The sequence below is a fragment of the Lygodium microphyllum genome, chromosome 8 (genome assembly GCF_053477565.2).
Source record: "Lygodium microphyllum isolate KBCC chromosome 8, Lygodium_microphyllum_v1.1.10, whole genome shotgun sequence".
Taxonomy (NCBI): Eukaryota; Viridiplantae; Streptophyta; class Polypodiopsida; order Schizaeales; family Lygodiaceae; genus Lygodium; species Lygodium microphyllum.
Genome location: NC_141142.1, coordinates 89868940 through 90013118, shown reverse-complemented (window position 1 = coordinate 90013118; position 144179 = coordinate 89868940). Strand labels below are relative to the sequence as shown.

At 40.0% G+C, this 144179-nt stretch overlaps 1 long non-coding RNA gene across 1 annotated transcript in view; it reads right to left on the bottom strand.

The window, feature by feature from the left end:
- LOC148032580 (uncharacterized) overlaps window positions 1-2901 on the bottom strand; it is a 5345-nt gene extending 2444 nt beyond the window's left edge. Inside the window, exons 1-3 of the long non-coding RNA XR_015691647.1 lie at window positions 2171-2901; window positions 1562-1648; window positions 1-1471 (exon numbers count right to left, since the gene is read on the bottom strand). The exon at window positions 1-1471 is cut by the window's left edge and continues 2059 nt beyond it. This is a non-coding gene — a long non-coding RNA (uncharacterized LOC148032580). The remainder of the gene's footprint in view (window positions 1472-1561; window positions 1649-2170) is intronic.
- Between the last annotated feature and the right edge of the window lie 141278 nt (window positions 2902-144179).

The following is a 144179-nucleotide window of genomic DNA, read 5'->3' as shown; positions in this document are numbered from 1 at the left end:
CAAGCCCAAGCCAACTAACAATATTTATTTCACATACATTATAACTTCTGACTTTTAAGTTTTTCATATTTGTCCTTTGTAATGACTAGACCTTTTGAATTACTAAGTGTGCTTGATTGGTACACAATAAACTTTTTTGAGCTATTTATTTTAAAGCCCACTACAAGCTCCACTTCCCTTACTAAGGATTCCAATTGTCATCAAAATACAACCTATTATAGCCCCTTAGAACCCACCCAAAATTTCTCAACTACCATATGTTTTGGATCCAATTTCCCAAAACATTTGTTTCATGCTCCAATATTGAAATAGCAACATTATAACATGGGTTTTCTTACAAAGCTAGCATTATTTCTTCATGAATTCACCACAATCCTTAACAACCTCCCAAGTTCCTTAGTCTGTAAAAAATTGCGTATACTGCTTGCAAGAAAACATGTAAAGAACAAGCATATGTTATATCATACCTTGATGCCTTAAAAAGAACAGTCACATCTTGCTTTCCTTTCATAAATGAGTTGCTATAATTCATTGCCTTGATAATCTGTGAGAGGAGGATTACTAGGCATGCTTGGTTGGGAACACTGGTTTGTTGTGGCAGAAGGCAACTTTGTTTCAGAAATCTGCAACTCTGAAGGCTTAACTTCCATGTGCCCACCTTGTGTGGACAACAAAATTCCCTTCAAATTGTTGCCCTACTCCACAATTTCCTGTGACCTCTCCTCATCAGCAATTGTCTTTGCATCCTGTTCTTGAGAATCCAAACTTGGTCGAACATGTCTCACAATACATTATTTCCTCTTTTTTGTCACTGCCAGCACTCTTATTAAGTTCCCCACTGCTAGATTTTCTATCTAGATGAGCATCATCCTTATTCAACGTTCCTTCACCTAGCAGAGAAGATTTTGATGTCAAGCTCAACTGATGCCTGGTAGCACTTATATCACTTTGCATAATCTCCTCCCTAGCTTCATGATATCCATTGGCCCTGCTTTTTCCTGTAGCTTTGCTATGCTTGCCTCCTTCTCCAGTTCCATGAGGTGAGATAGAACCTGATTGTTCTTGCGACAACTTTGGCTAGGGCATGTCTGTTTCCAACATCAACCTACTTGAATTAGATCCTTATTGGTTAATCGTAGGATTTATCACCATCTCTTCTGCTGTCTCAGTTGCAAGGACACTACTATTTCCAGGATTGCCAATTGTTGTTGACCTGACAACATCCTTTCTCCCCATATCAGAAACTCCACCTTTCAGAGATATTGAATTTTGAGGACTCTCCATGATTGGTTCTGCAGTTTCAGTTGCACACTTTCCATTGTCTTGATCAGTGTCCACTGTGTCCTCTCCTGTGTTGGCAGCACTTCCCCCATCCACATTTTCTAGCAGTGTCTGCTTCTTCTTTTGAGAAAGTTAATGAGTTCTAGATTTCTTTTTACCTTGTCCTTTCCTGCCTGATTTAGGCACATAGCTACAAACCAGACAAGCCAGATATCAAAATGACATTTGCATATTGAATAACATATCTGCACAGTAAAGACAACTAAAGATCTCAACATACCTCTTGTCAAATTCCTCTATGATGTCAGCACAAGCCTTGACATTCTCGAATGGTTCCCAAGTATTATCCAACTCAAGCCACCCTCACCTACAATGTAACACATGTCAGATACTCTAAGTTAGGCCATAAGAGAAGTATAAGTATCAAGCAGAACTAAATCTGATGGATTACTGTTACCAACTCTGACCACTTTATCAAGTACTACACTTGACCCTACAATCATCATGAAAAGCAAGATTAGAATTGTTGCTTTTGAAACTGACAATGTGCTACAGAGGGCTAAGCAACACAATTCAGCATAACTATTTATGATATCAGGAAACATGACAATGGCTGGTTTGCAGGATACAACATAGCCTCAAACGTTTCAATAACCTGACTTGCAAATTTAAAACATAAAATGTCAACTGGTAAGCCAAACAGATATGCAAGAAGGATTCATTTGACTTAGGAGCATAACCAGTCAACAAATTTCACCTTTGAAGCTCGTGTGCAGGTTCAGGAAGAGAAAAAGAATTGAGGAATCTCATTGCTTTAATATGATAGTTAGCATACATGGCGTGAAAGTGGTGAGCAAAGATAGAAAGGTGATGCACCTTGCGTACTCACCTCTTTTTCACAGCTTCAACTTCATAGAAGCCTTCTGCGAGTCCCTGGACTCCTGCATCTTGCCTGGAACAATCTTCTCCTTTCTCGCTCCCACTCGCTTCCTCCTCCTCCTCCTCCTCCTTCTCCTCATCATCATCATCTTCTTCCCCTCTTCATCCAGCTGTGAAGGTCCATCACCATGGCCAGCTTGTCTCTCATTTTCCTTCTCGTCAGCGTCCTTGTTACATTTCCTCTTGGTGCTGGAGCTCCTCACGTGCTTTTCAACTACTGTGTCCTTCTTCTTGGCGGATGGAGGAGTCTTACTTGAGCGTGGCTAGAGGGACTTACCGAGGGAGGAAGAGACGGATCTCTGAGGGCGGTTGCAAGACAACTCCTCATGAGGAGTGGCGGGATCATGTCCAGGCTAGAGGGGCGGGGCACGACGACCCATAGGACGGTGTCCGTGCATGTAAAGGAAGCTCTTGGTCCTCGTGAGCCTTCGTTTGCTATGCGGAGATAGGGTTTAGCAATGATTCTCTGAACTAGGGAGAGAGAGAGTGTGCAGAAACTGAGAGTGCCCGCGTATGCACAGAAGAAGAGATGGAGGAGCAAGATAGAAGGAGCTAAAGTAGAAGAAGGGAGAAGAAGAACTATGTGTATTTGAAATTTTTTAATGTGAAATGGAGGATGTGGTTCCCTATGCTATTTCTATTAACTCTTCACTCGTATCCCACCAAATCCTCTCCTTTCATGAAATGTCTTTGTAAGTATTTATATTCTATAAAGGTGTAAGCGTCCTAGTAGTATTCTTGGTCTTCTTGAGAAATGGCTCAGTGTACAAGCTCTGGGGTAGGATTTCAAATATTAACATGGTTCTTAGCCTTTGTATCTCTCAACAATACTATTGAGGAATGCTTTTCAGCTCAAGGCATTTGCAACAGCATTGTCCTTTCCATGGCAAAAATTGAACTCTTATAGTATTTCAATCCACCTTCTTTGTCTCATATTGAAATCAACTTGGGTTAAAATCTACTTAAGACTCTTATGATTTATCAGTAGAATGAACCTTCTTTCCAACGTATAGCGTCTCCACAGTTTTAAGACATGGATCATTGTAACTCAAGATCATTAGCAATACAAAGCATCCTATATGTATGCAACCAAATTGTGACCCACCCAAATTGATGCTTCTCGAACCGGCCTTGTAGGAACTCTCCTCTCAAGTATAGCTTCCTCTTGGTTTGCCCCCTTTCTTGAGAAGGAATCCCCATTGCTATATAATTTTAAGACCTTCATACAAGAGTTATTTGCCACATTTAGAGAAGTAGACAGAGCAAGAGTAGTTGAAACAAAGATTAGAAATCTATGCCAAGGGTTGAGACCTGCCTCAGTCTATGCATTAGAATTTCAACAACTCACATGCGATTTAACATGCCATGAGGATTATTTTATTAGTCAATTATGTTGGGGATTGAAATATGATGTTAGATATCTTTTGCTTACCATGCCAAAAGCACATACACGTATTGAATATCAAGTAATTGAATGTGACAATTGCTTGTTTGAGAGAAGACAAAAAAGATGTCAAGGAGCCACTTTGAATTTAAGCATGATGAAGACTTTTGAAGACCCAAGTGCCCAAGCATACCAAGTATCTAAGGCAAAGCTTATGTAAATTGATATGATGCAATCCAAGCCATTAATAGCTCAAGAAAAACAAAGGCGTCACATTAATGGATTATGCATGTATTGCTACTAGTCATTGGGACACACAACTAAATATTGTCATAATAAAGAAAGGATGAGAATTCATGGTGCCACTACTCCATCATTGTCTTAAGAAACATTGACGTCTTGTCTCAATAGAGACCATGCAGTTGGAAAAAGCTTCAAGAAACCCAAAAGAATGTCTCCTTCTATCTGCGAATCCAACATTTAGCTTTATGTTACCAATAATGATTCACATAAAGGGAAGATAGATAGATTGACAAGCTTTGTTAGACTCTAGAACCAAAACATGCTTCATGGACGAGATATTTGTAAAGCGATATGTTATACAACTTCTAAGAAAAGAAAAGTTGGTATGCACAGAAGTAATTGATGGTCGACCTTTTTTCACAAGATATTAGTTTTGAGCGATGTCAAGAATGAGACTCGACCCATAAAAGTTACCCTAAGGAGTCTTATATCAGATATAGCCTTCAACATCATCCATTGCCCAAATAGTCACATTGTTATTGGGCTACCCTAGCTAAAATTGCATAACCTTGACATCAATTATAGGTCTAGAAAGGTTGAATCAAGGCCAGTGCAAAACAATAAAATGAAAAATTATTGACCAATATACATTGGGGAAAAGGTGTTCATGCATCAAGCAAAGAAGAAATCATCTTTTTTTATTTATTCAATTTCAATGGAGAAACCAAAGGATGAAAACTTGGACATACGCCCAACTCAATATGTAGAGTTCAATGATGTGTTTGGAAGAATGTGGATATGGTACCAGAATATTTACCTTATGATTGTGCAATGGATTTATAAGAAGGAGCTCAACCTCCTTTTGGCCCCATCTCTAAGCTATCCCAAGATGAGTTAGCTAAACTCAATAAACATCTTGATGAGAATCTTGCCAAGGGATTTATACATCATTCAAAATCTGTAGAGGGTGCTCCAATTCTATTCATCGATAAAAAGATGGATCCCTCTACATGTGTGTGGATTATAGAGGGCTCAATAAGATTACTATCAAGAATTGCTACCCTCTTCCCTTGATTCTAATACTCCTTGAATGACTTGGGAAAGACAAAGTATTCACCAAGATAGATCTTCGTGGTGCTTACAATCTTGTCAAGATAAAGAAAGGTAATGAATGGAAGATGGATTTTTGCACAAGGTATGGGCATTTTGAATATCTTATCATGCCATTTGGCCTCATAAATGCTCTAGCAATTTTCCAACATATGATGAAGGATATCTTTCAAGAATACTTGGATGACTTTATTGTGATCTATTTGGATGACATCTTGATCTTTTCCAAGAACCAAGAGGACCATGAGCATCACGTCAAAATAGTCTTAAATAAATTGCAAGAAGTAGGCTTGTATGCAAAACTAAAAATGTGTTCTTTCCATCAAACTAAGTCTAGTTTTTGGGTATGTCTTTTTTTAGAAGGGAATTTCTATGGACCATAAGAGACTCCTTCATTTATGTAAGATGTTCAATGATTTTTGGGATGTGAAATTTTTTATCGAATCTTTATTCAGGGTTACTTTGATATTGTTGTCCCTGTAAGTCAACATAATAAAAATACCCTTTCTTTTGAACTCACGGGTATATTATATGTTCAACAAGGTGAACCCCCCCCCCCCCCCCCCCCCCCCCCCCCGAGGGTTAGGCATTCTTGCCCATTGGAATGGTGTCATCTGAATACTTTGATGATAGGATGCATTGTAGGAAAACTCCACTAAAGATAGGTATTGTATCCATTGCTTAGATTCCTTGCAATACTAAGCTCTCTTTGATGACTTGGCTAACCTATTTGATTTCCCCATCTGTTTGCAGATGATAGGTAGTGTTGAAAGAAAGTTGGATACTAATGGCCTCAAATAAGCTCTTCCATGAATGAGAAGTGAAAAAAGAATCACTATCATTGATGATCCTTTTAAACAATTCATGTAGCCTGAGGATCTCCTTCACAAGATCCTTGCAAGATACAAAGCCTTGTAGTTGGTTTTAATTGGCATAAGGTAAGCAACCTTAGTTAGCATATCCACAATCACTAAGATTGAAGTGTATCCTTCTTGGACACAAGTAATCCAACTACAAAGTCCGTGCTTATAAATTTTCACTTCATTTGCAAGATGTCAAGTGGTTGGAGCTTTCCTACATCTTAGTGCACTCAGTCTTTACCCTTTGGCAACTCAAGAATTTAGTGATATATTTAAGCACATCTCCTTTGATCTTTTCCTAATGAAAGCTTATTCTTATATTGTTGAGAGTCTTTCATAGTCTAGATGTCCTAAGAAATGGAAATCATGGGATTCTCAAAGTATCTTCTTCTTGAGATCTTGACTTCTTAGGATGCATAGCTTATCTTGAAGTAGACAAGTCCTCCCTTTGCACAGAAGTTCAAATAATTGAACTTGGACTTAGGGTTGATCTCCTTAGATAGAACCTCTTTTATCATATGTTGATACCTTGGATCCTTACCTGCTTCTTCTTTGGCCACTTCTATAATTGGACTACTGGGCATTGATACCATTGCTACTAGAGATCTTGCCTTAGAGGGTTCCTCTGAGATAAGGGAATTGAGAAATCATTTGCATCTTAGGGCATCCATAATGGTATTCTTCTTATTGTATTTGATCTCAAAGTCATACTCCTATAGGACTTTAATCCATTGTCACTGCCTCATATTTAGGTATGGCGCTAAGTGAAGATCCATTTGAGACTCTTATGGTTACTATCCAAAGTGAACTTGTTTCCAAGCAAAGAGTGTCTCCATAATTTGAGAGTATGAATTATAGCAAGTTGCTCTAGATCATGGGTAGTGTAATTCTTCTCATGAGTCTTCAGCTTCCTAGAAGAATAGGCTATCAGATGGCCTTCTTGCATGAGTACACAACCTAAAACAAGAGAGCTTGCATTAGTGACAACTTTTAATTCTTGGCTCAAGTTAGGTAGTTTTAAGATAGGAGGTATGACCAAGCTTTGTTTAAGCTTCTCAAAGCTAGACTATTCTTGGCTCAAGTTAGGTAGTTTTAAGATAGGAGCTATGACCAAGCTTTGTTTAAGCTTCTCAAATCTAGACTATTCAGTGGGGGTCCATATAATGGCAGCCTATTTCTTGAGTAAATCAATTAAGAGTGCAGCAATCAAGGCATAGTCTCTGAAAAAAATCATGTACCATCCTGTCAAGCCCAAAACACTTCGGACTTAAACATTGTTGGGAGTGCCCATTCTTTCACATATTTAACCTTGGTAGGATCTACCACAATCTCTTCGTTAGAAACTATAAATACAAGATACTCAATCTACCTCTTGAAGAAGGCAAATTTTTTCTTTTTCGGCATAAAGTATGTATGTCCTCATGGTTTCAAGGAAAACTTGAAGTTGTAGCTCATGTTTCTTAGCTTTCTTTGAGTAGATTAGGATGTTAACGAAGAAGAAAAGGACACGGTTGTCAAGATAGGGTTGAAAGATGTCTTGTATTAGCATGCTAAAGGTTGTAAGTGCATTGGTTAATCCAAAAGATATCACAATGAATTTGTAATGGTCATACCTTGTGTTAAAGGTAGTTTTTGGAATGTCGTCTTCTTTGATCCTTACTTGATAATAACTTGATCTTAAGTCAAATTTTGAAAATATATTTGTAACTTGAAGACAATAATTCATCTTTCCTTGGGATTGGATACTTATTCTTGATTGTCACTTGGTTTAGTCCATGACGGTAGTCGACAAACATATGGAGGGTTCTGCTCTTCTTCTTTTGGAATAGCATTGGGGCTTCCCATGGTGAATTGCTTGGTTTGATGTATCCTTGGCTGTTGTTCTTTCAATTCAATGGCTTTTGGAATAGGCACACAATAGGATTGCTTTGCTATTGGAGCAGCTTCTTGTATTAGCTTAATCTCATAATGATCAACTTCTCTTGGTGGAGGAAGTTCTATCAACTCTTCTAGAAACACATCTATGTATTCTTTTAACAAGGATGGTTCTTTTCCAACTTCCTTTCCTTGATCAATCTTATTAAGTTTGATTAGGTAGATAGGCAGTCCTTTTCTTAGTCCCTCCATGATTCAAGAAGCCTTTGCTAAGTTGGATTCTAGGGTTTTGGCTTTCCTTGAGTGGTTACTAACTCTCCTTTTTTTGATATTGGAATGTGATTTGACCTTTTCCATAATGAATATGAGCATCATTGGGGATTAGCCAATCCATACCTAGCAAACACTCATAAGCTCCTAGATTTAGAATTTTGAACCCCATGTTGAAAAGATTGTCTCTTAAGTTAAATTTCACTCTTTTAGTCTATTGAGAAAAAGTTTCCTTTCTCATTTTCTAATTCTACTAATAACTTAGATGCAAGTATAGTGACTATTTCTAGCATTTTTATACACTTTAGTAAGATAAATGAGTGGGTTCTTCCACATCAATCAAAATCTCAAAGGCTTTACCATGATAGATTTCAACATTCTAGATCATTGAGAACTAGCAATTTGGGCCCTTTTTGTTGAGAGAATCATGTACTCTAGCTCTTTCCATGCTCATCTTCTTGATCTTTTCCCTTGAAGGTTATTCCACCAACTTTTCCTTTTGTTGTTGAGATTGCTCAATTCTAGCCATGAAATTGTCCTTGGTGGATTGTTTGGCCTAACTTTTCCTTTTGTTGTTGAGATTGCTCAATTCTAGCCATGAAATTGTCCTTGGTGGATTATTTGGCCTAACTTTGGGCATTGTCTTTTGAAGTGGACAGGTTCATTACAATGGAAACAACTTGGTGCCTCCTTGTTACCGATTGTAGGTACAAAGTTTTCAAATGTAGTTATCTTGGCCTCCTTTCTTTGGCCGGTTTGGTATTGTCCTTGGATCCTTTTGACATATCCTAATGGTCCTTTGTATGAAGAATCATGTTCCATAAATTTACCACTCTTTGATCTTGTCTAGAGCTCTTGTGGATAATGGGCCTTGCTTGAATAAATGCATCATATAAGTGGAATGGGTGCATTGCTTCAAGATGAGTATCCAATGGAGGCTTTAGTCCATGATGGCAGAACTTTGACACCTATTGGGTGATTTCCATGGACAAAAGAGATACAAATCTAGAATCTAAGCTCAACACCAATTACTTCAAACTAAATAATTCATTTATTTTTAGGGTGTGGTATATTGGTGAAAGATATCACTTACATACAGCTTCCTTCAACTTTTCCCAAGTGATAGTTTCTTCCAAAACCCCTTTTTCTTGCTTCCACAAAAGTAGAGCTACACTTATCACCTTTAGCTTAACTATCATTGCTTGATTAGGATGATTAGTACCTACAATAATAAGTAATCCTCCATAAACAATCCAAATTTTTTCTTCAGACTTGATATCCTTTTCTTTGCCATCAAACTTGGGTGGTTTGATTTTCTAGAGAATAAGTTTCTTCTCTTGTGCTTTGGCCTGGATAAGCATAGGTATGAAAGGCATAATACCCTATGATTATTCACACAAGAATTCGAGACTCTTTTATTATTCATAGTTGCAATAGTACTAGCCAAGTTTTATTATTACATCAAATAGAGATAATTGAGATCAAGCTAGAAAGACTTTTGAGTTACAATGGTTCTAATTGTGAAACTCAAATACATCAATAAATTTGTAGGTTGGAGGCTCATCAAATATATTTAAGACTTTGTAATTTTGAGGGAGATTTAAAAAATCACATTTACAATAAATATTGTGACACGAGCACCCAAAATTGTAATGCACTCAATTGGGAGAATGTAAAGCACTTGGTCATAAATATAATAGTTTTGGTGGTGAATCCATTTTCTCCCCATATTGAGGATGAGATTTAGGTGTGACTCTTTGAAGATGAATAGGTTGATTAGCTTAAGGTCTTCCATCCACTTGATTCTTTTAAGGTTGTCTTAAAGATAGGAAATTTGATCAGCATTAATGAAGTAGTAGACTTCACTTCATGTCCATCGATGCTCCCAATACAACGGTAAAGGGTTATACATATGCTCCAATATTTTCATGAAGCGATCTCACCAATCAAAATCAAGGAAATGCATCATGGAGGTAAACATTTCTCAAAATACCGAGAATTTTTGCTAATCTTCATTATTTTGGAAGAGATTATACCAATGTTAGAGGGTGAATCATATTTGCATCAATATTTTCCTTAAATAAGGTTGCAAATAAACCTTTCTATACATTAACTCAATTTTTTGCTCTGATACCATGTGTGACATGCTTGCTTTGAGACATCCTCAGTGGCATGATTTAGTGGTCCATCGAGATGATTTTCTAGGTGATGCTACGTCGGTACTCTTTTGAATAACATGAGGTTTGTTACTTAGACTCTCTTGAGTCCACTTCATAGCAGAATGTCTTGGTCATTCCCATGAGAATTGACCTAAATTTTGGATTGTAAGTAAACTAAGGTCACCTATTTAGATTAACTAGCATCGATATTTGAGAAATTGCTTATGCTAGATTGCTATGAATCATATCGCACTTGGTTCAAGGAGAGTGAGAAATAAGAGGGAGTATGAGTATGTCGATCCCTCTACCCATAGGGCAAAGTCTCACTTTATTTCTCTAAAATGATATGGAGTCAAGGTTCTAATTGATTCTATGTGGTCAACGTTACCTATACTATAATACATCAAATTATAAAGAAGCTCTTGGCTTACCAAGACCACCAGATTCGTCAAGAATCTCGCCCTCACACTTCTCTCAATTGGATAATTTTAGTTATCTACTTATATAACATATTTATATTGTACAAATAAAATAAACTTCCTTAATTAGTCCTTTTCATCTCATAGTGTTTGTTCGTGTGACTTACATCACAACATAGAAACAATGAAAATAATCCATTGAAATACACCTTATTTATTTATTTGAGAATCTTATACAAGTGCTCACCTTTTGTCCATATGGAATAATAATTTGAAGGCCTTTATTTTACTAAGATTCTTATCCCTAACTAGTATAGGGGCCCTTAGAAAGTCCATCCTTAGTGATGCAAGGGTTTAGACAGTTCCTAGGAGCCTAAGAATTTATTTGCTAGAGTTTCTTGGAACCCTCAACTTCTCATGCCCAAGGATCTTTGTAGTATCGAGCAAACTCTTGCCATCGGGGTTGGTTCGAACTCTTTCAGGAGGCAATAAAGCCAATCACCCTTGGGTAAAAGGATTCACAATTAGTCTTAAGGGAGGTCTAGTAAATTTTTCTTTTATCCTATTATAAATTTGGTACATTAGGGTTTTGATCAATTCAATCAAACTTTCTAAGTACATCAAGTAAACTTATATGCACCTTTTTGAAGCACAAGTATTTATTTTTCAAGCAATAATTCTACACAAAATAGAAAGGCAATTAGAGTAAGGTTTTAACTAATTAGTGTCAATTCTTTCCAACTTGGTCTTATCACCTTCTTGGATTTCTCCTAGTTTCTATTCAAATTTTCTAAGTCCCCTTTTGAAATCCACATTCTAACTATTCTTCCTTTGTTGGATCTTTCCTTGGTTTTTATTAAATTTTCCAACATGTTTCCATTAACTTTTCTTCAAGGCATAGATCTTATATGCATTTTTTCCAATTATAAATGTATCATCCACATAAAGGATCAACAATATCATTGTTATCCTTAGCCTTTCTAGTGAATAAGTAGTTAAAGACTTTAGAGTATCTAGAAGAGATGGTTTGGCCATGTTTGATGAAGAGTCCTAAAGGAGAGAGGAGTAGTGAGGTACCCTTTGAGAAGGATGATAACCTGCTAATCAATGTGGTCAAAGATGAGTTAGTTGACTTGGATTAGAGGGATGTCCAAAGTGGAGATCTTTCTTTGTAGGAGTTGCGGTTCCCTAGAGAAAGTCCTACTTGTATTGAGTGAAGAGGGAAAAGCCCTAGATCAATCAAAGGTAAAAGGAAAATCTACATTGAGCGCAAGTTTGCAAGTTGTGTTGACAATGATATCTTAGAACATGGAAATTTTGTTGTAGATCGTAGAATTAAACTAAATGGCTCTAAGGACAAACTTAATATTCATGAGAGCCTTATTGAGAGTATGAAAGCTTAGATAATGTACTAGAATTAGATGGATTAGTTGTTGATATCCAAATAATCTCTAAATAATAACTGCCTAAATAAGACCATTAAATTTGTAAAATATATTAAATATTTCAAGTATTTCTAGATTTAGACTGGTGCTAATCATTTAATAGACTATGTGAAAGTTATTCTAGCTTGGCTCAATCATGTGAACTAGATGATAATGATAGGTGACTATAGGTCATAGATGAAGATGTTGACTATATCTTTTCTAGGGCTATTAGATACTACAATGTTAGTTATCTCATAAAACGGGATCATGTGAAGGTTATTCATGATGCTTTTATGGATACCCTTGCAATTGAATGCATATGATAGTGATGTTTTCTATCAAACTAAGGCGAGTGGGGCTTCAAAAATGCATCTTGTGGTTGGACTACCAATCTTTGACGATGATGAGATGGGTTATGTGTCTCTAGAATTTGACCTAAAAGAAAAATGGTTCCATAGGGAGATTAGGACATGATAGATATGCTAGTTAGAGTGGACCAAAATGGAAATGCATGTGGTGAGACTAAAAACAAACAAGAGGGGAGGAAGGTGAAGCACTTAAGAGCTTACATGCACACACACAAAAAATCAATGCAGATTGAAAATGACCAATATAGGCATACATCATGTAGATTAACAACTTTATTCCTTTAGAATTTTTACCATTAATAGACCAACTAGGAAAACTTCCCACTTTCTTTGGTACACCTAATTTTTTAGGCTTCTTATCACCATCCTTCGAAGAGGAATGGGCATTAAGGAACTCAACATTAGGGTTTTCATGATGTGGAATTATGCGTTGAAAAGATTCATCTACAATATCATCATCCATAATGCTATTATCATCTTCATCTAAAGAGGAAATGAAATAGATATGATGGTTATAAGCATTAGTATCAATAAAATACCATGCACGACAGTGAATTCTAATGATTCACCCATTGTTTTAGAGTTGAGTTTATTTTGTACATATTGACTTACATCATCTTTATCAAAGTTGTCTAGTGCAACTCGAAGAGGCATTGCTTGGAGCAGAGCATCTTCTTTTTGTTGTTGGGTTTTAGCAGTCAATTGATCAACTTTAGCAAAAGTAGCTTCATAGTTAGTAAATTCCGAGTTAGAGAATACCATTTCCATATATTCCTCTAATGTTAAAGCAACTCGCTACCTCCTGCTACTATTGCCATCATCTTGGAGAGTGTATTGCCTCCTCCCTAAGTCTCCGTCAATCCTTTGCATCCAACCACTTGGGTGTTAGGAAGGACTAAAAATGGGCTTGACACTGGCTTTAAGGCTCTACCAGCCTCCTAAACTCACCTAAACAATCCCATGACCTTGTGGTGGCCAGGAATGTATAGACACTATGAATTGCTTACATGAAACAAAGCATTTGTAGATAGAATCTCTAGATCATAGTCCAACATGATGTCCTTTTCGAATCCAAGTATAAGGAGTACTCGCACATATTAGTGTCTAATACCTCATATCACAAACAAAGGGAGCATCCCCTAGCTTATTGGTGTGGCTCCACTATGGCTCTTCTACAATCTAGGTATAAGGAGTACTCGCACATATTAGTGTTTAATACCTCATATCACAAACAAAGGGAGCATCCCCTAGCTTATTGGTGTGGCTCCACTATGGCTCTTGAATCTAGGGATTAGCCCTAGGATATGCCATGTCAACATAAAGCACATATGCAATATAGTCCTCTCTTTTAGTGAAACATTCCAGGAGATAATTTAATCCTTACTAAGATCGGGTCCCAAAGGAAACGATAACACTAAACCTATGGCTATAGGGAACCTCGCACTCAACATGGGTCAATCACTTAAAAATAAGTGCTATGCATGTAGGAGATCATTCTCTTATATCATGTATGTAAATGTGAATATAAGGTGAATGACATAGAGTGCACAAACAAGTAAATTTATAGATCAAGCAGCGTGGATGTGTACAAATAATTATTTTCATGATTTCACTCTAGTGCACTACGTCTTTGCTAAGGCATCATCAAAATAATTCATGCTATTGCTCCTTTTAAACTTAAAATAAATGGATTCTATATGCCAAAATATGCATAAAATCAACATTCCACATGATACTTAACTTTCCTTAGTCCTTTTCTCCTACTGTTCATGATATTGCTTATGGTGGTATGTGTAAACAATATTTTTAATGTCTTTTTCTTATGTAAAAAGCAATAAATATATACTATAACATAAAGAATGGGATAAACCTCATGCCCTATCCCCACTATACATTCATGGACATATTCATAAATTTTTGTAATTTTTCTATGCATAAAATCTAAATCCTTTCTTTTTCTTGATTTTTATGATCTATATTATTATTTATATGATTTTTTTCTAATTTTCACACATGTAAAGCTTGTATGAACCAAGAACTAGCATTATACTCCATATGATCCCATATGAATACTATAAGGACTATGAAAACTTATAAAGCCCTCAATTCTTTCAAAATCTTGCAATTCTCACATTACAAATTTTCTCAATTTTTATTTTTATTATACGAATAGAAAGAACTAATTGAGAACTTTGACTTTTTAAGAAATGGAAATCATATTCAATCATTTAAAACCGTTTTTCATAATATGCACAAAAAATCATCATGAAATGTAAAAAAGGAGCACTTACATGATTAATATTATACAAATCCATATGCATTTCAAAGTAAAAAGCCATTGATACTCTTCTATGGCTGTTGACGCATCCCAACATTCACTTTATACTCTATAATACTTTAGCGTCATCACACATCTAAAATCTTTCATCTTGGCCCATCCCCTCTCTCACATAAAATAGCCATTGGGAATAAGGTGTAGAGAGGAGAGAGAAAGAGGAGAGAATAATATTGAACTAAGAATTCAATTCCTTATGTCATACCTCTCATACATACAACCAAAATGGAGCCTTCTGCATGTAGATCAAAGCCTTGCCTTCCATCCCTAATGAATTTGCTAGGTGGAGAGAGCCACAAATGAGGAATCAAAGGGGCACAAAAAAAAGTGCCCCCTCCTTTTCATATTGAATTTTTGGTTTTTAGTTAAGCCATTAATGTTTAAACATTAATCATTAAATTAATCAGCTTAAGTTTTGCATATGAATGCATTCACACTTCCTAGCAAGTGGTTTTAGCTTCATTGGAGGGGTAAACAGTCTCCAGATTTTGATTTGACTAGATAGATGGCTTTGTGGCATAAAAAACTATCTACTTGGCCTTTGCCCCGCACTTTTTGACTCTTGAATCTAATAATCACTTCACAAAACCATATCTTGTGACCATTAAATGGGGGATTAAATGACCTTCGATTGATGAGCGGAGACTTGTGTTGGCTTCTCGACACTGAAATGCATCTAGGAAAACTCCAACTCCTTCATTCGCTCTCGATTCATTTTCCATGAAAATTTACTCTTTTATGTCTCTTGAGCCACTTTTACACTCTAAAAATGGCTTCAAATTTCAACTCTCATCAGCAACCATGAGATACTGAGTCAATCCACAAACTAACCTGCACATTAATAGACCATAAAGAGCATTGAGCTACTCCAAAGAACAACACAAAACGAAACATAGACATAGCTCTCATCCTACCTCCCCTAACTAAATCAATGGTTTGAGAGCCGCAAGGGATAGGTCAAGTATAATTTGACAAAGATATAGAGCTAGTCGCTAACCAGTGGCTCCAACACAGACTGGCTAAAAAGAACTATCAAAGGAGTTATCCTAAGTGGTGGTCTAACCTACCTACCTAATCTAGGATAACTAGACCAGGATCTCCTATTGGTAGGTGAGGATTCTTATAGCCTGGTCTTTTAATTTTAAATACTTTTGATTAATCTCTTTGGTTATACTTCATGATTTGATACTTAGGCATGTAAAAAGGAGGGAGCTGAGCGTATTGTGACCCAAGGAGAACAATGTTGTTGTGCCGCTACACGCACACCATGTGAAAAACTCTAGAGTGCAGTTTTCTTATTGATCTAGAGAGCCAATCCCATTTTAGACATTAGTGTTAGTGACCATGGTTCAGAAATATTAAAATTTTGGACAAGTTTAGCTAAATTTTGATATTTTAGATATTATCTCTTGTAAAAATCCAAGAACTGTAGATAACTTCTAGACTAGGATGACATGTAAAAGAAAGTAGGTAGCTTTTAGCCATTTTTGAGAGGAATTTATGTAAAAAGAGGGATTGGCAAAATTGCGCAATGTGCAATCGTTGTTTTCAGGCAGTTAACAACACTCCGAAGTGGGAGATGAAGAAGGAGTGATTTAGTAGAGTTCTGGCCAGGTGTCGTGGTATTTTACCCCCCTTTCGGAGCCTCAGGGAAGTTACTATATGTATATTGTCTACATCGCGTGCATTCAAGGCCTATTTATAAATATCCTTATCTGTGAAATTTTCCTGAATAAAACATAAACCTTTTCTTTTCATAAACCTTTTCTTTTCAATATAAAAATTGTATTTTAAAAATACCTTATTTTGAACCCACATGATGCACACATATATTTATGAGTAACTTACCCGAGTTCGGAGCCAATGGAAGCATCAGATTGGCGGTCCAAGCAGCATAGAGGAAGGTATTGTTTTATATATGTTTTTGTCTACAATAGATTTGTCTTCTCATGATTCAGAAATAAACTGACAGGCTTCAACTCTGTGAGTATTCTTGTATATCTCCTATTTCTTTCTGTTAGTATTATTCTACATCTTCTATTTCTTCGAACCCCTTCTCTTCCGTCTACTCCTCTCCTTGAATCTTCCTTCACCCTGCTGTCTCTTATCCCCTGGTAGACTTTCGACCCCAAACACTCTGACAATGCATCAGTCGTAGGTTTTGTCTCGATACCCAAGAATCTACCAAGCTCTTATAAGGTGACACTAAATCCTTTTTGTCTTTTAGGTACTTTTATTTTTTTCTTCAACAATTCTTATTTATTTTTTTGGCTAAATGTCACCCTTAAGAAGACAAGGCATTGGTCTCGGGTCTATCTTGTCACCAAGAACTTACTAGGCCTTCCCAAGGCAATGATCATCTACTCTTGGAAAATTTATTTCTTTTATTTCTTCTCCAGGGGTTAGAATCCCTTTTTGTACATCTCTATAATTATATAGGGTTTTTAATATATACTCATTATTTCTTCCCTTTCTTTCATTTACCTGGCTTCTCTATCTGCCTCAAGTAGGCTAGCAAGATAGGGTCACTAATGACTACTCTTAAAATAGATCTTTAAATGCTTGATGGCGAACAACTGCTCAGACCCCTCCAAATTCACATAACCTAAAATTTGCAACTTCATGCCTTGATTTTGCTACTTCCCAAAAGAAGAAAACTTCCCATATACACATATACATATATAACACAAAGGGAAAGCACTCGTAAAGAAAGGACATCACTTGGATTGGGTAACAAGAAGCTACTATGTAGTAAGAGGCTTATTTTAGGTACTCCAACAAATCTATTTAGTACATCACTAAGATGAGAAACCATTAACCATACCTGCACCAAATAAATACATGGCCCTCTTGGCCTTATGAAATCAACCAATACACTGCAAAAGAAATGACCCTCTTGGCCTAATTAAAACAAAACTATAAAGCACAACATACAACATCTTATGGCTGAAAATAAGCCATTGGTCTCCTATATAAATCATACAAAAAAATAACACTGGACCAAGGGATGGGCCACTCATCAAGCCCTATACTAAATCCATCAAATTATTAGCTAATGCCCTACATAAATAGAAAGGGGTGTCTGATGAATATACCATTTAACGATCCTATGCATCCATGAAAGGATAGGAAGATGGTCAATTGCAATCTGACTCATCATGTTGTGAACAATGGATGCGTGGTTTGTGCGTAGCGAATGGAAGAAGCTCCCTCTTTCTCTCTTTTACTCATAAAATTGCATATGACTCATGAGAAGTTAAAAATAGACTAAAAGAGAGGGTAAAGTAAGATGAAGCGTTACAAGATTGGGTACAATCCCCCCCCCCCCCCGACATGAAGTGGGAAGCTCTCTTCATGTCGTATTTATAATAATATTATGAAATCTTCTTTGCCCAAGATTTAGGCCCTTTACAATCACTCTTTGCATAAAGAGTTTGAGTGTACTGGAAAAGAGATATAGTAATTTGAATTAATGGATGCTAGTAGTTGTGCATCCCACAATTCTCTAGAACCATTAATATTTTATTGGACATATCTTCTAAAAATCTATTTTGCTAATAAATATTCACATAGAGGCTATGTGCATGCTTTATAAGAAATAGCAGTGCGTCTAATACAATAATCCAATAATTTTCAAATAAATTCTTGAGGAATTAATATTTAAAATGCTTGTGCGTGGCGCTCCTTTACAATTCTCCTTGCTCTACACATTAGAATAATTAATTCACGAAGACATTAATACTTGTGTGGATAAAATGGTATCACCCACGTTCACACTAGCATCGACGCCTGGAAAGGATAGGCGTCCCCATCGACCTTCCGCCTAAGACAATTCTTAGGAACGTGCCTTGCATTGATGGAGAACCATTTAAGGCACTCATCCTGCCAACGTACACACAAAGGAGAACCATTTAAGGCGCTCATTCCTTTGCGTAGGTGCCATCTGGCAATACATCACCCATACTAACTATCAGTAGCCATAACAAGATGTGTTAGCAAGAAATCCCCACATTAGTCTTGAGCTAATAAGATCGGGCAATTCTGACAACCCCTCAAGACCAAAATTGAGAAATACACCCTCAACAAAGGCATATTTGCCAACAAATCCAGAAAGCAATTCCACCAATGATGAACCAACTGACAAGTCACTGTTTAAAACATCTCATGTATATCTAAAGCTACATGATGATACATTCGTAGAAGGGGATCCCTTACATATACATCCCATTCAATTGGTTGATCACTAATTGCAAGCCGCCTTTCACTAATAAATGATGGATGCCACCATATCGGGCTATATTCAACCCCATGATTAAGGCCTTGTATTCTACCATGTTATTAGTAAAAGCACTAGCTAAATAAACTCCCATTTTCAAGATGATTCTATGTCAGGGATCTTAAGCATACTAACACTTGCATGATGACTCTACGTCAAGGATCTTTAATAACGATACCATACCGACACTCACATGCTTAGCGGGTCCTCGTGAAGCTTCATAAAAATACAAAGTATAGATCCATGATTCATTGATAGGCCACGCTATACTAATCAACCTACTTGTACTTATGACAATCAACGTCAAGACGAGAGAGAGAATGTAAGATAGATACAATCCCTCCTTCCTCACTAAACTCAATAAGGATGCTAGTATAAGAACCTATGACAATGGTGGAAATAGACCTTAATATCCCAAGTAAAAGATCCATCTTGCCACTCAGTAATATGATAACCCTTACTCCACCAGTTCACATTAACTTGGTGGTAACGTTGCTCTAAATATGGATGTTTAAGATAAGGAATGAGTTTGCCCATCCGATTACCTTGGCACCTACTACAAGTTTAAGCTAGATCATGGAAGACCTGCAAATGTACCAAGTCCGATGTCAGTCCTTATACATAATAGGGCTTCAATTGATTAAAGTTTACTTTAATTTAAAACTCTACCCCTTACAAATATGCTAAAAGGATTGTAGAGCCATTCTTTCCTAAACAAACGATCTTATAAGGGCCATCGCATTTGGGTCCTAACTTGCTAGGAAATAACTTGTGATGTGCATCATAAAATATGAACAAATGACCCTTCACAAATTGATATATTTTAGCATGAAGATCATGAAGTGATTTCATCCTCTTCTTCCCTACCTCTTGATGTAGCAAAGCTTGCAATTAGATCTCATCAAGATGTGCGAGGAAGGTCAATGTTTTTCTTGCAATGATTCCTATTTACCTAGAGAATGGTTCAACTCAAACCTCATAGTGGATAACTCAATTTCCAAGGGCAAGACACAACATATTCAAACTTAAATGAAACATGGCCTATTTCTCTCTTGAATGTTGTATTATAAGCCAATTCAGCCACATGAAGTTTCTTATCTCAATTGCACTTACTCTCAAATGTAGTATTGGATAAAATCCCTACAAGTTGTTTGTTGGTACTCTCTACTTGCCCATTTGCTTGGGAATTATAGTGGGTGGTTTTATTATGATTAATTTTCAAAGCTTCATTCAAGGCTTCTATAACTTTATTCAAAAAATATATTCCACAGTTGGACACTAGTTCTTTAGATGGACTGAAATTGCATACTATTTGTTCCATGATTAAACTAGTTGTTTTCTTGGCATTGTCCTTTATCATAGCTTAAGCTTCATACCATTTTTTAAAATAGTATGTCGCCACAATGATATACCACTTTTGTGTAATAGACGAAGGATGTATAGGTCCAATGAAATAAATGGCCCACTTCTCAAAGGACAAACTTATAAGAATAGGATTAAGCAGTCGCTTATGATTTTCCCTAGTATCATGTCTCTGAGACAAACATCACAACACTTAACATATGTAAAAGCATCTTGAAAAACCATCGACCACTAATAGCTAGTGACGAAGGAAATTCGGTATGGCAGCCTCTATACTATACCAAACTCCCTTCTGCCACAAAGTGAATGAGGTAAGGGCACCACCTAGTCATGGAAGAGCGGACTAGGACGCTATGCAAGAGGGAGATGAGCTTTTGAGGGAGAAGAGAGGAAAACTGAGAGAGAGAGAGAGAGAGAGAGAGAGAGAGAGAGAGAGAGAGAGAGAGAGAGAGAGAGAGAGAGAGAACTACAAAAAAATAGATGAATCAATAAACTTAAGAGATGGAGAACCCTTGAGACATAACCAATATACACAATATGGATACCAATAGCATGGGCTTATTACACTGTAGAGCATACATAAGCTATAGTAAGGGAATGAACTGCATAAGCTCATGAGAGAGAATGGAGAAGGCTCAATAGGGCTGAAGAAGGCATCTTAGCTCTCTCTGTTCTTGCAAATTACAAAGGAGAAGGCCTCTTTATATAGGCCTTGAGGGTGTTTAGGGAGGAGGTTAAGATAGAATAGGAATTAACACCACCAAAGCTGCATTAAGGCGGTTCCACCAATGTGGAAGCTCCATCTAGATGTTTTGTTGACCAATTTGTACTTAATCAAGCTCCATCATAGGTGAGTTGTCTCCATTCTCCCCCCCATAGCTCGAGTCTAAGAGCTCTCCTATTTAAAAATATAGAGAATCTTTGTAAAATAAGATCATATCTAGCAATAATAGAGAGAGAGTAGTGAGAATTCATACATTACTATTACAATTAAGGATGATTTGAGGGTGATTTAGGAGGGGAATTCTAATGGTTTATTAGCTTGAGAGAGAGGAGAAGAGAGGGGAAAGGGTTGGGAGTCTAATGAATGATGTTCTATGGAAGTTGATTCGAGAAAATCACAAAAAAAATATTTTTCTAATACTTTGTTGATTTTTTGTACATTTAGGACTTTGAAATAAAGATGAGGGTTGGAACAACCTCTTGGGAAATCCAAGAAATCATTGGATGGAAATATTTCATGGACCAGTTTACCAAGGGGGGGTGAAGAGTAAAGATCAATGGAGGAAGGTGAAGGGAAAATGTATAATGTGAAAAGAAAAGATATGAGATGGATTTGGAGCCATCCAAAGGGCATGTGAGACTTATAATGTCATGACTTTGGAGCTTTATGATAATTCAAACAAATGGGACACTTCTTGGAAGCATTAGTGGAAGAAAAATCAGGTACATGATTTTGTAAGATTTTTTAAAAATATTTTCACTCCGATCCAAAAAAACTTTTCAGCATGAAAGTTGTAGCGCATGAGCTGAAGTTTTGGCTGGTGTTTTTTTATAATTTTTTGGAGCTACGAGTCGGGAGATATGGACAAAATGGTGGATGCTAACTTTTTCCAACTGCAGTGGAGACTACCTTCCAATTTTATGCACACCCACACTTTCTTCCCCCCACTTAACACTTCCATAAAATATTATTCATTAGACTCCCAACCCTTTCCCCTCTCTTCTCCTCTCTCTTAAGCTAATAAACCATTAGAATTCCCCTCCTAAATCGCCCTCAAATCATCCTTAATTGTAGTAGTAATATATGAATTCTCACTACTCTCTCTCTATTATTGCTAGATATGATCTTATTTTATGAAGATTCTCTATATTTTTTTATAGGAGAGCTCTTTGATTCAAGCTATGGGGGGAGAATGGAGACCACTCACCTATGATGGATTGATTAAGTACAAATTGGTCAATAAAACATTTAGATGGAGCTTCCACATTGGTGGAACCGCCTTAATGTAGCTTTGGTGGTGTTAATTCCTATTCTATCTTAACCTCCTCCCTAAACACCCTCAAGGCCTATATAAAGGGGCCTTCTCCTTTGTAATTTGCAAGAAGAAGAGAGAGAGCCAAGAGGCCTTCTTCAGCCCTATTGAGCCTTTCCCATTCTCTCTCATGAGCTTATGCAGTTCATTCCCTGACTATAGCTCATGTATGCTCTACATTGTAATAAGCTCATGCTTTTGGTGTCCATATTGTGTATATTAGTTATGTCATGAGGGTTCTCCATGTCTTGTGCCCTCTTAAGTTTTATTGATTCATCTATCTTTTGTAGTTCTCTCTCTCTCTCTCTCTCTCTCTCTCTCTCTCTCTCTTAGTGTTCCTCTCTTCTCCCTCATAAGCTCCTCTCCCTCTTGCATCGCATCCTAGTCCGCTCTTCCATGACTAGGTGGTGCCATTACCTCATTCACTTTGTGGTAGAAGGGAGTTTGGCATAGTATAGAGGCTACCATACTGAATTTCCTTTGTCATAAATTGGTGCCCCCGTTGAGAACATTCTCATCCATAATTCTCTACCTCCTTATGTGGGACGATACAACACATGGTGGTGCATCCTCTACAACAAGTACTCCAAGTGGCTATTCTCTAACGCCTTCACCAAGTATTTTTGAAGCTGGTCGAAGTCCACGACTCCCACAATGGTTTCCCAAGGAAGCCCAAGAAAGGAAGTATGCCTATCGGATGACGGCACGTATATGGATAAAAGGTGTTCACCTTAGAAATTTCATTCTCTCACAACGGAAAAAATCATGTTGCCATTAATTGCTAGGTTTTCATAATTGTGGCGAGTGCTTTGTAAACAAAGTGAAGGCCCTTCCGGAAGGTCCTCATCTCCAAATCATCAAATCCCTCTCTCTCTCTGGCCTAATCCACATCAAAGGAGGACAACTATGCATGAACGGTGTGGATTTTTGTAGAGGTGCAAAGTATGGAGATTACCTTCAATTGTTGTTAGTTCGAAGGTTGGGTGTGGTTGAAAATGTGGCCATCACACCTTATGAAATATATGTTGCCGAGGATGGACACACTAAGGCAAGAACAATCACTGGTGAGCAAATTCTTTGTATAGCAAAGTTGGTGGGCTTTAGAAAGAAACACTCTGGGGAAAATCCTTTATAATTCAAGAAAGTGCATTCCCTCTACTCCCTTAAGTAGTCTCCACTGATGAATAATAATAATGGCCCGAATTTCTACACCTTCCACTCTATACAAAACATCCGAGTTAATGTATGCATCAGTAGGAAGATTTTCTTCTAGTAGCGTCTTATCATGTACTTTGGGGGGCTGAAAGATTAAGGGAGATTCTTGTATCACCAGAACCTATAATCTTCCCAATGCTAGACTACAATGCATCCTTCAATGTACATGTCTTTATTTTATTATAATATTTTCTCATGAATCACCGCGAGTTGTATGGACCAATCCAACCTCTTGCTATGCAAACTGTGCATATTGTAGCCAACACAAAGCTTAGATTCCAAGGCATTATTAGAAGTATACTGGGGCCTAGGCGTCTTACTGAAATCAATGCATCTGTGAACCCATTCATCCTTCCCCTCATAAAATACAACTTAAGTCTAGACGTGTTTATTTTTGTACTCTATTGAGGCAACATGGCATTTCCAAGCTTCTTTGGGCGCAATGGAAAAAATGCAGTGGATTTTTTGGACAACCTTGAGATGGCCTTCCTGGCCTCTGGGAGGGATGATGAAACATTAAAGTTGAGGGATTTTCCTTTGGTGCTCAAGGAAGAAGATAGAATGTGGTTCCAAAGTCTAAATTCGGCCCAAAGAGCTGAATGGGAGGGATTGAAGGCAACTTTCTTGCAGAGATTTCAACAAACTAACTTAGCTGAAGAGTTATGGCAACGGCTTTTGGCCCTCCATCAAAGTGATCCTTATGGTTATGCAACTTATGAGGAAGGGCTTTTGAAGCTTTGGGGGCAATGGTTAGACTCACTGAACCCTAGAGAGAGAGCTCCAAACTGCCTTCAAAAGAATCGATTTATTTCAAGTTTGTACCCCTTGCTCAGGGAGAAGGTAAAGGTGAAATTTCCAAACACTTTTGAAGATGCTTTGAGAATCACTAGGGAAAATAATCGAAAGATTCTCTACCAAGGCCAAGCTAGCCAAGTAGTTTTGGGAAACAACATTACAACTATGGAGGCCTCTCAAGTTCCCCCAAATGTATCTAATGCACCAGGCCTTGTTAGAGGTCAAGAAGACATGATCCAACAAATAAACAATCTTACTAATCAACTAGAGGGTTTGAGAGTAAATCTTCTGTAAGGTGCAAGAAGACCTATCGAGGGGAATGGTGGGAATTGACCACAAATGCGGCGACAAGCAAGGGAGATGTTGTGTTACAACTGTAGAGAAAATGAACATGGCATGTACAATTGTCTTCACCCTAAAAGATATGATCACCTTGCTAGAGGTCCTCGGCAACAAGTAAGCCCTCCTCATGCTAGGACTCAAGTGCAAGAGTAGTCATGACCTGCAATTTTACAACCACCTTATGTTCAAGCTGAAACCCCTGCCGTTCAACCAAATGTTAATGTCATAAAAATATAGGAGGTGGTCAGGAATAGAAGGCTCCAAGACGAAATAGCGAGAGGTAAGATGAAGGTAGATGTAGTAGAGACCATGCCTACCAAGAGGGTACATGTCCAAACTGAGGCAAACAAGGAAGCAATCAATGAGGCAAGTACATCACGGGCACCTAGAGATGAAGGGAAGAAGAGAAAGACTCGAGCTAGGTCTAAAATTGATATCTCCGACTTCCCTTTGGGTTCTCGGATACAATCTTATGATCTGGTAGCAGATGTGAGCTCTCAACGGCCAAAAATTACTTGGCCACAACTAGTTCATGCCTCTCCAAAGCTACGACGACAATGGTAAAAAATGGTAAGCACAAGGGCAAGGCAAGGTAAAATGGTTAGTGCAATCAAGGCATATGGCCTTAAAGATATAGTGCCTTTAGTGGAGGCTCAAATCAAAGGTCAACGGATTCGAAAAACATACATCGATAGTGGAAAAGAGGTTTGTGTCATGACAGAAAAGCTTATGCATCAATTAGGCTTAAAAGTAATGGAATCCTCAACTTTTAGGGTAAAGATGGCCAACAATGATGCGGTCACATGTGTGGATGTAGTGAAAGCTTTGAGAGTTTCTGTTTTTGGAATCACTGCAGCAGTGGATGTTTATGTGATGCTAGTAAAGGGAGAAGGATATCCCCTCATCCTAGGGAGACCTTGGCTTATGGGCATCGGAGCTAGGCAAGATTGGGCAACATGAGATCTGGAGTTGAGGCCACGTAAGGTGGGTGGCCACGATCAAAAGGTGGTTTTCAACTTGAAGAGTGGGTGTCAAGAGAACCTTGAACTAGAAACATCTGCTGATGACTGGAGCTCAAGTGGATGTTCCTCATTGGTAGAAGAGGAAGAGAGTTCAAGTGGAGAGAGTGATAGCACTCTTGAAGTTATGGGCGTCACCTTAGAGGAACCTACCTCATCAGAAGGCAATCCAAGAATCCAAGGAGAAGATGTGTGGGATGCTAGCTTCATTGTTTATTTCTGATTATACTCACATTACAGGTATCACTGTAGTGAAGCATCACATCCAACTCAAAGAAGGAAGCAAATCTGTAGTACAAAGATTGAGAAGACTGGGAGTTGTGCAACAGGATGCACTGTTGATGGAGGTGAAGAGACTCTTGAATGCATGATTTATATACCTAGTGGAAGATTCAGAATGGGTCTCCCCAGTAGTAGTGAGGCCAAAGAAAAATGGTAAGTGGCGAGTATGCATAGATTACAAGTCACTAAATGTTGCAACAAAGAGGGACCACTTCTCTCTCCCATTTCAGAATGAAATCTTGAATAAAGTAGCTGGACATGAGCGGTATACAGTGTGTGATGGCTACTCTGGCTACTTTCAGATTCTCATTGCAGAGGAGGATAGAAAAAAGACCACTTTTATCACACCATGGGGTTGTTTTGCCTTTCGGGTCATGACCTTTGGTCTCACAAATGCCCCAGTAACCTTTCAACGATTCATGAATATGGTCTTCCAACCTTACTTTGTAAGTCCATAAGAGTTTTCATAGATGACTTTTGTATTTACAACTCAAGGAACATACATTTACTCAAGGTTGATGAAGGATTTACTCGCTTAGCTAGGTTGGGTGGACAACTAAATAAGGATAAATGTCACATTGGGGAAAGCAAGATTACACTACTAGGGCATGTAGTGTCAATTGAAGGAATTGAGGTAGATCTAAAAAAGGTAGAAACATTGCTAGCTCTACCTTCCCCAACCTCCATCAAACAATTAGTCTCCTTCTTACAAAAGCTAAGATATTTGGGTAGATTTATACACTTACTCTCTTAGGCCATATATCCCCTGCAGCAAAACTGACACGCCAAGAAACACTTGTATGGAGTGAACAAAGTGAAGGACATTTTAAGGAGATTAAACAAAAGTTGGGGTCACTTCCTATAATCCTCTAGCCTTGTTGGGAAGAAATATTCTTTGTAAACCCTAGCATGGGAGAAGAGGCCATTGGTGCTGCTCCCTACAAAAAGATGCAAAAACATCCTTTATGAGGCCTATGTATTTTGCCAGCCGCCTCATGAAAGCCTCAGAGAAGGCTTACACCTCCATGGAACAACTAGTGTTGGCCCTCATGTTTGCAGTGACCAAATTTCGGCCATATTTGCTTCCAAAGAGGTTTGTGATCATCACTGTGGAGGATATGTTTCCCTATGCACTACAACATATGGAAATCTTTGACAAAATAGCAAAGTGGGTGGTCCGACTTCAAGAGTTTGATTATACAGTGCAGGTTGAAAAAACAACTCGGGCATGCTTGGCTGATATTTTGACAAATAGGAGCTATGAGAAAAATCTCAGGGTGAAAAGAAAGAACCTTCCACCACCACCATCCATAAAAACTCTTGTAGATGCTTATAGCCTCTACTTTGATGGTGCATACAAAAGAACTAAGGATAAGGTAGCCGCAGACATCGTTGTTTCTATGGTGAAGAAATCCTTTAGGAGAGAAAATCTATGGTGAAGAAATCATATTGGAAGGTGTCCACTCTAACAATGAGGCAGAATATCAAGCTTTAATTCATGGTCTTTGTTGGTGTCTTAGTAATTCAATCGAGAGGTTGAATGCTTTTGGAGACTCCATGCTATTGGTAAGGCAGATGCAAGGTACATGGGCATGCAAAAATACAAACCTCTCTAGTAAAATGAGAGAGGCCAAATCTCTTATGAGAAGATTTAGGAGGCACAAGTACATCATGTGTCAAGAGACTAGAACAAAGATGCCGACCATCTAGCATCATTAAAGCTGAATGAGTCAATGGTGGGAGCAGTGGCTATCAAACCCCCACTTCGGCAAGGCGAGGAAGACTTAGAAGATATTCTACATCTCTTAGAGCAATGAGAAGCTCCCAAACACCTGACTAAGGGAGAAAGACAATGGCTAGCTCAGAAGGCTACAAGATATCGCATGGTAAATGATAGTTTGTATTGTCTTGGCAAGGATGGTGTGCTTAGGAAAGTGCCTTCAAAATGGGAAATTGAAGAAATCTTAAAAGCTTGCCATGATGATGTATGTGGAGGCCACTTTGCACATGACATCACAAGTAGAAAGTGCCTTTAAAATGAAAAATTGAAGAAATCTTAAAAGCTTGCCATGATGGTGTGCTTAGAAAAGTGCCTTCAAAATGGGAAATTGAAGAAATCTTAAAAGTTTGCCATGATGATGTGTGTGGAGGCCACTTTGCACATGCCATGATGATGTGTGTGGAGGCCACTTTGCACATGACATCACAAGTAGAAAGGTTCTACAAGGCAGCTTTACTTGGCCCAGTCTACCCTGAGATGTCAAATATTGGTGTCAAACATATGAAGAATGTTAGAAATTAGGACCACGACGGCTCATAGCAGAACCCCAAACCCCAATCAAGGTATATGGACCCTTTGAGAAGTGGGGAATTGATGCCATAGGGCCTCTACCACGCACTCCATCATGAAAAGAGTATATTATCATGGGGGTAGATTACATGACTAGATGGGCCGAGGCTATGCCAACTAGAAGAATCACTGCTAAGGAAGTGAGTAAATTCATCTTTGACCACATTTGTTGTAGGTTTGGTATCCCTATTGAAATACTATTAGATAGAGGACCAGGGTTTAGAGCTAATGTGGTGGGTGAACTCATGCAAAAGCTAAATATTCAACGACGACACTCTACCCCTTACTACCCTCAATGCAATGGATTGGTGGAAAAGGTAAATGGAATGATTTGTAAAATCATCAACAAACATGTACATTCAAGTCCCTGGGATTGGGACAAGCACCTTAGTGGAGCTCTATGGGCTTACAGAACCTCCTTTAAAACCATGTTAGGGTTCACACCTTTTCATCTAGTTTATGGACAAGAGGCTCTTTTGCCTATTGAGGTGAAATTAGCTAGCCTTCGGGTATTAGGTGGTACAGTAGGCTCTCAAAAGGAGAAGTTACATCAAAGATTATTGGACTTAGAGAGGCTACAATTGGATCGTGAATAAGCCATCAACCACTACTCCCAGGAAGCTGAGAAGTGTAGAGAAAAGTTCAACAAGAAGCTAACAGATAAAAACATCAAGGAGGGATCTTTAGTGCTTCGATATGACAATCGCTTTGATAAAAGAAAGGATGGCAAGTTTCTCTACCAGTGGGAGGGGCCATTTTGGGTCACAAAAAAATTCAACAATGGCTCTTACAAACTTCAAGACATTGAGGGAAAAGTGCACAAGACCACGGTAAATGGATGGTGCTTAAAACCCTATCACATCAGGGTGGGGCCAGCTCAAGATACCAAAGAGTGTCTAGAGGCATAGATACCTCTAGCCAGGTTGGGGGGGGTATATGATCCGAGAAAATCACAAAAAAATATTTGTCTAACACTTTGTTGATTTTTTGTACATTTAGAGCTTTGAAATAAAGAAGAGGGTGGGAACAACCTCTTGGGAAATCCAAGAAATCACTGGATGGAAATATTTCATGGACCGGTTTACCAAGGGGGGTGAAGAGAAAAGATCAATGGAGGAAGGTGAAGGAAAAATGTATAATGTGAAAAGAAAAGACATGAGATGGATTTGGAGCCATCCAAAGGGCATGTGAGGCTCATAATGTCATGACTTTGGAGCCTTATGATAATTCAACCCAATGGGACCCTTCTTGGAAGCATTAGTGGAAGAAAAATAAGGTATATGATTTTGTAAGTTTTTTTAAAAATACTTCCACTCCGATCCAAAAAAACTTTTCAACATGAAAGTTGTAGCGCGTGAGCTGAAGTTTTGGCTAGTATTTGTTTATACTTTTTTGGAGCTATGAGTCAAGAGATATGACCAAAATGGTGGATGCCAAAATTTTCCAACTATAGTGGAGACCACCTCCTCTCAATTTTATACACACCCACACTTTCTTCCCCACACTTAACACTTCTATAAAATATCATTTATTAAACTCCCAACCCTTTCCCCTCTCTTCTCCTCTCTCTTAAGCTAATAAACCATTAGAATTCCCCTCCTAAATCACCCTCAAATCATCCTTAAATGTATAGTAATATATGAATTCTCACTACTCTCTCTCTATTATTGCTAGATATGATCTTATTTTATGAAGATTCTCTATATTTTTTTATAGGAGAGCTCTTAGACTCAAGCTATGGGGGAGAGAATAGAGACAACTCACCTATGATGGAGCTTGATTAAGTACAAATTGGTCAATAAAACATCTAGATGGAGCTTCCACATTGGTGGAACCGCCTTAATCCAGCTTTGGTGGTGTTAATTCCTATTCTATCTTAACCTCCTCCCTAAACACCCTCAAGGCCTATATAAAGGGGCCTTCTCCTTTGTAATTTGCAAGAAGAAGAGAGAGATCCAAGAGGCCTTCTTCAGCCCTATTGAGCCTTTCCCATTCTCTCTCATGAGCTTATGCAGTTCATTCCCTTACTATAGCTCATGCATGCTCTACAGTGTAATAAGCTCATGATTTTGGTGTCCATATTGTGTATATTGGTTATGTCTTAAGGGTTCTCCATCTCTTGTGCCCTCTTAAGTTTTATTGATTCATCTATCTTTTGTAGTTCTCTCTCTCTCTCTCTCTCTCTCTCTCTCTCTTAGTGTTCCTCTCTTCTCCCTCACAAGCTCCTCTCCCTCTTGCATAGCGTCCTAATCCGCTCTTCCATGACTAGGTGGTGCCCTTACCTCATTCACTTTGTGTGGCAGAAGGGAGTTTGGCATAGTATAGAGACTTCCATATTGAATTTCCTTTGTCGTAAGTGTTAAGTGTGGGGAAGAAAGTGTGGGTGTGTATAAAGGTGATCTCCACCGTAGTTGGAAAAAGTTGGCATCCACCATTTTGACCATATCTCTCAATTCATAGCTTAAAAAAATTATAAAAAATTACCAGCCAAAACTTCAGCTCACGCACTACAACTTTCATGTTGAAAAGTTTTTTTGGATCGGAGTGGAAGTATTTTAAAAAAATCTTACAAAATCATGTGCATGATTTTTCTTCCACTAATACTTCCAAGAAGGGTTCCATTTGGTTGAATTATAATAAGGCTCCAAAGTCATGACATTATGAGTCTCATATGCCCTTTGGATGGTTCCAAATCCATTTCATGTCTTTTCTTTTCACATTATACATTTTCCCTTCACCTTCCTCCATTGATCTTTACTCTTCACCCCCCCTTGGTAAACGGGTCCATGAAATATTTCCATCCAGTGATTTCTTAGATTTCCCAAGCGGTTGTTCCCACCCTCTTCTTTATTTCAAAGCTCCAAATGTACAAAAAATCAACAAAGCGTTAGACAAATATTTTTTTGTGATTTTCTTGGATCACTAGTACATAAAGCGTTCTTGTTGGTAAGTCATCCAACAAAATAGCATTCACATGCTAAATCATGACATTCCTCTAGGATAAATGATACCTCATTCGACATGTAAAGAATTGAATTAGGGGTATATAAAAGAACAAAGGACTATACATGAAATGATTTTTTTATACAATAATACATATTTTTCCTTATTCTCTCTCTACCTCCTCTTGTCCTTTCATGGCTACCAACCATCTCTCTTCTTTCATGTCTTTTTCTCTCCATTTCTAGTTTTTCTCTCTCCTCATCACTCTTCTTTTTCTCTCCCTTCTATAGTATTCTCTCTCCTCTCTCTCTCTCTCTCTCTCTAGTTTCCTCCTTGATAGTTGGTATCAGAGCAATAGGTTCTTGATCCAATTAGCCAACATTCCATTCAGTTATCCTTTTTCAACCACATAGATTTAAGAGCCATAGATACACAGGTATAAATATGACATGGAGCAGCAATGGAGTTACCAAGGATTTTTGGACCACAAGGACTATAGGTCTAGAGCATTAATGGAGTCTTGGACCAAGTTTGGTGGCAGAAGACTGAAGCTAGCAACTTGTTGGTCATTTTAGGCAATTTTCTCAAGGTATTTTCCTAAAAAACAGTGGTAACAGGAGTAGAAGAAGGTATAGTTACTATTGCTTTTTAGGGAGAGTCTTTCTCTCTCTTTCTTTTCAAGCTCTTCTCAAGCTTCCATGGAGGAAATCAACCCATTCTTCCTTACTATCACTGCTCTTTCCATCATGCTCTTCTTTTTTGAAGCATCCAATCTCTCCTTTCTATGGCTTTTGCTTCTGCTACTTTTAGAACCTTTAAGGAAGTATTTTCCAAACTTTTCCTCTATTGCCTTTTCCATTGTTGAGTCTTTAGAGCTATCTGAGATATCACTCTCATTTTCATCATCAAAACTTTGCCCTTGAAGAGAAGGGTCGGTACTTTGAACCTACAATGCCATTAGATGCTTTGTCTCTACATGTGCCACCATCTATAGTAGACAAGAAGGACCATCCTTCATCATTGTCATCATCAATAGAAGAAGCAGAATCAAAAGAGGGGGCTCAAAAGGGAGAAGAAGGACACAAAGGATCATCCTTCATCATCATCATCATCATCATCAACAGAAGAAGAAAAAGGAGAACACAAGGAGGAAAGTAGGAGAACACAAGGAGGAAAGTAGAAGAACACAAGGAGGAAACCAAGAGAACACAAAGAGGAAGGAAGAAAACAACAAGACAACAAAAATGCACAACGGTTTTTCTCTTGTCTGATCCATCTCTTTCCTACTTAATCTGTAGCTTGAGAAAGGCACAAGGAAGATTGTAAATCATGTCTCAACAACACTAGTAGAAAAAGAAGAATCATACAACTAGTTTTTTTTTTCAGACCTTCTCTTCATTTCTCTACCTTTATATCTCTACTTCCTTCTTGTTTGTCTATTTTCTTAATGATTGCAAGCTCCCATGGGAAAAGAAGGTCCTACCATTAGTATCGACCTTGGCACTACCTACTTGTGTATCAGTGTTTGGTGGTACGATCGAGTGGAGATCATTATCAATGACCAGGGCAGTTTAACAATGTAAGTTTAGATTTCTTGATCAATAGATGTCTTGCTCAAGATAAGTATCGGACACCTATAGAGATTGCACTATACTTGACATTGCTAGCCACAAAGCTAAAAAAACAACTTAGCGTGCGTTTAAAAAAAAACCAGATGAAGTAACCCTAGGATTTCCTAAAGACAAGGAAGAATCAGACGATTTTAAAAAGAATAGTCTTGCTGGAAACGACTTATATTTTGAAAGTGAATCCACATAGTTTTTAAGCATCTTGCTCATTCAATTTCTGATGCTTTTCTTGGGCATTTTTTGAATTTTGAGCTTGATGGGATGCTCTAATTGATTCATCTTTTTGCTTCTTTCTGGCGGCTTTAGTAGAAGGCCCAATCGCCTCTCTAATTGAGATTTGAAGGAAAAGTGACCACATAGATGAAGTGAGATTGGTGTGGAGATACATGCCATTTTTGAAGTTCACTAGTAGAGACGTTGAAAAAATCACGCTAGGATGAACAAGGTTAGGCAGTGATTGATCATATAGCGTCGAATGGATAGATGTATTATGTGGTAGATTGAACATGATTATCCTCCAAAACATTATGGTTTTCCTTGCAATAGAAGAGGCAAAACATCTTGCATGATATAGATCAAGTCATAATGCAATCTGACATGCTTTCACTATCATATCTCCCTTTCAAAAAGAACAACAGCAACCTAGCTTGCTTTTAGTGTCATATCTCCCTTTATAGATACCATCTTTCAGAACAACAATTGAGTAAGGTGTGGGGTCATGCTTTCATCAATAAGACTCTTGCATGTTTGCAAGGAACTTGTGGTGTTAGACTAGCCCTCAGTGGCCTTTGGCTTGTCAAATTCTTTTCTACAATTTCAGCATTGTATTTGATCTAACTCAAGTTTTTCTACTGATGAAGGGGTATCCATAAGATTCCATAGTTCAACAAGGGAAACTCCCAGATCTTGAAGATTCTGAAGCCCTTTTTTCCTTTCAAGCTACAAGGACTGAATGGTTAACTTTAAGCCATTTAAAGTGTCGTCATTGATGCTTTTGGAATGGCCTTATTAATTGGACATCTAGTTGTGAAGCAAAAGAATCGTTCGTTGATAGGGAAAGTAACATCATACAATTCAACATCCTTCACCATCTTTTGAATGTCATCTTTAGAAAGGCCTCCAAATGATTGAATGAGTGATCATCATCAGTGGTGATTAGAGGCAACTTGATGTGGTCATGCTTGAGCTCACTAGGATCTATAGCTTCTCCCTAATCAACAAATGCATATGACCAAGCTACCCCTATGCTTGTTGTTGAAAGCCATATGGCCTTGTTGGCACAAGGTTTGAAGAAGGAAATTGTTATAAAGGTCAACTTGACAATGATAAGAATCACATGTACAATAAGAGTTGAGCCAATCACCATTTGACTAGGGCATTTAGCACATCATCAGTAACCTTGACAACTATGGATGTTATTGATAGACAGTTGGTCTTAGAGTAGGGAGGCAACAAAAATAAGGTCATGCTTTAATTGAATAGCCATGATTCCAATCATAGCCAGAAAAGTCTCTGCTTCTGGGTTCAGAATTTTTTTTTTCAAACCTTTTATGAACTAGCAAAGCATTTGGCTCATGCCATGAGGTTTTTGGTGGTTGCTTTTGTGGCATTGGAGCATAAAGTTATTGGGTTTGTCTCATTATGCATGGTACATTCCCTATCATGACAGTGGGACACAAGATAGAGATATTTTGGCCTGCGGCTTTACTGGCCGTGTTAGCATCCAGTAGAGTGATAGACCCATGATTATCATTATGATCCATTTCATAATTCCTTGAACCACTCACAAGATTCATGTGTAGGTACTCCTTGAAAGTTGGGGAGCAAAGTTGAAGCTGTATTCATTAACATGTAGAACTTGAACCTTAAAATGTTCATGTGTGCTAGTATCTCAATAACCAATACATTCCCAAATTTGAGACTATGATGCAAATAAAATTTAGGCCATCTAAGAGTCACGTTCTCTGAGTTGTGGATGATACAAAAACTAATATCCAAGAATAGGTACTGCACAAATCAAGTACTTTTGCTCAGGAATCCATAGTTGACCAAGCATACTTTCTGGTGAATGGGCATTATTCTGGAATTGGAAACAGATGTAGGAACAAGTTTGATATGCAGCTCCATGACTTTAGATTTCACCACCTATTCATGACAAGAAGGAAAATCTTATATTAGAGTTTACAACTCTTGCTATAGTTCTTGCTAATGGGAAGTAGGAAAGCAATAATTTCTAGACTGGATAATGGCACCATAAGAAATTACATTGTCCAGATTGATGCTCATCTTTGCATCCTGGATAGTAACATGCCTCAAGGGCCATCTATTACACTCTTGAATAGGTTTGACCTTTCTAGAAAGGTTAATGGCTTGAGCAAGGATTGAGTGCAACTATTGTTAGTTGATATGTTGTTCTTATAACAAGTTCACCACTATTGGATTGGTTACATACTTGCTTTTTAGAGTGGACTTTATAGAAATTGTAATTTTAGCCTATTTTTATAACAAAAATGGCAACAGAACTTCATCAACATTAGTGGATTATGATGCAAGAGATGCTTCAATAAGGGTATTGCTCACATGGTTTTGATCTCTATCATGTACCACAAGGAAATATTGGCTATGAAGTGTCTTATACGAGGAAAATGTCATCCACTAGAAATATTAAGAGTATCATTTGAGAAATGGAATTCAACAAGTCACTTGCTAACATGCTTGACATGATTGATGTATTGGCATATGCACTTATGCATTTTGATGCAACCATGATGGCAGGTGAAGTGATAGATGCCATTTCGATAGAACGAGCACTTGTCAAACATTTGACATCTCATGTGGATCAATTGGTATAGCCATGCATCTTGTAAGCTCTCATCGATCTTTATGGTAACGTTGTTTTGCAAGAGGGTTTGGCACATGTATATGACAAGTATATGCAAGTTGTATCGATTGCCATTGATGATGCAGTAGTTCAGCAAGACTTATTGCAATCGTTGCCAAATATGTAGAGTGATGAGTATAGGCAATTACTCCTTCATTGACACCAACACATATATGGACAGCAATATGACCATGAGCAACATTCATGTACTTCTCAGCCATATGCTTCTCATGAGTACCATGGACAACAGTATGATTATTCTATTGCTGATCTATATAGTGATGATATGGGAAATATTGGATCTAAAATCGGCAAAGCTCGACAGTTAACCAATGATCAGATAAGAGAGTTGCATGCTCAAGGGTTATGCTATAGATGTGATGAACCAATGTATTCTAATAATCAAGACATCTGTAGAGCAAAGAATGTAATGATATTTTTGGTACTTGAATATTCAGATGAAAAAGATAAAGATAGTCATGCTGAAGATAATTTTGATGATGATCAAGATGAAGATAAAGGGTTTATCCTTGCAGCCTATGAAGATTCCATTGCTAAAGACCATGACCATGGGCTTCTATTTGATTCAAATTATAAGTACCATGAACATGGGCTTCCATTTGATTTATTATCTTATGCTTTTGTGGATTCATTTGTACATGCATATTATCTCATGATTGATGATATCTCTGATTTGGTGGTCATGATGCATGGACGGGATATTACCTTTTCTTTTGACCTAGTAGGTTAAGGGCTGGACTTAATTTGTGCATGGACCAACATTACTTTGGTAATGATATCCTTACCTTCAAGAATTTTTAGACAATATCATGCTAACTAGTGGGCTTGGTTTCACTGTAGAACAGATCTCTGTTTTAGACAAGATTTAATGCCGAATTAATGTCAGAGATGCATAAGTCATATGGACTGAAAGTACTTAAAGAGAGCTTCGTCTAGAGCTATAGCATATTTGATTTGGATTAGCCAGTCCAAAGTTATTACAGATTTAGTACATCAAGGTCTTCAATGGAAAACACAGAGTCTCCATCTAGGAGGAGCTCTTAATGGAAGCATTTTTGGTCAAAGATTTCATTTTCATATTTCCCAATGGTTTTCAACACTTTGTACTTGATTCTTAGCCCTCCAATTGTGCTTGTTTTGTAAATCCTTGAAGATTAGGCCATTTTATTTTAGTCCATGTAGAGTACTGTATCCCTTTCCACCACTTGGCAATTCGTAATAAGTTCTATTTTGTTTTTGAGGACAAAAACATATGAGTGGGGATGGAATGTAAAGAAATGAATTAGGGGCATATAAAAGAGCAAAAGAATATACATGAAATGAGTTTTTTACACAATAATACATCTTTGTCTTTCTTCTCTCTCTAGCTCCTCCTTTCCTTTCATGGCTGCCAACTGTCTCTCTTCTTCTTTCTTGTATTTCTCTCTCAATTTATAGTCTTTCTCTCTCCTCTTAACTCTCTTCCTCTCACTTTTGCACTTCTTCTTCTCTCTCTTTTATAGTCTTCTCTCTGCTCTCTCTCTCTCTCTCTCTCTCTCCAGTCCCCTCCTTGACAAGACACTACACAACGATGATAAGCCTCATCCATACCTTTGCTATATAAGGCACTCGCTATTATTGAAAAGTGAAGTGCTTGTTACTTAATCTTCCTCATCTGAGATTTAGAAAGAGTTTTCACTAGGTTTCTTGTCGATAGATAATGTGTGATGAACGCATACATGATGGAATAGAGGATATATCAATTTTGCATAAATCCTCTGTCATGAAGGAAAAATACTTTGATATTTTTGTACTTTGAAATCATGCTAATTCCATACCTAGTAATTTCTAGCCTTGTAAATTCAGCCATTGCCTTTGTAAATGTGCCCTTAACTTTGGAAATGAGGGGTAAGGATAAAGAAGGCAAGAGGCTAGGAGAAGAGATCTTTTGGCTCATTTACTAAGTTTTGTTGTTTACTTTCTTGATGTTAGCTTCCTTCTTGCTAGATGAAGCATCAGCCATGGCTGTCATGTATTTTTGGAAATCTCTTCATTAATACATGGCAAGATGTCTTGGTGCAATAGTTCTCTTGTTATTTTATGTTTGTTCCAGTTTTTAGTTAGATTTCTTTTCTTGGTAGAATGCTTCATTACATTGGTACCAGAGCACTAGTTAGATCCTTTTGTCAGCAGTCATTTTCTTGTACTTGATCCAGTTACATAGACTAGGGAGTGGAAACCACAGTTAGATTTGAGTGGCACGACTTAGTTTATTCATAATCGGGGTTACATTTGAAGATCTGCTACTACAAAGAAAGCTCAAAGATGGAAGTTCTTGGCAAATTTTTGTGGAAAATGGCAGGCTCCAACCAATTTGGCAGGTCGTGACGAAGTTTTGGACCAAAAATTGGAGTAAGTGGGACAAACTGAGGGTTAGAGGACTTAGTGGAAGTTAAGTTGGAGTTACTTTTCAAGAAACAAGGGTTTTCTTTCTTTCCTTTCAAGCTGTCCTCATGAATCCATGGCTAAGATTGATTTGATCTTCTCACCCTGACTCCTATCATGCAAATGGACCCATAGCTTGCTTCTTGACCTCATAAGCTTCTTATAGAGTAGTCTTATGACTACCTTTTCTAATTCTTTGCTCTGCTGTATACGATTATGTCTCAGCGCATTTTGTCCTTGCTGACACACTCCCCCATCATGGTGAAAAATCTGAAGTATGCTGCCCTTTGAAGCATGGCAATGGTCACTACTATGATTAGCATGTGGTCTCTTTCAAGCTTCTACAAGATCTCCTCCATTTTGAGCTTCCACCTCTCTCATGAAACCCTAGGTATGACAGTTTTGGACAAAAAGTTTATTTTCATGAATTTCTTATCAAGATCATGGGGCTTTTGATCAATTTCAGTTCGTGAAGCCTCTACACAAAGGATAGTACCAACATTGCATGGATTTCCCATCATTGTGGAATAATGGAGTGGATTCTTGAAGGATTCATGGAAAGGGCAGCCAATATCATTTTAAGGAAGGGAATTATTGGATTCTCTTTCAAAAATTTGAAGTCTCTTTGGAGCCTACTTCATACAATGAAGAGTAATCAACATCCTCAACTCAAGTGGCATCTCTATTGAAGCCTTCTTCATCAAATTTTGGGTCCAATGATTCATGGGAGCACTGCTCATGAAGAATTTTGATCAAGAAGCTTGATACTAGCATTGGAAAAGCTAAAATGGGGGTTTCTTGGATTAATAGAAGCTCAAGTCAAGTTCTAATTGCTGAAGCCAAGTTCTATTTGTGGGAGATTCCTTCATCAACAACAACACTCTTCTCCTACAAGCTTAAGAGATACTCTAATCATATTTTAATCTCTCTTTAAATCCTCTTGCTGAGCTAAGTCCAATTGATGAAAGAGGGATTAAAATAATAAAGAATCCCATCCATTCTATCAAATGCATTTCATGGGAAATCCATAGAGCTATCTTAGTGATTGATCATTGCATAATCACTCTCATTCACTAAAATAATCACTTCCAGGTGCCTCAAATTCTCATTTCATTTACCTAACCCTGATATTGAATTGTTTGCCTTTTTGTTTCATTGTCATGAGTGAAATTTTACCCAATGGTAAGTGGAATAAGAATTGTTAAGCAGTGAGTCACTGCTAAGGTTATCCCTTGCCTATCCCCATTTAAATTTCAGCCTATTTCATTCGAGTTATTGCATATCATAAAAGGCAATCAAATTCTTTTCATTCCATGCATTTTATGTTGATTTTTAGAGCCTAGCATTTAATTGCCACGTATATACCCACTAGGAAAAGTGGATGCCGGGCGAGTTGGTAGGACAAAAGAGAGGCGACCCTCCCCTACTGACAAGGACCCTGAAGGGGAGCACAAACTGGCTTGAGAGGGAAATTTTCACACCCCTTAAGTCTCGAATCCCATGCATTTAAGTTCAGGTGCAGGTACCACTTAAGGGAACAAGAATTTAGCCTTCAGCATGGTATATTTGGCATGGGATTACATGATGCAAAAGAAAATGTATGGCAACATAATGCAATGCAAGTGGTAATTGTGAACAGAGTTATGCTGAGCATTATGAATGCTATTGTTGGCATTTGTTAATTGGGGGTTATTTTCAGTATTAACAGATGTTGCGGGAATTTCTAGATAGCTACAGTAAACAATTTACAGAATTTTTTGTATTCAACTACTTTCAACACTTGATAGCTCATTAGAAAGGGAACTTCTCAAGATTCAAGAAGAGCCAAAGAGTTTGTTATTCGGAGCACTAGAACTCAAGATATTTGAGTTTTTCTTCTATTGTATATATAGGACAAGAAGTTACTCATGGCAAGAAATAAAAAAAGGGATCCTATTTTGGAGACCATCAATGAAGAGCTGAGAGAATACCAACATGAACATGAACATGAAACCCATCAAGAAGCTATACACTGTATGCATTATGAGAATGAAGAGGTTGATATAAGCTCCACTCATTCTCCTGTCAATCAACCAATGAATGGAGTTGAGATGTCCCATGCCTCCATGAACTCTAATAGTCCACAACAACTCTCAAATGATATTAAAGACATGAAATCAGGCCTTGATGGTATGAGGATGGGTATTGACAAGTTAGTGGCTATCTTTAGTGAAAAGATGTTGCCTACAGCTGGTCCTAATGTTCCAAACCCTCCTTTGGCTGAAGAGCAACCCAAACCCTCTACTCCAAAGGTGGTAGGACAATTTGAGATTGGGGAATCTTCAAAGGCTAAAGATTTTATTCAGTCCACTTCATTTCAGCCTCAGCCCCATCAATCCAAGGCCTATTCTCAACCACATGGGCAAGATCCACATGATAGTGTTCAAGCAAGCTCTAGGCATGAAGAGGACATCCACGATTGCAATCCATTTTATAAACAATTCTATCCTCAACCAAATATTGGTAGGCATGAACAAGGACATGTGAATTCAGCCCCAAACTTCTATGGACGGCAACAACACAATTCTCATACTCAAGTTCAGCCTAATAGACCGAGTCCCTTATCCAATCATGGTTGGCCTAAACAAAACAGTGGGCAGCAACCACCATTTAATATTCCTATGCATGGACAACATCAAGGGTACCATGGACAACCTTCCAATATGGGCAACACTCATTTCCAGCCTCAAGGACATTATTTCCAGCCACAAGGTTATGGTATGCAGTATGGACATCAAACCCCATATGAACAAGTGATGGGACCTAAAATGGGCCAGCACTGGCTATGGCACTAGCCGGACCTCATGCATACGACAGACAACCCCACCACATGGTCTCACGGGCCAGGAGTGTTTAAAACTCACTTTGTAGTAAATGCTTATGATGATCTTGCGTTTGTATCCAATATGTAGTCCAAAGTTCACCTTCCCTTCTCCTCAGAGGGAGATCCCATAACATATAGGCATAATGCCTCTCGTAATACACAAATAGGGAAGCACCTCTCGACTGATTGCCGCGGCTCCACTGCGACTCTCCTACACCTTGGGGATTAGCCCCAAGATGCGTCACTAACACATATAACATTCACACAAATTTCACTCTTTCATAATTTAGTGTTCCAGGAGATTTTGATTTTCCTCACAAAACTTTCCCCAACAGAAGCACCCGTCTAAACCTACAGCTTAGGTTTCCTATCCTCTTAGCATTGGTCAAAGTTTATCAATCAATTGCAATGCATTCGAGGAGATACCATGTGGCATGCTTGATGTAAGGTGTATGACGATTGTGCACAACCATTTTATGATAAAAAAACTAGCCATGTGAAGTGCGGAAAACAGCCCTTTCATGAATTTTAATTAGGCATTACGTGCTGCACTGATTTAGGGACTAGCAATGGAACTTCTGTGCTACTAGTCGCCTATATTTAGTTATGGAACGATCCCTAAATGCTATGCACAAAGAGGAAAATCAGAATTTGTATCTTTTCAGCAATTAGATCGTCACACAAACTTCCTCCCTCCCTCACCGTTTAGGTGTTGTTGCGGTGCATAGGTGTAAATGATTGTTTTGTATCATTTTTGTATGAAAAAAACTAATAACACGTACTATAACACAAAGTATGAGGCCAAAATGAGGCTTAACCTCATGCTTTAACCTTGCCAAACATTCACACACATAAATCTTATTTTTCCATATCTTTTGAGCGTGAAAAACCTAATTTTCTCTATTTATTATTATTTTTTTCTATTTATTATTCATAGAAAATAGGTATTTTTTGATTTATATGTATTGTCTTATTCTTTTGATTGAAACTTAACATTTTCTTTGAGTTTATCCCATTTCCACTAATTTTTCCCAACTCAAAATCGAAAAAAACCACTAGTTTCCATTAAAAATGATATTTTACGGGTTTTAAAGAATTCATAATGGCTCTACATCATTACGGGTTCTGTATTTCTATAGTTACAGCCCTCAAACATGATGCAAACAAGGTTCAAACAAAAATTCATCGCATATGAACAACATTTGGACCATGAAACAACAAAAACAAGCAAATTTCTTCATAAAATTGGAGCGGGTTTTTAATAATTATTCTAGGCAGCCCACAGACCCGACCAACAACCATTCTTCAGTGCTGAACCTCTTTCCTCAGCCTCCTCTTTATCTTGAAGCAATCCGATCACACTCGAACAAGCATCCTTCAGCCCCTCTTCTTCTTGATTTCTTGCACAAGAATTGCCTCTATGCAGGAGAGAGAGGGAGGAGAGAGAAAGATTGGTTTTTTATCTCTTTGCTCAGTGCATCATTCCTTGATCCGTTTGTGGCGATGGAGGGCAAAGGATAGAAGCATCTCAGGGCCAAGATGATTCCTCCTGCCTCTACCGATCAAAAAATCATGATAATTAGAGGAAAAATGAGAGAGAGTATAAAGTGAAAATTGTCATTTCAAATTTCAAAGGAGAGAATCCTTCACCCACGGAGTTGGAGGAGTGGTTTGACAAATTGGAGATGTACTTTTCCCTTTATCCAAGGCCCGAAAATGCCAAAGTGAAGTTTGCAGCCCTCATTTAGAAGGCTATGCACATACTTGGTGGAGATATATGACAAGAATCGGGCATGACTTCTTATCTTGGGAAGCACTAAAGAATGCCATGATTGAAGTTTTTGTCTCTCTTATTGAAAAAGAGCGCTTGGAAAAGAAATGGTATTCCCTTGAGCAACGTGGTCTCTCGGTTAGAGAGTATTCAAATAAGTTTTTAAACCTCTCAATGTATGTTCATGGAGTCTCCGATAGTGCCAAATTGAACAAGTATATATTTGGTTTGGAGTCTACCTTATCATCCGAAGTTAGAGCCATGAAGACTACATCTTTGCAAGATGCCATTCAATTGGCTGAGCGTTATGGACAGAAATACAAGCGTTTCCAGCCAAAATTAGGGCATTTATTTGAGCCTACAGAGTCCCCAAAGACATCAGGCCATTATGGGCATGTAAGGAACACTCGACCATAAGTCAAGTGCAAGGCTAAGAATTTGAAGGTTAGTATGATTTATGAAGATGATTCTGATGTTGAACCTATTGAGGGGAGTCTTGCACAGCTTGAAGGTTCTACTACTCAAGAAGAGATGCATGAAAATGAAGAGAGTATCCATGATGACTTTTATGACCCAATGGATGGCTTTCCTTTTGATCCGAGCAATCATTACATGGATGATTCTTGGATTGATTTATATCCTTCGCTATGTTCCATATCAAATGATGCATGGAATGGTTTAAGAGGGGACAATACCCTATGCCCCAAAGGCCAAATCAAGGGAAGGACCGCTCACATACTCATTGATACGGGCAGCACACATAGCTTTATCAATTCCAAATCACTCAATGGGCTGAAATTGAGTACACATGATATGCCTTCTTCCCTCAAAACCTAAGTGGCAAATGGAGAATTTGAAAATAGCAATCAATGCTACCCAAATGCTCATATTACTCTATCTCCATTGTGCACTACATCAGTGAGTTTGATCGCATTAGAAATGGGTCCCATTGACATTATACTTGGCTGCAATTGGCTGAAATCTTTGGGCAGATTTACTATGAATCTTAACAAGCTGGAAATGGAATTTCAATGGTGTGGACAACAAGTAACTCTACATGGTGTTGAGAAGAAGAAAATGGAGTTGATCATCCTCAAGAAGATAAAAAAAGAGATAAATGCAAAGGCATGCATGTTCACTATCCTTCTTTTGAAGATTGATGAGGATCAGCCCTCTCCTCCTACCAATGACATAGATCCATGTCTTTGCAAGTTGCTGAAGGATTATGATGATATTTTTCAGCCACCTACTTCCCTTCCTCCCAAAAGAGAAGTGGATCATCCTATAGACTTGCTGCCTAACACTAAGCCTATTAACAAACCACCATATCACCTCTCCAAAGTGGAAAGGGAAGAGGTAGAGTGCCAAGTGAAAGAGCTATTAGAAATGGGTCTCATCAAGGCAAGCCAATTGCCTTTTGCCTCTCCGGTCCTTCTTGTAAAGAAGAAAGATATCTCTTTTTGCATGTGTATCGACTACCGTGATCTTAACAAGGTCACTATCAAGAATAGGTATCCAATACCTAGAATAGATGACCTCCTAGATGAATTGAAGGATGCTAAGGTGTTTTCCAAGATTGACTTGAGATTGGGGTATCATTAAATATGCATGAAAGAAGGGGATGAGTTTAAAACAACCTTTAGGACGGAAAGAGGCCTCTATCAATTCATGGTTATGTCTTTTGGTTTATCCAATGCTCCAGCCACATTCCAATCTCTTATGAATCAGATACTTTAGCTTTTGCTATTTCAAACAGTTTTGGTGTTCTTTGATGACATTTTGATTTATAGTAAGAACAAAGATGACCATTTACAACATGTAGAAGAGGTCTTTCATATATTGAGGAAGCACAAACTATTTGCCAAGGCAACTAAGTGTTCATCATGACAAAGGAAGTTGAATACTTGGGTCATATAGTGGGAGAAGACGGAATCAAAGTGGATCCTAAGAAGGTGCAATGCGTCAAAGAATGGCCTACTCCAACTAATGCCACTTATTTAAGAGGCTTTCTTGGGTTATCATCTTTTTACCATAGGTTTATGAAGAATTATGCTCATGTTGCAGCTCCTCTTACCGATTGATTGAAAAAAGAGGCCTTCTTTTGGAACGAAATTGTCGACAAGAGCTTTAATGAGCTGAAGCAATTGCTTGTTTTAGCACCAATATTAGTTTGCCCTAATTTTTCCAAGACTTTTACCATCTATGTGGATGCTAGTGGTAGAGATTTAGGGGTTGTTTTGGTTCAGGAGTATGGTGTCATTACATTTGCGAGTAGAAAATTCGATGATAAAGAGAGGGAGATGCATGTGTACGAGCAAGAGATGCTTGCTATTCTACATGTGATCAAGAAATGGCATCATTATCTCTATGGAACACATTTTAAAGTCAAAAGCAATCATAAGGTGTTGAGGTATTTTCTCTCACAGCCAACCTTTCTCCCAAGCAAAAGAGATGGCTGGCTACCTTGCAGTCATATGATTTTGAAATAGCATACATGGCTAGGAAGGATAACATTGTGGATGATGTGTTATCTAGATTGTGGGCATGCACTTTATCTACAGTGTCTACAATTTATAAGGATTGGATAAACGACATCCAAGAAGAATATGTGCTGGATGAGCATGCTGTCCAGATTTTATAGAAATTACAACAAGGACATGATGAAGAATTTCCAAATTTCAAAGTGCATAATGGACTCTTATGGTTTAAGGGTAAAGTATACTTGGTTCCTAACAATAAATTCAAGTTGAAAGTGCTCCATGAGATGCACTCATCATGAATGGCTGGTCATTTGGGTCTTTTCAAGACCTTTGACAAGGTCCATAAAAGTTTTTATTGGAAGAGTTTATGGAAGGACGTCAAGGAGCATGTATCTAAGTGTTTAGAGTGCCAACAAAATAAGGATTCCACCTTATTACCAGCCGGACTCCTTTAGCCTTTACCTATTCCTATAGGAAAATGGACCGACATTTCCATGGACTTTATAATGGGATTACCTACTATTAGTCATGGAGGGAATAGTATCGATGTAGTTGTTGATAGATTGACTAAATCAATCCACTTTATTCCAACCAAAATACAATATTCAGCAAGTCAAGTGGTTGAGCAATTTATGGAAGGTGTGCTCAAGCTGCATGGTATGCCAATGAGAATAGTATTGGATAGAGATACAAAATTCATGAGCAACTTTTGGAAAATTCTATTCTCTTCTATGGGTACTTTTCTCACTCCTAGTACAGGCTATCACCCCCAAACCGATGGGCAAACGAAGAGAGTCAATCACTTCGTGGAAGTGTACCTTAGGCATTATTGTCATGACACACAAGCTTTATGGGATCGTTGGATTCACCTTGCTGAATTTTTCTATAACAACACGTATCATATGAGCATAGGTATGTCCCCATTTGAAGCACTTTATGGGTAAGTTCAAATTCCATCGGTTTTGTTTCAAGATATTAACCTCCAAACAAAGGAAGAGTTGGAAAGGATGGAGATGCTCATGAGACAATGCAAGGACAGCATAAGGAAAGCACAAGAAGTAATGAAAGCTTATGCCAATGAGAAGAGAAGACATTTGGATTTCAAAGTTGGAGATTGGGTGTTTTTTAAAGCACCTAAGACATAGTATGCTTCATTGAAGGGTGGGAACACTAAGCTTGTTTACATATTTTATGGACCATATTTGATAGTGGACAAAGTTGGAGAGCTTGCTTATATTTCATGTTTCACAGCTTAAGAAGTATGTTGGAGCTGAGGTGCAGGTATTGGAAGAATTGCCACCAATGGATGAAGTAGGACTTGTCATATATGAACTTGAAAGCATTATTGGAAAGAGAGAAAAAGTGCTCAGAAATTGTACTCTTACTGAGTACCTCATTAAGTGGAAGATTCTACCTATAGAAGAATCTTCTTGACAACCATCCACTTATGTGAATGATTTTCCTTGGTTATTATAGGATGATACATAACAGACTGTGCATGGACTATGCAGGGACAGCTTGCTGTGATATATTAATGTCTGGAATAAAACTATCCTAACTTTATCAAAAAAGTGTTTTTGATGTTATGGGGTGATACTAGGGATTGTATACTTCATTTCTATACCTCATATGTGTCATTTGGACCAATCTATCAAAACTTATGACAGTTTTTTGTAAATCAGCCCTATTTGGACAACAACGAGTTTACTCACAGTTTGGTATACATAAAGGTCTCTCTTTCATGGAAAGTGCTTTCCTATCATATCAGAGCTACATGGGGATGATTACTATCATCCTTGGTATGGATTTGGTCCATTTATCCTTGGTTTTGAGGACAAAACCATCTTAGGACGGGATGGTTTGTCATGAAGGAAAAATACTTTGATATTTTTGTACTTTGGAATCATGCTAATTCCATACCTAGTAATTTCCAACCTTGTAAATTCAGCCCTTGCCTATGTAAATGTGCCCTTAACTTTGGAAATGAGGGGTAAGGATAAAGAAGGCAAGAGGCTAGGAGAAGAGATCTTTTGGCTCATTCACTAAGTTTTGTTGTTTACTTTCTTGATGTTAGCTTCCTTCTTGCTAGATGAAGCATCAGCCATGGTTGTCATGTATTTTTGGAAATCTCTTCATTAATACATGGCAAGATGTCTTGGTGCAATAGTTCTCTTGTTATTTAATGTCTATTCTAGTTTTTAGTTAGATTTGTTTTCTTGGTAGAATGCTTCATTACATCCTCACAGTCACTAATATCAGAGCTCTCTTCCTTGGGCACACAAAAATCTACTAGGTACTCTATGATACCTTGCAGCTTTGGCGGCTTGCTTCCAATCTCATAATCAAACTCTTGGAAAGAAATCAACCACCTGGCTAGGCGATCAAGGGGTTGAAGCTTATTCAGCAATAAGCGCAATCCCTTAGCCTTGGTGAAAAACACCACCTTCTCATGTTCGAACTTCTTGGCAAATACCATAGCCAAGCAAACCTTATCTAAATAGCTGTAATGAAGCTCTAAAATTTCCAACTTCCAACTCAATAGGATGATAAAGTTGTGCCTCCCAAATTTGGGATAGGCAACACTACACCTTGTTGCAGTTGTGAATTTATAGAAAATATCACCTCTTTTGGGAGCTTTAAGACGAGTGCTTTGGATAATTCCATTTTACCATCTTCAAACAACACTTTGCATGCTTCTGTCCATTCAAAAACATGGCTATGAGATAAAAGATTTGTTAAGGGTAATGAATGTTTAGCTAATATATTAATGAATCATTGATAATATCCCACGGATAAAACAAAACTATGAAATTTCCTAGGGAAAGTGGGTGGGCTTCATTTTTAGAAAATAATGTTAGCATAATCAATATAAGGACTTAGGTAAAGAATGATAGTTATCTGTAAAAAACAATGTTAATTAAGACACATCAAAAACTGAGAATCCTCGCATTTCATTTCAATGTGACTCCTTGTGGACTATTTTCAACTCTTGTACTAGTTTTGAGCATTCATTTGTGCTGGAGGTCATATAAGAAAACCTTCTCTCAATTCATAGCCCTTCAGCAAGAAAGTAGAATGTCCCTGATATACCATCTTCTTCATGGTCTGTGACCCTGAGGAGTCTACTATGGCCCACACAATGGACATGCATGATAACTTGAGGCAACTAGACCCTTCGGCAAGAAAGTAGCATGTCCCTGATATACCATCTTCTTCATGGTTTGTGACCCTGAGGAGTCTACTATGGCCCACACAATGGACATGGATGATAACCTGAGGCAACTAGACCTACCATAATATCCCTATCTAGTCAATACAAACATGAACAAGAAATGTTTAGCAATGAAAATGGAAGCCCACTTACCTGAGCACTTTTCGAATCCTGGAAAGTCATGCGTGGTCCATATAAGAATGGCTCATGTATTAGCAGACTGTCGACCAACATGCTTACTCAAGGCGTCCACAACAATTCCCTCCTCTTCCAAAATCTTGAGCTCATTAGCTAATGGACGGAGATAGACATCCATGTTTGTGACTTTATACCACCTAAGAACAAGTAAGCTAAGGATCAAGTGTCTTTTCTTCGTAGAAAGCCATTGCAAGATGTTGTAGTTTACAAGGACCACATACAACACACTAAAGAAGTTGAGCAGAGACTAAATGGATTCACACCATCCATAGCAAAACTGAGCCAAAAATTCATTGGCTCTCATGCAAAGGCTAGAACAGTGGAGTCAATGTGGCTCCATGCACATGAATCTATTGATATTCGTTAGACTCCATTTGTGGATCTATTTTGCACATGTCACATTGTCAAGATCACCATGCTTAATGTATGAAACATGTGATGTATATGTGGTATAAGTAAAAAGTGTTAGAGAATCTTTTGAGAAATGGTTTTCCCTTGCAAGTCTTGTCCATACTTGTAAGTACCACATTTTTGACATGCCTCCATAGTCTTGTAGTCTCCTTGAAATAGTATGCAATCGTTAACACATGCATGGATCCTGTTGTAGTTCATGGCAAGCTTTCATAACACCAGTTGTGCATCATCATGAGACTCAATCATCATGTTTGTAGGTGGTAATATGTGATGTTTCAGCAACTTGAAAAAAAAATCAAAGAAAATTTGAAGATGATAAAAAATATGTTTATAATGAAGTCAAATACAAAGGAACATAGTATGTATCGGAATAACTTGGTCACACTCGCATTGTTCCATCTGTATTTTGCTTGTACACTTGGGAGCACAAGTAATGTCTTTAAGCAAGATACCCGGAACCCATCATGTAATGGTATGGACACCTCCTCTCTTAGTGGATCAAATGACTTGAAATCCATGGGAATGCATTGATCCTTGCCCCCATCTTGGGCTCCAAGATTGAAGGAAGGTCCGAAAGGCCCACCCTCTCTTCTGGTGTCGAGGGTGTATTTAACAATGTGTCCTCCAATGGGTTTATCAGCTCAGGCACTATCCATTGCATGTACACAAACTCTTCTTACAAGCTGCAATAGGTGCATTCCTTGGGATGGAATGGCACCTCTCTGTAGATATTTGTTGGATACATCTAATGTTATTGCATGTGATATTCAATTGTAGTGCAAATGTAAAGAATGATTGGTACATACTTTTCTTACCATTAGCTCAAAGTCTCAGATTGCTTAGTTAATGATGTTCACTTGAAACTCGTTGAAGTGTTGCATATGGTCTATAGATAAGCAATGATTTTTATCCAATTGCCAGCTTGCATTGAGTGTAAGGACACAAGACATGTTGATTGAGATACACCTCACGATCTTGGATGCCACATTTATCATCATTATCCATTTCATCTATGCTATAGCAAACAATATACTTTTTTTTCTCTCATTGCTTCTCTTTCCCCATTTGAGTCTCTACTTTTCTTTCTTACTTGCTATTCCTATCTTTCCCTCCATCTCTCTATTTGTGTCCCCTTCCCTCTCTATTTCTTTCCCATCCCTCTCTCCATAAACAAAAGTAAACAGAGAAAATAAAAGACTAAAAAAAGAAAAAAATGGAAAGAAAGGTCTCTGTCCCTCTCTTTATCTCTCTCTTTTCTTGCTTGGGTGATGAGAGTTGAGCATCGATTTACTTTCAATTGAAAGCCAGTGGAGATGGTCAAGTAGTATGTTTATTTGGGGGTCACATTGAAGGGAACATAGTTCTCTTAGAGAGAGACATATAGGCTTGTTTGGAAAAGCATATGTAACCTTAGGTGCATTGGAGAGGCAATGTGTTCACATACAATTTCATGAATCATGTACCAAATTGTGGCCTTTTAACACCCTCGTTACACCCACACTCCAATATGGGGCAGCTATTTGGGGCTGAGTCCCTTCCACGTGAGGAGAGAGAACCTTTTAGAGAGACCATTAGTCATGAGGATCTCCCAATGGATGATATGATCAAAGAGCTTGATCCCACATGAGATTATCAGAGCTAAGTTAGGAGCATCACCCTTGGTGGTTGAGGCCTTGGTCCACAGGCAATGAATTAGTAGATGCCCAGTAGATGGTGATAGACATTGGAAGCTCTCTCAAGATAGATACCCATAGCTAGCCCTAGCCTCTTCTAGACAACTATTAGTAGATGCTCAGTAGATGGTGACAGACATTGTTGATATGCCCAATAGACTGTGACAAATGCGGGATCTAGAGCATGGAAAAGGCGGAAGCTATGGAGGATGGAAGGAGAAGTGTGGACTCATGATGGAAAAGACACTATTTGTTACACAAGTGAATTAGGTTCCAAGATTGAGACTTGGACTCATAAACACAATCTTGTGTATGTAGACAATGACATTGACACTTCACTGAAAAGAAAAGAGTACTATCATTGCATTAAGAAAAGGAAGCAAGTACAATGCTTTATAGGAAAGTAGGAAACTGCAGTAGGCACCATTGTGCATATGGGATAAGTTAGCTTGCATGTCCTTGACCTTGAAGCTCCATACAAAGAGGCTGTTTAGTGAGTGTGATTGCTGATTCTCAACATAGACTATTGCCTAGAATGACCTACACTTGTTGATCTATCACCAAAGGTAATAGCAATGCCACATAGCTTGTAAGCTGATTAGAGCTAAACCATGTGATCAAAGCAAACATACTAAGGTTAGATGTGGAGAAGACTTGGATATGTCAAACTCCCTCCTCCCATGGCATGAGATAGCACACTACCAGACCCACTTCCTGTCTGCAAGAATTTGAGGATGGTTTCATCACCCAACCTAGTTACATGCATACACAACTACCTCATGGATTACACACATTTATCGGTCAGATTTGCACCTCATCCCACCACCTAAGGATTGAGATAGGTAGATGGGAGGTCCTACTATGAAACAAAGAGCCAGAGCAAGAGGATCCCTAAAGCTGTTGATGTAGGGTATATTATGACATATGAGGTAGATATCACTATCTATTTTGAGAGGGTTTTAGACCCTTGAGATGAACGACCCTTGAGATGAATCATGCAGCTTGAGGATCAGAGATATTGGGGTCCCTTTGGATAGAGCAATGGCACCACTCATTGGTCTAGGCACCCATGTCCACTTAGATGAAGGCCTAGGCATCCACACCATAGACAAATTAGAGCCATCATTGAGCGCAAGTGGAGATGCCTTAGCCATGTAGAGATACATCTCCTTAGAGGACATACATCTCATAGATGGAGAGTTTCATTTTTCTACATTTACTTCTTAGATCATTGACATGTTTTATTTTTATAGGACACCATTTCACTTTTTAGTCTTATAGGCATGTTGTCATCTTTTCTCATTTTGGATGTGAAACACACCATCATTGTATGTATTGCTCTAGTCTCATAGGCCAAATTTTCCTTTTAGAGACATTACTATACTCTTTCTCTCTCCTCTCTCTCTCTCTCTCTCTCTCTCTTCTCTCTCCCTCTCTCTCTCTCTCTCTCTCTCTCTCGGAGTAGGCTTTCATATCATCCATTGAAATGCAATTATATATTAGCAAGTACATTGATGGTTTACAAGGAATGACTGTAATGTGAATGAAGTCTATGATAATTTGCAATAAATAAGATGGCACTTTGTAACTTTTGATATCACAGATAACATCAAAGTGCATTAAAAACAAATGTGCCTCATATGCATGTCCAAATTTGAAGCCCAATTTTGATGTCACGATGATTTTGGGTAGCATCAAATGACAACAAACATTTTAGGACAAGGTGTCAACATGAAAACCCAATATTCAAACAAAGGTTGCAAATGAAGTCCGAACTTCTTCCATTTGTATTATTCCAAGGTTTTTGAGAGGGCCACATGGCGCTCAGATAGCCTCTCCCAAACCACTCTTCTCCTCTACCACATGTTTCTTTCCACATGACTTTATTTCTCAATTCAACATGAGGGCATCTCTCTCAAGTCTCTTTTGCTCTCCTCTTGAGAGACTAGTCGCCACTCCCTTTTCCCTCTCTCAATCCACCCCCCTCTATCTCTCTCTCTCTCTCTATTGTTTAACATGGCAAACAAGGAGTGAGTGTTGGTAAGGAGCCATCTATCTATCTATCTATATATATCTCTACCCCCCCCCCCCCCCCCCCTCTCTCTCCCTCCCTCCCTCTCTCTCTCTCTTTACATTAATATTTTCTTTTGCATCTCTATCTATGTTGTTTTCTTGGGAGCTCACTCATGAATATGTAACCATATTATGTAGGTTCAAAAGAAGGGACTTTTAAAGCATAATTTTTATACTCTTATACATACACAAGGGCACCATATAAAGGATTATTCATAGATTGAATAGAAAATAGGTGTGTTTTATTTAGGGAAAATCCAAGATAAGGGTATTTTCAAATAGGCCTTGAATGCATGTGATATAGAGGATTTACACGTAATTAACCTTGGGAGGTTGATGTGCAACAAATGAAAGTCACATGAGCCAATGAGCTTGATGTCTCCTAGGTGTGCAAACCTAATTATTTGTGTATGTTGGGCTTGGATCCATGGAAAGAACCAGAGAGAGAGAGAGAGAGAGAGAGAGAGAGAGAGAGAGAGAGAGAGAGAGAGAGAGAGAGAGAGAGAGAGAGAGAGAGAGAGAGAGAGAGAGAGAGAGAGAGAGAGAGAGAGAGAGAGAGAGAGAGAGAGAGAGAGAGAGAGAGAGAGAGAGAGCTTTGCTCTAAAAAATGTTGTTATGGTCCAAAATATTTCTACAAGAGTAAGGCCCTAATCCATGGAGAGAGAGAGAGAGAGAGAGAGAGAGAGAGAGAGAGAGAGAGAGAGAGAGAGAGAGAGAGAGAGAGAGAGAGAGAGAGAGAGAGAGAGAGAGAGAGAGAGAGAGAGAGAGAGAGAGAGAGAGAGAGAGAGAGATTTGCTCCAAACAATGTATTCCTCCATGGCTAGAGAAAAACAATATTTTGTTAGCATATATGGATAGGAATGACAATTTAACTAAACATGCTGTGGTATGTGAAGTGGATAGAATACTATATTAGAGAATTTGGAAATTTCCATGCACTCTGGGAACCCCCAATACCTTTATAATTTAACCACATGGTCAAATCTTGTTCTCTTACTTAAAGATGGAGTCTACTCTAAATACTATATAAGCTACCTTCCCAAATTCCACTTTCAAATATGGAATAAGATTTAGGCACATGGTCAAATATTTATCACTTATTTGAAATTGTCTTGGAATATTTTCAAATTCTCTAATATGGTGTTATAGAGAAAAAAAGAATGCAAATTAGCATGGTTGGAGAAATATCGCAATCAAAATAACTTATGGAAAGTTTGTATGGAGGATAACTGCATGAGGGACTGGAATTATTGTATCACAATAGTATATGGATGGTTGATAAGGAAAAGGAGGAGATAAATATTACCCTTTTAGAGAATTATGTGATTTTCCAATGTCATGGATGTCCTAAATTTATGCAAAAAAGAGATATGTCTTCATAGGCTATATACATGCCTATAAATGTAAGTACTTTTTATAACATCATTTCTATTAAATTAATCCAAGTTTCATGCAACTTTAAGTCTAATATTTACCATTTTGTGAAAGATTACTATCTTAAATGTTATACTTATTTGACTTACATTTATATTTTTTAAAGGTTATATTTTACAATGGCCTCTAATGAGGTCATGGTTGTAGATGCACCAATGTATGAGCATATATTTTTCCTCTGCCATCAAATAGCTGTAATCCTAATAAGAAATATGTGAGAAAATATCTCATAGTATATTATTGTAGTACACAAATCCAAATTAATTGTGCAAATCAAGACACTGTAAGAAGGTCGGTAAAATATGTGGAAGAAAAGTATAAAGATTTGTGACACAAGCTTGAATTCCAAGACGAGATAAAATATTACATTGAGTCTAAGCATCATGAGATTAGGCCACTTAAGTTTTCAGGGGTAACTTATATTTGGAGAAAAGAAGACATCTACCTATATCTCCTTTGAAATATGTAAAAAAATAGAAAGTTCAAGAAACAAAAGATGAGACACTTATCGGAGAGCTCCTTTATGGTGCACTCTTTTATATGTATTACAACTTAGTTTATTTTTTATGCTACTCATAATGCAATGTCTTTTGTAGAAATCAAGTACTTTTATAGTGGGAGAAGATGTTAAAGATGATCAAGAAGAAGTTCAACAAGTTTATTTCAAAACTTTTATTTCCTTTTTCGAGTGATGTTTTCTTGAATTATGATTTAGTTTACATAATTGTATTGATATAAATCATACTTTTGTAGTTATATTTTCTTTAAAAACATTGTAGCAATCCCAAGCTTTTAACAATAAAGAAAATGATGGTTTGGATCAATGTGTGTGGCACAATAAAGGTTTATTAATAAACTATGATGCACATAATTGATCATTACTTTTTGAAATATTTATGCTTTTTATTTGATTACTGAGTTTTCTTTTAAACAAGATGGAGATAGAGGATGTTTATCGTCAAGAACTAACTTCACATGATATTCATAACTATTTTTAACAAGAACTTTGGGTCATTTTACTAATATGTTTTGTTTTCTTTTAAGGATGACATGCTCAAGAAGCATAGATCATTTACCGATCTTCTTGTACATACTACACATGTTAGTTATCTTCAATGATTTGTAAAAATTAAATATTAAGACATATCACAGTGTAATTTAATACTATTATTTTTCAAACAAATTATAGATTGAGGAGAACACTATGTTAGCGAATAATGTTATAGTTTTAAATCAAAAAATCAAAAAAATTCTAAAGATAATAAAATATTTCTCATTCTTTTATCTCTATAATTTTTATTAAATATTATATTTGTTTAGTTTATTTATTTATTTATTTTTAGTGGAGTGAAAAGATGAAAGATAACATGAAGGAAAAGAAGAAAAAAGCTTCAAGGGATATAGAGAATTATAATAGATCCAAAATGTATTTTGAGTGTCTCTTAAGATAAATACGGATGCCTTTTTTTTTATAACTTTGCCCTTTTATGATACTTAATAGAGGATTGAAAACTCCAATGCAGCTAGCTAGGAGCCATGCCAAGACACTTGATGAATGCCAATCATCTCAGGTTATATATGTTGTGCTTATTTAGTGTATGTGTATATTGCTAAATATGTAAATATAAATTATTTTTACTAAATTTATTTTTTTAAAAAGTGTAGAGTATGTTGAGTGAGGTGGATGAAGAAACAATCTTGTTAAAATATTTGGATATTGCTAGGGTGGATGAGCTATATACGTCATTACAATCCTCTTTTAAAATGATCAAGAGAGATTCCACTTTCACTTCGAATTGTATGGAGTATAATGTGGATGCCATGAGAAAGGCTATAGTATAGTGGCTCATGGTGCAAAAACAAGTTATTATCAAAGATACAATCATTGGAAGTTTAAGCCTAGATGATGTTCATGTGGTAGAATAGGGACAATTTGGATTTCACACTATAGTATGCTACTTTTCTATTATGGACATTGGCAAAAATTATATCATTCACTTTTACTCTATTAAAATGCTTTTTAAATCAATTATTCTTCTATTATTATTATTTATTTGAGAGATATAAAAATGTCATTCTATGAGATCTTATTATGTCACTATATGCTAAGTTTTATGATAAAGTTATTACATAGATGTTATATGTCATAATTTCTTATATGGTAAACTTTTTAATGAAGTTATTATATAGATAATGTCTAATTATGAAGTTACTATATAACAACTTTTTTGATAAAATTCATACATAGATAATTATGATAATAAACTTCATATATAGTAATTTAATTAAAAAAAAGCTTTCTATATGATAAGTTAACTAGAAAAATCTTTCTATATTGGAAACTATCTTTCTAGATTGGCAATCTAGTAAAGTTTTACTTTTCGTATATTAAACTCTTTCTAGTTATGTGGTAATGTAATTAGCAAATTCTCTTTTTTTCCCTATATGGAAAGTGGTTTAGAGTTTCTTGTATAAGTCTTTTCTGAATTGTCTGCCCCTATAGTCAACATGATGCATCATATTTCAGTCTCCCAAATGAAGCTCTCTCCCTTATTTTTCTTCTTGCCCCTTCTATAGCAAACATCTCCCTAATCTAGCTCACGCCCCCCTTCCTTGTTGATCCTCGTGCTCCGAGCTCAAGATCTAGTCCCCCCCCCTCTACAACCAAATCTTTCTCTTAAGATTCTTCCACTAACTTCCCTTTCTTTCCACGGATGCTGACAGGATACTAAATTTGGCTTTTTGGATAAGGGTCATAGAAACCTTGTTTACATGCAGACACCACACCAATATAATCAAGCACCAATACACAAATACAAGCACACTTGACCACATTTGCATGCATAGTTAGGCATACAAACACACTCACCCAAACATCCATACGTAATCATAAATATTTACTCACACTCGATCATAAAGATAAACACTTCCATTCATTTGAAGACTCACAAAATATATGTATATGCATACATTTATAGTACTCCTCTTATAAATCAGGAGCACACTCACACAAACATAGAAATACATATAAAACAATCATATCCCATATGCAAACGAGGCCATAAAATATAGAACTAATATAGATAAAACCTAGTCTCACACTAAAACCCATTATTGGGTTTACCGCCATGACCCTCTGGGCTCCTATTGTGAAAGATGCTAATGCCCTTGATGTACATTGTGCCCATACATTCTATGCTTTGAAGAAAGTGCAACTCAAAGAAAATGACATGCACTTAAGACATACAATGTTCACATAATAGGGATGGATGCATTGAGGAATTTAGTACTTAGCCTAAGCTATTGTACTCCGTGCTTCATGCACATATACATATACAAAGGTTAATTTAGTTAAGTTTGTTTTCTTTGCACACTCACCAAGACCTCACCCCTGAAGATGGTGTATGAAATGCACTCTATCCCCCACTGTCACAAGAGCTCAAGATTATGGATTTCAATACATAAACCCCTCTTACAATCATTGTAGACCTACACAGGCCTCAACTCACCCAATCACCTTTCTCACTCTACAAAGGGTTTCTATGGAGTGTATGAATTTCCCAATGTGATATGCCATGAGGTGGTGTGTGCTTGATGAAGGTGCCCACTCTAGTGCTGCAACATCTAAATTTACTAGATATAGCTCCAGTTTGCCTCATGTCATGAAATGCTAGAATGGTGCATTTAAGTGCATATTTTCCCATGGCATGGATGGAGTATGGAATTGAACAAAGGGGGTATATGAAGCCCTAGTATAGTGTAACAAAAAATGGTGTAATGTAGTGTTCATTGTAATCTAAGGATGAAAAAAAAGAACCTTTATTTCTACTTATTGTTGGGATATTTTTTCGATTAATCTTCTCAATCGTGCACATTGTTAGCTAAAAAAACTTATTGCTTATGGCACTTGCTTTCTTCTCTACAAAATGGAGCAAAGCTAGTGTACACCCTTAAATCTCGAGCTACCACATTATTGTCAACTAGTCGAAAAACTATCATATTATACATAGTTTCTACATGGGGAGGGGGGGGGGGGGGAATCCCATCTTTTGCCTCCCAAACCAGTTTTGGGTAACACGTAAGCACCAAAACTTAGGTTGTTTTCCATTCTTTGTTTCTGAATTTTTATAACAACATCTCATACTATTAAATGACTTTGTGTAACTAACATCCAACTACAAAAAAATACGATTCACTTCTCCCCTGCCCTTTTGGTTACATCCAATGCTCGTAAATTTCCATACAAACTCCACCTAGATCAAATGCCTAGGTAATTCACTATATGTATACCCTCTATATGACATGCATTCAAGGCCTATTTATAAATATCCTTATCTGTGAAAATTTCCTTAAGAAAACATAACCCTTTTCTATTTAATTTGTAAGTAACCCCTTTATATGGGACCCTTTTGTATGTAAAAAATGTGCAAAAATGGTATTTTAAAAATCCCTTATATTGAACCCACATGATACACACATATATTTATGACTCACCTCCTTGGGGTCAAATGAAAAATGACACTCAATGAAAGCTATAAACAAACTAACCCAATCTTGTATGCACATACATAGATCTAATCTCTCTCTTGGGACAAACACAAATCTAAGCAACAAGTTAAACATTCTACCAAGACACAATAGATCATCATAATTACATGATTACATGTTAAATTATTTGTCCAATGATTTTCACTATGTTTTGACAGCAAGAGTGAAATTAATTTTATGATTTAATTATTGGCTAGTGAAATTGATTTACTAAGATTTCATAGCAAGATACACTTGGATTAGTGGAGTAGATCAGAGGGTCTCAGTTGTACTTCTTCCATTTGCAGTATAAGATGAAATACCGCAACGGTGCCCCAACCAAGTATCCAATGTCCAAGATTAAAGTGGTAAAGTGCAGATTTTCCATTTATGTGAATATATGCTTGCTATAATTAGTGTTAAATCAAGTTATTTACCATTGTATTCGAGAAGGAAGGCTAGTTTCAAGGATCCCTAAGCCAATTGATTGAGGATCTACATCACAATCATTGCCATGTTTCCAAACCTCAACTTCACAAACACTTGGAGGTTCAATGTAGGATTTACTCTCATCACCCTTGGACTGATCTAGGTCCCCACCCATAACACAATCTTGAGTTTCTCCAAGGAGGTACCTAACCTCCTATAAAGTAGACTCAATGCTAATAGCATTAAATTAATCCAAGTCTAAAGGACTTTGACTAATCACTCTCATTACCTCAAAACATGCCTCAACACTAGGCGGATCTATCGCATTCCCATTCCCATAGGAAAAATATCTACTTGACAAGTCATCCTCATCATATGATGGCTCCAACATGCCCAACTTAAGTACCTATTTTTCACTAGGTCTCACATTAATCTGAATGCCTTGAGAGAACCTATTCAAAGGCACAATGTCCAGTCCACATACATCCTTTGCTCCAAGGAGAAATTTTGGCTCTCTACTAACCTTCTTCTCTAGCAACAACTTATCAACACCATTCACCTCCTCTACTATACACATCGAGGCTTGCATATTTTTGATTTTATCTTCACCATCTATCAATGATACAAGTGCTTCCAAAATACCTATTTCCCCCCTCTCATTGTTTAGTCTTTGTTTGGTTGCTCTTATCTTGTCTATTTTCTCTATACTTGGCTTAGTCTCTTAAATAAATGTTCTCCACTTAAATTATCACGTACTTCAAATTCAAGTACCACATTAGGATCCAATTTTTTTTTGTCCAAGCCTAGGGAGTCTCACACCAAGATGATAAAACTCTAAGCACTCTATGTTGGTCTTTATATTGTAAGTCTCTAATCCCTCAACCCCTTGTCTCAAAAAATTTATCCATATTTACCTACATGTAGGTCAAGTCTAAATTGCTTCTCACTGTACTCTTAGTTTCTCCATTTGGTCTTCCTAGATCATAATCTTCTTGCAATATTTTAGGTCCTAGGGATATAAAAGGATTCCACAATTCTTCTCTATCTCCTAACAGGTCATACTTCTTTGAGTTACCTTAGGATCTTCACACATATTTCTAGTAACATGCCAAATAGGTTATCCTTTCAAAAATACATTAAGGTTTCTCAACATAGTGTTACTTTGTGTATTCCTTTGGCCTAGTCCTTTGAGGAATCTCAACTCTACTTTCTCTCTTAATGTGGGGTATAGGGCATTCACAAATGCTTCCTTCTTTAGAAAGGCACATGATATCTTGTTATCTTGCAAGGATCTAGCCAATTCATTCCATAAGACATGAAACTTCTCAATTAGGGAATCCACAAACACTATAAGGGAATGGGGAGATAGCGATGGCGATTTGCGATGCAAAATAGCGGCATCGCTATTAGGGTTGCTATTTGCATTGCTAGGCATTGCTATTTGTGCCACTATAAGGCGTCGCTATTTGCATCACTATAAGTGTCACTAAATTGCACTAGTGATGCTATTTGTGATCCAAATAGCAACGCCGATTTGAGGAAAAAAGGATCGCAAACCCAATCACAGCATTTGTTGCAAACATTTTTGAGAGAGCGAGAAAGATAGTTGCCTTGAGAGAGAGAGGGAGAGGAAGAGGGAAAGAGAGAGAAGGAGAGCTCCTCATTGGCGTCGCCCTACTATCACTATATGCGAAGAAGGGGAAGAAGTGCACAAGGGAGAAAGTAGGGATGTCGCGAAAAGAAGTGGAAAAGAATTCATCTTCAAGCCTTTATGGCAGGCACATTGCCCCTTTTGCTTTGTTTTTTTGTTTTCTTATTTTCTTTCTTTTTTGTTTTTCTTTGTAATGATATGCATTGAAAGAGAGAAAGGAAGAGAGGGAGAAGAAGAAAGGAAGATGAAGAGAGAATGAGAGAGAGAGAAAAATAGGAAAGGTAACAAAGAAAGAGAGGAAGAGAGAAATAAGATATGAAGGAAGGGAGAGGAAGAGAAAAAGAGATAGAGATAGAGAAAGGGGGGAAGAGTAACAAAGAGAGAGGAAGACAAAAAATGAGATATAAAGGGAGGGGGAGAGGAGAATGAGTGAGAGAAACAATGAGGGGATAGAAAAACAAAGAGAGAGGCAACAAATAAAGAGAAAGAGAGAAAGAAAGATAGGGGGGAGAGGAAAAAACGAAGAGTGAAAGAAGAGGTGGAAGAAAAGGGTGAGGTAAAGAGAGGAAGGAGAGTGAAAAGAAAAGAGTGTTATCTCAGTGGATTACCGTAGCTTTCCATGATTATATTTGATGTACAATGGTTTAAAGTGGTTTAAAGTGAAAAGAAAAGAGTGTTATCTCACTCGATTACCATAGCTTTCCATGATTATATTTGATGTACAATGGTTTAAAGTGGTGTTGGAAGGAGTTGGGGCAATTGTTTGGTGAGGTGTATTTGGATTTTTGAAAATAATTTATGAGAAAAGATGGATGGATTTGTGCAATACATTTGTCCTGTCGGGTCATTGTGAATAGGTGCATGACCTATTTTTTAAATCTTTCCACGACATGAAACAATCACAAATCTTGATTCATTATTATATATGATATTGAACAAGTAATCTTCTATCAAAATCCGTGATAACCTGGATGGTGGTATGTTATGTCATCAAATTCTTAGAGTGCATGAGTGTATGATGATGAAAGCAATGTTTCCAATGTAGATGAGGAGAATACGTAGGTAGAGGGATCGATATTATGGACGGTGGAGGGTGAAGAGGGCTTGGAGCAAGCAGATGAGACATGCATGGGTAACGTAGACAAAGAGACATGAGACCAAGAAATTTTTGAGAATGAAGTGGATTTATCTTGCTACGGTGACCTATCTGTAGACCTTCCAGTTTACGTTGAGTTGTGCTAGGAGATTGACATGGGGCCATAGGCTGGGTCGTATTTACATCCACTTGCTCAATTCATTGATAAATTGCTTTTAAAGATACTTTAGTATATGCATTTTAAATAGCATCCTTTTTTTAAAGAGTTATATTGTTGTGCTTTACCTAGATCCTTATATTGATTATGCTAACACCATTTTCTATTTGTGCAAGTTACCTTTGATGGTACCCAAAGAGCAAGATGAGTTGAGGAATGACCGATGAGAAGTTGTAGGAGATATTCACACATATGTCTCCAAATCATCATATGAATTGATTTGGAGATATGGCAAACTAGGAGTTTCCACATAGACATCATTGTATTGTTCTATGAGGTCTACTTTGGTACGCTCTAATGCTTTGATTTCTAGTAGAGGAGGTCGACACTCTAGACTGGACCTGGATGGAGGGAGTGGTTCCAAGGGTTGCTGCAGAGATATGGATACTGTGAGTCCATGGTCGATTCGAGAGAGGGTGGCTCAAATGGGTGTTGTGGAGGCACCGATGTAGTGTCTTTGTCTCATCGATTTGGTGGATATTTGTCGCCTCCAAGATTTATCATGTTTGTAGGGACATCTACTCATGTTGTTATGTGAGCGGTGATCAAGAACAAGTCTTCCTCACAACCCAATAACAAGATGTTAAGGAGTGCTAGTTGTGGAAATTGACTTTTCGGATGCACAACACAATATAAAAAATTTAAATATTTTGACAAACACCACATGAACCACACATGAAACCAAATGCCAAACTATGCCTCTCGTAGCTCAAAACAACTTAAAACCCAAATGCAGGTAGAGTATCACAAATTTTGAAAACACCAATACTTTTCACAAAAGTCAAAACAAACCTTGAAGACAAATCCAACATCATGAAAAATCTCGTACCTTGATAACCTTTGGCCAACACTCGATGCTTCAACTTCCAAGTTCTCCAACTTCACAAGTTAGCATGTCAAGAGTTGACACTCTTACATGTGACCCTCCTCTCACCTCTCTCACAAGTTACAATTGGAATTGAGGGGGAAGGCCCCTAATCCTCCATTCTCATCTCCTTATATAGTTTTCTTCCACTCACATTGGTCTTGCTTTTTGCTTTTCAAAAGGCATATTAAGCATTTAGCTTTTCCTTCGTTTAAAAGACTTTAACTTAAGAATTTTAAGTTTTATAAGCTTTAAATAGCCTTAATTAGACTAGCCACATTACTTTCGACAATGCACCTACCTTGCATTGTTGTGCCGCTACACGCACACCTGTAAAAAAAATCTAGAGTGTGGCCTTCTTGTTGATTTAGAGAGCCAATGCCATTTTAGACATTAGTGTTAGTGTCCATGGTTAAAAAATATTAGATTTTTGGACAAGTTTTAGCCAATCTTTGATATTCTAGATATTATCTCTCGTAAAAATCCATAAAACTATAGATAACTTCTAGATTAGGATGACATGTAAAAGAAAGCATGTAGCTTTCAGCCAATTTGAGAGGATTTTATGTAAAAAGAGAGATTGATGAAATCGTGCGATGCGTGATTGCTGTTTTTAGGCAATGAACAACACTCCGAAGGGGGAGATGAAGAAGGAGTGATTTGGCAGAATTTTGGCCAGGTGTGCTAGTATTTAACTTCCTTTCGGAGCCAATGAAAGCATTAGATTGGCGATCTGTTGAGTAGTATAGAGGAATGTATTATTTTATACACATTTTTGTCTATTAGAGTTTTGTATTCTCATAATGTAAAAATAAATTGACACGCTTAATGTATGTTAGTATTCTTCTACATTTTCTAATTCTTTTTGGGAGTATTCTTCTACGTCTTCAATTTCTTTGAATCCCTTCTCTTTCGTCTACTCCTCTCCCTGAATCTACCTTCACCCTGCTGTTTCCTACCCCCGTGGTGGACTCTTGACACCAAACGCACCGACACCATGTTAAGGAAAGTTTATGCTATCATCAGAGGTGATTTCGGAAGAATTAGTTGTAGAAGTGTTCTTTTAATTCATTTCTTGCTCTACAAAAGACATATGTCAAAATATGCAAGTATTATGTGCCCCTATGACAAGGCAATGTTTGTAGATCATTCATAGATGCTTTGAGTTGAATTAAGAGGAGCCTTTTCTCTTATTTCTTGGATGTGGTAACTTATCCTTATCAGGAACTCAATTTGAAGCCCTCTTGAAGCAAGTCTCTTTGCCCTACAAGCCTTGTAATTGACTCATAAGCTTTTGTCCCTAACAATCTACATTGAATGTAATAATGCAAACTTGATTCATGCTATGGCATCATGTATGAATTATGGGATGTAGAGTTGTTTATGATACATAATAGCATATTGTACTTGTTTTTTTGATTGCTCTTACAGCCAAGAAAACAAGCTTGATTTGAGTTAGAACTTATGAGATAATACTCTTGTGATCTTTGCTAAGACCATGCAGTTGGAAGCTCTATCAACATCTTCAAGAACTTGGTTTGAAACCTTCAACCCTTCTCTTATCTCTAGCATCTTTGGAGTCTAAGCTCCTGAAACTCCATACATTCTTTTCTCTTAAACCCCTATGATTGACCGTGAAGTGCCTCTTGAATCTTTAAACATTCGTTGTAATGTTCTTATCTCTTGATGACACATCTCCATCTATCTTGTCCAGTTTTCTTGCCAAACCCTTGTGGTGACCTTCAACCCTATGCGCTGTGACAATGTTGACCAATCATGCAACCTCATGCCTTGCCAACGAGAACAATCACCATCCTACATTGTCAAGCATTTTTCTGAAAACTGAAATCCCCTAGTCAAATTGTAGTTAGGTTTGATTTTTTGCTAGTTTAGTTGTTGTGTGATAGTTTGTTTTGTTGTTTTGTAATTCGATTTATTGTGTTTGTCTAGCTTAGGATTTGTTTCTGCCATTTTGTTTGATTTGTAGAGTGTGAAACTTGATAGCCTTGGTCGAGATTGGTATTTTTTTGAACAGGATAAAGTTAGAGTTTGCTATTAGCTACCGAACATTGAAGAGCTAGATATGTATTCTTATTGCGACTCTTGCACAGCACAGGGGATAATGGGTTCACGAGCACTTCACGTTGCACTTATTGATGCACTGCACTCGGGGGTCGTCTCATGTTCCTATCAAATACTTCCATGCCATGGGTTGGGATTATGCATGTTTTGCACCATCATTGAGCACTAGCACGGCATGAGGTCCACTACAACTATATGCAGTAAATCTTAGATGCACGCGCACATGAGAGAGCACCTGTCATTGAGCACACACGTTTCTTGCACGCATCATTTGGGATGTTCATCACAAAGTTAGTAACCTCTGGTTGAGAGGGTTAGGTGGTTGGGTGAGTTCGAGGGTCGTGACGGACACCATCAATTGTGAGGAGGGTTATTCATATTTGGTCAACATCTTGAGGACCACCATTTCCTAGAGAGATGTGAGATTATGGGCGGGTGGAGCGGAGTATATCATATCTTCTTATGAGAGTTGAGAGGTGAGGATAAGGAATTTTGAAATAATAAGGAATTATGTTTGCATTTTGCATGATGCAAGATCACATGTAGATAGGCTAGGCACAATATTTTCAATGCATTCATATTTTTGTGTGTAGCATCGATTGATTGGTAGCATATCATGGATCCAACATTGCATATTTTTTCAAATCATGTATGGTTGAGCACGAAGTTCTTCCCAAATCATATTTCTGCTAGGACACATTGTATGAAATAAAATTCCAAGAATGGCTTCGATCCTAGCATTCAGAAAGATGCAGCTGTTCCAGTAACACATGATAGGTCGAGTTTGTGGTTGAAGGAAGGCACTGCTGATCAGGGCAGTGAACATCCTCAAAATAACCAATCAAAGTATACTGGAGGATTTGATGCCATTTTAGTAATGATAAGGCCAACCCTACATAGTTCTAATTTTTGGAAACTCTAGCCATCTTAAACATACTCAAAGTGATGTGGTAGGAGCATGGCCAGGACAGTAAGGGTACAAATGCACAGCCTGCTTCCCAGAGCTCTCGGTCTAATAATCTAAGGAACCAGACTGATTCAGATGTGAAAAGTAAAGATGGAGATTCCTCACAACCAGGTTCTAATTCATGGTTTTCTTGGATCAAAGGATCAGCTATAGCAAGGTTTAAGGAATTTCTGGAGTTAGTGAGGAACGAGTAGAGGACACAATTGATCCGTTCAGTATTCCAAATGACTATGTGTGGACAAGCATGGATGCAAAGAAACGAAAAAGCAAAGATAAGAAATCAATCTTCAGTCTCAGGAAAAGGATGATGCTCCACGCATGAGTTTTGCATCTGGTCTAGACCTTGAATTTAAAGATGACAAGAAAGGGTGGTTTGGCTGGGGCAGGCATAGCTTGAAGGAGGGCCAGGGTTGTGATACTATTTTTGTGAGTCCTACTGCTAGGACCATCAACCTTGCATCAGCTTGGATTATGAAGTGATCAGTTATACTCTTTATATCGCCAAATATGCGACAAGGTCTTTCCCAAATGCTGAACAAATTTGAAACAATTTATTGTGACCTCTATCCTGGGATTGAATGTTGCAGTATGGAACTATGTGTTGCAGTCTCTCATGAGAGATATGGGAGCAGAGTTTTCTGAGGATGGTGTGGTTCAATCCTTTGGCAATGATGAAGAAGCTCTGAAAGCAACTGATGAAGGTGCTGATGTGGTTGAAATGTCCCACATTGGCAGGCTAAGAGTAAGTGGGGACGATCGGATTCGATTTTTGCACAATCAAAGTACTGTAGATTTTCAAACCTTGAAGGAGGGCCCTAAAAAGGTAGCTCCTCCAAGAAGCTCTTTGTGTGTTAAAGGTTAGTGATCTTCTAGGGGATGGTGAAGATCACAAGAAAAATTGGGTTCAAAGAGGTTGTAGGACCGTTGATGGTTGGCTGCCTATCCAATTCCAGGGCAGAAGAAAGGTACATGTTTCGGAAGGACAAGGATGGTAGAATGTGAAGTATCAAGAATATGCGACAAACAGAGAGGCAGGGAGGGAGAAGATTCAAGAAGAGGAAGAGAGATCATGTACTCTTTTGTGATGGGGAGTGCCAAAGCTACTTGGAATGGGGCCATCTTGGCCTCCACAGACAAGTACAAAATGGTGGAAGGGAATGTGTATTTTCCCCCAGAGTTTGTCCACATGTAGTACGTGAAAGCCAGCTCAACCCACACAAACTGCGACTGAAAGGGCTAGGCTCTATTTACAGATTTATAAGCATGAAGAATACCAGATGGTGGAAAGAGGATAATTGAGCGTGATGTGGTCATTGCGGAGAGCATACTAAGGAGTCACAACAACATAGAAGTCGAGCTTGTTTGGGCTGGGCTTAGAGGAGCTGTAGCTTTGTCTTTAGCTTTGTTAGTGAATGGAACGGACACAAGTGATTCATTTGGCACTGCTTTTCTTTCCAAAAAAACAAGGGCCAGGCGTTGTTGAGATATGAGCTCCACTCGTGATATGCCAGGGTGACCGTTGTGCATTTATGTCACCGACTTGTTAGTTGCAGATGCGGTTGGTACACCGCCCATGAATAATAGCTAGATGACAACTATCCTTATCTACTCTAGTTCGTGGTTCAGTTAGTATGCCACCTTAGTTAGTTGAGTTTGGTTTGAGACCCATATATAGGGTTCTTCTATTTCTTTGTATGAGAGTTCTTTTTGGCTTACACAACTAAGAAGAGGAAAACTGTTTTCAGCCTCCACCTTTGTGTGTATTCCTCCATTGTGCAAGCAAGAAAGCTACAAGTGAGACTCCTTCCTTCTCTCCCACAATCTTGACATGGTATCAGAGCCTTGTTCATGGTAAGTAGCTCAAGAAAGCAAACCAAGTTCGCGGTGTTCTGGTAAGAGGACCAGTGTTGCTTTCATTTTTTTGTCTTGGGAGCAAGTCTCTGCAGGTAGCACAGCCTGAAAGTGCAAAAGTGCATTGTCTCAAATTGAGACGCCCTTCGCGGTGTAGCACTCAGGAAGTTTTTTTGATTTGAGGCCATTTCAGGGCCTGTTTTGAAGGCGGAAGTTTTCTGCACGCACTCAAGAGAAGGCCCGGTTTTATGCTGTGCGACCACTATTCTACAGGTCGGTGAAAAGTTACTGTAGAAATTGCATCGTATGCCTGTGCGTGGAGACATTGGGAGTTACAGAATCATCCTTATTGCCTATTGATGCAAAATCGTCACTAGGAAGTGAGTGTATGGTCAAATACCACTTTCGTCAGTTTTGCAGATTTGCCCTTGAGAGGCTGAAGCTGTGTTTTTTGCAGTGACATAATTTTTTGCAGTGTTTTGTAATGGCATCTGATTCTCTTTCACAGATTGTCACTGAAAAGCTTGACAAGAACAACTTCCAAGCATGGAAGTTTAGAATGACGAATTTCCTTATGGGAAAAGGATATTGGGAATTCGTTGCAGGAAATGAAGAAGAACCAGTTCTTCCTGATGTTCCCAATCAACAGCAAATGCATGCATTTAAAGCATGGCATGAGAGAGCCAGGAAAGTTATGTACTGGCTGTCTATTAGCATTTCAGACTCTATGATTGTGCATATTCAAGATGCAAGTACGCCAAAGGAGGTATGGGATACTTTGTCAAAAATGTATAGCACAAATACGCAAGCCAGGAAAATGCAGCTCAAGCAAAAGTTGCATAATGTGCAAAGAGAAAGTATGAGCATCAATGACTACCACATGAAGGTGAAGAAGATTGCAGATGCACTTGCTTCCATTGGGTCGCCAGTGGAAGATGATGATTTAGTTTCTGTGACCTTGAATGGTCTAGGAAAGGATTATGCACAGTTCCGAACATCCATTTCCGTCTGTGAAAGATTTTCTGATTTTGAGGAGTTGATTACTCTTCTAATTTCTGAGGAGCAGAGGAATGGTGGTGAGTCTTCTTCAGGAGGAACTTCAAAAGAAGCTGTCTTCTACTCAAATGCTGGAAGAGGTAGAGGCAGAGGTAGAGGAGGCCGATCTGGAGGCCGTGGTAGAAATCAGAATATGCAGCAAACTCAAGAAAACCAGTCCTTTGGAGGAGGATGTGGTAACTCTAGAGGCAGGGGGAGCCAAAGAGGTCGTGGTGGATGGCAAGGAGGCCAAAATGTAAACAGCAATGTTGAATGCTACTACTATGGTAAAATGGGTCATATGGCTAAATACTACTATAAAAAGCAGAATGACATCATGAATGGAAAATTGCAACAAGGGAATTATGCATCTTCTAGTAGACAGGGTGATGACAGAAATGAGCATTTGTTTATGGTGCGGCACATGACCAATTCTGTGATAAGTGCAGAAGAAAGCAACGATGTGTGGTATGTTGACTCAGGTGCATCAAACCACATGACAGGTCATGCAGAATGGATGCAGGATGCAAGGAAAATGGAAAAACCAGGATTTGTAGAGACTGGTGATGATACTGCATATCCTATTGTACAGATTGGAAATATTCATTTGGCCATGCAGGATGGGAAAAAGAAATACCTGTCGGATGTATTTCATGTCCCGAATATCACCAAGAACCTGGTTTCTGTTGGTCAAATGGTTGAGCAAGGCTTGCATGTCAGATTTAATTCTCATGGATGCTTTGTTGAGGATATGAAAAATAAAGGTGGCTTGATAGCAAAAGGAAAGAAGAAGGGCAGAATATTTACGTTGGATGCAGACATGCCTGAATTGAGTGCAGCAATGTTTGCACATGGGACTGGTGTAGTTGCAGATATTGATATCTAGCATAAACGCATTGGTCATGTTAATGTACAGTGACTTAAATCAATGCAAGCCCAAAATATTGTTGCAAGATTGCCTAAATTCAAGGTTGCAGAAATGCATAAGGTATGTGAAGCCTGTCAATTTGGAAAACAAGCAAGGAAACCATTTCCTAGGCATGTTCAAGAGAGTAAGAAGCAATTGGAATTAATCCACTCTGATGTGTGGACTACTAAAGCTGCATCTATTGGAGGCTGCCATTATTTTGTCACTTTTATTGATGACTATAGCAAAAAAGTTTGGGTGTATTTTATGAAAAAGAAAAGTGAAGTTTTTGGACATTTCAAAACTCTTAAAGCTATGATTGAAAAAGAAACATGCCTGCAAATAAAATGCCTAAGGTCAGATGGAGGGGGAGAGTACCTCTCAAATGAGTTTGCAAGGTTCTTGCAGGAGCATGGCATAAAGCATCAATATTCATGTAGTCATACCCCACAGCAAAATGGAATTGCAGAAAGAAAAAACAGGCATATTGGAGAGGTATCTCGTGCCATGCTTAATGAAAAAGACCTGCCAGATTTTTACTGGGCTGAGGTAGTTGCTACAGCAGTCTACATAATGAACAAGACTCCCACTGCAGCAATACGTGGCATGAATCCAGAGGAGAGGTATACTGGTAGGAAACCAGATATTTCTCATTTGAAAATTTTTGGTTGCATTGCTTATGTTCATGTGCCAGATGAGTTGAGATCCAAGTTGGATCCAAAAGCTGAGAAGTCCATCTTTATTGGTTACTCTCTGCAGAGCAAAAAGGGTATAGATGCTATAACCCTTCTACTCGTAAGTTTACAGTGAGCAGAGATGTTGTTTTTGATGAGATGAGTAGCTGGTATAAACTAGTAAATGTGATTGATAATGTAGATGCACAAAATGGTAATGCTGCACAGAATTCACAGCAGCAATCTCACAAGATATTAGTGGACTTGGAGCGTTCTCTAGCAGTGGTTCACATTCTTCGCCATGGACATGCAGATTGAGATAAGGAGAATCTTCTCAAAGCAATGCAAATAGTGGTATGTAGGTATCACGAAAAGGAAAAGAGAAGGTAGATCAGCCCATGTTTGATGTGAATGTAGGTCACTCTTATGTGGATGGTGAATCTAGTGGCTCAGAACAGAGCATTGATGATGAGTTGGGTATTCCTTCTATTGTTACACCTGGAGTAAGGAAGACCAAGGATGTTTTGAGAGCACCTGGGAGTGAACCTGCTTTGTGCAGGTCTACCAGAGCTAGGTATCCTATGGATAGGCTGAAATATGATGGATTTACAGCCATTCACTATGCCTATATGGTCAAAGTGATACATGAACCAGAACCCACTTCTTTTGAGCAAGCCATGGGAAAAGAAAAATGGGAGAAAGCCATGGATGAAGAAATGGATGCCTTGGAAGCAAATGCTACATGGGAATTGGTACCTTTGCCTAAAGATAAGAATGCAATTGGTTGTAAGTGGGTTTATAAGGTGAAGCACAATGCAGATGGTTCTGTGAACAGATACAAGGCAAGATTAGTAGTCAAGGGATATGCACAAACATATGGTATTGATTATGAAGAAACATTCAATCCGGTTGCAAGGATGGCAACCGTAAGAGCAGTCATTGCTATGGCTGCATCAAAGGAATGGTCTTTACATTAGATGGATGTAAAGAATGCCTTCTTGCATGGTGATTTGCAAGAAGAGGTATATATGGAGCAGCCACCAGGTTATACGCATGCTATTCATCCTGAGTTTGTTTGCAGGTTGAAGAAAGCCTTGTATGGCTTGAAGCAAGCACCTAGAGCATGGTTTGACAAGATAGGATAGTATCTTGTCACTATTGGCTTTCAGATTTCCAAGGCAGATTTCTCATTTTATGTGAGAAAAACAGAGAAAGGTATTATGCTGCTTGTCATTTATGTTGATGATTTGATTATCACAGGTGATAGTGATGAAGATATCCTTCATGTGAAAATGCTATTGAAGCAGAAGTTTGAGATGAAGGATTTGGGAGAGCTGCGTTATTTCTTGGGCATTGAGGTGATTAGATCACCAAGTGGGATATGGCTCTTGCAAAGGCAGTATGGATTGGAAATGCTGTCCAAATATGGGATGACAGGCTGTAAGCCTATTTCAGTTCCTTTGGAGCAGAATGTGAAGTTGAGCGCAGATGCAGGTGAGCTTCTCGAACACCCTACTATGTACAGACGCATAGTAGGAAGTTTGATTTATATGAATATTACCAGGCCAGATTTGAGCTATGCTGTTGGATTGGTAAGTCAGTTTATGTAGGCTCCAAGGAAACCACATTTGGATGCGGCTAGATGCATACTCAGGTATGCGAAGTCCACATTGTAGTATGGACTATTTTATGAGATTGGGGTTCAGATACAGTTGCATGGATACACTGATGCTGATTGGGCTGGTAGTATTTCTGATAGACGATCTACCAGTGGATATGTGTTCTCTTTTGGGAGTGCTGTAGTCACTTGGAGTAGCAAGAAACAACCTACAATTGCCTTGTTGAGCACAGAGACTGAGTACAGGGGTGCAGCAATGGCTGCATGTGAGGTAGCTTGGTTGCATAAGCTACTTTATGATATGCATCAGCCTACAGATGGGCCATTTGTCATTTATTGTGACAACATGAGTAGTATACACTTGGCAAATAACCCACTATATCATGCTAGAATAAAGCACATTGAGGTGCGTTATCACTATGTGCGTGAGAGGGTTTTACTAGGTCTTATTGATCTAGTTTATGTCAGCACAGAGGATCAGGTAGCTGACATATTTACGAAGGCATTGGGTGCAGAGAAGCTGCACAAGTTCAGAGACCTACTTGGTGTGCAGGAATTGGGATTGAGCTCGAGGGGGAGTGTTGAGATATCGAGCTCCACTCGTGATATGCCAAGGTGACCGTTGTGTATTTATGTCACCGACTTGTTAGTTGCAGATGCGGTTGGTACACCGCCCATGAGTAATAGCTAGATGACAGCTATCCTTATCTACTCTAGTTCGTGGTTCAGTTAGTATGCCACCTTAGTTAGTTGAGTTTGGTTTGAGACCCATATATAGGGTTCTTCTATTTCTTTGTATGAGAGTTCTTTTTGGCTTACACAACTAAGAAGAGGAAAACTATTTTCAGCCTCCACCTTTGTGTGTATTCCCCCATTGTGCAAGCAAGAAAGCTACAAGTGAGACTCCTTCCTTCTCTCCCACAATCTTGACAGGCCTCTTACTACACCATCGAGGTCAACGGAAAGTAGAACAAGGATGCCGCCTGGTTCTACCTTTTCCAAAGCCCGCTGCCGCCAACATCAAGGACCATGTTGCCTTTTGGAAAGGGGTTACTGTTGAGAAGAGTTGAAGGATTAAAGATCAGAGAAGAGGGGATAAGAGAGAGAGAGACAGAGAGAGAGAAAGGCGAAGGAGTAGCAGAAGAGAAGAATAGAGGAAGAAATAGTACAAGGAGAAAATGAGGAAGACGTAGAGTGAAACAACAAAAAAGGAGGGAAGACAATTAAAAAAAGAAAAAAACAAAGCAGGTCATACAGCAAGATGCGTTAACTTAACGCATGGAATAAAAGGCATTAAAGGCTTAAAAGTTTCCTAAGCTTTAATATCTTAAACGTTAAGAATAATAAATTACCTTAAATTTGAAAGGCATAAAAAGCCTAAGGCTTTTTGGGAAAAGCAAACACTTCTTCAACATAAGATAGGATGAAAGAACTATAAAATGAGAGGAGAGTGGAGATTTAGGGGCCCCCTTCCCTTGTATCTACTTGTCATCTTGTGAGAGATGTGAGAGGAGGGTCGCATGCGAGAGATCTTTGGACGTGCTATTGTGGAAAAGAAAGAAGTTAGACTTTGTTGTGCCAAGCTTCAGATCGAGGCTATCAAGGTATGAGAATAAAATTTATTTGTTTGTTGTCAAAATTTTGGATATTTTCTTTGTGAGTTGTCTTGTGTGGTTGTGCGTCTCGTTGAATATTTAATTTTTCATAGTTGAATTGTGCATTCGACAAGGTCAAATACTTTAACCGGCACTCCTTTACATCTTGTTATCGGGTTGTGAGAGAGGCTAGTTCTCGTTCACCGCTCGCGTAACAACGTCCATCTATAGCTAGCATCTGCGTTGCCAATATAATATACCATCGTCGCGTAGCATCAACCATTATCAAGTTGCCATTAAGCCTTTTTAACGGCAGCTGTCCTTGTCGACGAATATGCAGAATATGCCGCCAACTGCCCTGGCCTTTACTCAAGTCGCCATATCTATCCGTAATGCCATCCAATCAACCATCATCTTTCTCGTGTCAGAACCCTGTTTTGCCTCTTGCGAGCTTTGTCTGACTTTCTTAGGCTTTGACCCATATGGACAATAAGGACCACTTTTTCTCGACACTTGTGACTCTTGAAACCAACAACTTCTTGAATATTTTTTTTAGTAATCCCATCTGCATCCCCATGAAACCACAATGGACAAAATTCACACTTTATATAGAGCATATCATTTCCATACAGTTGTCGGCACAAAGAGCACTTAGGAGTATCCATTAACTCTCCCTTAAATTGACCAGGTAATAGAATCTTATTTTTGTCTAGCATCCTTGCATCCATTTCATTTTTCCTTAAGAGAAACCCCTTCTTTAGCTTGTCATTCTTTTAACTCTTGTTTTTTTCTTAGCACCCATCTTCTTTGATAGTAAGCATTAGTTGTATTCCTGCTATGCAATATGATCCTAAAGACAATGCTTGAAATAGAACTTCATGCTCATCCAGTCTTGACTTGAGAAATCATGCATTTGGTTGAATCCATGATATGCTTCCATTCAAACAATGCTCACAAAAAAAAATATGGATGCATTGAAGAACTATGCCTAGCCTATCTACAGGTGCTCGTGCATCATGCATAATGTAAACAAAGTTCCTTGATTATTTAATTCCTTAACCTCTCTCTCAACTCTCAGCAAGAAGAAAAAATATCAAACTCCGCTCCACCTATCCAATTCTCACAATCTCTTTGGGAATGTCCTCAAGATGTTGACCAGATATGAATAACCCATCTCACAATTGGTGGCATCCTTCATGACCCTTTGACTCACCCAACCACTTACACACTCATCCAGAGGTTTGTAACTTTGTGATGAACATCCCAAATATCGTGCGTGCGCAAGAAATGTGCGTGCTCAATGATAGGTGCTCTCTCAATTGTGCGTGTAACTAAGATTTACTGCATATAACTGTAGCAGGCCTCATGCCATGCAAGTACTCAACGATGGTGCAAAATGTGCCTAATTCCAATCCATGGCATGAAAGTATTTGATAAGAACAGGAGATGACTCCCAAGTGCAGTGCAACAACAAGTGCAACGTGAAGTGCTCGTGAACCCATAATCCCCGTGATGTGCAAGAGTCTCAACAAGAAAACAAACCTTGTTCCACAATTTTCGGCATCTACTAACAAAATTTAGCTTCAACTTGTCCAAAAAAATACCAAGCTCGACCAATGCTATCAAGTTTCACACTCAAAAAATCAAACAAAATGATAGAAGGCAAATCCTAAGCTAGACAAACACAAGAAATCCAACTACAAAACCACAAAACAAACTGTCACACAAACAACTAAGCTAATAGAAATAAAACCTAGACTAGATGTTTTCAATTTTCAGAAAAACGCTTGACACCGTGACTCCAGGTTTGCCTCAGCCATCGGTATAGGTGGCACCCCTATGAGTGCTACTCCAAGAAATACTACCCTCACAGATATACCAGACATACAAGAAGTTCATGGTTATACCCAGGAGCATGGTCGTAGATGGGAGAGGACATACCTTAGACATATCTCAATAGGGTATGGATACCTCATAGATGACAGGTCATGTGTTGTAATTATGAATGATGAGGGGAGGAGGGTGATGTCTTGCATGAGGGAGTTGTGCCAACAAGTGATTAGGCATACCATTCACGATCATTGGAAGAATATATCCGAGGGTAGCAATGACTATATAGTGGTCTCTTTGCATGAGGATTTTCCAGTACCTATGGTAACAAAGAGGTTTTCCACTGGGTGGATGATGGAGTGTATGTGTGTATACATGTCACATAGACAATCAAACATATGAAAGGCAATCAAGAGTAGTGTGTTAAAGCTTGAGTGGCTAGGCGTAGAGGATTGGTAGAGATTGCGAGAGGAGGCTATATATTATTTAGGATAATGATGTAAGTAGGAGGAAGCAAGGGCACGATTGGAGGAAAGGGTCATGCATCATCTGGGGAGTGGCTGCCACAGGATTTATTTGGAGGACTTTGTAAGTTTTCTTTTGTTTCTTCTCGCTTTCTTTTTTGGAACATCACTTGTACTAACAATCGTGTTTCTAATAATGCTATTCTATTTTCTTTGTAGCACTCCATCACAAACTGTGATCTTGCATGTTTGGAGACTCAATATGTAGAGAAACATGGTCTCACTACACTTATCGATACACTACAAGGATATGGAGGTATAGCGACGGCGGTTTTCGATGCAAAATAGCGGTGTCACTATTTGCATCGCTTTAGACACAAACAACGATGGTGCTTAGACGAAAAAAACACGGTCCGAAAACCGAGCGTGTTATTTTGCACGCATACACAAAAGAAAGAGTGAACATCTTGCATTTGAGAGAGAGATGGAGAGAAAGAGAGAAAGAGGGAGAAGCAAAGCTTCTCACCGCCACCGCCGCCGTTTGTAAAGAAGAGGAGGAAGTGTATGGAGGGCAAAGAGGAGTCGCCGTCGCGAAGAGGAGCCACCAAATCCATCTTCGAGCCTTTATGGTGAGTGCATTGTTCCTTCTTGCTTTGTTTTTGTGTTTTCTCTTTCTCTTTTACTTGTTTTTGTTAAAATTCATGTGTATTGAGAGAGGGAGAGGAAATGAGAGAGAAAGAGAGGGAGAGGAAATGAGAGAAAGAGGGAGAGGGAAGTAGAAGAAAGAGAGGGAAACATTAAACATAATAGGGAAAGAGAGAAAGAGAGGGAGAGGGAGGGAGAGGAAGAGAGGGAAACATTAAACATAATAGGGAAATAGAGAAATAGAGAGAGAGGGAGACGGAGGGAGAGGAAAGAGAGGGAAACATTAAACATAATAGGGAGAGAGAGAAAGAGAGGGAGAGGGAGAGGAAGAGAGAAAAGGAAATGAGAGAGGGAGAGGAAGAGAGAAAAAACATTAAACATAACAGGGAAAAAGAGAAAGAGAGGGTGAGAATGAGGGAGGGAGAGGAAATGAGAGAGGGAGAGGAAAAGAGAAAAGGATATAAGAAACGAGAGAAATAGGGAAAAAACATTAAACATAATAGGGAAAGAAAGAAAGAGAGGGAGAGGGTGAGCGAGGGAGAGGAAATGAGAGAGAGAGAGGAAGAGGGAGAGGGAGGGAGAGGAAAGAGAGAGAGAGGAAAGAGAGGGAAACATTAAACATAATTGTGGGAGCTCTCGCTCAACCGCCAAGACCCTCGGACCGCTTATTCTTTTAAGCGTTTCAAGCAAGCTCCAATGGCTATCTCTCACCTAGCCGATGCGCCGTCAATCCTACGAATGTAGTGAGCTTACCTTGATGCTCGATCGAGTACCCTCCTCCCTCTTGCACTCCGGTAGCTCCACGATCCTAGATGCTAGCTCAAGCATCCTCAAGCCTCCTCTATCTCCAAGCTCCATCCTCCATAGCCGCGTGCGCAAGAGAAGAGAAGAGAAAAGAAGAAGAGGAGAGGAGATGGTGAAGAGCTTCACCCTCTTGATCCCTCACTCTCTCACACACACTCACTCCCTCACACACTCACACTCCCTCTCTCAAGAGCACACACAAGCAAGAAGGAGAGAAGAAGAGAGGAAGAAGAAGACTTCTTTTGCCACACCAAAGAATGAGCTTCTCATTCACTTTTCAACTTTATATACAAAACCCTAAATCCCTTTTGGGCGGTCATCCCCTTTTTCCCTTTTTACATGGCCGGCCATAGCCTAAGCCCTTTTTCCCATTGTCCTTCTATCTTCCTAGCTTCCTTTTCCACAGCCCATCTACATTTACAAATTGCACGAGTGAGAGCCCTGGGCTCTTTTACAAAATTTCAGGGTGCGCCTTTTTATTAAAAAATGCGCCTTTCCCCTTTTGTATTTGCCTTGGACTTTTAAGGTTGCCCTTGCGCTTTTGGCCTTTTCCCCTTTTCTTTCTTCAGTCCGGCTACCTTTTTTCCGCCTTTGCCCTGCGTCTTTTCCACTTCCTTTTGCTTTCTTCGTGTTAAGGTTAACATTACCCCCCTCCTAGACGAGTGCCAGTCCCATGGCACTCATTGTCGTAGGTAGTAGGTGGTAGCATGCACCGAAGACGTGGGTGACAAGGACGCCTGTGGTTTTCGTGGGGTTTGCATTGGTGGCCGGCACACGTGTTGGTTTGTTGGGGATTCTGCATAGGACTATTCTTTCCGGGCTTGTCGGATGGTGAGGGGTAAGCAGTTAGAGTTGGGTGCTGATGAAGAATGAATGACACTTTCGTTGTGGTCTTCAACACCTGCAATTGAAAACCTCTCAGGTGGTCTCTCCCTAAGGATAGTGCTAGTCTTCTCTATTGTGCACAAGATATATTTGATTAGCTTGGAAGACAGGTCGAAATCTAAGTAAGCTGAGAGCATTGTCCTGCACTTGAGGACCCAAACTGTGAATATACTTCAGTGCAGACATTATGTGAGTGCTTGTGCATACTTAGATATTACTTAGTTAGAAGACTGCGGCCTGGTTCCTTGTATAGCAAGGGGTCGGTGAAGCAAGGGGCTAAGTTGATGGAAAAATGTGTCAATGAAGATGGGGAGTACACTTGAAGATTGCTGGAGACGTCATTATGGTTTTTCCGTTGTCTTTCAAGCCTTGCTTACCACAGTGGGTTGTAATGGCATTGAGATGAGTGCAAAAGAATATCATGGGCGAGGCGAGCTCCCTAGGCATGTCCTGCCCGTAATGTGCCCTCAACAATTGTGGGGGATGTATGAAAGGGCTAGGGGTTTAGGGACGGAGCCAGCCGACCAAGGTTGCTAGACATACCTAATTTGAGGACCCCTAGGTGCGGTGCTGTGATCGTGTGTGCTTTTTTAAATTTTTTTTAAAAATATAATAGCATGAGGAGGTGTATACATGGAGGCAACGGTACAAGGGTGTTGAGATGACAAGCTCAACACATGCGGACATTGATGATGGACTGCCTGGTTAGATGGGTCCACACGTCTATACTTAGCACGTCGGTGGTCATTATGACTCTCACATGGCCACTGACTCATTACTTATTATATTCAGGTTGTTACACCTATTTACAGCTGGCATAGTTATAGCGCCAATCGACTAGTGTAGTCGGTTATGCATTGTTTGACTTAGTAGGCCACTTTCCTTTTATGTTGTATCTTATCTATACTTTGTGTACATTGTAAAGAGTGTGGAAGAAGAAGAAGAAATCAGCAAGAAAATGTTTTGGCCTCCATCTCTCTTCTTGTCTCTTGAGTGAGCTTCTCCTTGTGCATTCTGTGTGTGTTCGGCGCAGCATCTTGAGCAACCCCCTCCACCACGCGATTCTTGACATGGTATCAGAGCCGCACCATTGAGAGAGGCTGATTTCGAAGGTTGAAGCAAAGGAGAAGAAGCAAGGTTCGAGCAAGCAAGCCACGGGTAAGAAGCTCTCCCATCCTTCAACTCTTTCTCTTGGATAATGCCTGTGGAGGCACTGGAAGCAGGGCAGAGCAAAAATCTCAGATTGCAGTGAGATTTAGTGTGCGCGAAGAGCACTGTGTATTCTGCAGATTAGCCCTTTAGGGCTAGCCCGTAGTTATTTTGGGCATCTGAGGCCGTTTCAGGGCCCGTTTTAGAGCCGCAAGGTTGTGGATAGCAGTTTCAGGGTATGCTGTGACTTCGGCTGTATTGACCGAAAGTGGGTGCACAGGTTACAGATTTCAGATCTGTAAGTTCAAAGGTGTTTACCAGTGAGTAAACACAAGGTTTATCTGCAAAAAGGTTGCAGATTGCATGTATTGTTGAGCAGACAGTTAAAAAGGCTGTCTGGTGTATTGCTGTGCACTACAGGTCCAGGGTTGCAGAAGATTTACTTGCTGTTGGTATTAATTTTGTGATAATGGCAGAGAACAGTGGAAGCCCTATCATTGAGAAGCTCGACAAGAACAACTATCCTTCATGGAAGTTCCGTGTCATGAACTTCCTTATTGGAAAAGGCCTCTACGAGTTTGTTTTAGGTGAAGAAAAGGAACCGGAGATGAGTGATCCTCCAACTGCAGAAGAGACAAAGGCACGGAAGGAATGGAATGCAAAGGATAAAAAGGTCATGTATTGGTTGTCTGCAGTAATTGACAATAGTATGCTGGGACACATTAGAAATGCAGAGAATTCATATGCAGCTTGGACCATACTTGAAAGTATGTTTTCTGTAAATACAAAGGCACGAAAGATTCAACTCAAGCAAGAGTTGAATACATTAAAGAAAGGGAAGATGTCTATTAATGAGTATGCACTGAAGGTAAGAAGCATTGCAGATGCATTGGCAGCGATTGATGCAATGCCCGATGATGATGATTTGGTGTCGTCTACCTTGGGTGGACTTAACAATGAAAAGTCTTGGAAGTCTTTTGTAACTTCTGTATATGCCAGAAAGCCATTTCCAGATTTTGATGAGTTGGTCTCCCTTATGATCACTGAAGAGATCAACATGCAGAGTGAGACATCTGAAAGAAGTGGTGAACAGGTCCAAGCTTTCTATTCCAGTTCAGGAAGGGGACGTGGCAGGTTCTCTTCAAGAGGCCGTGGTACAGGACGTAGTAGTGACAACCAGCAAAACAGATTGAATCAGCAATTTGGCGATATGTAGGTTTCAGGAGGTCGTGGTGACTTTAGAGGTAGGGGGAGCTTTAGAGGAAGAGGTGGATGGCAGAATAGAGGTTCTAACAACTCTGGTATTGTGTGCCACTACTGTGGCAAAACAGGTCATATTGTAGCCCAATGTTATGCTAAGAGAGATGATATCCGCAATGGTAAGTTGCAGCAAGGAAACTATGCATCGTCTTCATGACAGAATGAAGACAAAAATGAACGTTTGTTCGTTATGCAGCATATGCTGAATGCTGTTACAGGAAAGGGAACACATGAAGATGTTTGGTATGTTGATTCAGGTGCATCCAATCATATGACCAGCCATGCAGAATGGTTTGGAGAGATGCAGGATTTGCAGAATGCAGGTTATGTGCAGACGGGTGATGACTCATGCCACCCAATTTCACACATTGAAAAAGTTCCCTTGTCCTTGCATGATGGTAAGACAAAGAGTCTTTCAGATGTATTACATGTACCATCTATTACAAAGAACTTGGTGTCAGTCGGTCAAATGGTAGAGCAAGGGCTGCAAGTCAGATTTAATGCAAAGGGCTGCTTTGTAAAAGACTTCAATGACAAGTGCAGGTTGGTAGCAAAGGGAAGTAGAGTTGGACGTATGTTCACTCTAGATGCTGGAATTCCTACTATGAATGCGGCTATGTATGCCAAAGGAAAAGGCGTTGTTGCAGACATTGAAATTTGGCACAAACGCATTGGACATGCAAATGTATAAAGGCTGAAATTAATGTAGTCCAAAGGGTTGGTTACAGGTTTGCCTACATTTAAAGTTGCAGAATTTCAGAAGGTATGTGAAGCATGTCAGTTTGGTAAGCAGGCAAGACAACCCTTTTCACATGACAGAGATGTAAGCAGAAATATCCTTGATGTTGTGCATACAGACATTTGGGGGCCTACACAAAATGTATCTCTTGGAGGTAGTTCATACTTTGTCACATTCATTGATGATTGTTCTAGACAGCTGTGGGTATATTTTATGAAGGAAAAGACTGAAGCATTTGAGCACTTTAGAACTTTCAAGGCTGCAGTTGAAAGAGAAACAGGCTTGAAAGTAAAGTGCCTGAGGTCAGATGGAGGGGGAGAGTACCTCTCAAATGAGTTCAGTGATTTTCTGAGGTCTCATGGGATAAAGAGACAGTTCACATGCAGGTATACCCCACAGCAAAATGGGGTTGCAGAAAGGAAAAACAGGCATATTGCAGAAGTTGCACGTGTCTTGATGGCTGAAAAGAATATGCCTAAGCATTTTTGGTCTGAGGCTATTCATACTGCTGTTTATATTATGAACAGAACTCCCACAGCTGCAGTTCATGGTATGACCCTCGAAGAATGTTTTACAAGTAAGAAGCTTGATGTTTCACACTTGAAAGTATTTGGCTGCATTGCGTATGTTCATGTGCCAGATGAGTTGCGGAAGAAACTGGATCCAAAGGCTGAAAAGTGTATCTTTATTGGATATTCTTTAGAGCAGAAAGGGTATCGCTGTTACAACCCTGTCACATGTAAGTTTAGAGTGAGCAGGGATGTCATCTTTGATGAAATGAGCAGTTGGTATGCATCTAGTGGTGATGCATTGGATGTTGATGATGATCATGACACTCATGTGCAGGATGAAAGGCAAGAATCACGGACTCTTAGTGGACCAGAGACATCATCTGGTAGTCCTTGGTTTGGGAGACTAAGGAGTACCTCTACATCTTCGAGCGCATCTAGTAGCAGTACAGGTAAAGACAAAGGAAAGAATAAAGTGTCAGAAGGCATTGATGTAGTTCTTGATGGAGACTCCAGTGGCTCAGAGAGCTTGGATGATGAGCTTGGCATTCCTTCAGTGAGGACTCCAAGTGTGCAGAGAGCACGTGTTAATGGAAAGACTCCATTGAGTGATCCAGTGGTACGCAGGTCTAGCAGGGTGAGATACCCTGTTAAAAGATTTGGTTTTGAGGGTTATGCAACTCACCATTATGCTTATATGGTGAAACTAGTTGAGGATGTTGAGCCCACATGTTTTGAGGAGGCTGTTGGTCATGCTCATTGGGATGCAGCAATGGATGAGGAGATGGCTGCATTAGAGGCCAATAAGACTTGGGATCTAGTATCATTGCCGAAGGGAAAGAAAGCTATTGGATGTAAGTGGGTTTATAAGATTAAGCACAATGCAGATGGTTCTATTAGCAGGTATAAAGCTAGGCTGGTTGCAAAAGGCTATGCCCAAACATATGGCATAGATTATGATGAAACCTTCAGTCCAGTTGCTAGGATGGCAACTGTCAGATGTGTGATTGCTTTGGTAGCAGCCAAAGGTTGGAGGTTGCAGCAAATGGATGTAAAGAATGCCTTTTTGCATGGTGATTTACAGGAAGAAGTGTATATGGATCAGCCAGCAGATTATGAAGATTTAGAGCATCCCACGTATGTGTGCAAGTTGAAGAAGGCACTCTATGGGCTCAAGCAAGCACCTAGAGCATGGTTTGACAAGATCAGAGAGTATCTTGTCAATATTGGCTTTTATGTTTTTGATGCTGATCACTCACTTTATGTGAGAAAGGGAGATGCAGGTTTGGTCATCATAGTCATCTATGTGGATGACTTGATTATTACAGGTGATAGTGATAGTGGGATTGCTGAAGTCAAGGGCTGTTTGAAGATGAAGTTTGAGATGAAGGATTTAGGTGAACTAAGGTTCTTCCTTGGCATTGAGGTGATCAGATGTGATGATGGTATATGGCTGTTCCAAAGACAGTATGGCTTGGATATGTTGTCCAAGTATGGTATTACTGCATGCAAACCACTTTCAGTCCCGTTGGAGCAGAATGTAAAGCTGAGTGCTGATGTTAGGGATGAGATAGAAGACCCTACTATGTTCAGGAGGATAGTGGGGAGTTTGATCTACATGACCATTACAAGGCCAGACTTGAGCTATGCTGTTGGTCTTGTGAGTCAGTTTATGCAAGTACCTAGAAAGCCACATTTGGATGCAGTCAGACGCATATTGAGATATGTGAAGTCCACATTACATTATGGACTTTTCTATGAGGCAGGTATAGATGTACAGGTGTTTGGATACACAGATGCAGATTGGGATGGTAGTATGTCTGATAGAAGATCTACCAGTGGATACATGTTCTCTCTTGGTAGTGCAGCAGTTGCATGGAGCAGCAAAAAGCAATCTACAGTTGCTTTGTCGAGTACAGAGGCTGAGTATAGAGGTGCTGCTGTTGCAGCATGTGAGGTAGTATGGTTGCAAAAGCTATTGGCTAATTTGGATGTCCAGGTGGAAGGTCCAGTTGTCATTTATTGTGACAACATGAGCAGTATACAGTTGGCTAGGAACCTTGTGTTCCATGCCAGGACAAAACATATTGAGATACACTACCACTTTGTGAGAGAGAAGGTACTAGCAGGTGAGATTGACTTGGTGTATGTTAGCACACAGGATTAGATAGCTGACATCTTCATGAAGGCCTTGGATACAGAGAAGCTTCAAAAGTTTCGAAGCTTACTTGGAGTTGCAGAGATGCAGTTGAGCTTGAGGGGGAGTGTTGAGATGACAAGCTCAACACATGCGGACATTGATGATGGACCGCCTGGTTAGATGGGTCCACACGTCTACACTTAGCACGTCGGTGGTCATTATGACTCTCACATGGCCACTGACTCATTACTTATTATATTCAGGTTGTTACACCTATTTACAGCTGGCATAGTTATAGCGCCAGTCGACTAGTGTAGTCGGTTATGCATTGTTTGACTTAGTAGGCCACTTTCCTTTTATGTTGTATCTTATCTATACTTTGTGTACATTGTAAAGAGTGTGGAAGAAGAAGAAGAAATCAGCAAGAAAATGTTTTGGCCTCCATCTCTCTTCTTGTCTCTTGAGTGAGCTTCTCCTTGTGCATTCTGTGTGTGTTCGGCGCAGCATCTTGAGCAACCCCCTCCACCACGCGATTCTTAACAAAGGGCATGACATGAGTTTACTCCTCGTCATCTAAATAGTGGGTAGGGGTTGGTGGAGGGTGGGGGGCCTTGTTAAGGAATTTTAGACTCAACAAGTAGCCTTTGATGTGGAGGCGGGTTTTGAGGGTGGTGGTAGAAATAAAGGGATGGTTGCACTGGGTGAATTTGCTGTCGTTCATGTCTTCGAGTAGTGCACCACAGAAAGATGGCAAAAGAGAAGCACACATCATGAGGCAAGTCATGGTGTTGCTGTCTATGGCGTTGGGGTCAAAATAGAGGGGTGAGAGGTGGCGTTCTTGGGGTGCAGGCTCTTGGTGGACTAGGATCCTAATTAACCTAAGATAATTACAAGTGGTGATGAATGCAAGGTCGGGGAAAGAGGTGAATTCGCTAAGAAATTTATCTATAGAGCTATACAAGTTGGGGAGGGTGAAAAGGAGGGCGTTTCTATGGGAGGTGCTATTGGTATTATGGATGATGGGGAAATCGAACCTGCCGTGGATGGACGGATTGAAACCCACTTCTACCCTTCGAGAATACGGCATAAAAGTGGGGTCGTTTCTCTCTGAAGGGAGGGTGTTGCAAAATGCCATCCATGCTTCCAGGTTGACGTCAAAAATGCGTCTCCTCCAGATGGGTTGGCAATTATAGCCTTCCACTGATCTAGGCACCTGGAGGACTTTATCTTGCCAAAACTCGCGGTCCTCGGCTCCCCAAGCAGTTGGGTGAGCCTCACGCTCCGCTAACCATTTGGATTTGAGCCTTGCTCCCATGGCAATGACATCCTCCACCAGTTGAATGGGTAGTACCCCATTCAAGGCAGTGGGAAACTCAAAGCGCAAGTCGAAGGGGTCGCGGTTATACTCCTGCTGTTCCCAGATAATTAATTTGGCACGAAATTCAACAGGGGAGTCTTGGGTGCGCAGTAGGAGAGGGGCAGGCTGTCTCGGGACAGGTCTGGCATTCAGCTTTCTTCTTGCCTTCTCCACCATCTCTTTCCTACGGTTGGTTTGGGCCGCTCTTCTCTCGGCAGATGTATCAGGGGGCTGTACTTCGCCTTGTTGTCCTCCTCCTGAGGTCCCAGATCGAGCTCCGATTCACCCCCTTTTGCTTGCTCGTCTTCTTGTGTTTTTTCCTCTGTGAAACCGAGGTCATCTATCTCCTGCGCCGTCAGGCCTACTTGTGCAAGACATCTTCTCTGCTCTTCTCGACTCTGCGGCGGGCCTCCTAGCTGCAGTGGCATGTGCAGGCCTGCTATGAGAGCTCTGCGCGCAATGGTTAGTTTCCTTTGCAGGCTGATCATTGGCTTCATCTCCTTTTGGTCTGGTGGCGTGGAGTAGTATATTGAGAAAGGTGTGCTGCTAGGCTATCAAGGAGAGCTGGGCTGCTTCTGCCTGATTCTCAGCCAGCACCCTGTTTCCTTCGGCCTTGGCTAGCCGGCGTGCTAAGTCCCGTACTCTATGCTCGTTATGATTGGACCATTCTTTTGCTCTTCTTTCCATATCTTCCAGGCTCTCCCCCTGATGGAGGGTCATTGCCATGAGTTGTTGCTGCTGGGCCTCGGGCTCATGGTGCAGGCGGGACTGCTCCTGGCGTTCCTCCGCGATTTACGCATTGAGCTAGTCTAGCTTCACCTGCATCCTTTGCACCTGTTCTGCCCTTAATTGATCCAGCTCTGCAGCCTCCTGTCTGATTTTGTCAAGTTGGCTTTGCGCTTCCACGTTGGCTGCAGATAACTGATCATTCTTGTACCAAAGGTGGGCATTCGTTTCTCTCTCCCCGTTGAGATGCTCCATCAAGATTTTCCTTCTTCCCTCCCAGGCATCATCGCGTTCCTTCAGGGCTCTTAGTTCCTTTGCCTCCTTAGTGCTGGCTTCCTCCCTGAGCACAACGATTTTCCTTTGATATTCTGTTATCTACTTCACTCTGTCCAGCTGGAGGGTGGCTTGTGATTCTCGTTCCGCTGCCAGCTCCTCTACGGCTATCCTCCTTTCCTGTCTAGCTCTTTGCAACTGTGAGAGCAGCTCCTTCACGTACTCGTCGTATTGGCCTACTGGAGGTGGGGGGTGGGGCATGGTTGTAGTGGTGGCAACCTCTTCTAATTTTTTTCTTTTCAATTCCGACCTTGGCTCCAGTTCGGCTGTGGCTACCCTTTTGGCTCCTGAAGCTGGGTGGCCACGACCGCTTCCCTTGCCAGCTCCCTTTCCACCAGAAACTGCAGCCAGGTGACCACGTTGCTCTTGTCGACTTTTGGGGTGTGCCCTCGGGTGGCGGTGGTAGGGGGTGTCACCATGATAGGGGTGGCTTGCATGGGTGGCATGAGGAGAGGGGAAGCTGGCCTGATTAGGTCCTTTCCTTTTCCTTCTGCAAGGAGCAGGTGCACAATTTTCGACACACCAGTACTGGGACTGGGTGCCTCAGGTTGGTGTGGACCCCCTGCTCCTTCCTCGTCTCTTCTTTGCTATTCCTCGATGGAGCGATGGGTTGCCAGCTCCAAATCTTCCTCTTCCTTCCTTCTCAGCTCCTCCTTGGCCCTCTTTTTTCTTTCCTCCTCATCCCTTACCGACTCCCTTTGGGCCCATTCGAGCTCTTCCTTCTCTTTCTTCTTTCGCTCATCCTCTCTTTTTCCATGTAGGGCCTTAGTTCGTTGTTCCGCCTTCCTTTTTGGTGTAGCCTGGGGTTCTCCCTCCTCGTCAGTGTCCGTTTCCGTTTCGTCAGACTGCTCTTCCGCGTGAGGCTGGGACTGTGACGGTGATTCGCCACTTTTCTCGTCACCTCCCTATTTGTCTTCTCCTGCTTGTCCCTGCCCTATCGCTTCTTGAATGATTGCGGTAAGGACACCTCCGAACCCTATGGTGGAGGCCTTGGAGGATGAGTCTTTGCGGGTCGATCGGGGTGAAGGGGATTCTCCTGCCACGACTCTTCCTCCTGTCGCCAGGGCCTTTACCAAAGCCTCAATTGTCTTTCTTACAAACCCATTGAGGTTCACCTCGTCCAGTGATTGCGCCGTGATGCTGTCGAGCAGAGGTACATTGATTCTGGTCATAATGCTGTTGTACCGCTGGCTTGAGAACAGGGCATGCATCATCTTTGCCTGCAGCTGAATCTCTTGGTTGGGGATGTCCGCCAGGCTAATTCCGTCGTTGGTGTGAACCTTAACTTTATCCATCCCCAACATGGCATAGACGTCTCTTTTTGGTTTCCTTTCCACCTTGTTTGGCAGCCCTAGTGCTCTTTCCACCAGCTCGGGGGTTAGCTCGATTTGCACCTATCTGGTAGCTTCCCTGCCCCGCACCGTGAGGGTGCCCCTGTTTCTGTTGAAGGTATGCAAGGACTCAGCGCACAGGGTGTAGTTTATCCTCTGGTCCACTGCGTCCAGGTACCTCTGTAGGTGGCATTGCTCTATAATTTGACGTACCGCCGGTTCTTCGATGACTACGTCTTCCAGGTTGAATATGTAGCGGAACTTTAGCTGGTTGAACGCTCTTGTTTCCATCGTGAGGCCGTACTTCACTTGTTCTTCCTCCGAGAAGGGGAGCTTGCCTGCTTTATATTGGCTTGCCATGGTCGCCACCTGCACATTTAGCCATTTCCCTTTTTAGTATTTTTTGGCAACTACTTTGCTGGACGACCAAAACCATAGCAGATTTTATTGCCCATAGCCCCAACTTTTCCTTTCAGACTTCTATCACCTCCTTTTATATGGCATTTCAATTTTGAGCCTTTCACACTTGGTTTATTTTTTAGATTTAACTTCGTTTATCCCCTTACTGCCCCTTCCCCCTTTTGGAAAAGAAGAATCCGTCCCAGGATTGGAGGTTGTGGGGCCAAGGCATTCATGTTTATTTGTGTAGGAGCCAAACATAGAAGTTGGGGTTATATTCCAGGTGTGCAGCGCAGTCCAGGTCACAGGGTCGAATGCCTACATGTGTGATGTACGTGAGGACATCTGTGAGCAAATCACCGGAGTCGACCCGACTTGCGATGTGGAGCTCTTCCTCTGTTAAGAGGCGGTCGAGATAGGGGTGCCCTGAGATATGATCGTCCATGGGCCGATCCCTAAGAGTGGTTAACACTCTAAACGAGGTAGGCACGACGTAGATGGGATCATACTCGGCCGTTTTGATGGCTCGGCGTTGTTCGACATTGGTCATTATGTGGCATCCGTCGACTTCCCATTTCAACCTAAGAGCGTACCACTGCTTCAAGAAGGGTGATCCCGTATCCGCCAGGTGGGATAACCTTGCACTCTCTTGGTCCGTGATGGCAGACGTTGTCCGTGGGTCAAATGATGTGATGAGGCGTTGCTTAATGGCTTGCTCTTTGGAGACCTCACTAGCGAGCAACTCGGCGGCAGAGCGAGAAGCCTGTGCAAAGGCGAATTCAAAAGTCTCCCAAGAGCAAGACATATTGCGCACGTCTGTTGCAAAGGGTTCTGCTAATAGTCCCAAGTCCAGGGGATCATAGCTGAGGGCCAGTGCAACAAAGGTGGCATCGAGCTATTTGATGCAGTCCACCACATCAGCTCTAGTGTCCTCTGCAAGGTCAGCGGGCCAGCGTTAGAAATGACTTTCGTTCATAGGAGGGCTTAAGGCCGGTAGCGGGTGGTTGAGGTTTGCTGGAGCTGGAGGTTCTGACAGTACAGAGTTGTTGCTGGGGGTCCGTTTGAGTCGGCAACCTGGGTGTTGGCAAGATGGATGGGTCGGGTTTGATCTCAGGAGCTATGCCGCCGCCGTTAGCTAGGCTGCGGAGCGGCAGGTTGAGTTGGTTGGATGATGCCACTTGTGGTGATGACCGTTGTTTGGGCCGATAGGCGTGTGCGACTCTCTTGGGTTGACACATAGAGGGGTCGGATGAGTGGGGTGAGCCCTACGATTCATGGTCTTGAGGCGTCGGGGGACAAGGACTGATTAGACTTGAGGTCAACATAGAACTAGTGCGTTTGGTAGTTGGGATTTTAGGGATCCACAGCGAGGCATTCCCCTCATAGTAGCCTTGTGCACGCAGGAGGATTTTAGGGACCCATATTTGTTTAATCACGCGGCACTTGCGGTGACGGCATCTTGGTTTCCTAGATTTAGATTTGTAGGTCTTATGCAGACATGCACGTCTAGTTCAAGGCGGTTCTCGAGGCTGCTTAGGTACCCATTGCAAGTGAGGCTGTTGGGGTTTTGCTTTGGGTGTTGCGGCCTGCGGTTTATGGGGATTTGGGTGCGGTAGATATGCATGGGCCCCCTCCTTAGTCCTATGTACGGCTGTTTCTATTGGCGGCACTGTGAGCGGTGATAGGGTTGCGAGGCCCTTGCTGAAAGTCATGACAATACGCACGTTGCCGATTGTTAAGTGGATGTGTTGCGACTCATAATCAACATTGCAGTGGGTCTGCTTTTTAAAGGTTCACCCGAGCAATGACTTTGTGCTTGCATCCATGATATTTGGCAATATGTAAAACAGCATGGGGATAGTTTCAGACTCGATAGAAACGGCGACTCGGCATGTGCCGAGAAGGGGTAGGATTGAGCCCCATATGGGCTTAATTTGGCTGTTGTGGGATGAAGTATTGGCTTGCCGAGCTGGATCCAATGCTCATGCGTTAACACGTTAAAATCTGCCCCCTCATCAATCAGGGTGTTGAAGGAGCACGTCTGCTTGGCAGTGACCGCGACACGGAGGTAGGCGGGTTCTACAGGCTCCTCCTCATTTTCGCAGATTTTCGTAATTGTGGCTACTTGTATTTTGACGGGTGGTTCTACCATTGGTGGCTCATGCAAAGGATGAGTGGGCGGGTAGTACTTCTTGACCCGGCTGCCATTGAAGAAGCCCATTCCTTCACCATCCAGTGTTTCCAGCTTGACATTACCAGTTCGGCTGATTGCCCGGACCTTGAAGGGTCCGAGACCTCTAAATTTCATCTTTTGCTTATGTCCTTTGACTAAGTAGAGGAGCACTAGGTCACCCTGCTCAAACTCCCGTTGCTTGACATGTTTGTCAAACCAGCTTTTGCATCGGGCTTTCTCGTAGATCAGTGCGTGGGTGGCTAGAAGACGAACCTCTGATAGGCGTTCCAGCTCAACCAAGCGTTGCGTCCATGCTTCCTTCCCTTCCCACCGTTCTTGGAGCGCTATCCTCAGGCTAGGGACGAAGAATTCTAATGGGAGAATGGCTTCAGTCCCATAGGTTAGCCTAAAAGGTGTTTGACCGGCGGCCGTTTTATAAGCTGTTCGGTAGGCCCATAAGGCTGCCATCAACTTGTTATCCCAGTCGCTTCGTGAGGCTGAGACCACTTTAGTTAGGACATTGATGAGAATTTTGTTGGTTGATTCCGCCTGGCCATTAGCTTGAGGGTAGTATGGTGAGGATTTGCGATGGATGATGAGAAAGGCGGATAGGAGATGGGCTATCACTTCATTGATGAAGTGCGTTCCTTGGTCGCTAACCAGTTCGATGGGGCAACCAAAACGCGAGATTACTTGCTCCCATAAGAACTTGGCAGTCGTCCTAGCATCGTTTCTCCACGTGGCTCTCGCCTCCGCCCATTTGGTGAGGTAATCCGTGGCCACCATGATGTACCTGGCTTGTGAGTATTGCGCCGCGGGGCTGATGGGTCCTATGAAGTCAATCCCCCATTTTTCGAAAGGTTGGCGAGAAATAACAGGGGTTAACTCCATCTGATCTTTACGAATCGGGACTTTTGTCCGTTGGCACTCGTCACAATGCTTAACGGATTGTGTAGCATTGCGGAAAAGTGTGAGCCACCATAGCTGGGACTGCAGCACCTTCCGTGCTGTCGTGTCTCCGCTAAAGTGTCCTCTTGCAATACCGTTGTGCGCCTTTGAGAGCACATCATGGATCTCATACTCACATACGCACCTACATAGCAATCCGTCTTGCCCCAGCCTATAGAGTTGGCCTGCAATCAGCTGGTAGGGCTGGATTTTCAGGATCAAGTGCCTAAGCTGTGCCCGTTCTATTGGTCGTTCGGGCAACCCATGCTCGAGCACTTGAACTATGTCGTCTGCCCAGTATGGTGTCAGATCGGCCCTGAATATGTCTCCTTTGCTGGACAGATGGAATAAGTGGCTGTCCGGTAACTCGTCCATGATGCCTTGTCCAGCGGCTTCTCCTGTGGGTATACAGGACAAATGATCAGCCATGTAATGTTGTTTTCCCTTCAGCACCACCACAGAGAAATAGAACTCTAGGAGCAGGAGAAGCCATCGAGCTATACGTCCTGTAGCACAAGGTTTGTTCACTAAATAGAGCAGGGCTTGATGGTCTACGAAGAAGGTGAAGGGGGTGGCCAGTAGGTAATGCCGAAACTTCTTCATGGCGAACACCATGGCTAATCCCTCCCTTTCCGTTGTCGAATAATTCATCTCCGTCTCAGTGAGTTGCCTGCTAGCAAAACTCACTGGGTAATCTAGGTTATGCTCACCAGGTTGGCACGACACTGCCCCCATGGCAAACTTAGAGTCGTCAATGTATACGTGGAAAGTAATGGTCCAGTCTGGGGCTCGTAGAATAGGTGCCGTTGTTAGAGCCTTTTTCAATTCTTCGTACGCCCGTTGGCATGCTTCGGTCCACTCGAAGACAATTAGCAACTTGTACAATGGCCTAGCGATCAGCGCGTAGTTCAGTACAAACTGCCGATAGTATCTTGTGTGACCTAAGAAGTATTGAACTCCCCTGTAATTACCTGGGGGTGGAAGGTCAACAATAACTTTGACCTTCGAAAAGTCCGTGGCAATGCCGTTCTTTGACACCATGTGTCCTAAGATGCATCTGTGCTTTACCCAAAATTGACATTTCAAGGGGTTCAGGGAGAGACGGTATAAGCGACACCGTTCAAAGACTGCGCGGAGTTTGTCTAGATGTTCAATCCAGGTCGAATGGACACACAAGTCATCAATAAAGACCTCTAACTCCTTGCGAAGCATGTCCTTGAATATGGTGCACATGAGGCGTTGAAAGGTGGCGGGGGCATTGGTTAACCCAAAGGGCATGACTACGTACGCAAAGACACCCCACTCAGTGGCGAAGGCGGTCTTGTGCTTGTCTGCAGGATGCACTTGCACCTGATTGTACCCCGAGAAGCCATCCAAGAAACTATAGCCTTCCTTACCTGCCACTCTCTCAAGCATGTGCTCGGTGTACGGTAAGGGGTAGTTGTCTCTCTTTGTAGCAGCGTTCACCTTCTTGTAATTGATGCACACTCGAATCTTGCCGTTTTTCTTCATCACAATGACTATGGGTGACACCCAGTCTATGTGCTCAATTTCGTAAATGAATCTAGCTCTCATCAGCTTGTCGATTTCCTCCTTGACAGCATGAGCGTGCTTTGGATTCATGGGGTATGGTCGCTGCTTGACCGGCGTTGCATCCGTCGTCATGGGTATATTGTGAGTCACAACACTCGGATCTACCCCTCGTAGCTCATCTAAGGACCAAGCAAATACATCCATGTACTCCCACAAAAGAGTGACAAGACTAGACTCTTCTTCAATGGTCAAGTCCTCGGCAATGAACACTGGTCGGGGTACTTCCCCTTCCAGGGCTAGGTTTACCTCCTTGACCTTGGCTGGCCCTTCGATTGGTTCGCTGGTTTGCCCTTGGCGCTTGGCACTTAGTAGAACCACTACCCTGTCCCCTCTTTTGAATTTAGAGAAGCGTTTAGGGAGGTCTTGTGGCTTCCTTTGTTCCTCTGATCGTGCATCCTTGGGACACTTTGCCTCATCTTGCCGCAACCGTCTGCGCCTCAAGTGGACAGGTAAGTTCCCCTTGGTGCGTCTGGTCATGTGTGGCCTAGGGATTTCTGGGTCACTATCCGAAGTAACTTCCGATTCAGAGTTAAACCCCCCGTTTTCACTAGAGGAGGTGGTCTCCCCTGGTGGCCGCAGTTCAGATGGCGATTCGGTTCTAAGCAGTGCTGCCGTTCTTGGTTGGGCTAGGCCGGCTTGCTCAAGGTCTACTACTCCCATCCGTTCTAACCAAGCACGATCACATTTCATACACATAACTCCTTGGTCCACTTTAAGGGCCTATCTCTCCTGCGGCTTAGCATCTGCCCGGATTTGCTCAATTTCTCGCCCTTCGGTGTCGTATTCTATGGTATCTACCTCACCCTCACTTTCATCATCGAAGGATTGGCAATCTTCGTATTCATCCCAGGAATCTTTATCGCTCGACTGCTCATCGTCTCCCAAGGCTTGCTCTGCCTCGTCTTGCTGGTCGGGAACCAAAGCCCAGTTATACCTGAGGTTCAGTTCGTGTACCCTGGTCCACTTCCACTCGGACTCTTCCAAGAGGTCCTGGAGTGGCTTGAGGTTGGAGGCTGCGTTGCCTGCCAGTCGGTTCGTTAAGTGCTCCAGTATTCCTTGGAGTTTCCTCTTGTTGGTAGGCACTTCGAAGATGACAGGCTTAGGCCCTTCATGGAGGCTTGCTGCCATCATGTAGACAGGTGTAGGGAGTGTTTCATTTGGCTTGCCAAATGTTTTGACAGCCTACTCGTACGCCTCATGGTCTGAGAATGGCAGGTCAAGTGTAGCGAGAACGTGCATCCAATCCCCCTCGTCCTCTGGGCATGGGATATACTTAGTTAAGGACCCATAGGGTTCCTTGTCCTGAGTGTTCCCCTTGAGCATAGTAGAGATGGTGTCTAGGTCGATTGGCAAGGTCTTCCAAGTGTCCATCTCTATTCTCATGGCGTCAGTTCGGTTGCCAAGGAAGATCAGGCTATTACCCAATCTTCGATAACTCTAGCATTGCGCATCAGGGTCGACCCAATAAGATATCATAGTCCACTCCCTTCATGACTATAAAGTTGACAGAGAATTGGACTCCTGCAATCTTTACTGGCCAATTCTTCAAGACCCCGAATGGCTTCACTCGCATACCGTTTGCTAGCGTGACATTAAACCGAGCAGCTTTGACAGGCGGGTTTCCCCATGTCTGCAGCACTGCGTGGCTAAGCACACTAACCCCAGCTCCTGTGTCTACAATTCCCTTCCTCGTTGCATCCCCCAGGGCTAGGACCGGCAGGATTGCGTGCATCTCCGAGCCCTCCCAGAAGGCGTTGACGTGCAAGGATTTAGGCCCGGAGTGTAGTGTCAAACTTGGCAATTGTGTTTCCGCATCTTGGTCTTGAGGATCTGCCGGGGCCTGCTCTTGCGGTCCCTCGACCCACTGCTTGAGGTCTTGCCATAGGGTAGGGTGCTGCTTAAGCAGATTTCCCAGGCCAAACGTTACAGGGGTGGTCACTAGCGTGGTCAGGAGATTGCTAAACACTCGTCCTTCCCTTAGCCTAGACTGTCCGGGCCAATGGCCGTGGCTGATCTGCGGCTCTATTGCGTCTAGGCTTGGCCTCAATGGCACTGCTTGTGGCATAGTAGCCTCGGTCAACTTAGGTTGAGGCGGTGATATTGGCGTGCTTATGCTGGAGAGATCATCAATCTCGTCCTCCGTGATGGGTTCAACATCCTTGAGGTGCTGTTGAGCCTCCCTCACCCATTCCTTCACCTTTTCTATGGCCTCTAATTGCCGCTTGGGGTGTGGGTATTCCCCTACCTTAGTGCTTCCCTTTTGGGCTGTTTTAGGGGCTGAAGTCTCTGCCTCCGTGTCTGAGACTTTCTTCCCATGAGGTAAGGTCGTAATACTGTCGGTTTTTAGTGCGACCTTAGCCTCCGGTCTCTTCTTTTTCCGCCTACGGCTTTTCTTTCCTACTGAGGTTGCGTCAAGATTGCTAGGTCCTGGCAGAGAGATGCCGGCCTGCTTCATTTGTGCTCGGGTCATAACTCACAAGGGAATAGGTGTGGTCTCCCCATCGGGGTTTTCAACACCAAACAGCCCTAATGGGACGGATGGCAAATTAGCTAAACTGGAGGGCGACTTCTGTTTTGGGCAGTCTATGAAAAGATGGGTGATTCCACACTCTGCGCACCTTTGGTCAGCTTTGTCCCTGTTTTGCTGCTCTCTTTTGGGGCAGCACGATGAGACATGACCGGGATGTCCACACGTCCAACAAGTGATCGGATCCTGTGGCTGCCCTCCTAGGCCTCTACCCTATCCTCGTCCTAATGCCATCACTGGCACGGGTCGATAATCCATGAGAGCCGCGTTGCCCTCGTCATCATGCAAGACGTAAGGGTATATGTAGGTCTCTTCATCACTGGGCTCCTCCACGTAGTGTATGGGAGCGTCGCTCGGTGGGTGGGTCACATAGGGACCAGGCGGTCTCGGAATGCCGGTAGGATTTATGTCCAGCCTAGGGACAGTTGGTTTCATATCGTTAGGCGCAGGTAGGGCTAGCGGGGCTTCCCGTCGGAAGAATGGCTGCAGCTTGTTAGCCGGATAAGGCTGGCCGTAGGGTTGCGCGTATGGTAGTCTTCGTGGTAGTCTACAGTGTGCAGCATCTTGGCCGAACCTACCGCAGTTAGTGCAGGGTCTTGACCTAGGATCTTGACACTCTGCTGGCAGGTGGTTTTCTCCACAGTACACGCACTGGATGTGCAGATGCATTGGTCACCTCAACATGTCTTGTATTTTGGCCAATTCCGTCTTGATCTCGGCCAAGCCGTGGTCCGTCTCGGTGGTCTTTCCCTTATCTTGGAATGATGGGTTTGATCGCTCGCTAGAGGTTGACGTTCGCTCTAAACTCCGTGGGTTGGTTTCTTCTAGGTTTGAGCTCCTGGAGCTCCGCTCTTTCAGCTGGTCATCGACCCAGATGGCTTCCTCAAAAACCCTAGCCACCACGTCTCGTTGCAAGCTTGAGTTGCCTGCCAGTGCCTTGTACAATTCCTCATCTCGAATTCTACTGATGAATACAGTCGATACTGCCCTGTCAGTCGGTCTCTCGCCTAAGGGGATTCTTTTAAGGAGGCTTCTCACGTGGGTCACATAGTCGCGGATGCCCTCCTTCTCCTTCTGCTTGACGTTCATCAGGCGTACTAGCAGGTTGTCAGAGTATCTGGGTTTGGCAAACCTCTTGACAAAAAGGTCCTTGAGGTTATTGAAGTTGGCTCGTTCTATGGCGTCCAGGCTTGTATACCACGTCCTACCCTTATCGCTTAAGCAAAGTTTGAATGCTTGCGAATTTTGGGCCTGGTCGTTGAGGCCATTGGCTTCGCAGACTTGCTCAAACTGCTCAACGAAGCTGTACGGGTCGTCAGGTGGCTGGTACTTGTCGAGTTGCTTGGCGACAATAGGTATTTTGGCTTAGCTCTTTGAGCCCTGGTTTGCCCCCAACCCTGCAAGTAGCCATGTTGCTAACGCAGTGGCACTTTGCTCTACCGCGGTGTTATTGAGCAGCCGTTTCATGAGGAGCTCGCCTAGCATCAGGTCTTCCTCTAATGCTCTTTCCTGGTCTGTCTGGTTCCGGCCAGCCAAGTTCAGCACTCACTGCACCTCATGCAGCTCCATGCTTTGCCTTAGGCTCCTGGCTTGTTGGTCCCTATTATATTCGGCTATGCCCTGCAATGCCTTGCGGGCTAGCCTTCTCTCCTTCTCTAGGACCGCAATGATTGCATCTGCTGTCCTGCCACGGTGCTCGTATCGGGCATGCGCATCGTAACTGCTTACCATCTGCTGTATAGCGTCTGGGAATGCGTTCACATCAAGCTCCCTTGTAAACCGATGGTCTGAGCCTCCCTCTGTCATGGTTGAATTCTTGCGCCCGGTCGTGAGACAGATCCTTGTCATTGACGCTCCTTGCTTGATTCTACCCTGCGCTTCGCGCGTTTGCCTATACCTTGGGTCTTCTCCTATTGGTGGGTTTTTTGGGCGATTTATCTGAGTGAGTTCCTTTAATTTTTGAATGTAGTGCTCAACTTATGGTCACTCGTGAGTGTGTTGTTCCTCGTGCACTTGTGCTCAATCAGGCTTTCAGCTTTCCTAAGTGTACTTCAAGTGCAGAAATTCAACATGAGTGCTGCGAGCAATTCCCCGGTGTCTCACTCACTCTTGCTCGTTTTGGGCCTGATAGGCTTTGCTACTCCAGTCCTGGCCGTTCTACGGGTTCGTGCTGCTTCCTGTTGTTCGCGCGGGGTGGGTCACTGGGGAGTGCCCCAGTGTGTCCCTGGATGGGTCAGATTTTTGTTTTGGTTTGACTCTGGGAATCGGACGTCTGATTTACCAGTGGTCCGATTTATCAGTGGTCTGATTCTGGGAATCGGACCAGGTGTATCAGGGCCGAGTGGCACTCTCAAGGTCCGAGTGTCCGATTCTCAAAAATCGGACAGGCAAGTGTTCGATGAATCGGACAAGGGGGGTCCGATTCTGGGCTGGTCCGATTTTGGGTGGTTCGATTCGTCCGAATGGTCTGATCGGACAGGGTGGTCCGATTTCTAGAATCGGGCAGACTGGTCTGAGTGTCCGATCCTAGTGGTCAGGTCCGATTCTGGGAATCGGACCAGGAAGGTGGTCCGATTGGTGACGTGTATTAATTCTTCCGATCGGACAGGGTGGGTCCGAGTCAAAGCATCCAAGTCAGAGGGTTGGTCCGATTCTAGTAGTCGGACAGGTTGGTCCAATCGGACGGTTGTCCGAGTGTTCGATTCTGGGAATCGGACACTGGGTCAGTCGTCCGAGTCCGCCGGTCCGATGAGCTTGCGCACACGGATTCGCCCAAATATCTCAAGATGTCTATAACTATTGGCCACAAAATTCAATAGCGATGGAGTTGGAGTGGTGAGGTGGAGATCGGTTACCTGGGGATCGCCGAACGCAATGTCGTCCGTGCCCTGGTCGATCGGACAGTTGCCAAACTCGCTCTCTCTCGCTCTCTCTCTCTCACTCTCCGTTGGTTGGAAATGGGGGTTCTCTTGCCCTCCCAGAATTTATACCCTGCTGGTTCTTCCCTGAACACTACAGATCCCTTTCCTGGCGTTTCCTACGCAGTTACCTTTGCATTTACTCTATTTTCCCCCCTATTTTCACAGTGATTTTCTCCCTGTTTCACAGCAGCAACCCTCTGCCTCTTTGTGTGTGATTTTCTACTGTTAATCTACCCTAAACACAACATAAATCGAAAGCAAAACACTGAACTAGTTTCTCCATGTTTTCCAATCATCAACAACCAGAATATCCCAAAATACTTACCTGTTCTGAAGATCGAAAACACCCAACTTCCTACCTATCTCAAGCTCCGTTTCAGGGATGAATACCCTACTTCGATGCTCGATATGAGGCGCGCAAGTGCTCAAGCTTGAATCCGTTGGTCCCGGCAACGGAACCAAAATGTGGGAGCTCTTGCTCAACCGCCAAGACCCTCGGACCGCTTATTCTTTCAAGCGTTTCAAGCGAGCTCCAATGGTTATCTCTCACCTAGCCGACGCGCTGTCGATCCTACGAATGTAGTGAGCTTACCTTGATGCTCGATCGAGTACCCTCCTCCCTCTTGCACTCCGGTAGCTCCACGATCCTAGATGCTAGCTCAAGCATCCTCAAGCCTCCTCCATCTCCAAGCTCCATCCTCCATAGCCGTGCGCGCAAGAGAAGAGAAGAGAAAAGAAGAAAATGAGAGGAGATGGTGAAGAGCTTCACCCTCTTGATCCCTCACTCTCTCACACACACTCACTCCCTCACACAGTCACACTCCCTCTCTCAAGAGCACACACAAGCAAGAAGGAGAGAAGAAGAGAGGAAGAAGAAGACTTCTTTTGCCACACCAAAGAATGAGCTTCTCATTCACTTTTCAACTTTATATACAAAACCCTAAATCCCTTTTGGGCAGTCATCCCCTTTTCCCCTTTTTACATGGCCGGCCATAGCCTAGGCCCTTTTCCCCATTGTCCTTCTATCTTCCTAGCTTCCTTTTCCACCGCCCATCTACATTTACAAATTGCACGGGTGAGAGCCCGGCGCTCTTTTACAAGATTTTAGGGTGCGCCTTTTTATTTAAAAATGCGTCTTTCCCCTTTTGTATTTGCCTTGGACTTTTAAGGTTGCCCTTGCGCTTTTGGCCTTTTCTTCTTTTCTTTCTTCAGTTGGGCTACCTTTTTTCTGCCTTTGCCCTGCGTCTTTTCCACTTCCTTTTGCTTTCTTCGTGTTGGGGTTAACAATAATAGGGAAAGAGAGAGGGAGAGGAAGAGAGAAAAAATATTAAACGTAATAGGGAAAGAGAGAAAGAGAGGGAGAGGGTGAGGGAGGGAGAGGAAATGAGAGAGGGAGAGGAAGAGAGAAAAGGAAAGAAGGAACGAGAGAGAGAGAGGGAAAAAACATTAAACATAATAGGGAAAGAGAGAAAGAGAGGGAGAGGGAGAGGGAGGGAGAGGAAATGAGAGGGAGAGGAAGAGGGAGAGAGAGAGAGAGGGAGTAGAAAGAGAGGTAAACATTAAACATAATAGGGAAAGATAGAGGGAGAGGAAGAGAGAAAAAACATTAAACATAATAGGGAAAGAGAGAAAGAGAGGGAGAGGAAGAGAGAAAAGGAAATGAGAGAGGGAGAGGAGAGGGAAAAAACATTGAGCATAATAGGGAAAGAGAGAGAGGGAGGGAGAGGAAATGAGAGAGAGAGAGGGAGGGAGAGGAAATGAGAGAGAGAGAGGAAGAGAGAAAAGGAAATAAGAGAGGGAGAGGAGAGAAAAAACATTAAACATAATAGGGAAAGAGAGAAAGAGAGAGAGAGGGAGGGAGAGAAAATGAGAGAGGGAGAGGAAGAGAGAAAAGGAAAGAAAGAATGAGAGAGAGAGGGAGAAAACATTAAACATAATAGGGAAAGAGAGGGAGAGGGAGAGGGAGGGAGAGAGAGATGGAGGGAGAGGTTGTTGTTTTCTTGTTTGTTGTAATAGTAGTAGTAGTAGTTTTTTCTTCTTTTCTCGTTTATTGTTATTGTAGTAGTAGTAGTTGTTGTTGTTTTTTCTTCTTTTCTTGTTTATTATGGTGGTGGTGGTGGTGGCGGTAGTGGTAGTGGTCTTTAGCTACATATGAAAAAACCCTTGAGGAGCACAAGGGAAAAACTTGAGCTCCTATATAAAAATGTACAAACATGATCAAGAGGGATTATTGTGTGCATGTAAAGTGAATTTGTGCATATGAAGTGAAATTGAATATGTATGTACAAAGATGACCAAGAGGTCTGAGGTGTATGTGCATATGTGAAGTATATGGTGCCTACAAGGAATGTGTACATCGCTAGATTGGGAAAGAGTAGAGAGGCTATTTAGTAGTTGCAGATGGATGAAACAAAGGGGATAGAGTGGTGGCTATTTCAAGGGCATAAGAGAGTCCCTCCTCCTTTACAGGTAGTAGCAACTACACAATGAAATTGAGAGGGAGCCAACCATATAAAAACTCTCATTTGAGGCTATGATCTGATTGGTAATGTTGACTTCCTTTGACAATGAGGTAGAGAGAGTGGTCACCAGATGAAATCAATAGAGAAAGGGGATAGTCAAGATTTAAGAAGGGTCCCAACCATTGAAGAGGGATTATGAAATCTTCATGCAAGTCAGGTGGATACTATAGGTGAAAAGGAGACAAAGTGAAGGAGATGAGCATCAAGGTAGGATTGATAGATTTTCATCACATTCATTTTCGAGTTCTAAAAGCTTTATATATATTGGGCTCGAGCCACTATATATATAGTTGGAGAAGAAGTATGTGCACATAGATGATACCTTCACTTAGTTCTAATGTTGAGCAATTGTACAAAGAAAAATGTTAAGTCATTGCCACTTAGGTGGATCTTCACTTTGTTAAGTCTTTTCCTTGCAGAGTAATACACAAGGGTTGCAATTTTAAAATAGTGTGGGCATCAACTAATATAATTATTGGGATTGAAGATTGATGCCCTAAAATCGTCTTGTGACTAGGTAAATTGTTATATAGTTCTATCATGTATCCACATTACAATTGATCAATTTTTGTTGTTGATAGAAGATTTTTCTTAAAAAGATATGTCTAATATCTTTTGGTTCTTATTATGATGCACACATGATATGAGGTTATTGTACCAAGGAATAGAAAGTCCACCACAATGTATAAGTAGAACTTATGATGCCTTACTAGAAAGATTCTCCTATGTGGGTTAGTGATCTTGGCTTCATGGAAATAGGAAAAGGCTTGATTCCAGACCTATGGGATATCCTTTGTAAATTGGGATAATTGTGAAGTTGAAGCTACATCACTTTCTTTAGTTGAAGGAAAAGATTAAGTTAAAAAATCCATGATGTATTAATGGACAAAATAGCATTTGGAATGAGAAAAAAGAGACCAAAGAGTAAGTTCAGAAGATTAATGGACAAAATAGTCTTTGGGAATGGCAATGATAAAGTTGGAGTATTTGAGATTATTTTGACATTTATGATGGTTTTTGTAGTTGTTTTATTTGCTCCTATAAGGCATATAAGAGGGATGTTGAGAATTTAATATTGCAGGTTTTTGATTTCTCTCACATGTGGCATGTTCAAAAACTTCTTATGATCTTTTATTTCTCTCAAAGGTGACATGTTCAAGAACTTCTTATGGTATGATCATTCCTCTCAAATGTGGCATATTCAAGAAATTCTTATGGTATATTCATCTCTCTCAAATGTGGCACGTTTAAGATCTTCGTATGGTATTTTCGCATCTCTCAAATGTGGCATGTCATGTCATAGCATCTCATTGAAACTTTCAAGAGCAATGGAGGAAGCCAAATGAAGTGGGTTTGATAATCTTCAAGGTGGTGCTTCTTTGTATAGAAGCTTTATGGTTATATATTTTAGCATTTAAAGAGGATTTTATCCCTATTCTAGGTTCACTTCAACTGTAGCATAATGGTATTGAAAATGTAGTTGTTCATGATGCTTGCATAATTAAATATAGATTTGGACTTATCGAATGCACTTTCAAATAATAATGATAAGTGCACATCATTGTTGTTTTTTTTCCAAGAATCAACATGTGTAATTTTGATCGAATGGAAATGACACTACTTTGGATAAGCTTAGTGATAACAAGGACTTTAATGATAATGGGGAAAAGATAGATTGGATGACTAAATTTGGGCTATTGGTACTCCTTTGGATAAGCTTAAATATAGGAAGAACTTCAATCAAAGGGGAAATTAATGGATAGGTAAGATGAATATTTCATGCAAAAGGCATGATAGGTTTTCTATTCATAGCATTTAAAAGATAAAGTTTGGGAGTGTTTGGAGAGTTGTAATATCTTACTTGTTGAGTTATTTTATTTATTTATTTGTCATTAAAAAAAATCTCACACAAAGATATATCTTAAGTGTATGAATTTGTCACCTATGTGTATTCTATCCAACTACAATGATAGGATAGCCATGCATGTACATTAAAAGTGCTTAATGTTCTCTTATGTGGAATAAAGCAAAAAGAGAGGTTATGGAAAAAATTGTACCCAAAAGGTAAACTGTGTAAGTATATGGACTTGTCACCTATGTGTATTCCATCCAAGAAAAATTAAGAGATAGTGAAGCATGTGCTTTGGGGGTGCTATAATGGTTGTTATGCTATGTAAAGTGAAGACAAATACCTCATGTTGTGTATGGGGTTAGATCGCATATCTAACGGGCATAGATTACTCTAGGATATGAACAATGAAACATATGTAGGTGGGATATTTTTCAAAGCTATACTATGGAGGAGGAAAAAAGTTTGATATTTATTTTCTTTATGGCAAGATAAGGGAAGAATAGTTTGTCTAATGAGTTTAAAATAGTATTTTTCGGGTTGTGAATAGTTAAAGAAGGTTTCTAGCAAATAGAAAATGGCATAGGGAACTATACGTTACACCTTGTACATCACATGCATTCAAATCAAATGCACTCTTTCTTTATTCGATCCATACAAGGACTCTTTGCATGGCAACCTTCTATATGTTTAAATTTTTTTTGTAAAAGGGAGTTTTGAATACTCATTTTGATGAACTCATGTACTTTCATTGCATATTTATGAGTTTGATGCCCCTTAAAAAAAAGGTGTAGTATTGATTTTGTGTTGTTTCTTGAGATTTGTATTTTAAAATTGATTGTCCAATAGGCAATTTGCAATAATTACTCTTTACTTTACTAGTTGTGCTTGTAACACCCCTATCTATATTATCAGTTTTAACAAATGGGGATCTTGTTCTAGCTTGTATTACTTTCACATTTTGAAATAATCATAGCTCTTGTTAAGTCAAGTGACATCTATGTTCTAATCATTCTTGAGGGTTTTGTTTTTCTAAAGAGCAAATTATTGAAAATATGATCCTTTGGAGTTTTTGGTAGTGATCATCCTTGGAGCATCCTCTTAAACTACGGACTTATGCTGACTGGCGATAAATGCACATTGACTTGAATCTCATGAAAAGATGAGGAATTCCAAAATGATGTAGTCACATTGTTATTGCTCTTATTAATACATTGATCTTCCATGTACTCTTTGCAATGAGATGGAGCTCATAGTTGACTTATTTTTTGGACAACATAGCATCTTTGAGATAGGAAAACTCCTTCCAAATGGTTGCTATTCCTCAAGTGGTAGACTATGCAACATGATCAAATATTTCCAAATAGACTAAGATATAAGCTTCTCTTCATTCTGCCTTATGATACCCTTAGGAATATACTGGATTAAATCCTCTTCATCTATCAATGGTAGCTCTTCTAAAGATTCCATTTGTGATTCAATGAAGAGTTTAGGATGGCTACTAACATGGAAAACACTATGGATTCTTGTGAAAGAAGGGAGCTTTAAATGATAGGGCAAGTCCCCGATACATTTGATGATCTTATAAGGGCCATAGTACTAATGCACAAGTTTGTCACTAGAACCACCTTTGAGAGTAGTATATCTAAACTTTGGTACCTTCAGTAATGCTAACTCTCCTTTTTGAAATTCCATGGGTTGTCCCTTGGAAACATGCTCCATAAATTGACTAGCCACTTAAGATGCCATACATTGTGTCTTTATAGGAATAAAATGTGCTGCCTTGTTGACTTTATCCACCACAACATATATACTATTCCACCCCATCTTGGTTGTAGGCAAGCTCCTGATGAAGTCCATGGTAATGTACATTCATTTGCCCTTGGAAATAGGTAATGGATGAAGCATAGCAGGAATCTTTTGGATGCTATCTTTATTTTGCTAACATGATAGATATTTTGAAAAAGTCTTTGGCATGCTTCCATAAGCCCTTCCAATGGAAGCACTTTGATATTTTTTCATAGGTCTTGACATGCCAAATGAATCAATTCCATGATCTTTTTCTTTAAATGTGGAATTTACTAGCAAAGCTCTTAGAGGTATGCTTCGCACATTGAAATGTCATCATTTATGTGCTCAACCACTACATTTGACCCCTCATACCTCCAAAATGCCTCCTTCTTTTGTTGAATCTAAGCCTTCAACTCCAATAGCCTATTCAATGTACCCTTGGTCTTCCTAGGAATGCTCTCCACCAATGACTCCAAGTCAACCATATAATCACAAACCGGCCCTACATATCCAAGCTCCATCTTTGTAAAAATGTTGCTCATGGACTTTGTCAAGTGAGGCTTCTTCTCAAGAGGGACACCAACCTGGGAGGCACCACTTTTCCTTCTCATGTCTCCATTTTCCATTCTAACCTACTAGACATCTAAGTTATAATTTCTCCAAACATGGCCCATGTGACTTTATGGCATGCGAGGTATTTTGTTGCAGCATGGTGTCACTCAAACATGTAGCAACATGCAAACTTGGCAATTTTGGTACTTTAAAGTATCAAATTTGGGGGTCTTGGACTATGCAAAACCTCTACCAAGACTTTGCATTACTAAACACTTTTGCTGTAACGTGCCCACCTATCGGCTGTGTAGGCACGTTTTTAGCGGTCCAGAGACGAGTCTGAGTGATGCCGCCCGACACTCCCATGGAATGTCACAGGGTTTTTTGCCTAGGGTTTCCCGAGTCGGCCTCGCAATGGAACATTCACGGCTAAACCCACTAGGATCGACCTGAAACTTGAGTCCCTAGTGGTCAAGGTCTCCTGACAACATTCTAGCATTGGATCCTAGACATCCTACCTTACGTAGGGATACCCAAGCCGCCAAAGTAGACCCATGCCACACTTGGTTCAAAGAGAATGGAAAACGAGAGGGATGTGCCACTCAACCTCTTTGCCCATAGGGCATAGTCACAACATTTTGGTCCCCTAAAACTGTATGAATTGGGTTCTAACCTAACAATACCTAAAGGTCCAACGGCAGTAAGACCTTATGAGAACCCTCCCAGTTATTTGGGACCACCCTGCCTGCCATAGGACACCCATTGGGGGTTCAATCCACTTGCTTTCCTCAATAGGAATTCTTTAGTTATCTAATTAGGTCCTAACACATTTATATGTGACATTTAAAATCAGACTCCTTAATTAGACCTTTTAGGGAATAGGGATTGTTTCCATAATTTATGGCACAGACACGAATATAGAGCAGTTTGACAAACAAATTCATCCATTATCTGGAATAGGATCTTCCAACACCATAGATGGCGTTGCTTAGACTCGTCTCTTGATAATGGAAATCTCTAGCTCCGTCTCGGACTCGGAAAGGGGTGTCCAAAGCTCCACTGACTCCAAGAGATCTAGGATTGAGACACAATTTCTGTGGATGGCCTTTTCACCACTCGACCTTCGACCTGTGAATCGAGCAGTGCCCTCTCAAGTTGAAATGTGGACGACCTTGGAGATGATCCACCCGTGTAAAATATCATTCCTTAATTAATCCAATTAAGAATCAAGCATAATCAAGGAAATAAGCCTAATATCATCTTCCAAGAAAACATTTCTTTATTTTCCATAGCAATTTGTCATCATAGACCCCTGTCATGAATTTACCATCAATCACAAGCACTTGCAGTAATAATCCAAACCACAATCCAAAAATCAGTTGAATGCACAAGCATTTAGAGAGTTGTTCGATCAACCAACAAAAACCAATCGTATCTTTCCCAAACAATATAAGAATAGACGCGATAACAATTCCATCACATATTCGCTCTTCCCCTTGGGATCAAAGAGCGACTCTATGCAAAATTTACTTAACACTTGTATGCACAATTTTTAATGTCATTCTTTTTACTATTATGCCATGCCCCTGACCGATTCTTCCTTGTAATTTCTCTATCAATGAATAAGCCATATGCAACTAGGTGCGATTAACTTCCCTTGATACATGCACTTTACAAGCTCCATCTTTCGAATATGTGACTTGAAATTTATCATTTTCGATGACCTATACCCATGCATCATAGTATGGGGCCTAAGGTATCTCATACAAAAATCAAAGCAAGCATCTATCAATTTGGAAATACATTACTTATGACCGGTATCATAGTTGGATTGACAGTGATGCCTTCGCCCAAAGCTTCGTTGCTGGTTGTAGGATTGCCATCTTCACGCGACATTCTTCGCTTGGGGGCCATTGTCCACAAGTATATTCGAGAGATAAGGAAGGAATGGATTTTGAGATGGAAGAGCATAAGAGAATATGGCTTAGTCGCCACGAGATAGGGGGAATTGAGCTAACTCTCTCCCTTGTAGCCTCTTGAGGTAACTCCTCTCTCTCCTTCTCTCTCTCTCTCTCTCTCTCTCTCTCTCTCTCTCTCTCTCTCTCTCTCTCAAGCTCCTTCTCACAATCTCTTGGAGGAGTATCCTTCTACCTCTCTCTCACAGCCTCTCAGGGTCTCTTTGTGCTTTCTTGTGCCCCCCCATACCTCACATTTATAGTGAATTAGAGAAGAGGGTTTGTGGTTGAGAAAAAGAGATCTTGGAAAAATTAGTGATCTGATGCTCAAATCATAAATCTGATGGTTCCATTAGCTCCAAAAGGGGGATAAAACTCCAAGATACTTGTTAGAAATCTTTCAGATCACTTCTTCTCTTTCTCCCTATTTGAAGTACTATCTATTGCCTACAAGTTGCGATCGCAACATGCATGATTTCACCAATCTCTCTCTTTTTTTTCTTTTTATAAAATCTCCAAAACTAACTAAAACATCATTTTCCCTTTTTTTTAAAAAATGGCATCCAGTTCTAGAAATCTCCATATCTTTTTTGGATAATATCTAAAATATGCTAGTTTTTTGCCCAAAAATATAATATTTTTGGACCATCCATACTATACACATTAATACTAGTGATTAATATGGCTCATAACTTCCGTGAAAGGGTGGCTATGGTCCTTGTTAATTTGAGAAAAATATCGGATTACGACTCTCAGTTTTTTAAACATATATTTTTAATTAAATAAAAATATTTAGTTATTAACGTTAGTAATCTTACTAACTTATTAATTGACTAACTTTTAAACTAACCAACTAACTTTTAATTGCGTGGAAATATTACATTTACTTTGTATCCACATACATTTGAGCACTTGAAAAGTTCATTTTTTTTCAAAGTCATTATATAGTAATCATTGTTAATTTTGTTAAAGAGGGCTAGAGCGTGTCTAAATCCACATTATCAATCTCGAGTAAGTTAATTATGAATATATGTGTGCATCACATGAGTTCAAAATAAGGTATTTTAAAAATACTATATATATATATATATATATATATATATATATATATATATATATATATATATATATATATACATACATATATACAAAAGGGTGTAATATAAAGGGGTTATTTATAGATTGAATAGAAAAAGGTTTGTTTTATTTAAGAAAAATTCACATATTTATAAATAGGCCTTGAACGCACATGGTATAGAGGATATATATATATAGTAACTTCCCGATGTATCAATTGACACTTTTCATTTAAAAATTAAATGAAAGAGTTACCCAAAGTTGAAATTTAACCATAAAGCAAACGAATTACATGAGAAGTATGACCTCAGCTTGGAAGGGGTGCTTCCAAAAAACTTAAGCAACAATTCTCTACTTAAAGACCAATGGGCTAACAATCCTCGAGCACAAGCACCAAAAAGGTGCAAAGATATACTTGAATCACATACACCCTTACTTAGTGTGGTGGATATTTGTAGGTTGCTTTTCTACAAGGTGTATCAATGAATATCTAAAAAAGGTCCAAAACTAGACATTCCCTACATATTTTAACCATTCAACCATTTTTGTAATAAGCTCTTAGAAATTGAAACTACAAGATTAGGCAATAATATTGCTTTGATATCACCATTGATCGGAATCAGTGTATGTGTGCATTGGAAGACTTGACATGTAGTACCCACTACACAACCATATGTGCTAGTACTAAGAATATATGATGGTAGAGTACATAAACCATAGACCAAACAAAGTAAATCCACATTTATTTATAGTAGGAGCCTAGATAATCTTTGGCTCTTATTTTCTTTGCAAGTGTGCCAAGATAACCAAATGACTTGAAATGTGATCATTTGGCATGATTTGTAGTCATCGTTCTACTAAACTAAAACTTCCCACATACTAATCATAGAACCACATTAACTAAAGGCATGCACAACACTCGCATAGAATAGAGACGTAGTCACAACAACAACATTCCCATGGCCAACAACTACAATCATTTAAATGAGCCAAATCTGTAAAAGTAAAAGACAATATTAGAATGTGGAATGTATATTTATAACATATTAAAGCTTATTCAATCATTCACTAAGGAAATACATCCATGATTATAGATTCAAAAAAATCCATTAGAGAGGTATTCGAAAATATTGAGGCATGTGATTACATATGTCTATCGTGAATCCGATATTTGATACTAGCCTTGAAGAAAATAAAAGCATTTTTGTGGCTATTTGGACCCTCTGTAGAAAACTCATTTCCGATTGAAGATTTTTTTTTGAAAGAAAGTATTTCAAGGAAATATGACCAACACAAATTAGTAACAAAAGGGGTCAAAATACATACATACATTGCAAAATGGGATGAAACCTGGAGAGTTTCTAATCTCCACTCCAAGAAGCACACGCTTCCACATAATCACATCATGGAAATTGCAGATGCAAACCAACTCTAAGTTTTTTCCATATGGACTTCACACAATTGCACTCCTAAAACTAGCGGAAGATTGATTCATCTTTCACATGAAAAAGCAGACACATCAAGGGAACATGGACCCATTTTTGAAAGGTAAGGATCTTCTTCATGGATACTTTATTGTATTCTTGAAATTGTAAAACGTAGGCACAAATCTAGGGGATGACAACCATTCATTTATCAAGAGAGGACACCTATTCCATCAATCCTTCTATTTAAAAGAGAAGACAAACCTCTCAGTTATCCCCTCTTAAAAGAGAAAGTTTAGCTCTTTTGGATCCTATGTGACTTTTTGGACCTTAATCCCTTTGTAGATCAAAGAAGGTATTTTGAAATGGTTGATTGGTTGCACAAGATAGAAGCAGAAATACTGACATCTCATTCACTTGTTGCCCACCCAATTTTTCTCTAGTAAGCAAATCAGACACCCATGCATTGACAATAGCATCCGCACCTTTGATTACTTGGTTTAGATTGATAAGGGCTTGCAAATTATGTGATCCCACCAAGGGAAGAGCACTCCCTACAACACAATATTAGTGAGTTTGGGAATCTCCCAATTCCCATTTTTTGAATACTAAGAAGGTGGCACTCAGATAACATGCCCATAAGTTTCTCAAAACCATATGATGTCCCTATCATTGGAAAGTGCTTGAAAAATGGAATCTATTGAGCTATGAAGCGCTTGATTTGGAGTAATAGTGTTCAAGTTATGACAAATTTAAAGATTTGACCACGTGTCCCAAACTTATGGGAAATTCCCATATTCCCAATATGGTGTTCCACACTAGTGAAGATTTCATCCAAGCATGGTGTTCTACACTAGTGAAGATTTCATCCAAGCATGAAGTAGCAACACTCATTATTGGGATGACTCCAAGTTTCTCAAGCATTTATAGAAGAAGAAGAGGGCCCAATCAAAGCTTTCACTTTGAAAGGAAATTTGGTCCTAGTTGCTACCATGTCATGCCTTCTTTTTCCACTTATAAATTTTAAAAAATGCGTGAAAATATTTTGAATCCTCCTCCATGTAGGCTCTTAGAAAGGGAAAATGGAAGCGATACAAAACTATTGCTACTTGAAGAAGATTCGAAATGAACTTTATTCTACCTAATAAAGATAAGGATTAAGGACTTCCAATAATAACCAAGCTTCTCTTTAATTGTCTATAGAAACCATTTAGAACTTTTCTTATCTATGATAACAGTGCCCACCAAGCAGCCTAGATACTTGAGATCAATCCTTTGTTTTTGTGATACCAATTGTAGAACCAAATACTACACAAAATTCATTGTAGAGTTTGAAGAGGGCTATAATATTGGACTCATCTTCATTGATGATATTACCATTATCATATGCAAGCATTTGGCCATTGAAGATATAGCCACATGGAGAAAGACACTCTTTAGTACTACCTTTTGAGTCAATAAATCCATATTTTGTAGGCACACATCGAACATTAGACAATAGGACACCAACAAATCTTAAAAAGGCAGCATCAAGACCAACTCTAGCTAGAACTAGTAGCATAAAGTCCCACCTAATCCGGCCTTAACAAAATTTATGTTTATTAGCAAAAAATTTTCATTTATAAGTAATCCATGATTGATAGATAGTGCCAAATCTAGAATACAATCTTCAATCTTACAACCATGGATAAAACCAAATTTGGTGAATAATCATCAACCAAAGAAACTTGATTTTGCATGGCAATGCTCTAGCAATAGTTTTGTAGGAAAAATTGACTAGATTAATTAGTTCCCAATCCTTCTAGTGAACTCCTCTAGATGATTTAAAGATTAGCTTAATCACGCTAGTAGTCACTTTTGGCACATTTCCCCCTTATTGCAGACTTTATACACCATTTTGGTTAGCTCATTCCTCCCACATATCTCCTACTATTCTTGAGAAAATGTAACACATAGGCCATATTTTCTTGAAAACATATTCACTTTCATCCACTTCACCACTTTGAATAATTCATCTTTAGTGAACGGCTTATTGAGAATGGAAGCTTTCTTTGTGGGAACAACAATTGGCATACATTCAAGAAAAAGTAGGGCCCTATCATAATAAATTCCTCACTAACCTTTGGGTCTTTAAGCACAATGCTAGAGATAAATTTGGAGAACACCAATGCAATACTCTTATCACCTCTATGCTTCTTGCCTAACTCACTAGTGATGTCTATAGCAATGCTTTGAGCCTTCTTTTTCCTCACAACCTTGAAGAAGACCAATGATAGTTAACTATTGAATTTTGGAGTGAATTCTTGCACTATGGATTCCAATGCTTTCAAGAGCTTCCAAAAAATCCTTAATGTCTTATAAGAGGTCAACAAAAACCTTAAATTTTTTCATAAACATAGTGTGAACCTAAGGATCAATGAGAAGGAGCACACTTTTGTGAATGTTATGACCTCGTAATGTATTCGTTTATTCTAAGTAATCTAACAATACACATTTGATGCCATTACCCACATAGTACTTTACCCTTGCATGCAAGACAATGCATAGGGCTTAGCTTAAAATATTCTAAGCAAGCCCGACTAGCATGATATGGTGATGATGGAGAACAACTTGGGGAATGACCATTTTGTAAGAAGTGAAGCAAGCTTGATATCCTACAAGAAGAGTAGATCGAATTAGAGATGAGTATTGTCTCATCCAACCTATAGAGTGTTAATGTGAAGGAGAATGTGCCCTTTAAAAAGTATCACCATCAAATACAGAGCATTGTCGTGCTCCAAGTGGAGTACTCCAACTAGATGTGGAGAAACCATTTAAGAAAGTAAAGTAATCATATGTCAGATAAGTAATGTTAAACATATGATTTGAGAAAAAAATTGCTAATCTACCCTTCTTCTTGGATGGACAAGGACAATACCAAATCCCACCCAATGGATTGTTACTAGATTCAATTAGCATCAATAATTGGTTTAGCCAAGGATGCCTCCTTAGTCCCATGATCTTTACCATTATCACCCACACATTGCTTTCCAATGATGATGGAGACATTTAGTAAAAGAGGAAACTTGGTAGGTATGCATTTCAAAGGCTATTAGTTGATTAGTGAAGATTATGTTGATGACTTGCTAATGTCTCTTAAAGTTAAAAACAATAATGTGAAAAAATTTGTAGAGATTTTTAACATTGACAATGAGGTAGAAGCTGATAGAAGGCCTCTCTATTAAGTATAGGAAATCGTCACTTGTAAGTGTAATGGGAGAGAATTTGCAAGTATTGAATTAGAAAGGAGCCATAATTGATAGAACAAAATCTTATGGTACTTCATCTTTCTAATCAGGCCCAATATCAAGAAGAACAACCATCATTGGCCTTTTCATGCCAAATTCAAGGTAGTCAGTTTTTTTCATCAAGCCCAACCTACTATTATATCTCCCTATCCTTAGGGGGAAATCATCTTAGTACAAAAGGTTGGACTCTCTTATTGGTAGTTTCCTATGGGGGAAGAAAGGCAAGAGCAAACATGCTACTCCATTAGCCATGCAAAAGTTAAAATATATCCCCAAGGAAAAGGGATAGTTATAGTTGATGACCCTTTCAATAACCAAAGATGGTGGCACATCAGAGTTATTGATTAGATGCTCATCCACTAATGTTCCATGGGATGTTAAAGAAGCCATTGGAAAGAGAAAACCTAAAGCTATGTAGAATGTGGAACTTTTCTAGAATACATCTCTTCTCAAAGGTTATAAAAAAGCTAAGGCTATAAGGCTCTTAGTGTACTTACTAACTTCTTAGATGAATTTATTAGCAAAGGCTAACTAGGATAACTCTGAGCACAAGATGTATCCAAACAATAATGTTTACTAGAATTGGGCTCACAATCCACCATTAGTGGCAAGTATTGGATGTAGAGGCTTTTATCTTGCCCAAATGGGATTTAGCCCTAAGTGAAGTATAAAGCCAACCTTCCTACCTCACAAAAACCTTATTGGGAAGTTATTGCCATGAACCTTATGTGAAAAAGGCCCAAGGATCAACCTATTGCATCAAGAGCCTTTTTCTTCCTTTTTTTCTTGTTGGAGGGGGGGGGGGGATGATGGGGGTAAGGGTAGCATGGGGTACTTAAGTATCAAATATGCTCTAAAGTGCTTGTTTGATGATTCTACTAATTGTAGCATCAACTATAATTCATGGAGCAATAGTCTTGTGAACAATATGATTAAGGAATGATTGGAAGGTAATCTGTCATTGGAGTTCCCTCTCTAAAATACAATGTCTTTCTTTGAAGGATCACTGTGGGAGTAGCCGTCACGTGTGAAAAATCAAGGAAGAGAGGCTTGACAATGGCAAGTGCGCGAGTGTGGAAACCTGGAAACTCTATGGTACCTTTTGTGGGATGATTGTATAGAGGGTGTATAGCAGTTAAAATTTGGTTGTGAGTCTTTAGGCATTTGAAAGTAGAAGGCAATGAACATCATCAACTTAAGCATGGAACTTTTGGCATAATGAATTCTACAAGCAAATCCAAACTTCTTTCTCATCATTCCATATTGGAAGCACATGCCAAACTAATTTTTTATGATGTTACATGAATACCAAGTGTGATGGTCCGATACCCACACGGGGCCCTCTCTTGACCTCGTCTAGGCTCCAGAGAAGCACTAGACCCATTCCCCAACCAAGCCATATCAACACCTCAACACGTCACGGGACACCCCAACATGACACGGATCATAACATGCTCATAGGTTTGCAGATTAATGGCGCATGTTGAGGGCAGCACGTCATATTCATATCAAGAAAGTATGTACATGGTAGCTAGAGACACAGCAAGGGACCTTGTCACGGGTGGAGGGTGGAGCTATCAACGTGCTACAACACGACTCAAACCACGTGGGGCGAGGGAGCTACAAGAGGTACTCCCTCATACATCTCCTGGGCAAAAATTACTCATGAAGTCTTTTTTGTTCTTGGAAATATAATGTAAATTCAGGAAAATTAGTCGTAAAGACGTAGGGCACGCGACTTAGCTTAGATTTCCATTTTGTAATTTTGTAACTTTTCTCGTGAGTTTTTTGAAAATACGCATACATAATCGGATCTAAATACGTAGATAATACAGCCTGAAAAAATTAGAAGAGAAATGTAGAGTAATGTGACCAAATACAAAACAAACCTTTGCTACGGACTCGGAAAGCAGTCCTCCCCTCCGATGCCCTGGAAGAGAAGGCATCATTATGATGTCCGTTCATATCATCATTACTGGGAGCATAATACTCTTCGTCATGATGTGCTGTATGATGATGATCGTCGTAATGTGGCGAGAGAGCTGGAGGCGCAGCTCCATATTCTTTGTTATTAGCAGTACTGGTGGTCGTGATTAGGAAACTCCCCGAAGAAGCTGACACGCCACGAATACATTGATCACTGGTGAGTAGAATTGATACAGCGATCATCAGAAGTCGAGCAGCTGATGACGCTAACCTCCAATTAATATTGTAGCGAAGCGCCGGGTCCATTATATTCTCTCGGATCTCTCTCATCTCTCTGTCTGTTTATCTGTCTGTCTCTCTCTCTGGATCTGCGTACTTGGGATAGCCTTCCATGCCATCCAGTCAAGTGCAATTATATAATATCGGCAACTACGTCGTCCATGGCTTCTAATTAGGAAGTAGCGTAATGTGATCGAAGTCCTTGACTATCTGCAATTACGATGGCGCTTCGTAACTTCCAACCTCTCAATCCATGCCAACCCTCGTTACAAACAACGCCTCACATCCATGTTCAAATTTGAAACGCATATTTTTGAGGGCGATTATGATGACACCTGAGCTTTCAGGGCAAGCCGTCCACACAAAAACCAAAAATTCCAAACAAAGGTCGCAGAGGAAGTCCTATGATATGTAGTAAGGTGTCACGATATGGATCAGCATAATTTTCTTGGCCTCACGTTTGTCGCTTCCGGAAGGCGACCCACAAGACGAACGAATGAGCCAGCGGCCCGCCAGTTCCCAATCGCCACTAAGGTTTTTATCCTCACGGACCACGGTCACAATATACTCAAATAAATAAATACATGACCATGCATCAAACTATGTACTTACAAAGTTGCAAACCAATGAAGTGTAACATTTAAATGCCAATTTTGAAGTTCTATATTTTCAAACATACTAGTCTTGAATCCTAAGGGTTTGAATCAAAATGTTAGAGATATTCATGCATTGAATTGCACTATTATTTGACTAAATATTGACGCTCTATAGTCTCCTGTCTCAATTGCATTCCCATTCATGTCTATCTTCATCTTGTGCAAAAAACGAACTTACGAAGCATCCATGTGCTTGCACCTTACCAAGGTACCGCCTTTGGCTTGCATTGTCACCACTCATAGTGCAACTTCAAGCTCATCTCACTGTTTAGGTTTGCTTTTCATGGGACAACTTATCAATGTCATTCCTTATAAATGCACTTTTATGTTTGCATAATAGTTGCCATGAAATTTGGCATAATAGAGTAATAAAGACCCACAAAACATGAAGGTAGAGTGACAAAGATTCCCAACGTTTCACATAGCGGAGTGTTAAAGGTCAACAAGAAATGAGGGTGTCATTGCACTTTATTGGCTTGCATAGACTTCGTGGTTTAGGAATGAAGATTATGGAAATAATTATGCTTGGTTTGTAATACCAATGTAGAGTTTTTGTGGTTTAGGAATGAAGAGTACATAAATAATAATGCTTATCCAGTGTATGTCCTTTTCCAAAAATGGCTTATAAGTTATTTGTGAACATCTGTGTGCCTTGGTTTTCACACTCCATTGACCAGTCTTCTCTACCAATGTTTTTTAGGCTTGTAAGTAAATAACACCACAACTTATAATTTCTATTGTAGGGCATCTCATTTCTACCTACATTTGTTTTCTAATGTATGCTTCCATTTTCTAAGCTTGCACCTTGCAAGGTTGCATCCGCGAAACAAAGATAGGTTATTATCATGTAGTTATAAGCCTTCATTTTCATGGCTTGACAATAGTGAATAGGATGGATTCAATAGCTTAAATGCCATTGTGCCATGACACACTATTATTACAGTTTGAGCCTACACATTCTAACAATCAACAAGCAGCGCTTCAATTCCTAATAGTGGGAGATAATGGCTTACGAGAGTTAAATTTTGGATTTTCCTCTTATATGATCCATGTTTGAAGTCCATAATGATCTAGAATTATAATAGTGCTTTGTAACTTTCGACTAAAGATAAATCAATGTATGGGTCCCCCTCTCAACCTTTACACATCACATTTGATAGGCAGGGGACCCTCTAAATTATAGGTGATCGGTTAGTTCTAGAAGGCATCTCCATAGGGTTCAACTATATTGTAAGTACCACTTCACCTAGACACCAGGAAGACGTATCCTAATATAATGATCTTATCCACCCTTGTGATCATAGGGATACAAATTTCAATGGTACACATTTAAGAGTCTTTATTTTGCATTTTTGGAGAACAACACGCTTCCAACCTTAATAGATTGTACTAAATGTATTTATCTTTGAAAATGTAAAATAACTTTAGAATTATGAACATCAAGTCTATTGAAACTTTTGTAGTTTGAAATGTTAAGAAAATTACATGTGATTTAGATTCATGAAGGTAAATAGCACTATGATATGAAGTGGAGTTTGAGTCTCAGAGTTTAATGGGATATACCTTTATTAGTTTTCAAAATCTTTTTATCTAACTTACATGTTTCAATGATTCTAAACAAGTTTCAATTCAAATGGTACACTTGTTAATACACAGGATTTAGTTTTGAAATACCTTAACTTCTAACCATGATCTGACCATGAAATAGTGAATAAGTGACATGCCATCTAATATAGTAATAGGAATCAAGTTATCACTTGTATACTCTAATCAAGTGTTACTCTAAATGTTAGGATTATTTGAACTACATAGCAGTATACTATAATTAAACTAAACATAAAATACAAAAATAATGGAAAATACCCTTTTCCTTGTATAAGTTATAGGACATTAGGATTTGAACCCACATCATGGAGTTGGTACAAAATGCATTTACCATTTGCAAGTCACCTAGGCACATGGGATTTTCTTATAGATGTTCTCACATACAACACTCATGTGGGCATCAAGCCAAGTGATATGGACCATTAACACTACCTTGAAATACAATCATAACTTTCATGATTAGCTTCTGCACAAGTAAGGCCCTACATCATCCAAATAGTCTAAATTTACTTGTACACATATTGTATCCACATTGTAAGTACACTTCATTTATGTCTTTTTCTTTCATTATTTAATAAGCATCCTTTTAGCTTGTACATATATTGTATTCATGTTGTAAATATACTTCATTTATTTATTTTTCTTTCATTATTTAATTAGCATTCTTAACGTATGCAAAATCACACCTCCACAATTCACATATCTTGTAGAGCATTGCCAATTTTTGGGGAAGGGAAGGGGGTAAATATGAATTATTTTCTTATAAGAATTAGGCAACATATAAATTTTTCACAAATAGAATATGCTAGCTTATATACTCTGAACTTTGTCTCTCATCACGTGCTTGATCCTTTTTCCTTCTAAATACAAATTTTTCGCAAATAGAATATGCTAGCTTATATACTCTGAACTTTGTCTCTCATCACATGCTTGATCCTTTTTCCTTCTAAATACATTGGAAAATGAAAGGAGTTGATGAGAAGGGCATCTACAAAAGGCACATGAAGCCTCGAATTCCCTTCACAAGAGAAAAAGTAGCAAAGTATGAGAAGTCTCAAAACCCTTACTTCCACTGCCTCAAGACAAGGGAAAGGAGGATTAATGCTTATATAACACCCCCAAAGAAAAAAGCACGTATACATATACATCCAGGGATCCTCAAGTTGAGGATATCTAGTGACTTTACTTGGCTAGCTTTATCCTCAACACCCTAGTCCCTTCCCCCATGGATTGCTAGGGTCCTCAATGGCAGGGCATCCCAAGCAATTGGTAGACCTATCTCATTAAAATCCACCTCAAGCACCAATAGCCCATTACTGATTAGGTCCTCAAGTCTCGGACAATCCTAAGGAGTCTTGACTCTCTTAGTGCGGACCAATCTCCAAATCACATAGTCCGCTCATTCACTCTTCCCACACAGTACACACTATTTCTTGGAAGGTACTTTGAAGTGTTGAGAAGGACCATCGATGACTTCCCTCGACATCATGTGACCTCTTATCCTTCCAACTGCCATTCCACGCAAGTTCCAAGCACCTTTACCACTACCATGGGACTGGCACTTAAATAGTGAGGGGAATAATGTTAATGAGTTATAAGCTGGAAGTGGAAAAAAGCAAGAATATGGCCTAGAAGCAAGAAAAAGCACAGAAAAGAGAGAAGCACATCAAAAGATAGACATTAAAGAAATTTAGAAAAGTTCAAAAATTGGAAAAGCGCTACAATAGAAAATGACAAAGGATCATGTGAAGAAATCACACCCTCAAGAGTCGTTGGCTTGAACATGTTCACCTCCGCATAAAAGTGACCAAGCAAACCATGTCAAGATTGTGGGAGAGAAGGAAGGAGTCTCACTTGTAGCTTTCTTGCTTGCATAATGGGGGAATACACACACAGGTGGAGGCTGAAAATAGTTTTCCTCTTCTTAGTTGTGTAAGCCAAAAAGAACTCTAGTACATAGAAATAGAAGAACCCTATATATGGGTCTCAAACCAAACTCAACTAACTAAGGTGGCATACTAACTGAGCCACGAACTAGAGTAGATAAGGATAGCTGTCATCTAGCTATTATTCATGGGCGGTGTACCAACCGCATCTGGCAACTAACAAGTCGGTGACATAAATGCACAACGGTCACCCTGGCATATCACGAGTGGAGCTCGATATCTCAACACTACCCCTCGAGCTCAATCCCAATTCCTGCACACCAAGTAGGTCTCTGAACTTGCGCATCTTCTCTGTGCCCAATGCCTTTGTAAATATGTCAGCTACCTGATCCTCTGTGCTGACATAAACTAGATCAATAAGACCTAGTAAAACCCTCTCCCGCACATAGTGATAATGCATCTCAATGTGCTTTGTTCTAGCATGATAGACTGGGTTATTTGCCAAGTGTATACTACTCATGTTGTCACAATAAATGACAATTGGCCCATCTGTAGGCTGATGCATATCATAAAGTAGCTTATGCAACCAAGCTACCTCACATGCAGCTATTGCTGCACCCCTGTACTCGGCCTTTGTGCTTGACAAGGCAACTGTAGGCTGTTTCTTGGTACTCCAAGTGACTGTAGCACTCCCAAAAGAGAACACATATCCACTGGTAGATCGTCTATCAGAAATACTACCAGCCCAATTAGCATCAGTGTATCCATGCAGTTGTATCTGAACCCCAGTCTCATAAAATAGTCCATACTGCAATGTGGACTTCACATACCTGAGTATGCGTCTAGCTGCATCCAAATGCAGTTTCCTTGGAGCCTGCATAAACTGACTTACCAGTCCAACAACATAGCTCAAATCTGGCCTGGTAATAGTCATATAAATCAAGCTTCCTACTATGCGTCTGTACATAGTAGGGTCTTCCAGAAGCTCACCTGCATCTGCGCTCAGCTTCACACTTTGCTCCAAAGGAACTGAAATAGGCTTACAGCCTATCATCCCATATTTGGACAGCATGTCCAATCCATATTGCCTCTGCAAGAGCTGTATCCCACTTGGTGATCTAATCACCTCAATGCCGAAGAAATAACGCAGCTCTCCCAAATCCTTCATCTCAAACTTCTGCTTCAATAGCATTTTCACATGAAGGATATCTTCATCACTATCACCTGTGATAATCAAATCATCAACATAAATGACAAGCAGCATAATACATTTCTCTGTTTTTCTCACATAAAGTGAGAAATCTGCCTTGGAAATCTGAAAGCCAATAGTGACAAGATACTGTCCTATCTTGTCAGACCATGCTCTAGGTGCTTGCTTCAAGCCATACAATGCTTTCTTCAACCTGCAAACAAACTCAGGATGAACAGCATGCACATAACCTGGTGGCTGCTCCATATATACCTCTTTTTGCAAATCGCCATGCAAGAAGGCATTCTTTACATCCATCTGATGTAAAGACCATCCCTTTGATGCAGCCATAGAAATGACTGCTCTTACGGTTGCCATCCTTGCAAACAACCGGACTAAATGTTTCTTCATAGTCAATGCCATATGTTTGTGCATACCCCTTGACTACTAATCTTGCCTTGTATCTGTTCACAGAACCATCTGTGTTGTGCTTCACCTTATAAACCCACTTACAGCCAATTGTATTCTTATCTTTAGGCAAAGGTACCAATTTCCATGTAGCATTTGCTTCCAAGGCATCCATTTCTTCATCCATGGCTTTCTCCCATTTTTCTTTTCCCATGGCTTGCTCAAAAGAAGTGGGTTCTGGTTCCTGTATCACTTTGACCATATATGCATAGTGAATGACTGTAAATCCATCATATTTCAGCCTATCCACAGGATACCTAGCTCTGGTAGACCTGCGCAAAGTAGGTTCACTCCCAGGTGCTCTCAAAACATCCCTGGTCTTCCTTACTCCAGGTGTAACAATAGAAGGAATACCCAACTCATCATCAATGCTCTGTTCTGAGCCACTGGATTCACCATCCACATAAGAGTGACCTGCATTCACATCAAACATGGGCTGATCTACCTTCTCTTTTCCTTTTCGTGATACCTGCATACCACTATCTGCATTGCTTTGAGAAGATTCTCCTTATCTCAATCTGCCTGTCCATGGCAAAAAATGTGAACCACTGCTAGAGGACGCTCCAGGTCCACTAATATTTTGTGACTGCTGCTGTGAATTCTGTACAACATTACCATTTTGTGCATCTACATCATCAATCACATTTAGTGGTTTATACCAGCTACTCATCTCATAAAAAACAACATCTCTGCTCACTGTAAACTTATGAGTAGAAGGGTTATAGCATCTATACCCTTTCTGCTGTAACCAATAAAGATGCACTTCTCAGCTTTTGGATCCAACTTGGATCTCAACTCATCTGGCACATGAACATAGGCAATGCAACCAAAAATCTTCAAATGAGAAATATCTGGTTTCCTACCAGTATACCTCTCCTCTGGAGTCATCCCATGTATTGCTGCAATGGGAGTCCTGTTCATTATGTAGACTGCTATAGCAAGTGCCTCAGCCCAATAAAAATCTGGCAAGTCTTTTTCATTGAGCATGGCACGAGATACCTCTCCAATATGCCTGTTTTTCCTTTCTGCAATTCCATTTTGTTGTGGGGTATGACTGCATGAATATTGCTACTTTATGCCATGCTCCTGCAGGAACCTTGCAAACTCATTTGAGAGGTACTCTCCCCCTCCATCTGACCTTAGGCATTTTATTTGCAGGCCTGTTTCTTTTTCAACCATAGCTTTAAGAGTTTTGAAATGCCCAAAAAATTCACTTTTCTTTTTCATAAAATACACCCAAAATTTTTTGCTATAGTCATCAATAAAAGTGACAAAATAATGACAGCCTCCAAGAGATGCAGCTTTAGTAGTCCACACATCAGAGTGGATTAATTCCAATGGCTTCTTACTCTCTTGAACATGTCTAGGAAATGGTTTCCTTGCCTGTTTTCCAAATTGGCACGCTTCACATACCTTATGCATTTCTGCAACCTTGAATTTAGGCAATCCTGCAACAATATTTTGGGCCTACATTGATTTAAGTCGCTGTACATTAACATGACCAATGTGTTTATGCCAGATATCAATATCTGCAACTACACCGGTCCCATGTGCAAACATTGTTGCACTCAATTCAGGCATGTCTGCATCCAACGTAAACATTCTCCCCTTCTTCTTTCCTTTTGCTATCAAGCGACCTTTATTTTTCATATCCTCAACAAAGCATCCATGAGGATTAAATCTGACCTGCAAGCCTTGCTCAACCATTTGACCAATAGAAACCAGATTCTTGGTGATATTCAGGATATGAAATACATCGGGTAGGTATTTCTTTTTCCCATCCTGCATAGACAAAGGAATTTTTCCAATCTGCACAATAGGATGTGCAGTATCATCACCAGTCTCCACAAATCCTGCTTTTTCCATTTTCCTTGCATCCTCCATCCATTCTGCATGACCTGTCATGTGGTTTGATGCACCTGAGTCAACATACCATACATCATTGCTTTCTTCTACACTTGTCACAGAATTGTTCATGTGCTGCACCATAAACAAATGCTCATTTCTGTCATCACCATGTCTACTAGAAGATGCATAATTCCCTTGTTGCAGTTTTCCATTCATGATGTCATTCTGCTTTTTATAGCAGTCTTTAGCCATATGACCCATTTTACCATAGTAGTAGCATTCAACATTACTGTTTGCATTTTGGCCTTTTTGCCATCCACCACGACCTCTTTGGATCCCCCTGCCTCTAGAGTTACCACGTCCTCCTCCATAGGACTGGTTTTCTTGAGTTTGCTGCATATTCTGATTTCTACCACGGCCTCCAAATCGGCCTCCTCTACCTCTGCCTCTACCTCTTCCAGCATTTGAGTAGAAGACAATTTCTTTTGAAGTTCCTCCTGAAGAAGATGCACCACCATTTCTCTGCTCCTCAGAAATTAGAAGAGCAATCAACTCCTCAAAATCAGGAAATCTTTCACGAACTGAAATGGATGTCCGAAACTGTGCATAATCCTTTCGTAGACCATTCAAGGTCACAGAAACTAAATCATCATCTTCCACTGGCGACCCAATGGAAGCAAATGCATCTGCAATCTTCTTCACCTTCATGTGATAGTCATTGATGCTCATACTTTCTCTTTGCACATTATGCAACTCTTGCTTGAGCTGCATTTTCCTGGCTTGCATATTTGTGCTATACATTTTTGACAAAGTATCCCATGCCTCCTTTGGCGTACTTGCATCCTAAATATGCACAATCATAGAGTCTGAAATACTGATAGATAGCCAGTACATAACTTTCCTGGCTCTCTCATGCCATGCTTTGAATGCCTGCATTTGCTGTTGATTGGGAACATCAGGAATAACTGGTTATTCTTCATTTCCTGCAACAAATTCCCAATATCCTTTTCCCATAAGGAAATTCGTCATTCTAAACTTCTATGCTTGGAACTTGTTCTTGTCAAGCTTTTCAGTTACAATCTGTGAAAGAGAATCAGACGCCATTACAGAATACTGCAAAAAATTCTGTCACTACAGAGAACATAGCTTCAGCCTCATAAGGGCAAATCTGCAAAACTGACGAAAGTGGTATTTAACCACACAGTCACTTCCTAGTGACGATTTTGCATCAACAGGCAACAAGGATGATTCTGTAACTCCCAATGTCTCTGCGCACAGGCATACGATGCAATTTCTATAGTAACTTTTCACCAACCTGTAGAACAGTGGCTGCACAGCATAAAATTGGGCCTTTTCTTGAGTGCATGCAGAAAACTTCCGCCTCTAAAACAGGCCTCGAAATGGCCTCAAATAAAAAAAACAGGGTCTCTCCCACAGCATATACTGCCCTCTTGCTTCACCACGAAGGGCGTCTCAACCTGAGACAATGCACTCTTGCAATTTCCGGGTGTGCTACCTGCAGAGATCTGCTCCCAAAACAGAAAATGAAAGCAACACTGCTCCTCTTACCAGAACACCGCGAGCTTGGCTTGCTTTCTTGAGCTCCTTACCACGAACAAGGCTCTGATACCATGTCAAGATTGTGGGAGAGAAGGAAGGAGTCTCACTTGTAGCTTTCTTGCTTGCACAATGGGGGAATACACACACAGGTGGAGGCTGAAAACAGTTTTTCTCTTCTTAGTTGTGTAAGCCAAAAAGAACTCTAGTACATAGAAATAGAATAACCCTATATATGGGTCTCAAACCAAACTCAACTAACTAAGGTGGCATACTAACTGAGCCACGAACTAGAGTAGATAAGGATAGCTATCATCTAGCTATTATTCATGGGCGGTGTACCAACCGCATCTGCAAACTGACAAGTCAGTGACATAAATGCACAACGGTCACCCTGGCATAGCACGAGTGGAGCTCGATATCTCAACAAACCAAACATAAACTTGCGCTTATGGATCGCCTCGGTACATCTTTGAGCATTTGAAGTAGCAATAAGGCACTCCAGAAAGGCTCGGTATATTGTGAAATAGGCTCACGATCTCTTTGTTGTAGAAGATTCCACTGTTTGATTGCTTTTTTGTGGAATTGAGGTGGAAGAAAATTCTGCAAAATTTCTTTTGAAAAGCCTCCCAAGTAGTAGGACAATCAATACTATTGTGGGACAACAATCCACCATAGCGATACTCTGTCCACTAAATGGTTAGTGACACACTTGAGTTTTTCTTTTTCGGCATATTGTTCTTCATGGAAATAATCATCAAACTGACTAATAAAAGCGAGAATAGTCTTTCCATCATGTAGCCCATTAAAAGTACAGAATTTGAAATTTCTTTTACTTATCTTGGTTTCTTTCTTGATAGATTGTGCTTCAAGTGTCACATCGATTGTACCTCGTATAACATCTTCGGTCTGCATTCCATCTTGTTCGACAGTAGATCGTTGAAGAGTGGCCAATTGAGCTTGAAAATTTTGACGTGCTCTTTGTTCCTCTTGAAGCTGCATCATAATTAGGTCCAGTTTTTGCTCCTCCATTCATTCCGATAAATCACCTTCGGCCATAAAATCTTCCATATTTTGATCAGACATCCTGCAAAATTTCGAACAACCTCACACACTCATAATCTTGTTAGCGGGATTAGCATAGCTCAAAGTTGGATTTACAAGGCTTGCTTCTTTTTTTAAAAAAATGGCTTTTTGCGATCTTTCTTCTTTTTGCAGATACGAAAATTGATAAAATCATTCTTCCAAGCAAAAAATATACCGTGTGTGTCAGTTTGCTTGCTGGAAACTATCTCTATTAGAGTGCAGGTACGAACAAGGGCTTGTTGGAGTTGTAAAACCGATTCGAGAGTATGACAATAAGAACAGTCGCTATGTAGGAGATTTAGGATTGAAAGTTTTGAAGATTTAATAAAGTTAATAACCTTTAGCTTTTAAAAGCTTAATTTTTCTTAGTCAATCGTAGAGGATGGTGGCATGTACTGGCCGCAGTCAACACCGTTTAGTACGTGCTACTGTCGCAGTTCATTAAATTGTTGAACTTAAGCTTTTGTTAAGCGTAATTAAGCTTGTAAACTAAAACTTAATGATAATTTCTTATCTACTTCTCTAAGTATGAAATGACTTACAAAGGAGCTTAGGAAGCGGTCCTTCACGATGTGATAGCACAGTAGGGGGTTCTTCACTGCCAAGAACACGCTGATATTAGAGCTTGTTCATTCCAGGAGATCCTTCTTTGTGTGAGATGGTAAGTGATTGGAAGCCCTTGATCTCAGCTTCGCTCTGATACCATAGGTGCGCAAATCAGATCTTGGATGCATACATAGCGAGTACCAGAAGGTCCCCAAGAACAAAGAACTCTACTTAAGCTCAAAAAGCAAGAAAATAGACTTGCACGACATGAGAAAAACAAACAAATTGGATATAATCTCCCCCTATGCCATGTGTGAGTGTTTCACAAGTTATGTATTTATAAATTTATTCATTTCAAAGCTAAAAAATAGCCCAAATTTTACAATAAACATGCTTTAGCTTTTGTGTTTGCTTTTGTCCAAATAAAGAATAAAGTGGTTGGGCAGTCCAAAAGTCGGGCTGTGCCCAAATATAATGTGTAATAATGAAATATTTAAACCATGCACCCATGCGCATACAAAATAATAAATATTTGTCAAGTGCTTCAATAAATAAGCATGCCTAAATAAATATTAGCGCCATGCCTTTAATAATAAGACATGCATCCATAAAAAATGATAATTTCTTCTAGATAATTTGAATACACGCTATCACCCATGCTTTCCAATGCCACCGTCGTCTGCTCTACACATCAACTGAAGCATTCACAACTGTTAGAAAATAATAAAATTAAACTAACAAAAGTGAATATCTAGCACTCTCTTCAGCTACAAAATAAATAAATAGGTTGGAACAATGTCATAACCTTAATTTAATATGAGTGCACTCTAAACTCATAAATGTCCATTAATTTAAATATGTATTTTGCGGAATCATTGGTTGTGGAGTCACCCATCTACAAATTAAATTAACATGATACCCGAAAAGGACAGGCCTCCCCATCAACTTCTCACACAAGGAATTCACCTTGTGTACGAGACCCAAAAAATAAATATATTTTTACGGAATTCATCAAAAAACCTCATAGAATCCACAGTGGAATAAAAAATCACGGAATCCACCATGAAATATGCCTCTTGGCATCAGGTATAAAATCATATATGCATAGCACATGTATGCTAAACATTGACCAATGCTGAGAGTGTGAGGAAGCCTTGTTGTAGGTTAGACAAGCGGTTCCTTGGAGTAAGTTCAGTGAGGAAACATCAACTCTTAGATTGTTAGATAAATCAAGGAGTGGATCTTGTATGCTTGTTCTTTATGTTGAAGTAGTGCATCTTGGGGCCATCCCCGAGATGTAGGAGAGCTGTAATGAGGCCGTGGTGTTTTAGTCGAAAGGTTGCCTCCTGTGTATGTGATACGAGGTATTATACCTATATGTTATGGAATCTCCCTCCGAGGAGTAGGGGAAGGTAAACATTGGACTGTATCCTATTACAAATGCAAAATCGATATTAGCAGTTAGTGTAGTGTGAGCCTTAGACGCTCCTACTGGATGCGAGACCGTATGGAGTGTCTTGTGTTTCTTAGAGGTCCAGTGCTAGAGAGCCAGTGTCGGGGCCATTTTAGGTCCTGACAACATCTTTTTCTCACAAAATATGACATCATAGTTGCAAATAACCCTATGAGCCTATGGATCCCATATGTGATAGCCCATGTCACTTGCATCCCCATAATCAAGAAAGATACATTTCATGGATTTGCAATCCAGCTTATTGCGCTTGTCCTTGGGAACATAGCAAAATTCCTCATAACCAAAGATGCACAAATGAACATATAATGGAGGTTTCCCAGTCCATACCTCCTCAGGAACCTAGCAATCAATGGTTGTACAAGGGGACCTATTAATCAAGTGTACATCAATAGTAATCGCCTCAATCCAAAAGTACTATGGCAAGCTTGCCTGACTAAACACTCCACTTATCACAAAACTTCTAAAAGGCTTTTGATATATATTACTCACTCCCATTATCTAACCTTGGGCATTTTAGTACCTAGAGTGGTTCTTAACAAGAGTAAGCCAACATTGAAAGGTAGATAACACATCTGATTTTTACTTAACAGGATAAGTTCAAACCTTATGTGTGTAATCATCAATGAAGGTGGTAAAGTACTCCATACCACCTAGGTTCTAACAGGGCATGAAACCACATACATCCAAATGAACAAGAGCCAGAGTCTCACTCATGTGCTTCATGTTAGAGTCCTTATGTGTACTACATGTCTGTCAGCCATATAAACAATGATCACAAGACACAAAACAATTATAGTCTAGGGAAAAAAGATACTACAACTCATAAGTAATTTATTCCTTTCAAAGACGTGTGCCTAAGGTGTTGATGCCAAAGAGATACATGTGGAACTGCAATCACAACCAAAATATGTTCAATTAACCTACATACAAGCAAGGGATAGAGGGTACTAAACTTAGTGCCATGTGTAATAATAAGATTCCCACAAGTAATCTTCCATGAGGAATCACCAAAAGAGACAACAAAACTTGCATCATCTAAGGTGCCAATAGAGATAAGGCTCTTTATGAGAGCTTATACATGGCATACATCATGAAGAGTGGACATGTTGCTTGAACCAAATTGTAGTTGGACATCACCAATACCAACTATCTCCAATGCTAGGTCATTACCCAAATAGATAGATCTAATCATACTGCAATAGGAGTGAAACCACTCTTTATAAGGGGTCACATGGAAGGAAGTCTTTAGATCTATCAATCAATACTGAGTATATTCTAATAGAGCATTCGTTAGTTGTGAGGCATCCAAAGAAGAGGCTACCAATATAAGAGTATCATATGCATCATGTTGCACCACATTAATCTCTTTAATCTTGATGATAAAATTGCTAGGCACAATGTTATGATCATCATTATTTTCTTCTACTTTACCCTTTTTGAGAGCTGATTTTAAGGTGAAATTTAAAACACAAAAGTGGCCTAGGTGCTGTAATAGTGAGATTTTTGGTGAAAAATGTAACAATCCAAGATCAAGGAGTTGGAGTTTTTCTAGGTGCATTTCAAATGGCATGAATCCAATACAAGTTTCCCTTTGTCAATCAGAGTCCATTTGATTCCCCATTTAATAGTTGCAAGGTTTTTTTCCCTTATCCTTGCACTTATCTTCACATATTTTATGGCATTGGTTTAAAATATGATCTAATTTCCCACAATAATCACAAGTAAGACTAGACTTATAGCTATGAGACTTACTATGAGAGTAGTCACATATCCTAGACTAAGACTTTTGAGAGTCTTTGCCACGACCATTTTCATCCCTAATCTCTCATAGTCAATCCATGTGATGTATGTGAAGTATCTACATTCTTTCTAATCACCTCTTCTATTGACGAGAGGATACTCTCAAGATCTTGCAATTTCAACCCATCCTTAGGACATAGATCCATACAGAGTGTGTCATATGACTTAGGTAGAGTACCAAGTAGAAATAAAGAATACAAAGGTTCCTTCAACTCCATCTTCTACAAAGCTAAATGGCTAATGATGGAGTTAAACTCATTCATCCATCAACTATTTCAGTCAATATATTTGAGATGTAGAACTCTACTTGTCATAAAGATTCTTAATCTATGTCCAAAGCTCATATGTAATTTTATTTTCAATTACAATATTATAGCAAAATTACTTAGAGAGTGATAAAATGATTGTGGGCTTGCATAGCTCATCTAGCTCAATCCTCGACTTTAATGTTTTCAGGTTTTGCATCCTCATTTTTTAGTGGTTTAACTCGCGATTTCTACACTAGAATCTTCCATATCTGTGTCTTCTAATAGATGCAATTGGTCCCATCGAGTTTTTCAATAACACAGTCATGAATACCACCCACCATAATGAGACTATCACCTGCCATAATGAGACTAAGCAAGTGCATAGAAGGGAAAAACAAAAATAGTCACTATTTTTATTGTAAAATAAACTAGAAATCATCGCTATTTGTATTGCAAATAAACCTCGAACTATCACTATTGTATTATTTTAATGACATAAACAACAAGACACATATATCGACATTTTTAGCAATGAGGGTGAATTTTTTTGCATGAATAATTCTGCCACTTCTTTGAATGTTTGTATGGGGTCTATGTATTAATGTGTAGTTCACATCATACACTTTATGTATTTAAAGAATTTTTCTACATATACATCTACATAGCAATTGATTTCATTATGGATGAGCATGTGAGAAAATGCAAATCTATTATAGATTCAAGGGTTCATTTGAGTAAAAGTAAACTTAAGAGGATATCAAGTGTTATGATTTGTGAAAGATAGATGATGGCCAATGAATCAAGTTTCCAACTTTTTTAGGTACCTTGTTTGAAGAGGCCATGATATCAATTAGGGAAAATTAAGGATTTGGCTAAAATAAAGTACTTGAGACTAGTGAGAGGTTGTCTTAGTCATTCTTTGAGTGACTCATGGCTAGAGGGCCATGTCATTGGTAATTAAAAGTGCCAATGTCAAAATGTATGACTAAAAATAAGAGTATTCTTAGATCTTGTCATGATTTCTAGCTTGATCCCACATCATGAAACTATTCTATGTTCTCTAATGATCGTCAAGCAATGATAAAAATGGCCACTTGGAGCTAGGGAAGAAGCTAGAGAAGGTTGGGAGGTATTATATACCTCAAATAGATGAAGAAATGGCTACCATGGAAGCTCAATTGAAGACCTATTTCCTGTGCTAAAGTAGAATGGCTAAAGCTCCTCAAATTTATGCTCTGATATAAGTTAAAGGGATGAGCAGGAGTGATAGTGAGAAGAGCAAGTGAAAGCAAGAGAGTTGTATGTATGGAGATTTGAACTCAAGAGAGTAAGACTGGTATGTGGGAACTCCAAGAATCACAATGTGTGGCATGCCTTTCTTTTATTATTCACCAAGTAAAGAATAGAAAATAAGCATGATAGAGATGGGTAGCCACAACCTATTATCTATGAGTGCGGGGGCATTGAGTAAAAGGTAAATATAGATGGCTATGCATAAGTGGCTTAACAATTATTTTCCACATGCAAGTGTGCCCAGATATACATTTTATTGGCTACTTTCTCTTCCCACAAACAAGGCCAAATACTTATAAGAAGATGGGTTTTCATCATTGGAAAAAGTTCCTTCATTGGCCAAGCCATAATCTTCAAGATACACCACCTTGAGTCCCTTGGGCCCAAGGGTGCACCTATGAGAAATCATCTATATAACGTTCCTTCAAAGGTTTTGTAAATATAATCTTGTAAACTTTATTAATAAATTTTTTTTCCCTTTAAATGCACATGGTATCTTGCATGTTCTATAAGGTGGACCCCCTAGGCCCAAGGGCTACCCTCTTCTACTTTGGGGGGGAGGGGGAGGGGTCACCTTATAGAAGCCCTCTATGTAACTTGTGTTCAAATGATACTTTACATATAGTCTTTTTGTGAAATATGGAGGCAATAGTTATATCTTTTTTGCAAATCTAAAATTCAAAGGGAAGGGGAATATTCATGGTCCCATTTATACAATTCAAATTAAACATGGTCAACCAAAATTTAGAGTAGCAAATTATGCTTAGATTATGCATTGATAGGTTGGAGATATGGAATGCTTGTAGTCCCCTTGTAGTTTCATCCTACTTGGAGACTTTCTCTTCTACTAGCATGGAGATTTCCCTCCCCAAGTGGATCTTGAAGCATCTATCAATGCTATAAGCACAAAAGCTTACTTCTACAATAGAGTAAGGCAAGGAAAGGAGCTACTTAGATAGAGGAAATGCATGTTTATGCTGAGTTGACTACTTTAAGTGTGGCTAGAAGTTGAAACTTGAGAGGAGGTGGTAGAGATGGCCTCCTATTCCCTTAAAGCTTTTGTGTCCCATTGTGTACATGGTAATAATGTGTAGTGAATTTTAGCCCAAATACTATTTTTTAGAGGTTTTCTTAGTTATTGGGATGAATGTTCTAGCTTGAAAACCCAAACACTAGCCCATATATAGAGAATTTACATATTTTAGCCTAAAATTCTCAAAAAAAACTAGAAATAGGGTTTTCTCTTAATTTTTGCCCAATTTTCTAAACTCTTCACCACCATCCGCATCAACCAAACATTCACCCACTATATCTATGAAGTAAAAGTCTTGGTGGTCCCTTATTTTTTACCCTAATTGTGTATGAGGTTGTCCCTTGATTGCTCTTCATATGGAATAATATTGTGGCACAGCTAGCTTGATTCTTCTACTAGACCAGTTCATCTTTATACTCCCAAATAAATTTTGATAAGTCATTTATTATTATTTAATGAAAACCTATTTTTCCAAAGTTGTAGGTCAATCTACAAGTAAATTACAACAAAATGCATTCACAATAGTGGCCTAATAGAACCCAATGGGTGCAATAGCATTGATGCAGAATATCTCATTAACCAATTAATAACAAGTGAGATAGATAGCAATTCTAAAATTTCAACAAGCATGCATGAAATAGTAACAACATAATGGAGTAGTAAATCTAAGAAGAAGTAGGAATAATAAAAGTTTATTTATTGGCAGTAACTAAATACTTAGAATAGTGGCCAATAGTATCTATAGTACCAAGTCTATTTGCTACAATAATAGTAAGATGCAAAAAAGTAGTTTTATAATTGTGATATGATATCTTATAATTGCAAGCATTTAGAACATAGAGTTTTGAAGCATAAGGTGCAAATAAGATGATTTCTCAAAAATCTAACATGATGTACAAGGATGCTAAACGAATTTACTCTTTAATACTTGTTCTAAAGCATTATTATAGTAGAAGCATAGAAAGCGTGCTCATTGTTATTTAAAAATCATATTTTCTCTTGCTTTGAGGCAATTACAACTTGTAAATCTATATTGCTTCATAGTTTAGATTACTCATATTTATTGAAGCTAGAGAATAGTAAATGCCATCTCCTTGTACATCCTTACACAAAAAGATTGAGTCTATGTCTTGATCTAAATTGACCACTCTAAATACATGCTTTCCATGACAAGAGGTTGAATGCATATCTCAAGGAGTTGGATTGGAGGATTTTTGGTTTAATCTAGCATGGATAGAAGAAATTACAATGAGCTTATGAATTGTCAAGCTATCTACAACATTAAGTCCTAATCATGAAAAATAACAAGATAGCATGCACTCATACTATATCAAAGAGAGTAAGGTTTGCAAGGAGAAATATATTATAAAGCTTGGGAGGTTCACTATATGTATACCTTCTATATCATGTGTGTTCAAGGCCCATTTATAAATGTCTTTATCTATGAATTTTCCCTTAATAAAACATAACCCTTCTCTATTCAATGTGTAAGTAACCCCTTTATATGGCACCCTTATGTATGTAAAAGTGTGTAAAAATGGTATTTAAAAAATCCATTGTGTTGAATCCACGTGATACATACATATAATTATGACTAACCCCCCTAAGGTATACAACAAACACTGAGAGAATAAACCTCAAAAATACAACAGAAGAAGAACAAAGAATCGTGATCACTAAATCATGATGATATAAGGGCATAAAGCTCTTAGATGAGTAAACTATCCTAGTTGATCATGTTGATTGATCAGGCACTAGCACACCTGAAAGGAATTTTCACTATGAAAGAAGTGAAACCCATCCCTTAAAGATTATAATTTGATGGATGGAGGATGAATGATGTATGTACCCTATTTATTGGCACTCAATAGTATTGGATAGCAACATAGAATATGGGCACCCAATCTTTTTGGGGCTTTAAGTATGAACCAAATGGAAATTAATGAAAAGAAATGCACTTAATCATTGTCTTTCTCAACAAGATACAAAAAAGGAGATTGAGAAATTGTTTTACTTGGTCCAAAGAGATAAGGAAAAACTAGTGAACCCATTGAGGGCTTGGCAAAGGTGAAGGAGACAAGCCTTACTAAATTAGGGAAAAGTCCTAAATTACTTTGTCACTAAGGACCTACATGTCAAAGATGAATGTCTTGTAGATCTCCTCAAGGAATATTATGATATGTTCACGTATAACTACTCCAACCTCAAGGGTATAGTAGCCCAAGTATTGACACATAGTATCCATCTAAAATAGGACACAAAGGATGTCCAAAAAAAATCCTAGTGAATGAGTCCTTCCTATGCACAACATGTTTATGAAGAACTTGAAAAAATCCAAAAGACTCATTCATTTATGAGATTGAGAATACATTTTGGGTATCACTATTTTTTTGGTACTCAAGAAAAATAGAAATATTAGAGTGTGTATCAACTACAAAAATCTCAATGCCATGACAACAAGACCAGTATCCATTATCATGCACAAATTGTGAGATTGAACACGTGACATGCAAGGAAGATCATTTGTCGGATGGTTTTTTGAGCTAGAATTAGATGTTCAAGTTCACCTTGATGATTGACCTAGGATCTTTCTTTGCTATTGAACAAGAAGTGTCCACCTACATTGTCATACCATTTGGCTTCATCAATGCACCGACCACTTTTCAAATACTCATGTATGCTATCCCTAAGGATATGTTGAGATGATGGATTGGTATTCGTGGATGATATTTGTGTCTACTCCACTTGGGAGGAATACCTCAAAAAGATTTGATTAGTCTTTCAGAGGTGTCAATAGTACCACCTCTCCGTGAGTCCATTGAAATGTCAAGTTTGGATTAATAAGGCATCATTTTGGGCTATGTGACATTTTGAAATGGCATTGCAATGGAAATTGATAAGATCAAGGTCACAATGGATCTTCAACCATCCTAAAATCACAATGCCATTCAATGTTTCCTTAGACATACTAGATTTTACTAGCACTTTGTGCTGAACTAGAATTCATAGTTTGACTAGTTTACAAGCTCTTGGTTTAATGGAGAGATCAATGCTAAGATTTGTATGCAGCATCAAAAAAGGCTCTTTTGACTTCTCCAATTTTATGATCCTCAAATGGGATGTTAACATTTGATGCACAGATCGATGCTTTCAAAATTACAATAGGAGATGTGTTGTGACAACCTAGTGAACATAATATAAACTTCCTTGTGAGCTTTGTTGGTAGCTAGTTCAACGAAGCAAAGATGAACAAGAAGAATTGGAAATGGTGAATATTATTTATAAGTTTCATCACTACTTATTGGGTATCTTGTTCACATTTTTTGTAGATTATCAAGCACTCCACAATTTGTTCAACAAGCCCTATGCTATAGGAAGCATTGCTACATGGCTTCTAGTTTAGCTAGAATTTGACTTTTTTTTTGGTTGTGCATAAAGGAAAGCATCACCTTATTATCAAACATATATTTTGTTATCACTAGTAGTGAGGAAGAAATTGGGGATGGGAATAATCTTCTCAAAGCCCAACACTTTAAGGTGGACCACTTGACACTCAAATGGCCTACTAGAGATACTTACAAAAAAGGTGCAACTCACCTATCTCCTAATCAAGACCTAACTATATAAAATGATTGCACGTCAACTTTAACAAACATTCTTCTTCGAAGATGCATATGCGAGCATAAGAGCGAGGGTATGTTGTAAGGAGCATATGGAGGGATTGTGAGAGGATACTTTAATGCAAACACCACAATGAGGACAAATTTATACTCCCAACTATGGTGGTCTAGTGTATTTAAAGATACACTCTATTTCATCAAACATTGAGATGAGCATTGATGAAACAAGCTTTCTATGAGAAAGAATAAAATGTACATCGCCCCTATTATCACCTAGTAATCCTTTGAAAATTGGAGAATAGATTTTATGTATCCTATTAGTCATGTTTCCTAGTACTTCCAAGTATGGCATATTATCATGGCTACCAATTACATGAATAAGTGGGTAGAGCTGAGGGCTAGGAGGAACAATGATTCTAAGTGGGTAGAGGTGAGGGCTATGAGGAACAATGATTATAAGTGGGTAGAGCTGAGGCCTAGGATAAATAATGATTCTAAAACTCGAGGAAAATCTTTGTGGGAGTAAGTAAGCTCACGCTTTGGTTGCCACATGGAGATTATCAATGACCAAGAACTCATTTCATCAATGGTATTATCGAACACCTCTTGTCTATATTCCTGGTCCAACATCACAAGTCTAGTCCTTTATAGCCACAAGAAAATGATGCCTAGTTTGATAAACCGCGTACATGCTTCAAATAAGTGTGGATGGTGAAAGGGACAGATTCGATGAAGAACCAAAAAGCTTTAATAGCCTTAATCATTGCTAGAATCTCTCGTTGGTAGGATGGGCAATTCCTTTGGGTGCTAGAGAATATTCATGATGCATATCTACATGGATATAGTTCTTTTGATTCTTCTTTACATAGACAAGCGCCCCAACCAGTGTCAGAAGTATTTGTGTAGAGGATTAATGGGAGACCAGTAGGTAGGAAAAGGGGCGGAAGATTCTTAATTATCTTTTTAATATTTTGAACAGCTAGAGTATCTAAGGATTTCCATTGGAATTTTTCCTTACGAAGTAGAGGGTAAAGGTCTTTGGAATAATAGGCTATGTTCGGAGTAGAAGAATTTACCCAATTCAAGAAGCCTAAAAACTATTGAAGCTATTTGACCGAGGTGAATGTATTAAGCATATTTAGAATTTTAGTCAATACATGCTCTTGAAGCTTTATATGTCCTTGGTTAATTTCTATACTAAGAAATTACCATTGATGTATGAAACATCAATGATTTTTTGGGTGATAGTACCATGCCTGCCTCTTCTACTGCTTTTACGAATTGAGAGAGATGCTCCACATGTTCTTGTACAATTTTTGAAAATACAAGAATACCATCGATGTAGGTAAGGCAAAAAGGGAATTTGCCAAAGATGGAGTCAATCCATTCTTGGAACCTTGTGGGAGCTATCTTGATTCCAAAAGCTAGCACTGTCCATTGATAATGACCTTGTGGGACATAGAATGTTGTTTTGTACCAATCTTCTTCTTTGATAGGAAGCTGCCAAAAGCCTAGATCAAACTTGCTGAAGATGTTAGCCTTTTTTAGACTTTTCAAAAGAAGATCTTTTAATGGAATGGGATGACCATGTCCAATCAAATATTTATTTAAGGGCTTATAATTAATCACTAATCTCCTTTTTTCCTTTTTTTATTCTGAATGCTTATTTACATAGAAAGCTTGACATGCCCACGGGAAGTTAGCTGCCTCTATTAACCATTTTTCTAATAGAGAGTGTATTTCTTCTTTGCACAACTGAAAGCCTTCTCCCTTCATACCAGAATGAACTGCCTTCGTTGGGACTGCATTGGGTTGTATAGGCAATGAAATTGCATACCTTTGTCTTTTCTCCTTGTAGACCATAGGGTCTTCATTCATTAAAGTCTTGGTGTGTTCCTATATTGATTTATGTCCCATTCATGTTTTTGCATATCTACTTTTTGTTGGGATAAAGGCGCCTCCGCCGTGCCGCCCCGTGTATTACTACACTGACAGTACCCGCCACTGCACACTGCAGGTGGCGGGCGCCCGTCATGTCACTTTATTCTTTACATTCATTTTAGTGACTAGTAAATAAAGGAAGGCCCGGTCACACATTGTGACTGTTGGAGTTCCCATTTCTTGTCTCTCTCTTTCTTGCTCTTGCTCTCCCGCCATAGCTCGCGTGCAAGCTTCGATCCTTCTCACCTTTCAACTGGTATCAGAGCTTGGCATTCTCTTGCTCGAGCTCAACTCGGTGCTTCCCGACCTTCGCATCGACTCGCTTCATGCATTGGGTCTCCATCCCGGCAGCCATAGCCGACCTCTCGAGCTCCCGACTCTCCCCGGCTTCCCGAGCTCCATCCCGGCCTTCTTGAGCTTCATCAGGGCCTTGCCCTTGAGGTATTGCTTCAGCATTTGCAAGCATTTGAGTGTATTCTCAGTTTGAAACAGGGCAAGAACAAAGGGCAGCCACTCTTCTTGAGCTCCATAGCTCATATCTTCCCTCCCCTTTGCATTGGGCCTTCATGGCTTGGTATGTGCCTACCTTGGGCCATCATTGAGCCCCCCCACACTCAACATTCAGCCACGTTGATCAGCAGCCATTTTCCAGCAACTCACGCTGATTTCAGCGCACCTATTCAGCCCTCCCCTCATCACGTGTTAAAGCTGTAGCCACTTGATCTTCATCAAGCCCTTGTGTGTGGCCTATTGGGGCTTATTTTGGAGCCCCCCAACCATCATAACTCCACGTGATTGGCAGCAGCACTCTAGGCCTCAACACGCTGAATATGGCGCCCATTTTTAGACTTTGACCTCCACGTTTTACAGCTGAATGCTTTGTTGCTCATGGAGCACTCATCATTGGCCTATTTGGAGGGCATTTGAGCCATTTTTTGGATGTCATTTTGATGCTTTGGCTTGACATTGAGGTTGGGAGTTGATCATTCTCAGTTTTAAAACTGTCATTCACTGCATAACAGTGCTGGAAACAGGGCAGCACCCCTGACACTGACATTTGTTGCTTATGCCTCATTCCATTGGAGCTATTTGATGCCCGTATGCGGTCTACTTCCTACCCGGATGTATTGGGGATGTATGCATTTGGTTTGACCATGATTTTGGCTTGAATTCGGGGCTGAAATCTACTGTTTAGAACAGTAAATACATGCTGGAATAACAGTGGGCTGAAGGTACTTTACATGCTTTGGTTGGTGACATATGCTATTTGGTTCGTGTATGCCATACCGACATTTGGAGCTTGGATTTGGATGTAATTGAGCATTCCCATCTTACTTGATCACTGATCTTGGTTGCTATTTGGATGTCATTGAGTTGACCGAGAGCTTATTTGGGCTTATGTATTGCTTCATGGTTAATACGACCGGTGTTTCATGTATGTCATGCTCTCTTGGATGCGCTTGATGCATTAACAGGGTCACTTATTATCACTGGTGCTTTCTCTTGGGTTGTTTGAGCTTCTGAGCTCGCTTTGTACACCTTTTGTGCCAGTGGGAGCATTTTACATGCTTGCTTGACCTTTGACAGTTGCATGCTATTGGAGCACTTACATGTATTTGGAGCAGTTTATGTCTTGAGCAGCTACATACGCATTGAGACTTTGGGATCATACTCTGATCTTTATGGATATGCATTGATGTACTCTTGGTTCACAAGATGCTTATGAGCTGAGTCTCATATATGGATCTTTCTCTTTGAGCAAACACCTATTTGTGTCAGGTTTTGGCAGTTACAGGAACACTTTGCCTAGAGTGTCTGGGGGTGTGCCTTTCACTGGCAAATGTTATTTTGAAATGCTTCGGTGTTGAGCTCATGTTCTTTTCACTGTCATTGGCCTTGCTTATGTCCGTTTCATGCCGGCTTTGGACCTAGCATTGTTTGCTTGACATTGGATCCTATTTTGGGACAGTTTGCTCTCTAGACTGCATACCTGCAATTTATTACAACAAGCAGTTATTGGTGGACTGAGGTGTACTTTTCATGCTGAAATATCCTGATTTGGTGTACCGCACCTAGTACTAAGTGGGCAGCAACTTTTGGCACACTTTGCTCGCCCTTTGGACCTCGTTTTGGTCATTTTTGGGCATTTTCTGCAGTAAAACAGCCAACAGTTTTACATTGTCTGTGCATTTCCAGCCTGCATTATGGCGTCCTCTTCGACTGATAATGCCATATTTAACATCACAAAGTTGGATGGTACCAACTACTCTTATTGGAAGAGTCAAATTTGGCAGGTCTTGGTGTAGAAATCTCAGATTAAGCCACTTCGGTTGAGTGGGGAGCAGCCTGAAACTATGGACAATGACAACTGGCTTGAACTTGATGAGCTATGCAAGTCCACGATTGTACTGTCTCTCACTAAACAGGTACATTATAATGTATTTGAGGAAGCACAGAGTGCATGGGATCTATGGAATAAGATCAAGAATCTTTATGATAAGAAAAGTCCGACGAGTCAGATGTACTGGTTGAAGCAGCTTATGGATCTGCGCTTGAAGGATAATGCAACTATGTCTGCTCACTTGAGCCAGTTCCATGCTATACTGAAGAACCTGACTTCCCAGGATATCACCTTTGGAGAGGAAGTAAATCCTCTTTTCTTGCTTGGGACTCTGAATGAGTCATGGGATGTATTCCGCACTGCCCTATGTGCCTCTACTGCTACTCTGAAACTGAATGATGTTGAGAGTGCTCTTCTGCAGGAAGAGGTTAATCGCAAAAACTTGGATGCCTCTCAAGTTTCACATGCTTTGACAATTAGAGGCAGGAATGACAGGAATGATCGTGGTAATAACTGTGGACGTGACTCGCAGAAGGGTCGGTCTAAATCTCGTGGAAAGTCGCGTAGTAAGTCGCGTGGGCGCAACGATAATGTCACTTGTCATCATTGTGGGAAAAAGGGCCATATCAGGCCACAGTGTCATGAGTTGCGCAATGAGAAGCGCAAGGATAAGGGCAAAGAGAAAGTGCAGGATAAGTCCTTTGATCGCAGCATAGTACCTGCGAAGTCCATTGTCAAGATTGAAGAAATTAATGTCATGCAGACCGAGGATTCCGATGGTAGTGATGAGTTCATACTTGCAGCTAGTTCCTCTGATGCTTCACACTTGACTGAGACACCTAGTATGTATGCACAGTGCTGGTTATTGGATTCAGGTGCGTCCTTCCATGTGACGCCTTACCGTGAGTGGTTTCACTCTTACCGTACTGTATCTGGATCAGTAAGACTTGGAGATGACAGGTCTTTTGATATTGTGGGCTGTGGAGATATTCAGTTGCAGTTTTCCACTGGCAGTTCCTTTTTGCTTAGGGATGTACGTCATGTACCTGCGCTTACGCGCAGTCTTATGTCTGCGGGACAGTTGGATAATGCAGAGTTTCATGTCTGTTTTGGGGATTCTGCCTGGAAGATTACCAAAGGCAGACTTATGCTTGCTAGAGGTGCCAAGGCTGGCAGCCTCTATCCTCTTGTTGTATCTGGGTCTTCTGTAGACCATGTTTTGGCAGTGGGCTCTATCCCACATGTATCACTTTGGCATGCCCATTTGGGGCATATGTCTTTGAAGGGAATGAAAATGTTATCTGGTTTGCAGTATCTTCCGCCTTTGGACTATGCACGTTTTGACTCGTGTGATCATTGTCTTTATGGTAAGCAGAATAGGTCTACGCATAAGAAATCAGGTAGGCCATGCATGAGTGAGCCCTTGGCATTGGTGCATTCCGATGTTTGTGGGCCTATGCCTTGCATGTCTATGGGTGGTGCGAAGTACTTCGTTACCTTCATTGATGACTTTTCTAGGAAAGTGTGTGCTTATCCCATAAAGCAGAAGTCCGATGTCTGGCATTTTTTCAGAGATGGCTTGCTCTTGTTGAGAACCAGGCTGGGTATAGGCTGAAATGCCTTAGGACAGATAATGGGGGAGAATATGTCTCGCATGCTTTTGAGCAATTTTGTGATGACAGGGGTATTAAGCGTCAGTTGACCACCCCTTACACCCCACCCCAGAATGGTTTAGCTGAGTGCATGAAGAAGACTATTCAGGAGCATGTGCGCTCTATGCTTAGCCATGCAGGCCTACCCCAGAGTTTTTGGGCTGAGGCAGTTAGTACGGCAGTGCATGTCATAAACCGATCGCCTTCCAGTGGATTGGATTTCTAGGTTGAAAAGGAACTTTGGGCTGGTAAGCCACCCTCTTATGCGCATCTCCGTGTCTTTGGATGTGAGGCATTCTGTCATGTGCCCAAGGACAAGAGGAGTAAATTGGATCCAAAGAGCATTAAATGCATATTCCTTGGCTATGGTGAGTCAGGAGAGATGGGCTATCGCCTATGGGATCCGCAGGCGCGGAAAATAGTACGCAGCCATGATTTCGTCTTCCATGAAGACAAGATACACAGGCAGCTTGAGAAGGTGGTTGAGATCCGCAGAGTGATCTTTCAGGAGGAGCCTAGAGCTCCAACACAGCCAGTAGTACAGCCTGCAGCAGTTCCTCCATTAGGCCAGGGTGTTGGACAGGCAGCAGAGCTTGCGATGAGACGGTATGCTAGAGACAGTGACAGATTTTAGCCCTCTATGCATTATGTTTTGGTTACATATGCAGGAGAGCCTTTCACTTATGATGAGGCTATGCGCAGGGGTGACAGTCACTCCTGGGAGAGGGCTATGCAATCTAAGATAGACTCCCTGCATAAGAATGAGACTTGGGATTTGGTTGCCTTGCCTAAGGGCAAGAAGGTTTTGCCATGCAAGTGGGTGTACAAGCTGAAAAGTACCCCTGGACACCCCAAGCCGGCATACAAGGCTAGATTGGTAGCAAAGGGTTTTAAGCAGGAACATGGTGTGGACTTTGATGAGGTCTTCTCTCCTGTGGTTAAGATGACCACCCTACGCTTAGTCTTGGCTTTGGTTGCACAACTTGACTTAGCTCTATATTAGATGGATGTCAAGATGGCTTTTCTACATGGGGACTTGCATGATGAGATCTATATGGATCAGCCTAAGGGCTTTGCAGAACCTGGCAGGGAGCACCTAGTGTGCAAGTTGAAGAAGAGCTTGTATGGCTTGAAGCAGGGACCTAGGGAATGGTATCATAAGTTTGATGCCTTTATGCAGTCACAGGGCTACAGCAGGAGTGCTATGGATCCGTGTCTTTACACGAAGAAAGCCCATGATGGCAGTTTGCTTATCTTGGTACTCTATATTGATGATATGCTGATAGCAGGGAAAGCTCATGATGAGCTAGATGCTCTTAAATCTCAGCTAAAGAAGAGCTTTGAGATGAAGGATTTGGGACAGGCCTCACATATACTTGGGATGCGCATTAAGCGCGATAGGCATCAGGGGCTTTTGTATCTCTCACAATGGGAGTACATTCATAAAGTCCTTGAGTGCTTTCGCATGCAGGACGTAAAGCCCATTGGCTGTCCATTACCTTCTTATGTGAAGGTATCACAGGCGGATTGTCCGTAGACAGATAAGCAGAGGGCCGAGATGGCCAAGATCCCTTATGCTTCAGCCGTGGGCAGTTTGATGTATGCCATGATAGCCACTCGTCCAGATATTGCGCATGCAGTTGGTGTTGTGGCACGCTATATGGCTACACCTGGCAGCAGACATTGGGATGCCGTGAAGGGTATCATGAGGTACCTGAAGGGCACAACAGATATGTGTATTTGCTATGGCAGCCAGGATACAGGGGTCGTGGGGTACACTGACTCCGATTATGCAGGACATGCAGATAGTAGGAAGTCCACTTCTGGCTATGTATTCACCTATGCTGGAGGGGCTGTCTTTTGGATGTCCAGGGTTTAGAAGTGTACGACTTTGTCTACCACTGAGGCTGAGTATGTTGCAGCCACTGAGGCTTGCAAGGAGGCCATATGGCTAGGCCATCTAGTTGCTGACCTTGGGATTGATGCTATACCTACACTGCATTCGGATTCTATGAGTGCCATTCAGTTGGCTAAGAATCCGGTCTTCCATGCGAAGACAAAACACATTGAGGTGAGGTATCACTTCATATGTGGTGTTGTGGAGGACAAGTCTATTGACCTTGTCAAGATCTCCACTGACGAGAATCCTGCAGATCTGCTCACAAAAAGCCTCACTACTGAGCGCTTTGCCTTCCTCACGAGATTAATGGGCATTGGATGAGATGTTGCCTTTCCTCATCCCTTGTACCTATGTACAGTTGTACTATCTTTTTCTTTTTCTTTTCTCTTTCACTGAGGCAGATTCGCCTTTAAGTGGGAGGTTGTTGGGGTAAAGGCGCCTCCGCCGTGCCGCCCCGTGTATTACTACACTGACAGTACCCGCCACTGCACACTGCAGGTGGCGGGCGCCCGTCACGTCACTTTATTCTTTACATTCATTTTAGTGACTAGTAAATAAAGGAAGGCCCGGTCACACATTGTGACTGTTGAAGTTCCCATTTCTTGTCTCTCTCTTTCTTGCTCTTGCTCTCCCGCCATAGCTCGCGTGCAAGCTTCGATCCTTCTCACCTTTCACTTTTATCCACTGATCTCTTGAGATAGCCTTTATTTCGGCATTGGATTCTGTAAAGAGAATAAATAGTTCTTCCAATTTTTGGAAGTAGTGT